This window comes from Panthera tigris, chromosome E1 (genome assembly GCF_018350195.1).
Source record: "Panthera tigris isolate Pti1 chromosome E1, P.tigris_Pti1_mat1.1, whole genome shotgun sequence".
NCBI classification, from domain to species: domain Eukaryota; kingdom Metazoa; phylum Chordata; class Mammalia; order Carnivora; family Felidae; genus Panthera; species Panthera tigris.
Window position 1 is genome coordinate 694,874 of NC_056673.1, and position 135,385 is coordinate 830,258.

The following is a 135,385-nucleotide window of genomic DNA, read 5'->3' on the forward strand; positions in this document are numbered from 1 at the left end:
GTGTGTTTGGTGTATTCTTACCAAATAACTTGGCAGAATATACGCTGTTTTCGCTTATCTTAGATGCACGCTACAGTTTCCCAGTGAAATACTTGCTTTTTAGTAAAAACTGAAATTCACAATTCCTTGCAAGATGGACAAAAGGATTTTAAGAGATTAGAATGACTTTCTTCCTGTGAAGGTTGCTGGGCCTAAATCTTCATTCTCTAGATAAACAGGGGATCCATCTGAGAATTAAGTAAACGCAGAAGATATCTTTCCAAGGGGCGGGCACCGAATCCTAACGAATGAAAGATAGGAAATTCCATCAGAGAAATGGAAACTTTAAAAAATCACCAAGTGGCGGAATCCTAGTACTAAAAATGAAATATTGGAAATGTAAAAATCATGGGATGGGCTCACAGCAGCATGGAAATGGAAAAAAGAACACAGAGAAAACAGTTTGGGAAAAAATGGCGCATGTCTTTGGGAAAAATGAACGTTCTGCGGGCGGGGATAGGGAAGGGGCGGCAGTGGGGGAGTTTGCCTCTCATCGCATATCTTTTTTTTTTTTTTTAATGTTTATTTATTTCCGAAGGAGAGAGAGACAGAGCGTGAGTGGAGGAGGGGCAGAGAGAGAGAGAGAGAGACAGAGAGAGACAGAATCTGAAGCAGGCTCCAGGCTCTGAGCTGTCAGCACAGAGCCCGACGCGGGGCTCGAACCCATGAACCGTGAGATTGTGACCTGAGCCGAAGTCGGACACTCAAGCGACTGAGCCACCCAGGTGCCCCTAGAGAATGTGATTCTTTTTTTTTAAATTTTTTTAACGTTTATTTATTTTTGAGACAGAGAGAGACAGAGCATGAACGGGGGGGGGGGGGGGGTCAGAGAGAGGGAGACACAGAATCGGAAGCAGGCTCCAGGCTCCGAGCCATCAGCCCAGAGCCTGACACGGGGCTCGAACTCAGAAACTGTGAGATCATGACCTGAGCTGAAGTCGGACGCTCAACCGACTGAGCCACCCAAGCGCCCCTCATCGCATATCTTTTTTTTTTTTTTTTCAACATTTTTTATTTATTTTGGGACAGAGAGAGACAGAGCATGAACGGGGGAGGGTCAGAGAGAGAGGGAGACACAGAATCTGAAACAGGCTCCAGGCTCCGAGCCATCAGCCCAGAGCCTGACGCGGGGCTCGAACTCACGGACCGCGAGATCGTGACCTGGCTGAAGTCGGACGCTTAACCGACTGAGCCACCCAGGCGCCCCTCATCGCATATCTTTTTTATGCTATTAAGTGTTTCTTAAATTACAGTTTTTTCAAGTTTATTTTTTGGAGTAATCTGTACACCCAATGTGGGGCTCGAACTCATGACCCCAAGATCAAGAGTCACACGCTCTTCCAAATGAGCCAGCTACAAGCTTTCCCCCGCTTTTATTTTACATTTATAACTGGAAATTTGTACCTCTTCATGCTGATCGGTCATAAGTCTGCATCATTGTTCTAACAGGAAATAAACGCGCGCTGTATTCGCGCAGCCAGCCCTGCGCTGGTGATTCTGACGGAGCCGGTCCGACAAGCACTAGTAAAGAAGGGTTTCAGGCAGGTGCTGATACGAACGGCTGGTTACAAGTTTCTGCCCCCCCCCCATATGTGCTGTTTGTATCACTTGTTTCATAACATACGCTGCTTGCAAGTGATGTTCGTCTGAGCGCGTCCACACACCGAGCACCTGACACAAAGTATTTACTGATCAGCTATTACGTGACAGCTCTTTGCATACATTCCGTTTAATGCACATCGTGCCCGATGAGGTAGATACTATCGTGTCCTTCGCTCACAGATGAGGAAACCGAGGTGCAAAGAAACAGGTATCCCAGATCGCCCAGCCGGTATCAGCATCAACTGGATTTTGTTTTCTGTCATTGTCTGAGTTTAGCGGACGCGCAACGGTACGCTCGTCCCGGGTGCACGACACGGCGACTCACCTCTGTCATGTGATGCTGTGTTCACCAGTGTAGCTCCGACCTGTCACCATCCAAGGCTATGACGGTATCATGGACTATATTCCCTATGCTGTGCCTTCTATTTCCGCGGCTTGTTCATTCCCTGACTGGAAGCCCGTGCCTCCCACGCCCCCTCATCCATTCTGCCCGCCCCCTCCACCCTCTTCTCTCTGGCAGCCTCGGCTTGTTCTCTGTGTTTACAGGCCCCATTCTGCTTTCTGTTCACTGATTATTTGTTTCCTTTTATTCCACTTACGTGTGATATCCCATGGGGTTTGTCTGTCTCTGTCTTATTCCACTTCGCATAATACCTTCTAGACCGGTTTGTGACCGTGCTGTCACAAACAAGACACAGAACCCCAACCAGGCTCCAGGCTCCGAGCCGTCAGCCCAGAGCCCGACGCGGGGCTCCAACTCACGGACCGCGAGATCGTGACCTGAGCTGAAGTCGGACGTTCAACCGACTGAGCCACCCAGGTGCCCCTCGTCTTTTTTTTTTTTTAATGCTTATTTATTTTTGGCAGAGAGAGAGAGAGAGGGGGGACATGTGTGAGATGGGGAGGGGGACAGAGGATCTGAAGCCGGCTCTGAGCTGGCAGCACAGAGCCCGACGCGGGGCTTGAACCCACAAACCGTGAGATCATGACCTGAGCTGAAGTCAGACGCTTAAGTGACTGAGCCACCCAGGCGCCCCTGTTCCTCGTCTTTTTAAAAATGTTTATTTATTTACTTTGAGAGAGAGAGAATTAAAGTAGTCTGTGTGCTCAGTGCGGAGCCCAACCTGAGGCTCGATCCCATGGCTGGGACATCGTGACCTGAGCCGAAATCAGGAGTGGGACGCTCAACCCAATGAGCCACCCGGGCGCCCCACCTCATCGTTTTCATTGTAGCCACACTGTCAGGTACGGGGCGACATCTCATGGTGGTTTTGATTTGCATTTCCCTGGTGATTAGAGCCTGAACTGGGTTTGAACTCAGGTCTGACGGCAGAGGCTGGCCGCATGCTGCCCACCCTGAAGCATCTAGAACGGTGCTATGCAGCTAGCGGAGTGCAAAAAAGCAGAGTGCAAAAGGGATTTGTTAAACACGTGTGTAAATTAGGTAAAAAGTTTTCTGAACTGCAGGCATGTAATTACTAATTAGATGTTCAGGAAAACCACAGAATGTCTATCATTATTATGGCAGGGACGCCTCTGGGGCTGCACCCAACGACAACAACAAATAATTATTAGGACCCGGAATTTCCAGGGAATCCTGCACATGTAGGTTATGTAATGGCTTCACCAAAGCAGAAATTGGACTTCCACTCTCTTTTCTGGAAATGACCAAACGCAGTGACTCTGTTACAGGATTATCTGTCTTGTTCCTACTGTTCTGTGCTCAGCTTTCTTTAAACATTTAATTATTTTTGCGAAGGTAGTACATGTCTGTGGTTCAAAATCCGAAAGGCACAGAAGGGTATTCCGTGGGAGGCCTCCCGTCCACGGCGGCCCCCCCAGCTGCCTACTTTCTTTTAGGGCCGGCCGGCGTCACCAGCTCCTGGTGTATCCTTCCCGGGATATTTATGCGTTTACAAGGAAACGAGTGTATGTTTTTGCTTTCGGAAAAGAGTCGTCTTTCCTCTCATGTGACTGCTCTCACGTGACTGTCACGCTCGCAGCACCGCTGATGCCCGGCCTGTGGGGTTTTTCCCATGGCAAACAACTCCGCGACACCAGCCGGGCGTCCTTCGATTTAACCCAATTCTGACCCTGTCCGCCCAGAGATCGCGCCAGGTCGCGCAGGTTGAGGGCTCGGTCCCCCGAATCTGCCGCACTTCAGATGCCAGTGGGAAGGACTAGGTCCCCCGGTTACGCGCAGCTCTCGTCCGACTTGGCTACAGATCAGACGTTCCCACCACCTCTTTCCCCTTGGACTTGATGAGTTGCTCAGAAGGCTCGCAGAACTCAGGGAGGCCCTTGCTTCTGTTTGCCAGCTTATTAAGGGTCCTGGACGAAGGCCACCGGGGGGCGGCCAGAGGAAGAGACGCACGGCGTGAGGTCCGGGAGGGTCCCCAGCACGGAAGCCCCTGTCCCCGCGTTCTCGGGGGGCGTCACTCTCCCCGGGGGGACGCGATCACCAGCCCGGAGGCTCCCCAGCCCCGACTGCCGCGGCTTTACGGGGGCTTCCCCGCGTGGGCGTGGCCGGCTATGAACCGTCTCCGGCCCCTCTCCCCTCTCCGGAGGACGGGGGTCCGAGCTTCCAGTCCTTCCGCTGACCAGTCCCCGTCCAGGAGCCCAGCCAGAGTCGCCTCAGCGGTGTTCTGTCACTATGGGGGCTCACGAGGGTTCCGGGGGCCCCGCGCCAGGAACAGGGACGAAGACCAAATACAACTCTCTTGTCATAAATCACAATGTCAGTTTCCTTCCCCCCGTTTGGTGCGCAAACGATGGCGTCCGATACCAGCAGGCTCGCACCTCGATTCTTGCTGTGCGTTTCCTCGTTGAACATTAACCCTTGGAGAGCCTTTCGCTTCCTTGCTCTTAGGGTTCACGGTTCACAGTCGTAAAGACCCCACGCGTCTTTAACAAGCCCCCTGTGGATGGGCGGCGCAGGTTCCCGGTCTTTACTGCCGTCATGTTGTGAATGCCACCGCGTGCGGGCCTCGTCCCGGAGCGCCCGGCGGAGCCCCGAATGTTGAACGTCTTCCGTCTTTGGTTTGCTCGCCGGGACAGCAGCCAGGAGCAAGCGCTGTGGGTCTGATCAGACACCCGTCCCCCGAGCGTCTCCAAAGCTAAACCCGAAAAGGCCGGAAACAAAAGGCGTTTCGTAAGGGTTGATCCAGCACTTTTGGAGATGAGGGACACGCGGCCAAAGCACCGCCAAGCCTCGGCCGTGACTCAGGAGCCCAGGCGTCGGGCGGCAGGACGGCCTGAAGCAGGGCCCCTGCCCGGAGGTTGTCGCCGTGCGAAGCAGCCTGCAGGACATCTCCCGCGGTGACGGGGGCTCTCCCGGGATCACTCGCACAGCCCACTCTTCTTTAAGGGAACCAGGACAGCACACGATGAGGGACGTGATACGGCCACTCAGCTCAGGTTCCAGAAGGCAGATACGGGCTACACGCCTTGCCAGATTCAGGAAAGGTCTCCGTCAAGCCTCGGGCGTTCTACTTGGAGAAGGCCACCTTGGACTACCTCGGAAATGCCCGGCGGGTCCTCCCGAGCACGCGAGTGACTGCAGGGCTCAGACGACGGGCTCAGGGGTTAGGGTTACAGGCTGTAGCGTCATGTCCTTGAAATCCCAGTTTTTGGCTCAGGTCGGCTCAGCTAATAAGAGGTGGCCCTGGGATTCCAGTGACAGTACCGTACCGGCTTCCACATCTATTATTTCTCCTTATTTAAAACAGTTAGGGGCGCCTGGGTGGCTAGGCCGGTTGAGCATCCGACTTCAGCTCAGGTCACAATCTCGCGGTTCATGAGTTCGAGCCCCGCGTCGGGCTCTGTGCTGACAGCTCGGAGCCTGGAGCCCGCTTCGGATTCTGTGTCTCCCTCTCTCTGCCCCTCCCCTGTCCAAATCTCTCTCTCGCTGAAAAATACATAAATATAAAAAATTAAATAGAACAGTTAGCTGTATAATAATGAGAAAATCCTACAGATAAGTGGTAGCAAATGACATTCATTTTCTAGACTTGCAAACCCAATATATTCTTCAGCCAAAAACTGACCCTGAGAGAGACCATGTGAGCAGGGGAGGGGGCCAGAGAGAGAGAGAGAGGGACAGAGGATCTGAAGTGGGCTCTGTGCCAACAGCAGAGAGCCTGAGGCGGGGTTTGAACTCATGAACCGTGAGATCGTGACCTGAGCTGAAGTTGGACGCTTAACAGACTGAGCCACCAGGCGCCCCGGAATAGACCCTTCTTAATGAAAAACGCTTTTAGATGTAGTGCTCGGCTTTTGGGGTCACATAGTGCCCTCTTTCTCAGATTAAAAATGAGGAACAGGGGCACCTGGGTGGCTTAGTCAGTTAAGCATCCAACTCTTGATTTCGGCTCAGGTCATGAGTTCATGGTTCATGAGGTCAAGCCCTGTGTCAGGCTCTGTGCTGACAGCACGGAGCCTGCTTGGGAGTCTCTGTCCCTCTCTCTCTCTCCCATCCTCACGCTCTCTCTCAAAAATAAAGAAACATTAAAAAAATTTTTTTAAATACGTAAAGTTTGTATCCATGGATGGAAACTACTGAAAGGACTTTCCAGCACAGCAGCCCAAAGGAGGACTGTCTTGGAGGTGATGAGCTCCCCGTCCCTGGGCATGATCAAGCACTGGGCAACAATTTGGCACGGATGTTGCAGAGGACATTTCCACGTCCGATTGGACCAGACAACCTTTCAAGTTCCAAGAATCAGATTTTCTTTTTTTTTTTTTAATTTTTTTTAACCTTTATTTATTTATTTATTTATTTTTTTTTTAATTTTTTTTCAACGTTTTTTTATTTATTTTTGGGACAGAGAGAGACAGAGCATGAACGGGGGAGGGGCAGAGAGAGAGGGAGACACAGAATCGGAAACAGGCTCCAGGCTCCGAGCCATCAGCCCAGAGCCTGACGCGGGGCTCGAACTCACGGACCGCGAGATCGTGACCTGGCTGAAGTCGGACGCTTAACCGACTGCGCCACCCAGGCGCCCCAACCTTTATTTATTTTTGAGACAGAGAGAGACAGAGCGTGAACGGGGGAGGGTCAGAGAGAGAGAGACACAGAATCTGAAACAGGCTCCAGGCTCTGAGCTGTGAGCACAGAGCCCGACGCGGGGCTCGAACTCATGGACCACGAGATCACGACCTGAGCTGAAGTCGGATGCTTAACCGACTGAGCCACCCAGGCGCCCCCAGATTCTCTTAAAAGATATTCCAAAAATCCCGAAGTAGACCCATAGATTTAAAAACTACCAAAATTGCTTCCCAAAGTTCTTTCACGTGAAGTGAAATAAAGGGGAGGAGAATTCTGGCCCCACGTATGCTGAGTGCTTAGAACGTTTGAAGGACTAGAACTATATTAAGCTGTACCTAAGCCATCAGAAATGTACCTCGAAACCAAAGGAGCCAGGACATGCACAGGCCCCAAAAAGGTAACCACGAGGAACAACAAAATAACACAACCTGTGTGCTTTCTAAGGTGTTGAAGTGTATTTTAGTTTTTGATAATTGGGATTCATAAATGTTCCATATTATTTATGACTACTCTCTATAATACGAGTGATACTAATTTTCCCTTTACGATGGTGATATAAAGCCTCCTTTTAAAATAATTATGCTTGGGGAGCCCGGGGGGATCAGTCCCTTAAGAATCCGACTTCAGCTCAGGTCATGATCTCATGGTGCTTGAGTTCAAGACCCGCGTTGGGCTCTGTGCTGACAGCTTGGAAGCCTGCTTTGGATTCGGCGTCTCCCTCTCTCTGCCCCTCCCCTTCTCGTGCTCTCTCTCAACAATAAATACACATTAAAAAAATAAATGAAATAATTATCCTTACATGTAAAAAGGAGTATAGTTGAAGGAAAACCGCAGAATAATTTTATGGGTGGTACATGGAAGGGCCAAAATTTAATAAATTGGTACCAGAATGACTCAAGTTTGGGAAACACGGCTTTATTCCAACCAACGAAAATCTCAAAATCACTTAAAGCTTCAATACACCTTGCCTGAATATTCTAGTTTGTAAGCTTTGGCTGCATGCTTGTTAAGTTAGCACATTCTAAGCCTTGTGCTGGACGTGTGCTTTATAGGGTCCATCCAGCCCGCAGCCGTGTACCAGGCCCCCCTGAGCAATCAATCGGTGATCAGTCCTTCCAGGCTTCCTCTGTCCGGCCCATTCCTTTGCTGGCTTGTGCGTGCAAAATAAGGTGTTTCTTCTGAAAATGTTTTCAAATACTTGCAATTATATTGGAACTCTAGAATAAATAGCTGGAGAGTCAGTCCTTTCTCCTTCTTTTTAAGCACATCGAGAAATGCAGCAGAGGTAGGCCTTTGGAGGGCGGACCTCCAGCGGAGGGGGCCGGCTTCACTTCACCCCTAGCGCTGGTTCTCTGCTGAGGGTCTCAGGTTCTTCTAGCCCCCTCCACCCGGTGGGGAGGGCGAGGGTTACCTTTGAGCATCGGTGCGGATACAACGGTGACCTACGATCATGATTCACAACTCATTTCATGTTCTTCTGCCCATTCTACCCTCTTTCCAGCACTTCTGGGAAGCCTCGGGGTCTGCAAACTGGGGACGCCCCCACGGTGGGTGGGGCCTCAGGCCCACCAGCTCCCAGGACACCGCCCCCTCCTTTCGCCCGCGTGCGTGAGTCCAGCACACCCGGGAGCCACACGACCCTCACCCGTCCCGGCGCTCGCCTTCCGAGCGGGAACCCCACAACACAGACAAAACAGCCGGTTTCTCGCCGGGACACTGACCGCAGGGCGCCCAGCTCGCTCCTTAAATAGACGCTTCTCGGGGGCGGGGATATGAATATACAATATCAGCTCCCCAGGATGCCATTGGACAGCAGCTGCTTAATATTCATGACGCTTCGCTGGACTCCCGGCCGCGCCGACGGCTCGCGAGACGTAGGGGGCGGGCTTCACGAGGCAAAGCCTCCTCTGATTGGTTGTTTTTAGAGGAAGGTTGCCTTCGATTGGCTGGTGTCAAGCGGAAAAGTAGTCCGCCTCCTGGACGGGAAATTTGAATTCCCATTTTCTGGGATTCGGGTTGTGTGGACGAGGACCATTCCGCATTTCTCCCCCAGCTGGGTAGCTCGTTTATTTTCTGTTGGTGCGCACATATCCCGAGCGCTGTGCTCTCATTCCATAGCCGGGCAAGCTGCCCCCGACCCTCCCGGCTGCCAGTGCCTGCGCCTTCTCCCGCGGCCTCGGGTCCCGGCCCAACCCGCTGGGCCCCAGGGGCGCCGCGGCAGGGCCAGGCCAGGCGCAGGGCTCCCCACCCCAGACTCGGAGCTACGGTCGCTGTCCCCTGCTTGGCGCCCCCCGCCGGTGTGGGAGGTGCGCATCGCCGAGCCCCCGGCCCACCTCCCCAGCCGCAGCTAGGCCGCAGGGTCCGCGCCTGCGCAGAGCCTCCCGGCCGCAGCCGCCCCCCCGCAGCGAGGCCGCAGGGTCCGCGCCTGCGCAAGCCTCCCGGCCGCAGCCCCGCCCCCTTGGCCTGGGTAACGCGTCCCCGGTTGCCGCGGAGACGCGCCGTTGACCCGTAGGTTTTGCGGAGCCGTGAGCTGCAGGTGGGTGAGGGCGCCGCCCGGGAGCCGCGTGGTCGGTGGTTCCCGGAGGTGAGTGCAGGGCGCCCACCCTCCCTCCCCGTCCGGCCTCTTGTCCATCTCCCGGGGGCTGCTTGGACGCACCGAGGTCTTGGGGTGCATTTCGAGCCCGCATCCGGACGGACTCGGGGGGCCGTGGGAGGGTTGGAGGTTCTGGCCCCTGAGGGGCGTGGGCGGACAGGTGTTCCGGGGGTGCTGCGTGAGGAGCAGGTGTGGGGGTCGGGGCGCTCTGGCCCCCGCAGGCCGCCTTCTCCCTTTTCTTTGTCGTGCGGAGGAGGGTCTGTTTCTTCCACCTGCCCAGCAGGCTCCAGACCCACCTGTCTGGGTGCAGATGTCACAGGTGTTGGCTTGTCCAGGGAGCGGGGCTGGGTTCCTCTGCTGGCAGAACATAACTAAAAGTGAACACTGCCCAGGATCCAGCCATTCTGATGAGTCTTAAAAATGCATGCCCGGGGTCGCCAAAGGACACGTGTGAGAATATTCCTGGCACACTCCAGATAGCCCCACGCTGGAGCCCCAAACACCCAAACACAGTAGAGAAGACAGATACATTCACGGCGTACTGAACAAGCCACTCACACAAACCACATCTAGGTGAGCGATGAGGGTGAATCTTACAAACATAAGGTTAAGCGAGGGCGGTCAGATGTCAAAGGGTACATGCTGTCTGATTCCACCTATAGCACGTTCAGAAACACCAGAACGTTTCTAGAGTGGAGTCAGAATACTGGTTGGTCCGTGGGAACGCGGGTGAAGGACAGTGACCCGAAGGGAGCGTGAGGTGCGTACAGGTTATGATTTAGGTGCTTTTTGGTATGTATGTCACACTTTCATACAAAGTGACATCAAAAAAAGGACAGATCGGGGCGCCTGGGTGGCGCAGTCGGTTAAAGCATCCGACTTCAGCCAGGTCACGATCTCACGGTCCGTGAGTTCGAGCCCCGCGTCGGGCTCTGGGCTGATGGCTCGGAGCCTGGAGCCTGTTTCCGATTCTGTGTCTCCCTCTCTCTCTGTCCCTCCCCTGTTCATGCTCTGTCTCTCTCTGTCCCAAAAATAAAATAAACGTTGAAAAAAAAAATTAAAAAAAAAAAAGAAAGGACAGATTGCTTTCTACGAAACTAAAGGAGGGTCTGCCTTTGTGGTCAGGACTTTGGGAAGCTGCGATGGCCAGACTTCTGCAACCTCCGCCCAAGTTCCTGCCGGCAGAATGGCACATGGCGAACGAGAACCAGTACCACAGAGCGGAGGCCGAGAGGTCCCGCTCCGAGCGCCTGGTGGCAGAAAGCCAGAGGCTTGTGGAGGAGATCGGAAAGACCACAAGAAAGTCTCAAAGCGACGTGAACAAGAAACTAGGTAAGGCAGGCCACGCGCCACGCTTTCACACGTGCCCGGATGTGGCGGGCGAGGCCCAGCCACGGTGCCGTCTGCCTTGGGCGCTGGCGAGTGGCAAGGGAGTACCCTGGAATAGCGGGGGAGACACGCGTGCTCTTCAGCTTCCGGCTTTAAGTTCACGGCCCCAAGACAGAGGCCCGGTAACCTAGCCCGCTTTCCAGCTCTCCGGTGTCCATTCCTCTGTGGATTCCAGGCACACTTACTGGGCGCCTGAGAGCATCAGACACGATTTAAAGGGCAGTGCCCTTAAGTGAGCAAAACTCACATAAACATGAAATGAGACAACACCTCCCAGGTGCCAAAGAGGTGACAGCTGGAGGGAAGAGGTGTGGCGGGGCTGCGCCCTCCCGGCAGGCTCTGGGGAGTCTGCTCGTGCCTGCCTCTCGGTGTCTGGTGTAGACACAGCCCTCCACCTCCCACCTCCGCTGTCAGTGACGTCCCCTGAGTGTATGTCTGCATCTTCTGTCTTTGTGTGGGGACAGCAGTCGTACTGGCGGGGAATTTGGTTGCACCTGCAAAGACCCCGTATCCAAATCAGGCCACACGCACAGAGTACCGGCAGTTACATCGACCCACGGGTGCCTCCCGTCGTGTGCTACATGTGTCACTGCAGGACCTCACTGAATGCACCCCTGCCTCCGTGCATCTTTCACACTCTGTCTGGAGAGACCTTCTCAGGGCTCAAGTCTAGAGGTCAGAGCAAGGGGCTCGTCAGTGCTGGAGCCTTTCCCGACCCCCAGCCTCCCTCCTTTGAGCCTCCACTGTGCTTTTTACGTGGTGAGAGAGAGTACAGACTCACTGAATTGAAACTGTTTTCGCGTCTGCCTCACACACGATGTCTTTCCATTGTGTCTCTTGGACCTCACGCCCGGTAGGGGCCTGGTAATCAGCATATTGGGTTCCTGAGTAAATTCTAGCAACAGGAGTCCAGGAGATAGCGTTCTGAGCGAGGAGGTGGCTCGGACGGAGCCACGAAGGCGGGAGGCGTGCAGCACTCCTGGTGTGCACACAGCGGGGTGGAGGGAGGCTGGCCAAGCCAAGGACGGCCGTGGGTTGGGAAGGCCCAGTTCGGTGGGAAGCCAGTTAGATGTGGGGGCAGAGGTGGCGGTCCGGGGTCACCACAGGGCAGAAAGGGGAGAGCCAGGCCATGCTGTCATGGGCAAGGAGGTCTTCCACTGTGCTGGTGGTTGTGCAAACGTCAGGGAGGCTGAGAGCCGGACGAGCAGGAATTGAACCGGGGACCTGTGGCTAACAGCTCCAGCGGGGCAGCGGCCGATGCAGCGTGAGGGTGGTGGTCAGGTACAGGCAGGCGTCGGGGGACTTCAGGGCACGTGGTGGACACACGCGTTTGCCTTCCCTCCCTTTTAAAATTTCGACAAAGTCGGGGCGCCTGGGGGGCTCAGTCGGTGCAACGTCTGACTTCGGCTCAGGTTATGATCTCACAGCGTGTGAGTTCGAGCCTCCTGTCGGGCTCTGGGCTCACAGCTCGGATCCTGGAACGTGCTTCGGATTCTGCGTCTGCCTCTCTCTCTGCCCCTCCCCTGCTTGCACTGTCTGTCTCTGTCAAAAATAAATAAACGTTAAAAGGATAAAACTCCAACAACGTCCTGTATGGCATCGATGAAGAGTGTCAGAGCTGGTGGGGGAAGGGAGTGAAGTGGAAACGCTGTGGAGAGAAGATTCTGGGGACAGAAAGCAGAAGGTCCAGGCGACAGGCGTAGGGACTGCAGGAAGCCCGTGCAGGTGGGGACAGGAAGATGCCGGCTGGGCCTGTAGCAGATTCATGCTGTGGACACTGTGTGATGCTTAAAACCTAAGCATCAGTTACCTGCGGCTCTGGACGTCCAGGGCAGAACTGGAGACGAGACTGGTTGGAAGAGTTTACAAAGAGCCCCTTCCGCACTGTGGCTCTGTCTCCCCCAGTGGAGAGTCACAGGCCTCAGTCCGTGCGAACAGCAGCAGGCCCACGGGGGGCATCTGCAGACGATAGGGCCCGGGATCACCCGAGGAGAGAACCAGGTGCGGGGGCGGACAAGCCCTGTGCCTGCAGAGAGAGGTTCCAGCCGGGATTTCGGTCTCAGGCGTAGTCAAGCTGAGGGTCAGCCAACACGACATCTGTCTAACACGACAAGACACTCAGACAGACACACGGATGGTCAGACGCACACAGGGCCAGAGAAGAAATTATACCATAAAGTCTTCAGGAAATTTGGAGAAGACACTGTGTCCATAGACCAAGGAGAGTCGTAAAAAAGAACATTCGGGGCATGAGAAAGTGTTCTTGGGAACTAAAACTATCAGAGCAGGACATTTTTACAAATTAAAAGAAGGATTGAAAGAGAAAGTGGAAGAATCTCCAGGATGTAGGGGAAAAAAAGACAGACAGTTGGATAACAGGAGAGGAGGGGTAAGAACTTGGGGACCCTGCGGGGAGGCTCTGTCTCTGACAGGGATTCAGAAGGAGCACGGAGAAGACGCAGGAGAGGAAACCACCTGCGGGGGGCCCTAGCAAGCTCCCCAGAACCGGAGGGTCCGTTTCCAGCGTCGGGCATACTCGAGTAAGGCCGACACTAGGGGAACAGGGAAGAGACCCCGGGAAAGCTTTCGGGCCGCACACAGAGAATCAGGAATCCGGAGGGCTTCAGACTTCTCCACAGGAGCTCCAGACCCTGGAGGGAAGTGAAGAGACGTCATCAAAATTCTAATGAAAATCACAGCCTGTAGTCTACACGTAGCCCAAGTCAAACGAGGAAGGTAGAACGAAGGCTTTCAGACATTTCCGGTCATGTGCTCCCGTGTCTCAGGAGGGCTTGCTTCACCTGTGGAGGGGCGTGAACAGGAGGAGGAGACAGATGGGACAGGGCTGCGGCGGGTGCACGGGGTGGGGGTTCTGGAACAGACAGATGGGGGGCTGCTGTGGCAAGGGCACAGGGTGGGGGGTTCTGGGACAGACAGCTGGGGAGGGGGCTGTGGCAGGTGCACAGGGTGGGGGGTTCTGGAACAGACAGCTGGGGAGGGGGCTGTGGCAGGTGCACAGGGTGAGGGGTTCTGGAGGAGACAGCTGGGGGGGCTGTGGCTGTGCTCAGGGTAAGGGGTTCTGGAGGAAACAGATGGGGGGGCTGCGGCAGGTGCACAGGGTGGGGGTTCTGGAGGAGACAGCTGGGGAGGGGGCTGTGGCAGGTGCACAGGGTGGGGGTTCTGGAGGAGACAGCTGGGGGGTTGCTGTGGCAAGGGCACAGGGTGGGGGGTTCTGGAGGAGACAGCTGGGGAGGGGGCTGTGGCAGGTGCACAGGGTGGGGGTTCTGGAGGAGACAGCTGGGGGGTTGCTGTGGCAAGAGCACAGGGTGGGGGGTTCTGGAACAGACAGCTGGGGAGGGGGCTGTGGCAGGTGCACAGGGTGGGGGTTCTGGAGGAGACAGCTGGGGGGTTGCTGTGGCAAGGGCACAGGGTGGGGGGTTCTGGAGGAGACAGCTGGGGAGGGGGCTGTGGCAGGTGCACAGGGTGGGGGTTCTGGAGGAGACAGCTGGGGGGTTGCTGTGGCAAGGGCACAGGGTGGGGGGTTCTGGAGGAGACAGCTGGGGAGGGGGCTGTGGCAGGTGCACAGGGTGGGGGTTCTGGAGGAGACAGCTGGGGGGTTGCTGTGGCAAGGGCACAGGGTGGGGGGTTCTGGAGGAGACAGCTGGGGAGGGGGCTGTGGCAGGTGCACAGGGTGGGGGTTCTGGAGGAGACAGCTGGGGGGTTGCTGTGGCAAGAGCACAGGGTGGGGGGTTCTGGAACAGACAGCTGGGGAGGGGGCTGTGGCAGGTGCACAGGGTGGGGGTTCTGGAGGAGACAGCTGGGGGGTTGCTGTGGCAAGAGCACAGGGTGGGGGGTTCTGGAGGAGACAGCTGGGGAGGGGGCTGTGGCAGGTGCACAGGGTGGGGGTTCTGGAGGAGACAGCTGGGGGGTTGCTGTGGCAAGGGCACAGGGTGGGGGGTTCTGGAGGAGACAGCTGGGGAGGGGGCTGTGGCAGGTGCACAGGGTGGGGGTTCTGGAGGAGACAGCTGGGGGGTTGCTGTGGCAAGGGCACAGGGTGGGGGGTTCTGGAACAGACAGCTGGGGAGGGGGCTGTGGCAGGTGCACAGGGTGGGGGTTCTGGAGGAGACAGCTGGGGGGTTGCTGTGGCAAGGGCACAGGGTGGGGGGTTCTGGAGGAGACAGGCATCGCCGGCGAGCAGGCAGGCAGAGAAAGCGCTCCGGGCAGAGGTCCTGGGGAGTAAGCAAAGCCGTTGGCTAATCGATGGGTTTGAATATACCTGTGGGTCATAGTTCTGTCAGAAAGTTGAAGGAAAAGTTAGTAATGAGTATCTGGAAAGTGAAACAAAAACACAACTAGCAGCCCCTCCGAAAACAAACAAAAACGTGTAAGAGAAGAAACTGGTATTAGCACGCTGCCTGGCTCAGGTGTAAATGGCTTCACATATTTGCAGATCATAAGCAAGTGTGAAATTATTGTTTAACCAGAAGCCAATGCGGCCGTATCGGGAAGACAGAAGGTCGGGGACGTGCTGTGTGAGCGCAGGTCCTGGTCTTTCCACCACAGGAAACTGACCGACGTCGTTGAAAGTGATCCTGAACAAGCAGCCGTGTGAGCAAATGTGGGAGGAAATTCTAAAAGCATTTAGAAGGCAGTTGCTTCCAGAAAGCGCGATTGGGTGGGGAAGGGTCTGCAAAACTTGGTCCGTTTGACTTTTCAAACACCGTAGGCTTCCAGCTTTGATCGGATTCAACGTTATGGAAAACACGGGTATTGAAGAATTAGAGCGACCCGCGTGGATGGTGTTTGCACGAACTCCACCTTGGTTTTGTAAGAAGAGATCCCTTCCCTCCCTCCTGCCGCCCGGCCCCGCCCTCCCCCGGTCGGCACCTAACGACCACCCGAAGGTGCCCCGAGCAGCAGAGAGCGTGTCCCGGCTGGTTTAGGTCTCTAATCCCAGAGCCGGTGGCCCCGGGAGCGGGCCGGCCCCCGTGTGACTCCGTGTCCTCTCTGTGTGCCCAGAACAGAGGCTCGAGGAGGTCAGGTTCTGGAAGAAGGAGCTGGCTGACAAGTTGGAGGAGCTGGTGTGCACCACCGAAGACCTGCTCGCCCACCGGACCAGACTGGAGAACGCGCTGGAGAGCCTGAAGGAGCCCCTGCACATCACCCAGATGTGCCTGGAGTACAGGTGGGCGGCGGGGGGGGGCTCCCCGAGGGACCCCTGCTGGGAGTCACCGGGTGCTGGCTGGCAGGTCGCCGGGGGCAAACGAGGACATTTCTCTCGGCCTCCCGCGGCGGCGGGCAGCTGGCGGGCAGCGGAAGGAGCTCTTGTCTGCCTAAAGTTAAGTGGAAGTTAGGGCTGGGTTTGTGCACGGCAAAACGGTGCTGAATTTAAATAGGGTGGTTTCCGTCTGTCTCACGCTTAGGGAGTCTGCAGACGGCGCAGGGCTGGCACGGTGCGCGCCGTGCTAGGCTCCGGGCGCCTGCCGTCCCGTGCCCTGCCGCATGCGTTCATCCCCCCCAGGTTACCTCGCGTCGCCAGACGGCAGCCGGCGCTCCAGCCATTTCGTCTGTGTTCCCGCAAGGAGGAATAATTAGGGCTTGGTATTTGCCATTTCCACCTGCATCCCACTGACCAGAGCTTAGTCACATGGCCACGCCAGCGGTCTAGCGTGGACGCGCAGGGCAGGCCCAGCTCCTCCAGGACGGGTTTGCTCCCGTGCACCAAGCCGCACGGGAGCATTTTGTCACCCACAGGGCCCTGTGCAGACATACCTCTTACTGTCCCTTTGCCCCTACCAGTCCTGGGAGTGGGCGGTGCTGTCTGCTCTGGGGAGACACTGTTCCAGTTTTCACGGGGCCCCCCTGGGCTCACAGTCCTCTCCCTCCAACCCGATGCCTCCGAGATCAAGTGGCAGCTCCTTGGCCAGACCCCCCAGGGTCCTAGCGACCGGGCCCAGGGACCTCTCCGGACCCTCACCTCACGCCCAGCAGTGGGGTGGGCTCAGTCGGGTGTGCAGAGTTTGAGACCTCGCGGCTGGAAGAGGTGGGGCCTTCCCGCCACGCACGGCCACGCGGGGTGGACAGAGAGATCGGCAGGGACGGGTCCTTCTGGGGGGAAAAATGGGGGGACGTGGCGTGACGCTGGGTGAGATACTTGCTCTGAAGCGCCGTTTCCTCGAGTTTGCTGGAAAGGGCACGTCACAAATGCCCTTGAAAAGGCCGGCACGACACCTGTGGTGTCACGGACGCCCAGCGTGGGCATACGAGCCTGCGTCGTGGTTGCTATCAAAGGGCATCTTTCTGGATTCAAATCCTCGGCAACAGTCAGGACTGGGTCCTGTTTCCAGGAAGGAAACAGGCGGGTTTGGAATTCTAAGTCAAAAGACGACGTTTCTAACGAGCGAGTAAAAAGGAAAAGGCTCCTGAATGAAGGCGAAATCGAGGGGACGAGTGTATCCGCCGTGAGCAGCGAGCAATCGACCGTCTTGCTTCCTTGTGCTTTGGATATCTTGAAGTCTCGCAGATGCGGACCCACGCACGTCCCGGCCACGCCGCCCAGACGGGTCTGGCCGTGCTCGAACCTGTTGTCCGGGCCAGACGGCGCGTCGAGCGTCCCCGGCCCGTTGATGAGCAGCCCCTTCCTCTCGTCCAGGGAGAAGCGGGTCGGCATCGACCTGGTGCACGACAAGGTGGAGCAGGAGCTGGTGAAGGAGGCCGAGATCATCCGCGGGGTGACGGCCTTGCTGACCCGCACCTTGGAGGAGGTGTCCGAGCAGATCAGGTGCGCCCGTGCGGCCCGCCTGCGTCCGCCCGGGGCGTGCCCAGGAAGCAGGCCCCAGGCGGGGCCCGGGAACACGCAGAATCAGGCCTACGTGACAGCCGCCCCCTGGCCGTGGCGGGGGACGGGGGGGGGGGCAGGGATTCACCCCGAAGGACACGGAGCCGTTTCCCGCCAGCGCTCAGCCCCCACGTTCCGCACTCTTCCGCGCCGACGTCAGGAGCCGCCCCGGTGGGAGGGAGGGTCTGGGAGGCCAGGGTGGGTGACCCAGTGGTGAGCGCGGTGCCGGGGGCGGGCGGGAGGGGAGCAGGCGCCGTGTCCTGCGCCAGGCTCGCGGTGGCTGGTGTCCCAGGGTCTCCGGGGGCCCGCGGGTGCCGCCTGGGCGTCGCAGAGGGAACCCCGCTTCCTTCTTCCCGCAGGCTGAACCGCTCGGCCAAGTACCACCTGGAGAAGGACCTGAAGGACAAGTTTGTGGCCCTGACCATCGACGACGTTTGCTTCTCCCTCAACAACAACTCCCCGAACATCCGATGCTCGGAGGACGCCGTGACGGTGGAGCCCCAGTGAGCGGCCCGGGGCGGGGGTGGGGGCGCCTCGGGGGCGTCTGATACAAAAGCTCTAAACAGTGAGAACTTGTCCTGTTTTAAACGTACGGGGGGCACGTTAATCACCCCCTTTCCGGCCCACACCCGCGGACACAGCCCGAGTCGGGTGCGCGTTTGCGGCGCCCGGCACCAGAGCGACAGAGGTGGCCACGGAGGGGCCGCTGCTGGCTCTTTCTGGAGAGGGGGGCTTCCTTGTGCTCCCGACCCGGGGGGGGGGGCAGGCCGAGCTTCCGCGGATCCGCGGGGCCCCGTCGCCCGGGGGGAAACCCCCTTCCGCAGCCCGACGCGCCGCGAGTGAGCGCGTGGCTTCCATCTCAGCTCCGTGAGCCCGGAGGACTGGCTGGGGTTCTCCAACGCCAACGTGGAGAAGGCCGCCAAGCAGAGGAGCAGCTCCCTGGCGCTGAAGGCCCTGGTGGACCGGATCCTGTCCCAGACGGCCGGCGACCTGCGCCGGCAGTGTGACGCGGTGGACGCGGCGTTCAGGGACGGGCTGCAGGAGACCAAGGGCGCCAGGGACAAGCTGGCCGCTCACCTGGCCAAGGTGAGCCCCTCGGCGGGGGAAGCGGGAGGCTCGCCGGGGTCGGGGGGGGGGGGCGGGGGCGGGCGGCGGGACCAGCCCGGCCCCCCGGCCTGTGCTCGTGGTCCGCAAGGAGGAAGGCTGTTCGGCCCCCCGGCTCGGCCGCAGGGCTCGGCTTCTGGGGTCGGAGGGGACTTTGCCCCGTTCGGGGGCCTCCGCGTCGTCTCTACGAAGAGCAGGCCGTCTGCCCACCCCGGGCCTCGGCTCCGCTCGCTTGCGAGGTGGCCACGTCCTTCGTGACTCCGAAATTCCACGAGTTCGTCGGATGCCGCCGATCGACCCATCCCCGCCGGGGTTTCAGGATTCGGGCGCCGCGTGCCTCTCGGTCACCCGCTGCTGGGCTGCTGGCCTGGCGTTCGGGACAAACTAGAGCTACGGGGCCCCGACTTCCAGCATCTGCCGGTTTCTGTGGTGTAAGCACTTGGGGCCGCCTACGTGGCAGCGGGCCGGCAGAGTTGCACTCGGACCTTGAACCCAGGCCTTGGCCGTCGGACAGCTCAGCCGCGCGAGGAGCCACACGGGCAGAAAGCGGGGTTCCGGCAGCACCGCGGGGTTCAGCCAGCACCTGGCGGGATTCAGTCAGCACCTGGCGGGATTCAGTCAGCACCTGGCGAGATTGAGTCAGCACCTGGCGGGATTCAGTCAGCACCTGGTGGGATTCAGTCAGCACCTGGCGGGATTGAGTCAGCACTTTAGGGTTCAGTCAGCACCGCGGGGTTCAGCCAGCACCTGGCGGGATTCAGTCAGCACCTGGCGGGATTCAGTCAGCACCTGGCGAGATTGAGTCAGCACCTGGCGGGATTCAGTCAGCACCTGGTGGGATTCAGTCAGCACCTGGCGGGATTGAGTCAGCACTTTAGGGTTCAGTCAGCACCGAGGGGTTCAGTCAGCACCTAGCGGGATTCAGTCAGCAATGCAGGGTTCAGTCAGCCCCTGGCGGGATTCACTCATCGCCGCGGGATTTAGTCAGTACCACGGGGTTCATTCAACACCTGGTGGGATTCAGTCAGCACCTGGCGGGATTGAGTCAGCACTGCGGGGTTCAGCCAGCACCTGGCGGGGTTCAGTCAGCACCGCGGGGTTTAGTCAGCACCTGGTGGGATTCAGTCAGCACCTGGCGGGGCTCAGTAAGTACCTGGCGGGGTTCGGTCAGCACCGCGGGATTCACTCAGCACCAGTGGGATTCATTCAGTACCACGGTATTCACTGAGCACTTGGCGGGGTTTGGTTAGCACCTGGTGGGATTCAGTCAGCACCTGGCGGGGCTCAGTAAGTACCTGGCGGGGTTCGGTCAGCACCGCGGGATTCACTCAGCACCAGTGGGATTCATTCAGTACCACGGTATTCACTGAGCACTTGGCGGGGTTTGGTTAGCACCTGGTGGGATTCAGTCAGCACCGCGGGGTTCAGTTGGCACCTGGCAGGATTCAGTCAGTACCTAGAAGGATTCAGTCAACACCTAGAAGGACTCAGTCAACACCGCGGGGCTTAGTTAGCACCTGGTGGGATTCAGGCAGCACCTGGCGGGGCTCAGTAAGTACCTGGCGGGATTCGGTCAGCACCGCGGGATTCACTCAGCACCGTGGGATTCATTCAGTACCACGGTATTCACTCAGCACTTGGCGGGGTTCGGTCAGCACTTGGCGGGGTTCGGTCAGCACCTGTCGGGGTTCGGTCAGCACCGCGGGAGCGAGAAGAGCCTGGCGGGTGAGCGTGTGGACCCTGGACAGATGGAGCCCGTGTGGTGCTGGGGGGCCCCCTTAACGTTTGTGCACTTTTTGACGGACCCCCAGGTGCAGCGGCCGGGGAGACACCGCTGACCAGGCCCGCGGGCCCTAGAGGCGGACGCCCGCTCAGGGTCGGGCGGAGACGCGGGTGGCCGGGGCCCGCAGCGGGCGTGAGGGGCCCGGGCTTCCTGGGGCTTCCTGGGCAGACGCGGCAGGGCCGACAGAGCAGCTCGGGACGGCCTGAGTGACGTGAGAGGTTCTCTGGGCCTCGGGGGCGTCCCTGGCACCTGGCCCTGGGGGGCTAAGGCGGGGAAGTACGGCCCCCGGGCTCGGGGCGCACAGAGCGGGCCGAGCCCCAGACCATCGGTCTGCCGGCAGCGAGCGCAGGCGGCCCCTTCGCCGTCGCCAGGCCCTCCCCACCGGCAAGGGTTGGTGTTTCGATGGCAGGACATCAGGATATGCAGAAAATTGACAGCGTGCGCAATCCGCCTGAGCCCCGTTGCTTATCTTCCTCGTTGCTAACGTAGGGAGCCGCCTGGGTGGGTCGGGGTGACAGCAGACAGCCCCGGCCGGGCCCCCAGGACGTGCCGCACGCGAGTTGCACGCATAAACGTACGCACGTCGATGTGGCTCATACGACGTATCCCCGGTGCAAACTGGCGGCCGCTGCTGAGAGTGCTATGAACGGCCAGGGAGCAGGGGGAGGCTTGTTGGGGGCCCCGGAAGGAAGGCGGGTCTGAGGCAGGAGGGAGGGGGAGGGTAGCCTGGGGCAGGAGGGGTCGCGGCCCCCGGAGCCGAGGACCCGGGGGTGCTGAGTCCACAAGGGATCCAGCTGTCCGGACAGGCTGGGGGGGGGGGTCCGGTTCAGTGAGACCCGGCAGACCCCGCAGGGCGGCCTGGGGGGCAGCAGGTGGGGGTGGGGCCTCAGCCGCAGGACTGCCGCCAGTAAGACGCGACAACGAGAGGGGCAGCGTCGTGGTCCCCCTCTCTAGGGTGAGGACGCCGGGGCCACAAAGGTTGACAGCTTTGTTATGGCCCCGGGGCTCACGGGCTCACGGGCTCACGGGCGGCAGCGCCGGACGCGGAGCCCGGACCGGGTGGCTCCCGTCACTGCCTCCCGTCACGGCGACCGCAAAGGCTGTGTCTCGGCTGACCCCACGCATGGGAGGGATGGGCGGGCACGTGGGGGGTGACTGGGTGGCACAGCCGAGGGGGTGGGACGCCGGCCACGTGTCACAGGAGGCGACCCACACGCACCCCGCAATCGTTCCGATGTTCACAAGGGTCGGCACGGGGACTGTCCCCTGTCCTTTGGGCGGATCAGAGACAAGGCTGCTGTGGGGGCTGGTGACCTCGCCCTGGGAGTGGCGGGTCAGGGATCCCCCAGGTCGGGGAGCGGAGGGGTCGGAGAACGCAGGGCCAGGGAGCCGTGGGGTCGGGGAGCTCGCGAATGGGTGACTGGGGCTGCCGGCACCGTCTGGCTCTGAGACGAAAGCCTCAGGCCCAGCCGGGCCGCTCACGGGGAACGAGACGGACCGTCCGAGGCACGCGCCTCGTTCCTTGAGTGACCGTCGGTGGGCTTCCAACGCGCCTGGCGCTGCAACCCTTCTTGCAGAAGGACCGAGGGTCACCAGCACATTCGCATCCTCGGGCCGCCCTTCCTCAGCTGCCGCCATCGAGCACGACCTGATTAACTCGCCCTGGGCGAGCGGCTTTCCCGCGCGGCCGACGGCAGGGCCGCTCGAGCCTCACTCGGACCCTCAGTTTCATTTTTGTGAAGAAATCCCGCTCCTGGGGGCGGGGAATGTTGCGCCGTGTGGCGCAGACGTCCGGCCCTGCTGTGCGGTCTCCTTGATTAACAAAACCCCCCCTTGATGCGCCTTAAACGTGCAAAACGCAAAGGCTGCTTTCCTTGCGTGACCGTAACGAGCGTGCGCAGGTACACCAAGTAAGGTGGCCGCGGAAGTCGCGCTGTCGGGTCACGACCGTGGCTTTGGGGTTTGTGACGTTTGGGGCGGCGCAAAGCGGTGACAGCCGGGCCCGTGCCGTCTGTCAACCCGCCACCGTAGTCCAGAAGGAGCCACTGTAATGAATGCGCGTGGCTGTGTTCCAGTAAAACCTTATTTCTGGGCACCGAAATTTGAATTTTACATAATTTTCACTCGACGTGAAATCTCATCCTTCTTTTGTTTTTTTCAACCACTTAGATACGTGAACACCTGTCTTTCACTCTTTTCTAGAGTCTACTTATTTTCGAGAGAGGGAGGGAGCGTGTGTGCATATGAGCATGTGTGAGTGAGGGAGAGACAGAATCCGAAGCAGCCTCCGTGCTGCCAGGGCAGAGCCCGACGCCAGGGCGTGATCCCGTGAACCGTGAGATCGTGACCTGAGCCGAAAGCAAGAGTTGGACGCTTCACCGGCTGAGCGGCCCAGGCGCCCTGTGAAAACCTTCCTTTAAAGAGAAAAGATGGGCCACAGACTCGGAGAAAAGACGTGCAAAACACACGTCCGATAAGGGACCAGCACCCAAAATAGGCAGAGAACTCTTAAAACTCACCGAGAAGGAGACAAACAGACCGACTGAACCATGGGCAAAAGACGTGAACAGACGCGTCACAGGAGGAGACACGGGTGGCTGAGCTCGAGGAAAGAGGCACCACGTGGCGGTCGCCAGGGAGGCGCCTGTGAAGGCAGCGGGACGCCGCGCGCACCTGCAGAAAATCCAGCAGGGGACGGTGCTAAACGCTGGCGAGGAGGCGGGGCAACGGGCTGCAGCCCGTCCCGGTGGGAGCGGGGAGGGCAGCTCGGCAGCCTCTTAGGAAACCGAGCGCGCGCCTAAATCCAGCGGTCTCGCTGCGGGGCGTTTGCCCAGATGTGTTGAAAATTTATGTGCACACGAAACCCTGCGTCCGAACGTTCGTAGGACTTTACTCAGGATCGTCGAAACTTGGAAGCAGCCAAGGTGTCCTTCCATAGATGAACGGACGGAGAGGCCGTGGTCCATCCACACGACGGAATGTTACCCAGAGAAAGAGAAACAAGCTGTCAGGCCACAGAGAGATGTGGAGGAACCTCAGCGATCGCTAAGTGAGAGGCGTCCATCTGAAATCCATGCCGAGCTAGTCGTCGTCTGATCCCACCCACGTGATGTTCTGGAGAGGGCGTGGCTACAGGGACGAGCGTGGCCGGGGTCTCCGTGAGGGGGAGGGGTGAACAGGAGGTGCATGGGGGGGCGGTTTAGGGCAGTGAAGTTATCCCGTGTGACCTGTGTCATCACACGTGTGTCCAGATGCACAGGATGTGCCTAACGTGAGCCCTAACGTCACCGTCGACTAGTTACTAACGTGTCAGCACGGTTCACCGATTGTGGCAAACGCACGACACCGATGCCAGACGCTGATGATGGAGAAATCCGCCCTCCAGGGAGAGGGGGTACGTGGGAACTCTGGACGTGCCGCTCGTTTGCTGAAACCCTAAAACTGCTCTTGAAAAGAGTCTGCTAATTAAAAAGACAATTTTTTTTTAACGTTTATTTATTTTCGAGACAGAGAGAGACAGAGCATGAACGGGGGAGGGTCAGAGAGAGGGAGATACAGAATCCGAAACAGGCTCCAGGCTCTGAGCTGTCAGCACAGAGCCCGACGCGGGGCTCGAACCCACGGACCGTGAGATCATGACCTGAGCCGAAGTCGGACGCTTAACCGACTGAGCCACCCAGGCACCCCTAAAAAGACAAATTTTTTTTTTAAATTTTGTGTACAAACAAAAACAGGCATCAGACTGGGTTTGGCCATACTGCTGACTCCTGACCTAACCCATGGTGACCAATTTTGTTTTCAAGAATCTGTGTGTATGTTGGGTATTTTAAGCATTTGTAAAGTTTAAAAGAATGTAGCCTGTTTTTAAAGGATTATAACTTGAGCCGAACTCGGATGCTTAACCGACTGAGCCACCCAGGTGCCCCAAGAGGTCTTATGTTTTAAAAACACGTACTCAACTTTTTAAGACTAAGGTGATATAATATCTGGGATTTGCCTTAAAATGGTTGAGTGGATGGGCAGGGCTGGGATGGAAAAGAGCTGACCATATAGTGATTGCTGCTTAAATTGATGAGGGCCCACCGGGGTCACTATCCTCTCTACTTCTGTGTTCTTCTGGAAATTTCCATGATGCAAAGTTTAAAAACAAAAAAGCTTAAGGAAGAAATACAATTTCAAACTAGTTAAGTATTCATCTAAAACCCCAAGTCACTTCTAAGTGATCTTTTCTGCGCACAAGCCCCCATCAAAGAGACCCCGAGGCAGCTCGTCCACTCTCTCCAGGCTTCTAGGGTGGACCCCGGGCCGGCGGGCAGACCGACAGGGAAACGGGCAGCTTTGTGCTCCCGGCACAGGGCACCCGGCCGAGGTCGGCGGGCAGCCTGCGGCCCACGCTCAGGGCGTTCTCCAGGGAACCCACGTGCCCGGGGAAGGACGTGAGGCGACAGTGGCCTCGTTCATCCCACCGGCGAGGTTCTGAGGGTCGGTGAGCCTCCTCGCCGGCCAGCTGTGCCCTCGGCAGGGAGGAGAGGTCAGGCGCGTCCCGGGGCCCTGCGGGGGCGCAAGTCTGAGGTCCCGCCTTGCTCACCTACATGATCGCAGCGGACGTGAGAGTGTGTGCGGCCGAGTGCTGAACGGCACAGCCCGCCCTCACTGTCTCCGATCCGCTTGCAAGGTCATGGAAGAGATTGCTTGCCAGGAGAAAAATGTCACGGTTCTCGAAAAGGCCATCGCTGACCAGGAAGGACCCGCCAAGGTGGCTCACACGCGCCTGGAGACCAGAACGCACCGGCCTAACGTGGAGCTGTGTCGCGACGCCGCGCAGTGTCGGCTGGTCAGGGAGGTCCAAGAGATCGCCCACAGCGTCGCCAGGTAGGGGGCGCCGGCACTCGGGGTGCACAGGACTGTGCGCGTGGACTGTGAACAGGGCTGGGCAGAGCCACGTGGGCATGAGCGCATTTGCACCGGTGAAGTTCGAGGGCTCCCTTCCTAGAGGGCGGCCACTTGCTGTCACGCAGAAAATGGGTCCCGAGGTTTAAATTTTTCTGGAGCCCAAGTCCAGACGTTTAGGTAAAAATCCACAGTTGTTTTTTTAATTTTTAAAAAGTATTTTATTTATTTTTGATAGAGACAGAGCACAAGTGGGGGAGGGGCAGAGAGAGGGAGACACAGAATCCGAAGCAGCTCCAGGCTCCGAGCTGTCAACACAGAGCCCGACGCGGGGCTCGAACTCATGAACCGCGAGATCATGACCTGAGCCGAAGTCGGACGCTCAACCGACCGAGCTACCCAGGGGCCCCCCAAAATCCACAGTTTTAAGCGTTGGCAGTTGGTGGGGGTTTCTGCCTTGGGAATCTGGCCCCCTTTGAAGTCTCCGTGGGGAGGAAACTATCAATCTGGCTTCTGTCCCGAACACATGAACACATCCCCCCGCACCCGGCCCCGGGAAAAGCGCCTCAGGCTCTCCCTCTTCTCCTAGACTCAAGGAGACCTTGGCCCGGGCTCAGGCGGAGCTGAGGGGCCTGAACCGCAGGCAGCTGGCCCTGCAGGAGGAGGTCCAGGTGAAGGAAAACACCATCTACATCGACGAGGTGCTGTGCACCCACATGAGGAAGTCCATCCCCCCGAGGGACGGGGGCGACCAGGGCGAGTGGGCGGGGGGCCCCCGCCCCGACGCCGGCTGCTGATTGTGCCCATGGTTCAGATGCTGATTAAAGCACTTCACGACCGGTGGCCCAGAGCTCTCGCTTGGGGGAGGCGGGACTGCGGTCAGAGACACAAGCTCTGGGCGGGGCCTCGGGGCCGAGGTTTGGGGGGCGGCTCGGGGCCGCTGGTTGGGCAGTGGTGGCTCCCCAGTTGCACCCCACGTGCCCGGGTCCAGTCGTCCATCACGGGACTCGGGGCCTGGGGCGGAGGGGTCCCAGACGTTTAGTTCTGATTCCGCCGACTGTGGTCCTGGATCCCCTACGCAGACTCGGGAGAGGGACGGACCTCTCTGGTGCCACCATCCCCGCTCCCTATGAAACCACGCCGGGGCTGCTGACTCAGACCCACTATTCAAGCCTCACAGAGAGCAGATGAGAGCAGAGGCCCTGGATCTACCCGCACCTGCAGGCGTCTCTCTGGGCCCCTTTCTGCTGGAGACCCAAGAGGACAGAGGGGCCTCAGCTCCTAGACAGTCAGCTGAGTACTGGGGCTTGAGGAGCCGGTGGGCCCGGCTGCTGCCGCGTGGGGTCGTGCGGTTCGGGGGCAGGGGAGGGGTGGGCAGGGCGCCTCTGGTTCACCGGCCGGAGGGGTCGTTAGTGGACGCGTCTGTTGCAGAGCCGGCCGTCAGGCAGGGCAGGCTGTGGTCTCAGGTCGCCAGCCAGGGAGATAGAGGGCGCCTCCTCCAGCCCCCCGGGCTCGGGGAGGGGTTCCCAGCCTCCTTCCTCCCCTGGATGCAGACGGAGGGTGTGAGTTTAGTGACGGTCTCCAGACCAACGGGTAATCATTTTTCAGACTCAAGTAACAGTAAAGGAGAAAGGAAAAACGTTCCCCGTTTCTGCCGCAGATTCAAGCCTGTGTCTGGACGAGTAGGCAGCTCTGGAGACGCAGGGGGGCCTAGGCCCCCGCACTGCCCGCCTGGGGGGGGGGGGTGCCGCGCGGCCGTGTGAGCCGCGGTGACAGCCCCCCTGCCCTCACACCCGCGTCGCTTCTGCACAGCTGTGCTCACGGCTCAGGCGCGGTGAGGTCTGACCTCTCTTCCCTCGTGGTGGCTGTGGGGACTGGCCACCCGCCCTCATTCTGACGTCAAAGGGCCACCTCGCAAGTGCGGGGCTCACGTCCAGGCGCCTTGCTCGGAGCCGCTGCCACGCTCGGTGCTCACACTCGACTCGGTGATGCGGGGGTGGGGGGGGGGCACTGGCCAGGAGGGCGGAGCCCCCACGCCCAGGGTCAGCACCTGGATTCTAGTTCCCACATGGCCAGCCCAGCCCCGCCTCCTCTTAGGGCCCCCTGCAAGGTGACAGTCGGCCAGACAGCCCGGGGCCTTCCCGTCTCTGATGTTCCCTGAATCTGGCTGCTCAGCTCCAGACGCGGTGTCTTGAACAGTGTCAGACGCGGGCCCGACTCCCTCGGGGTTTAGCATCTAAGCGTTCCCTGGCCCGGAGCGTCTGTGCGGCCGGCAAGGGGTGTCCCTAACCTCTCTGAGGCTGAGGGCGTCCGCTTCGTGCCGACCTGCGCCGTGACCTGCCTGCCCAGGGGCTGCGTATCTCCTGCCGGGTGATGAGGAGGGACCCCCTCCTCTCTGCCCCGGGGGCGCCCCCGGGAGCTCCTCTGCTCTGGCTGGGAAGGGTCCGGAGCCCCTTCCCAGGTGAGAGGCAGGGGGTGTCTGTGCAGACTTGGGATTATCCCAGGGGGTGTGGTCAGCAGGTGCGAGGACTCAGCAGGAAACCCTTTCTTGTGAAAACAGCTCTGAGGGGCTCCGTGGTTCCTTGAGGTCACCACCTGGCTCAGGTCAGCCCCGTCACCTGCCTGGTCCCCACCGGTCCCCGGCTCCCAGAGTGCCCGCTGCCCCACAGGTAAACCGGGAGTAGTGAATCCCGACCAGTAAACCGGCGTGTGGCCGGAGAGGACTCGATGGGGCGGTTCCATCCACCGCCATTGGTGCCTGTTCCCGCTGCTTAAAAAGGGTGGGGTCTCGGGGCGCCTGGGTGGCTCAGTCGGTTGAGCGGCCGACTTCCGCCCAGGTCACCATCTCACGGTTCATGGGTTCGAGCCCCGCGTCGGGCTCTGTGCTGACATCTCGGAGCCTGGAGCCTGCTTCGGATTCTGTGTCTCCCTCTCTCTCTGACCCTCCCTCTCAAAAATAAATAAACATTAAAAAAAAAAATAAACCTTGGTTCTTGAGAACTCCATCTTCCACGGCAGCATTTCTCAGCTACACATAGTAAAACGGAAGTTTTCTCTGATTCGTCCGACGCTCCCGTGCTCCGGAGTCGCGGGGGCTCCACGTGTCCTTGCGTGGGAGGCAGTTGGCCGGAATGAAGGGAGAGGCTCTAGGTTCCGGTTGGCGTTGACGCACCTGCTTCCGGCACTTCCTGAGCGAGTGACCTCGGGCAGGTTACTCTTAAGTCCCTGTTTCCTGATCTCTGAAGGAGGGAGGATGGCGTCCACCTGCCAGGGCTGTTACGTGGGTTCAAGGAAACCGTGACCCACACCTCGCACGCACGCACTGAGCACTCCGCCCCTTGTGGGGACGCCTCCCGCTGTATGGGGGTGGGGGGTAGAAAGTGTCCCGCGTTTCAGTCAGGGACTCTGGTGTCAGCTCTGCCACTAATTGGCCGTGTGGCCCCGGGACAGCCACCTCTTCTTCTGAGTCTGTGTTCTGTCATGCACATATTAAATCCCTCACGGCCCGTGGCCAACTCTGGGTCCAGGCGACAGACGTGGCCCTTCCCAGTTCCTTGCAGCCTCCTGGACCCCGTCCCAGCTTTATTTGCATCTGGGGAGCTCGGCATGTCTGAACCAGGTACAGAACTCAGGGTCACACAGCCAGTGGCCCGAGGGGACGGAGGTCACAGGTATCAGGACCCTCTGCCCACAGAGCTGAAGGCCCCTCGCTCAGTCTTCTCAGAAACAAATCCTTCACTTTTGTTGTGGCCTTGCCTGTGGGTGGTGGTCTAGCGCCTCAGGGGACCGCGGTCCTGCTTTCCTCACGCATTTAGAAATTCGGAGGATTTTGCCCCCATCACGGTCGCCAGGGCTTCCTCTGCTGCACCCACAGCCGGGAGAGGCTCCTGTGCTCCGGCCAGAGGGGACAGGCAGGGACACGCAGCCATGGCCCACAGAGCTCACAACCCTGTGGCCATCTTCATCCACCCCTGGGCCCTGAGCATGCGGGTTACAGACTGCGTGTGCTCTGTGTTTCCCCGGGGCTCCCCTACTCTCAGCTGGGGGTCCTGCCTCAGCTCCATGGGGAATGGGAATGTCTGTGTGGCCAAGGAAGTCTCGGTGTCCTTCAGACTGTCGTCAGGGGACCCATGGGTCAAACTATTTTAACAACACCACCAAGATGTTACATGTGTTTTCACTCATTCTCTCTGGAGTTTTCCAGAGGCTGCATGGCGTGTGATGTCTAAACAGATGGCAGAGGCAGGGATGAGAAACCCAGGTTAACTATTGAGCCAGACTTAAGATTGTCTGAACTGTAAACTGAGCCCACACTTCTTTGGAAAACATGTCCATAAAATGTGTTAATGTGTTTTCTGTATGAGACTCCTCTACACTCAGATTCCATGTTTGGAGATGAAAGCAAGCTGTCCAAAACTGGTCCATGCCGAGAAGTCATTAGCCAGTCAGTCAACCAGCCATCAGTCAACCAAGCAGCCAATCAGTCAACCAACCAATCAGTCAACCAAGCAGCCAATCAGTCAATCAACCAGCCAGTCAACCAACCAGCCAGTCAGTCAACCAACCAGATGATCAGTCAACCAACCAGCCAGCCAGTCAATCAACCAGCCAGTCAACCAACCAGCCAGTCAGTCAACCAACCAGACGATCAGTCAATCAACCAGCCACTTAATCAGCCAGCCAATCAGCCAAATAGCCAATCAGTCAATCAACCAACCAGCCAATCAGTCAACCAATGAGCCAATCAGTCAATCAACCAGCCAATCAGTCGATCAACCAGCCAGTCAGTCAACCAACCAGACGATCAGTCAATCAACCAGCCACTTAATCAGCCAGCCAGTCAGCCAAATAGCCAATCAGTCAATCAACCAGCCAGCCAATCAGTCAACCAATGAGCCAATCAGTCGATCAACCAGCCAATCAGTCGATCAACCAGCCAGTCAGTCAACCAACCAGACGATCAGTCAGTCAACCAGCCAGTTAATCAGCCAGCCAATCAACCAAATAGCCAATCAGTCAACCAGCCAGTCATTCTTACAGGTGGTCTGCATTCTAGCCGAGGCTCTCCTCACTGAGCTGGCTGTGCCCTTGTGGCTCCCAGGGCCCCTCTGGTGTCCCAACAGGGGGACCTACCCCCTCGCCTGTGTTGGTCTATCCTGAATGCTAGTGAGACAGGAGCCACGGGGACCCAGCAGCTGCAGGGTGGTTCCTGGGGCCGTGGCCACGGAGGTGCTGGGACCTCAAAAACACTGGATCCACAGGAGCTCTCACAGAGGCCTGGGCAGCTGCATAGATGCGGACAGAGCACACAGAAGGCTGCGCAAATCAAGTCTGCAACGAGACCCTTGTCGAAGGTATTCTGAAATTTTATTAATTGAGGTCTATTGGGAAAAAAACCCTATATGCAAATATATGCACAAAAATCTCAAAAGACCAGGATTAATCGATGTCTGGGGCCTGGGCCCAAGGATTTGTAATTACTTCCTATTTAAAACACAGGAGACCACCCCCCTCCATTCTAAAAATAACACACAGCCCTTGTAGAAAGTTTGAGAAGCGGGGTAAAGCATAAAAAGGGAAACAAAAACCACGTATAATCCCATCACCCAGGGACGCTGTTAACATTTCTGGGGTAGCTCTTCTCTGCTTTCAAAACGCCCCCCTACACACTTTACATGATTGATATCTCACCAAACATGCAGCTTTGTGTCCTGGCCTTCTCGCTTAACACCGAATTAGGGATGTGTCCCCAGGACATTACAATTCTTTGTAAGTGGGAGTGATGGCCACAGCGCCGCTGGCGTGGGATCACTGTGCAGGGGTCAGGGGAGGTGGGCCCAGTTCTGAGCGGCTGCATTTAAAAGCGGGAGTTTGGGGGCGCGTGGGTGGCTCCGTCGGTTAAGCACCGGACTTGGGCTCACGTCATGTTCTCGGGTTCGTGAGTTGGAGCCCCACCTCAGGCTCCATGCTGACAGCTCAGAGCCTGGAGCCTGCTTCAGATTCTGTGTCTCCCTCTCTGCCCCTCCCCTGCTCACACGTGTGCGCGCTCTCTCTCTCTCAAAAATAAATAAAAGTTAAAAAAAACTTACAAGCGGGAATTTCCCCACCTCCCAGAGGACGTGCATTTCCAACCCAGCGCTGAGCTGGTGCTGGGGCTCCTGCAGTCACCAGGGACGCCAGGCTTTTCCGAATTGGCCAGTTGGGGGAAAGCGCGGTTCTGTTTGCCCCCCGAGGTGTTCTAGGTGTTCTAGGAGTCGGGCGAGGCACTGCTCTGTGTGGCTCCGGGCTCTCAGCTCCCGCCTGAGGCAGGCCATGCCGCCCAAGCCCAGGGACAAAGGAGAAGCCAGCCCTGGGTAGTTGGTAAAGATAGCACTTTGAAGGCACATCACCAGCGGCCCCAGCCTTTGTCGGGGCGTCGGATGGGGTGGAACTGGCAACAGGGACACGGGGGTGGGAGGGGGGGTTCCGGGTCCTTCTGTGGGAACCGGCGGGGGGCTCCGACGCCCTCGGAGAGTGCTCCCTACATCATGGGGTAAGCGATGACGAAATAGTTGAGCTCAGAGTCGATGAGTTTCCTGTACTTCCGGTGGATCTCACGCAGCGTCCTGTCCTCGTCGTTGGTCTCGTACCTGTTCGTGTAAATTCGCACCTGCGCAGCACAGAAACACGACACGCGCACCGTGACTGCGCCAGGCCGGCCCCACGCTGGTCCCAGCCTCAAGCGCACACGGTCGGGCATCGCCGGGCACAGCCCAAAGCCAGCTGCTGGGGAGAGGGGGCTCTGGGCCCCCTCCCGTGCAGGTACCGCCGGAGACAGACCCAGGGCCCCACCTTGAGAGTGCGCAGGGAACACTGCCCTTCCTCCTGGCTCTTCAGGATCCGCTCCACGAACCTGACGTCCAGGAAAGCCCAGATTTTGAAGTAGAACAGCTTCCTGCAGGATGAGACGAGGAAGCACAGTTCCTCGTCCAGGGACTCGTGGTTGTTGTTGAACTCAAACGTCAGTTTCTGGAAAGGCAGCGAAGGGGAGACGGGGTTGGGGGGGGTGTGGTGCAGTGGGCAGAGATGCTGGGACCGGCTGGGTCCTCCCACAACACGCCTGCGGCCCGGCTGTGGGTCAGACGACCACGGTGGCCCCAGGGCCACAGGTAACAGACGGGACGTGTGGGTGATTTCACCCAATCTGCAAGAGGCATTTGGAGCTCAGAGCCCGAGGCGCTGGTCCCAGCCCCTCAGCCTCCCGGCCGGGCCACCAGGCGGCCGCCCCCCCCCCCCCCTCACGGAAGGACAGTAACAGGCAGGCTTCAAATGAGTTATCGGCACTTAGAGGCCCTCGTTGGTGGCAGTGGTATTTGTATCAGTTGACCGCAATCGTCCCAGCCCCCCAGGAGGTCCTTGGAGGGACACAATGACCCCGATTTTACAGATGGGGAAGCGGCCAGGGGAGAGGGCCGCGCACGCCCCTGGGCTCCTCAGTGACTTGGTGGGTCTGGTCTGGAGTCAGACTCCCGTGTGCTGCCGGGACCCGGTGCCGGGAGGAAGCGGCCTCAGACCCGCCCTCAACCTGGAGAGGCTCCGAGAGGGCACAGAGGGCTTTCCCTGGCGGGTAGCCCACCCGAAAGTGCCTCGTGCTGCGCGTGCACAGGTGAGCAGTAGCTGTCACCCGCTGTGACCCTGGGGCAGGGGCGGGGGTGGTGGGGGGGGACGCGTAGTCCGGGAACATAGCCCGAGCGTCGGTCTGAGTGGGCACGGGCCCGGCCGGGAGCAGGCAGCAGAGGAGAGGCCTCTGCCCTGGGGGAGCCTCCCGGCCCTCGGCCCCCCTACCTGCAGCGTGTGCCGGAAGGTGGGCAGGAGATCCGTCAGCGTGGGCCTCATGGACCAGTCCGGGTCGCTGAAGTAGCAGCTTCTCAGACTGAGGCCCCGAACGGGGATCTCCTGCAGGAGGACCCGGGCCAGGCGCTCGTGCTTCATGACCCGCTCGAAGAAGAAGTTCACCTGGAGGTTGGAGGCGCGCCTGGCCAGCCTGGCCCAGGACACGCCCCAGATGACCTGGCCGTGGGGGTCGTGGACGTGGCACTTGATGTTCATGGTCCAGAGGGTCCCGGCGTTGTTCTCGCACAGGCCGTCCAGCAGCTCGTCCGAGATGCAGTTGTAGTTGAGGGTCAGGGACACCAGGCTGCGGAACGTGGCCATGGTCTTGCTGAACCGGGGGCTGCTGTAGACGGCCAGGTGGTGGCTGAAGTAGTCCTCGATGTTGAGCTGGGACACCAGGCTCTCGCCCCGAGAGCAGCTCAGGGAGCCGAGCACGGCGCAGCCCTGCTCCACGGTCAGCCTGGCCCCTTTGAGGCTGAGGTGATCCAGCTGCCTTCCCGCTTTCTTCAAGAAGCAGCTCAGGCTCTTGATGAGCGAGCCGCGGATGCTGTTCCTCCAGACGGGACGGTCCAGCTCCAGGTGCTGCACGGACAGCGACTTCAGGCGGTGGTTGCTCTTGCCCAGGCAGGACAGCAGGCCTCGCACGGTGACCTGGAACTTCTTGGTGAGCGCGGCGTTGCAAGGGTTCAGAAACTTGATCTCCAGGTGCTCCAGATAGCGGCCAAATTTCTTCACGTACCAAAGAGCCGACTCGAACTCGGACGCGTGCACCCTGGAGGGTCTCCCGCTGAACGTGATGGTCCTGTACCGCCAGAGGTCAGCCGAGTACATCATCTGGTTCCACTTTCTGCAGACGAGGGCGGCCCGGGACCTGTCCCTGTCTCCCAGCCACCAGAACACGCGACGCAGGCACACGTCGGGCAGGGCGGCCCAGCAGCTATGGTCTCGGGGCTGGACGGCTTGGCTTTCTTCGTCCATCGAGGAGCCGGGGTGTCCAGAGCAGCCGTGCGGTAGGCAGGGGCTTCCAAAAACGAGGAAACAAAAGCGACCGCTCGTCTTCTGTGGGGAGTAAAAAGGAAGCGCCGTGACCTGCCGAACGGAAACCAGACCCCCTTGAATGAGCTCACAGCCCGGCCTCACGTGCAGCCCTTCCGCGAGGGGCGAGAGCCTCGCCGTGAAGGCCCGCAGAGACCCAGGCCGTCGGGGTCTCTCGGACACACGCACACCGGGACCCGCGCCCAGCACGGTCCCAGGAGTGAGAAGCCTGGGGACAGGGCTGTCCAGAGGAGGCGGCATCTGGGAGGGGCTTCGCGGGCTGCGTGGGAGCCGCAAGGCAGCCCGGGTCGGCCCGGCGGTGCCGGAGGAGAGCGGACGCACTCTGGGCAGCGGGCACCGTGGCGCAAAGCCACAGAACTGGGAACGAATGGGATCTGTTCACGTGCGGGGAACTAAAAATTGTCACTTCACTTGGGGTGGGGGTTGGAGCCGGAACAGGGGGGAGGTGCCGGGTCAAGGGGCCCCGGAGCGATGCAGACAGAGGCTGCGTCCCAGGGGCCAAGACTGGAGTTCCGACATGCCGGGTCCCCTTCTGGGGATGGGGACCCTGGCTGCTTGGCACCGAATTGCCGATGGGGGTGTTTGCATTCAAAGGGTTAGCGGCACATCAAGGGTCACGGGCGGAGAGCCTCCCATGAGGCCGCGGGGGCCGGGCAAGGGCCAAGGATCCTGCGTCCACAGGTGTTGTCAGTCTGACGTTAGAAAGGACCCTCCAGGGAGGGGGAGGATGAATGGCCAGAGCAGACTTTGGGCTCCGAGCCTGGGGCTAGGGCGGCGGGACGGCGGGGATGCGTGGGTTTATGCGTTCTTTGCAGGACACGGTGACTGGGAACGTAGAAGTGGGGCGACCTGGCAGCCGGGCTGCAGGCGAGACCTCTACGAAGCTAGGGAGGCCCCGGGAGGGCCCGGCCACCGCCCACCTGGGGTGCTGGGCCCTGGGACTTTCTACAGGAGCCATCTGCTGAAGTTTTCCTGACGGCGTGATTTCCACGTCTCCCCGGCCTGAAACTTCTCCTCTTTCCTTTTCCCTGTCTCTCCCAGAGGCCCCGCTCTTCAAGCTTGCGGCCCTGTGGCCCCGGAACGCTTCTGCCGGCTACTTTACCAAGTGGCCCGAGATTATCCTCACGGCTCATGAAACCACAGGGCCGGAGGAGCTCTGGGAAGTAGGTCTTTACAGATGGAAACTGAGCCCCAGAGGGGTGAGGGCGCCTGCCTGTGGTCACACAGCCCTCAGGAGCCGAGGGACGCGTTAATCGCATTTCTCAATGCGGGACGGACATGCGTCTGCGCGTGAGCTCGTGAGCGTCACTCACTTGCTCTCCGTGCCTGTCCCCGGCTGCGTCTAGGATCCGCGTGCAACCGTGGTGGGCGTCCGTGCCGCTCTCCTCTCGGCTCTCCCTGTGACGGACCCCCGGGCGCCCCCGACGGTGGTGACGTGTGGGAGGCTGGTTCTGCCGGGCCCTCTGGGGCCCGGCGCCCTCCCCCACCTCCGGATCCAGGCAGACCTGCACGCGGGATTTGGCAGCGGCCTGGCCCCGTCCAGGGTTCCCCTCTCGCCCGTGCCCGTCCCTGACGATGATCCTCGGCCCAGCCTGTCTCCCGCGGGACTCACACACCCCTTGAGGCCAGGGACGGCCTCATTCTCGTGAGTCGCACTTGCACACTGAACAAAGGAAGAGAGAGGGTCGTCTCTTTGTTCACAGAACTGGGTCCCCAGCACTTTGCTTGGAGCTAGGTGCGTGAGAGAGGCCAAGCCACTCCCAGAGCTGAGCAAAAGCCTTTGCCCTAGCAGTCATGGGCGCAGGAGCTCTCAGACACGGAACCACGGGGTGGTGTGGGCAGAACCGATCTGCGGGCTGGGAAAGCCAAAAGCCACAGTCGGTACTGGGCACAGCCTCCCCTCCTAAGCGACCTCGCCAGCCATAGGCCGTGGAGCTCAGAGGTCGGGTCCTGGTTCCATCAGTTGCTAGGGATGACCTCAGGCAAGTTAATTTTCTCTGTGCCTCAGTCTCCACATCTGAAAACCAGGGATAACAGTGGCGCCTCTGTCTTAGCGGCGGGAGGATTAAATGAGCTGATCCGTGCAGGTGCCTGGTGTGTATCAGAGGCTGTACCGCGTTTGCGCCTGGTAAGTGGAGGCCAAGGCGCTTCTGGGGCGGTCCCTGCTGGGCGCGGTGAACACACCCAGTTTGCGGATGGGGAAACAGAGGTGTTGCAAGTTGGGAAAGTCTCCCCGCGAAGGCCCGCAGAGAGCGGGCAGGGATCGGAACCCACCCCAAGGGCTCACAGACCTGTCCCCCAGGCGGGGAGCTGCCAGCCCGGGAAGAAACCTAAGGAAGCCGCGTCACCCACGGCCCGGAGGTGCCCGAGGACGCCTGTTTCCAGGAGGAGGCGGCAGGGGCCCCATTACCCGCTCACCGCGCCCCGCTCGTTGCGCCCGGTTTGGGCTGCGGGGACAGCGAGCCGCCCGCCTGCTCCCGCGCCGCCTGCGCTCCGACGCCGACTCCGCGCAGGCCTCCGGGACGCGCGCCCTCGCCGGCGATGAGCCTTTGTGACGCGCCCAGGCCTGCGGGCCTCCGCTGTGCCCTGGGCGCGAGGCCCCAACCCGGGGTCGCCAGGGTCCCCGCGGTGCGTGCGGGGGGCCGGACGGCCCCTCCAAGTGTCCCGGAACGCGCGCCGGGGCCTGGGAAGACCTGGTCCGAGGGTCCCGGGAGGGCGGGTTCCGTGCGCAAAGGTGCGTGGGGCGGGGCTGGGGGTCCATGGGGGGTGGGCTCCGGGAATACGAGGCGGTGGGTTCAGGCACCAGCGGGGAGGGGGCCGGAGAGAGTACTGGGGGCCGGGTCCGCGGGGTGGAGGAGGGGGGGTGGGGTCTGGGCCGTGGATGGGGCTCGGGGTTGGGGAGGGCCAGAGGGCAGAGGGCCGGGGTCACAGAGTCGGAGGCGGAGCGCAGGGTAGGGGCGGGGTCCGGGCGTGGCTGGGGGCTGCGTGCGCGCGACTGAGGGTGGGCTTCCCTCTGCGATGGGGAAGAGGCTGTGCGGGAGCTCGGTGCTGTGCCTGTGGGAGGAGGCGCTGCGCTCTGCCCCCCTCCCCCTTCCTCCAACTCGGAAGTGGTTCCCACCGGAAAGCCTTGGCCCACCTGACTCACCTAAGACAAGGCGTGAGTGGGTGTCTAACGCACCCACTTTCCATGGCCCTCCCCTCCCGGCCGCCCTAGGGTGTCCCTAAAGGCCAGGCAAAAAGGCGGGGGGGGGTGTACGATTGCGGGCGGGGGGTGCACGTGGGCCTCTGACACCAGCCTCCCGGCTCCGGTGTGCGTCCTGAGCCCCGGCCTGCCCCCTGCAGCCGCATCCTCCCTGCCTCCTTCCGTTTCTGCCTTTCCCTGCGCGTTGTCCCTTCCCGTCCTGCCCGCTCCTAGCGCCGCGTCTCTGACCGGGAAGGACCAGTGAGGAATCTCAGGAAAGGTGGACAGGAAAGGGTATTTTCAGTCTCCAGAGACAGGCCTGGGTTCCCCCGGTGTCCAGACTACAGCCCGGATGTCCGATCCAGGGGCCTGACACCTGGGATTCCCAGGCCCAAGAGCCGGGGGCCTCTCTCCTGGTTTCTCTGCGGCTGCTGGCAAACCAGTATCTCCGTTCGAAGGAAAATAGTTAAACCTTTTCTTGTAAGAGGAAAAAACCCAAGAAGAAAATCCTTCCCTTTTCACAAGGAAAGACTGCCAAGGGGGGGGGGGGCGCAGGAAGACGGTATAAAACGGAGTCTTCTCCATCGGCGGCACCTTTTCTGTTCCAGGCTAGCGGGAGGTTCTCATTCGGTTTCCTTGCCGTGAAGCTGGCCGCCAGCCTTTCTCCTGAAGAAATGCGTATAGCAAACCTGGTGTGTTTAAAGTGCAAAAGCCAGTTCCGGGGCTATGTCTCCGTGCTGCTGTCCCCGGTCCCCAAAGCACAAACCCTGAGCTGCAGGTGACACCCAGGAGACACGGAGGAACCTTCTGGGGGCTTGGGACAGGAGGGACAGACTAGGGAAGCCACACTGTGCGCTCTTATGTGGCTATTAAGAGAGAAGAGCCACATCATCTGGCCTGGAGACATGTCCTTGGGTGTTTGGGGTCAGAGGTACAAAGCAGCGTTTATGGTGGGACTCCCAGTGTGCGTGTTTATATAATCTGGTTGCCAGATGAGATATAGGATTCCCCGTGAAATTTCAGTTTCAGGGCCACATTTTTCTAGTATAACTGCGTCCCATGCAATTATTTTGTAACTGTTTCTGTCCCAAGTAATGCATTTTTATTTGCTGGATCTGGCAACCCCGTGACGTAAGGGTGGGGGAAAGTGTGGAAAGAAAAGGCGGACCGTGGGTGGCAAGGGTGTGCGGCCCCAGTACCCCCACCAGTTGTGGAGCTCACCACCTTTGCAAGATGGTGCCCTCGTGTGCTCATAGAAATAGCTAAAGAAGTTAGAAAGGAATGTTTAGGTCTATTTTTTTTTTTTTTTTTGGTAAGGAGCGTGTGTCATATATGAAGAAAAAAAAAGGCAAACGGCAGAGTAATGAGTATAGTGAGATAACATATGGGGAATAAGAAACAATTTAAACCCCACGTGAACTTGTCCGGGTTTGCATGAGCGAAGGGAAAGTGTTCAGAGCATACTGACCAGACTGCGGGTGTGGGTGTCCTAGGGTCCTGGGGCGGGGAGGGGAGGTTGTCAGCTTTCCCCTCGTGTGTGACCTTATATCAGCCGGTTACAACCAAATCTCGTACTTCTGTGTTTTGAAAAACATCCAATAATGAAAGCTTGTGGTCACTGCTGTTTTTGTCTTTTAAATGAGGCCTCCGGTGTGTAAGCTCCGGAACTCCGTCCACGTGGATTCCACGCTGGATCCTGCCTCCCTTTCCTCGTATAATCCCAGGGAAGCTCCCCGTCGGCTCCGTCTAGCTTCCTTGGCTGATTAACCATTTGTAAAGAGCTTCCTGTTGAACCACGTTCACACGATGGTCCGGTAGCTCCAATGCCAACTCTTATTATTACTAGGAAATAATTTAGGATGTAAAAACCTAGCGGCTACAAACCCCGATCTGCTGGAGGCAAGCCACAACAGCTTGGATCCCGCCCAGGACTTGTGCTCTCTGGGCCTCCGCTGCCCGCTCCACCACGAGAGCCGGCCCGGCGCCCTCCGCTTCGTTCACTCCCTCAGCGCGCGTGCAGTGCTCGCGGCGTCCGTCCCCGGGCTCGGAGCCGGAGGCACACGCTCAGAGATCCGGCTCAGCCTTCGAAGGCGGCCCGGTCTCCGGGAGCTCAGGCGACGAAGCAGGTATCAGGTGCTCTGAGAGACTTCACTTGGGCACGCGGAGAAGGGGCCTGGAGAAGGGCTGGCGGCCGTGTCTGCAAACATCCGGCAGCTCTTGGGGGGGTTTAAAAACACGGTCCAGATAGTTCACGGCCAGGTAAGGAGAGAACAGAGGCAGGGCCTGGTGTTGATTCAGGGTCACACTGAGAACGGCGCTCGGGCTGTGCCAGGCTGCTCCCACGGTCTTCTGCGGGTGGACACGGGCTGTGCTCACACCGCAAAGGCGGGCTCACCGTTTTGCTTGTGCCCCTTGCTGCTTGCTTGGTTGAATTTTCAGAAGGAGGAAGAGACTCCCTGTTCTCCATCTCTGGACAAACGCCTTTCTCTGTCTTGGAGGTCGGATCCTCAGTGCTTTGACTTGCGAGGGGTGCAGAGAAAATGTCTCACGGACCCTGGGATCCCACATTTACCCCGCAGTTGTGAGTGATGCGGTGAACTACAACAATGGCTTTGGCTTTAACAGTCGGACAACACGATAAACTAGATAACCCCAAAGCTCCCGCTACGCGCATGTAGAAATGCCCGGTGAGACGTGGCAAACGTTTAAGCCAACAGCTGACTTTAAAAGAAGGAAACTTTAAAGGTCCACGTCCCAGGAATGAAGGCCTGACCTTTTAAGCACATGCACTTACGGAGGAGACGTGGGTCCCCGTGTCATAATAAGGGCTTGGACGAGAGAGAAGTCTTGTCCACACAAAGTTGGTGGGGATAGGGGGCTGGAAGTAAGCTTCCCCTTTCCCTGCACGGAGCTGGGAGCCTAGAGGCTACACTTGTGGCTAAGAGAGAAGAACCAGTTCAGTGGAAGGGGAATGTGGCAAGCCAGCTCGTCTACACTGGGCTGGGATCTGAGTGTGGGGAAGAAACACACTCCTGAAACCTTGGAATCACGGGTGCACGCCATTCGTGTACTTGGGGTTCAGACTTACATTAGCCTCGTGGTCTGGGACCCCCATCATAAGAATTAACATAAAAATTGGGAAGTCTGGCTGAAGCAACCAGAAAAAAATCCCTCTGGAAGGTACATCAGCTCAAACTAGGTCATTCTTCCAGGTAGAGTCCCACTGAATGGAGGCTCAGGGTTCAGACTCACAAGGAAACACTCTTCCTTGAGTGAGAGTCAGAGGCACAGGCAAGAGCAGGGCTGTTCTCTGGAAACTTCAGAAAATAGAACTGTAGGAGACTGTAAAATAAGCTGATTGGAAGGGATTAGGACAATTGATGTATCTGAGTGATGAATATTATATCATATTAGCTTTCTACTTTCATATTTGTTTGAAAATTTTGTAATACCCCTAAAAGGCTTAAGGTAGTAGAGGGACTCTATTGCCATCCAAGCTATCCTTTTCAGACATATAGGGTCTCAAAAATTAGCTTTCTGTGACTTCTTTCTTAAGAAACTCTTTGAGGATATGCTCTAGCAAAGAAGGGGCAAAACAAGAAAGAGAATGACCTGAACCTGAAATTTGGGAACAGAACTCGACACTGGAGAGGGTGGAAGAAATTCCCGGAATGATAGCTATTCATCAGGTCTGGGGAACACATGCCCTCAAAATGAAATGGACAGAAGACTACTGTGTTTGATTATGCCAAGGAGAAATCTTTCTAATCCAGTAGAAAATTCTAGGAATGATTTATAGTTACCTACGAAGAGAAGAAAATGAAAAATTGGAGCAATAATCAACTCCAGGAAAAACAAAAAGTTACGGAAGAAAGTAGATATAATCATAATTTGTGTGGTGTCATCATTTATAGTATTTACATGGTCATAGTAATTTAACGTTGAATGCTGATTTAACCAGCATGGGAGAGTGGAGAGAGAGAAGCCTGACAGTGTGTATAAGATCGGTGGTGTAAGAGAGAGAAATCCGTATCCCTATATCCTTATGGATTAATCGATAACACCTAAAATTGAAAGCAAAAAAACAGCAGCGTAAGAAGGTGCTTGAGAAGTATAGAGGTAAATACCAGAAGAAACAGTCCAAAAGGTTGGAAAGCAGAGTATTTGCGTGTGGGGCGAGGGTAGCATTAAGGAGGTAGTGGCGTTTAAGTGGCCACAGTATTAAGTACATTACATGATATGTTGGCAGTTGACCGATGGTGTAGAAAAGTGCCTCTGTGTGCGTGTGGATGCCGGTCCGGTGGCACATCCGTGGTGAGTGCCCGCGGGTGTCCTCGGGAAGCACTAGACAGCCCCCTTGACCTCAAGAGAGAGGCTCCGGGAAGCTGTGCGGCCAGCAAATGGCAGAGTGGAGCTGAAATCGTGGACCTCCAGCCCCAAGTTGGCGTGTGGGAACCTCTGGTCGCCAGTTCGAAGAGGAGGCCTCCGCCACGTCTTGTTCCCCGGCTCACCAAGTATCTCCCGATTCCAACGCAAGACCACGTACGGGATGGAGAAAGCCCCAGCGGTGAGGGGAACAGGTACACTGGCGAGTCCGTGCACCGCTGAGCCCGGGACCCGCGTGGCTGGGGCTCCCCAAGCTGGGAACACTGGGGATCTTGTGGAGGGGCATTTCTGGGGGGAGGGGGGAGGCCTGCGATCCTGCAGTTCTCACAGGCTCCCGGGTGATCCTGATGCTGGTCCACGGGCCACACCTCAAAAAGCCAGCACCGCGAGGCAGAAGCTCCAAACGCCTGTCGGCGGACGGATGGAGCGTGAGGGGTGGCTGCACAAAGGCCATAGGACGGATGCCGTACTGAGAGGCGCCACGATGCGGGTGGACCTTGAAAACCTTCTCCGCGAAAGAAGCCGCAAGTCCACATATTCTACGATTCTGTTCGTACGAAGCATCCAGAACAGGCAAATCCAGAGACAGAAAGTGGATGCGTGGCTGTCGGGGGCTGGGGACGGAGGGGGTGGGGCGCGGCCAAGGAGTAGGGGGTTCCTCTTCGGGGTGATGAAAATGTTCTGGAATAGGCAGTGGTGGTGGTCGCATAACACGGTGAATTTTGTGTGTGTTTTAGCACAAGAGGGCAGGACCTAGGTCGGCCTCGGGTCTCCTTAGTCGCGGTGCTCTCTAGCTCTCTGAGTCGAAGGGTTAGGAGAGGATAAGCAAGGAGGCAAGATCCTCGGAGAGAAGCCTTGCTAAACTTCCCCAGAGGAAAAGTGCTCCATCCTTCCAACGGGGAGAGTGGCCGGGAAACGCCAATGCCTGAGGAGGTGCCCGTGAGTGCTCCCCGCCCGCCCGTCGATCCCGCCAGTGGCCTCTACGGAGTCCCCTTCTTTGTCAGCGTCCTTGAGGGCAGATAGGGCCAGCAGCTCACAGGCTGACAGACTCTCACGAGGAACAGAAGATGATGAGGCAGGTCCTACTGGGGACGTTGGGGACCAGGGGCGCAGGGCGGTGCGTGCCAAGATGCGGGGCTTGGAGCCACATCGCTTAGCAGCTTGGCAATGGAGGACGCCAGCAGGCCGCCTCCCCGAGAGGCTCTTCCCTCGCTTCTGAATCCCGACAGGACACTGTGCTCTCGGCCAAGTGAAGGGCTGCGGCCGCCGGGCGGGGAGCTCGTCTGTCCATGCTGTTGGTGCAACGGCGTTTGCTCACTTCCTGTCTCTGGGTCACCTTGCGGTGATTCTGGTAATATTTCAAACTTTTCGCTATGATGTTGGCGATGGGATGGGATCTGCAGTGATCCAATCGCTCAGAGGATGGCTAGCATGTTTTAGCAGTAAAGTATTTTTGCTTGTGCCTCAAAATTGAGACATGATGCTATTGCACACTTTATAGACTCCAGAGTGGTGTGAACGTAACTCATATGCATGGTGGGAAACCGGAAAATTCCCGCGACTCCCTCTATTGCAACGCCACCTTTATCGGGATGGTCCACGTGGAACCACGGTGTCCCCGAGGTGCATCTGTAAAGCAAACACGATCGCTGACGAGGCTAGAGACAACAGGGAAGGTCATCATCCCGGCTTCAGACAAACCGTGCACGGAGGGGCGAGGTAGCAGGCGTGTGTCCACAGGCAGCAGATTCAGACCCGGAACCCAGGCAGAGTGGCCCGGGCCGGTCTCCCCCAGGACGGCTGCAGGGCCGGGAGGTCTGGGTTCAAATCCTGAGAGTGCACTTAGCTTTTGGGGCCTCTGTCTCATTTCTTTGGATTCCACTGGGGACCTGGGGGGGGGTTAGGGAAGGTGCTCCCAGAAATTGTGCGCAAAGCTGCCTTCGAGTACGTGTTCCTTTTCCCGAGGAACGGTCAGCATTTTGGGGGGCGTCCACAGCCCGACAATTCCTAACGGACGGGGCTGAGTGGCCCAAAGATTTGAGATTCAGAGAAATCAAGTTCTGTTACAGGCAACAGACGTCACACGTGCATAGTGGAATCAACTGAATAGAAGACATTTCTTTGCGCACCACTTGTGGTCTTTCCACAGGAAGGAGGTGCGGGAGGTTAGACAGATAAAAACGTGGGGGCAGCACATCTCATGGCTCAGCGGGAACTTAAAGAATTTGCAGATAATTGCAACTCTGTTAGAAACTTTTAGATACTAGGTGCTTCATGTTAAAAACGTTCAGGGCGTTTTTCTGTTCCCAGAATTTGATTCATAAAAAGTCAAGCCCGTGTGTAATTAGCTTCACAATTCATACTCACCTTTTATGGTTTGTAAACACGATTAGGAAATTCCTGAGCCTTGGAGAGGGTTGAACGTGGCCGCGTAGCTGTGGAAATACTCGTTTATTTCGGCCTCGGGGAGCTTGCATGCGTAACTTCCAATGGCAGCTTTTTGCTACAACTTGCAGACATTCTCCCTCATCTGGAATCAAACAGGGTTCTCTGGGGGCACCGCTGGGTAGTAATGACCGACCGCCCTTGGTCCACCGGGCTCGGGGCTCTCGGCGCTGGATGCAAGGGCACGACCTCCCAATCTTGTCCACACGGGGGGTGGGGGGGCATCGCTCGGCGAACCTGCAGAAAACCACTGATGTGCCCGATCCTAGAGAGTGTGACATCCCTGGTCTGGCATGTGGCCGGGGCTGTGGAGGCTGAGAGAGGTCCCGGGGGATTCTAAGGCGCGGGGATGCGGCGTGCCGCGGGTGTAGGAGGGAAGGCTGGCTCTGAGTCCCAGGGCCGGGGCTCCGAGCTGAGCCTTGGCCTCTGGCCTTTCCATCAGAGCAAGAAGAAGACGGGAGCGGATGAGCTCGCTGACATGTCTGGAGGTGCAGGTGCACAGGGTGGGGACGGACACCTGAAGCTCGTGGAAGAAAGATGGGCTGCGTTGCTGCAGAGGAGAGAGGGGCAGAGGGCAGAGGTCCCCGTCACCACCCTGGCCCTGATGAACTCGTCAGACAGAGGGGACCCGGCCCCAGGAGTGAGGCTGGGGCAGGGGGCCGGGATGCCGTGGGCGAGCGTGCGGGGCAGCCCCCCCCCCCACCCAGGTGCCAGTAAGCTTCACCTGGAAGAGAAGGGGTGACGGTCTGCGGGACGGGGGCCTCGTGAGAGACCCCTCCTAGTGCGTACCCCTGGGGTCTCAGAGCCTTTCCCAGCCCGGAGCAGCCGTGCTAACGGAGGGCTGCAAACTACCATACTGAGGGAAAGGCCCGGATCGGACTCCGGTCTCCTGCCTGACTCTTAAATCCGGGCACCGAACCAGAGACCCCACGGTGGGGTCTCCAGGCTTATGCCAAGCATCTTGCAGGCACTGTCTCGTTTCGTCGCCCAGCTGGTCTGGTGTAAGCGTTAACAGCCCCATTTTGCAGCTCTAGAAACGGAGGCACAGGGAGGTTATGTAATTTGCCCAAGGTCACACGGCGAGTGTCAGAGCTGGGTTCAAACAAGGTTGGTGCGACTCCAGGACTTGGGTGCCCAAGCGAGTCACAGCCCACCTTGTTGGACATGTGGGCAGGGGGCGCCGGGCCAGGAGAGACCCGGGTCAGCCTCCCGGTTCCTTCCTCGATCCCGACGACCTTTGCTGCCCACCCTTGTCCGTCTCCTGGAGCTCTGGTGAGTATTGACAGTAATGAAAAAAATGAGACGTCACAGGGTGTCCTGTCTCCCGCGGGGACCCCCGGGACGGAGGGGTGGCTGAGACCCAAAAGGGGGCACGTGGTGAGGCCTCCCGGGGGCAATAATCGGTGGGAGAGGGGTGAACTGGAAGTGACCCCGAGCTTTCTCGTCCACATCCTACTTTTCTTCCAAGATGCTTCCTCTTTCCAGACTGTCCCGCCCCGCTCCCCCCCTTCCCCCGCGGACGACTCCTATGTTACCACTGGTCGGGGCCGCCCTCCTTTGCCCCGGCTGTAGTTAGCTGCTGGTCTGTCTGCACGAGTGATTGGAGAGTCAAGGCCTCTCCCGTGCGGCGTTCTGATCGGTCGCCTTCCGCCAGAGGGACCCGCGTGTGGTGCCCAGGTGCCTGTGGCGGGAGGTCGGGCGCTGGCCGGCCTGGACGGGCGTGAAGGGTGCGCGTCTGAGTCAAATAGAGCGGGAAGTTAGAAGCCCCTCCCAGACCCCGAGGGCTCTCCAAGCAGCAGGACGGCCGTGGTCCTTTGATTTTAAACATGACTCATGACTATGTCACTAACGCACCAACGTGCTTCCACTGAAAAAAATTAGAATATTACAGACAAAGCGAGAATTCCTTCTGACCGCCGGGCCCGCTGCAGAGCCACCGCTGAGCGGGTGAGCGGGCGCGTTCTGGCTGGCACCGAAGCCTGTCCCCATTCCCACCACGACGTGAGCGGGTCCGCGGGCTCGCATGACTTCATCGTTCAGCCAGCCGGCCCTGGCTGGCCACCAAGCCTCCCCAACCTCGTCCCGTAAAACACTGGATGCAAAACGCCCCACGTGAGCTTAGGACTCCTCTCCAGGCCACTGTGGCCGCCCGCTTGGCGGCTGTCCAGCCGTGGGACGGGAGGGGTCCGGGCTGCCATGGGAGCCCCGCCCCTGACCTGAGTCGTGCAGATGTCCCCTTCTGCGGGGAGGAGGACGCCGGGGCAGTGGGCTGGACCAGGTAGCGGGATAATGGCACTCGCCTCCGCGCGTGGACTTGAGGGCAAGTGAGAGACTGTGTGTGAGGGGGGTCCGGGGCCACGGGAGGCAGGAGGGAAAATCACAACAGGAAGATTTCAGTCGTCGGCCTCGAGAACCATCTCGGGCGTTATTCCTCCGGGACCGCTACGCTAAGGGGAATGATGTAACGGCAGAGGCATTTCGCTTCCCAGACGGAAATTACACGGTGTGATTGCGCCTGCCCCTCGGTGGTGCCTTTGGGAGGATCCTGTGGTCAGAATGGACCCGGGCCCCGCGAGACGCGATGGTGGAGGCTGCTGTCTGCCGGAGGGCAGTGTGTGGGGGTGGGAGTTTCTTTTTCAGACTGCATGCAATTGCACGAAATGACCGGTCTCTGGATGGAATTCAAGCCCCGGAACCTCTGTGTTTGTGTTTGGGGCCGACCCCGGGGCCCCGATGGGCAGCGGAGTCCGGGGGTGCCCTCCCGGCTCCTGCTCGGCCGGCAGGCGCGGGAGGGGAACCTTGTCATTAGGCCCCTGGCGAGAAGCCATGGCTCCAGGACTCCGTGTGTGCCCTGGTCCCCGCTACTCTCCTGCCCTTCGTCTGTCTGAGGTCTCTCTTCACACACTGGTGACAGCACCTGCTGTACCCTCCCCGCCCCCCCCCCCAGCAGACACGCCCCTCCTTGTCCCCAGACGGGCATTTTCCCGGGGCCCTGAGGGGCACTTCAGGGTCGGTGTTCGGGGGCCTCCGGTCTCACTGACACGACGGCCGCCTTCGCTGCTGCCAAACGCCGTGTCGGGGCACACGGGACAAATGACCACGCACGTCGAGTCTGTTCCTGTCACTCGTCTGGGGCGGAAGAGAAAAAATTCAGACCCAGGCACCTCTTTACTATCAGTAAAGAGCCAATATGTGCGTGTCGTCGGGAAAAGTAAGGCGGGGCAGCAGGCCGAGGCGGTGGGAAATGACCTTACAAGGCAGGAGGCACAGTCGGGGTTGAATTATTTCCTTATCCTGCTTTGTTTCACGAGATACAGTAGAGAGGGGCTAGGCTCCTGAATTTTCCACTTTCTTTCATTGATTAATTAATTTGACAGCCAAAAGGCCTTTAAACACCTGGCTCGGGGGCTGTGCACTCAGAGCGCTCGCAGGCCAGAGGGGTAAAGCCCAAAGCCAAGGAATGCACGTGAACTTTGTAAATGCCGAGAAATCATCTCACCAGGGAGGTGAGCAGGGATGCTGGAGGCGGTCAGGTCTGACTGCCCTCGTGCGGAGGTGAGGCCTGAGAGTGTGTGCGCGTGTGTGTGTGCATGATGTGAATAGATCCGGAGAGATTTTTGAAAAGATGCTTTCAGGAACAAGAAGAGAACGCAAAACGAAAGACTATTGTTAATTGGAAATGAACAATGTGATAGTGGGAAAAAAAAAAAAAACCCAGCTCAATAGGAATCTTGGAAGGTGAAGTTGAGGGAAACGGAAAGGAAGACACGATCAAAGAAACCTCCGGATTTCTAACAAACATCTCCGGAACGAAAGGATGTCAGTTTGCTAAGCTTAACACACACACAAAACTAAACATTCGATTCGAAAATCTCAGAACGCTGGGGACAAGCCTGTCAATTTCCAGAGAGGAAAATACAGCAGGTTCCCTTAAAACTAACCCAGAGCAAGAATGGACTTAGAGTTTTGATAAAAACACTGGATATTAAAAGACAGAGGAGAAAATTCTCTCACGTTTCTGAGGGAAAGCGGTTTTCAGCGTAGAGTTCTTCACTCGGCCACACTGCTCATTGAGGAGGGGTGTCGTGTGAGGACGTGTTTGGCTGGGGCTCCTGGCTCAGTGGGTTCAGCGTCCGACTTCGGCTCAGGTCCCAGTTCGTGGGTTTGAGCCCCGCATCGGGCTCTGTGCCGACAGCTCACAGCCTGGAGCCTGCTTCGGATTCTATGTCTCTCTCTCTCTCTCTGCCTCTCCTCCGCTGTCTCTCAAAAACAAATAAACATTAAAAAAAATTTTTTAGGGGCACCTGGGTGACTCTGTCTGCTAAGCATCCAACTTTGGCTCAGGTCATGATGTCATGGGTCGTGGGTTCAAGCCCCACATTGGGCTCTGTGCCGACAGCTCGGAGCCTGGAGCCCGCTTCGGATTCTGTGTCTCCCTCTCTCTCTGCCCCTCCCCTGCTCAGGCTCTCATTCTCTCTCTCTAAAATAAAAGGGTAAAGAAAAGACGTTTTTGGTGCTTTGTGGGGCTGATTTTACACTGAGTTATTTGGGGCACGTACGTGTTCATCTGCAGGCATATACTTTTCCCGTTACGAACCTTCCTTGCCTGGATTTGGTTGAAAGTTGTCACAATATGCGCGTATTTGTAAACGACCCTGCCACCCGCCAGCCAACCCCCCCAGCCCCCAAGCTGGAAAGCTGAAAGTCATACTGGCTTTTCCCTCTCCCTCCCTCCTCCTTCAGCCAGGCTTTGTTGAGCATCTACTATGTGTGAGGCAGGGGTGAACAGGGCAGTGGACACATTCTTGCTCCCTCAGCTCGTGTTCTAGTCGGGGACGGACCCGATCAAAAGCTGTGGGGAGAGGTGAGAAGAGACGCGCAGAAGGGGCTGTGAACTGTGCCCGGAGATGCCGTTGATGCGGGCGGACGGGAAAGGCCTTCTCAACCGCCCGGCGGGAATCAGAGGTGGGGAGGCAGCGAGGGGCACGTCCTGTGGGTAGGCGCCTGGAAGGTTCTCCGGGACGAAGGGCCGGCATCTGCAAAGACCCCACGGCGGGAGCAGGTGTGGTCTCTTGGGGTGAGCAGCTGGAATAGAGCGGGCTCGCGGAGGGGACGCACGTGCTGGGACGCCAGGCCCCTTGACACCTTGACCATTTCCGGCTGAGGCCACGGTGAGCGAGGTGGAAAGTTAACGAGGGTTTTCATCAGAGGGGAGAGGTGGCTGAGGTCATCTGGGGGCTGTGCTGCGGACGCACAGGAGAGGTAGCGGGGAAGCAGGGAGGCTGCGGGCTGGGATGGGGCGGTCCCCATGGAGGTGAGGACAGGGAGGCATTCGGCTACACTGGGGACCCCATTCCCAGGTTGGGGAACAGCCAGAACAGCAGCGGGTGCTGGGGGGGGGAGCTCTGCCCATATGGGGACAGTTTATGTGTCGGGCGTGTGTAGGGGTTCAAGGGGAGCCAGCAGGTAGGCGGCTGGAGACGCAAGTCTGTTCCGGAGGAGGCCTGGGGTGGCCTGGAGATGGACCCACGTCATAGAGATGACAGTGAGCCAGCCCACTGACCGAGTCGGGAAGGAACTCAGCCCTGGGATTCTCGAATGTTCAGAGCTTTACAAGACATGGCAGCAGAGCCCAGGGATGAGCCACCAGGGTGGGAGGGACCAGAGAGTGGGGGCCCCTGGGCTGGAGGGGAGGGGCCGCGGGGGGGAGAGCTCGGTCTTGGGGGTCTCCCGGAGCTGGAGGGGAGGGGCTGCGAGAGGGAGAGCTCGGTCGTGGGGGGCCTGGAGGGGAGGGTCCGCGGGAGGGAGAGCTCCGTCGTGGGGGGCCCCGGAGGTGGAGGGGAGGGGCCGCGGGAGGGAGAGCTCGGTCGTGGGGGCCCCGGGGCTGGAGAGGAGGGGCCGCGGGAGGGAGAGCTCCGTCGTGGGGGGCCCCGGAGGTGGAGGGGAGGGGCCGCGGGAGGGAGAGCTCGGTCGTGGGGGCCCCGGGGCTGGAGAGGAGGGGCCGCGGGAGGGAGAGCTCGGTCCTGTCAGGTGCTGCCAGGAGCAAGTCCAGCGCAGACCCTATGGGGTCACTAGAACCAGCGAGGTGGAGACACTGGTCAGTTTGTCCCAGTGTAGTTACGGCAACAGAAGCCACATTGGCCTGGATTTAAGGGTGGGAGGAGAGGTTGGGGGCCGCGGGTGTAGACCACTGGTTCTAGTTCTCTGTTCCTGGGAGGCAGGAGTGTAGCGGTCAGTCTGGGAAGGTGGAGAAAAGCAGGTGTAACGGGGGAGCAGGGGGAGAGGCCGTGCTGAGCCCCCTGTGGAGGGTCTGTCAGTAGGGAGAGGACGTCGTGGGTGCTGTCCCTCCATGCCCATGACCCAGGTCTCACCCGGGATTCTGAACAACTTTCTTTGTTACAGCAAACCCCGCACAAGGGGTGCCTGGGTGTCCCGGTCAGTTAAGCGTCCGGCTTCAGCTCAGGTCATGATCTCACGGTTTGTGGGTTCCTGCCCCGCGTCGGGCTCTGGACTGACGGCTCGGAGCCTGGGGCCTGCTCCGGAGTCTGTGTCTCCCTCTCTCTGACCCTCCCCCGCCCGTGCTCTGTCTGCCTCTGTCTCAAAAATAAATAAACATTAAAACAAAGTTTTTTTTAATGTTTAAAAGAAAACCCTGCACAACACGATTTTGTCACTTCATTCAGCAGAAGAGACCGCTATCTGGCATCTTTAACAACAAAATGCAATGTGCCATAAAAGCACACGTCCCGGCCATGGAAACCGAAGCTTTCGTCCTCCCCATTGATGGACGGACCTGACAGAGAGGAGAAGAAAAGGACTCAGGAAAAGAATTCCATGGCATTCAGCGCGAAGGGAACTGAATAATTAGGGCAAAGGGGAAATTTTGAGACGTCCGGGAGCCCAGAGGGACCCGCGTGCCAGCCCGTCAAGCCAGCGTCACTCGTTCATGACACAAAACTTTGGACCCGGCACCGACCTGGAAGGGGGATCAAAGTGCACATTCTACCCGGGATGTCACTGATGGACACAGCGATAAAGGCAAAACAAAACTCACCTCACTCCAAAACACACGGTTCGGCCGCTCTCCGCCCCCGGGGCTCTGGGGTGCGGGGAGGCTCAGCTTTCAGTTATTTCGTCCGAAAGGCTGTTTCCTCTCTCTCACGCCTGGAGCCTCACTCCTGCTCTGGTGCCCCGTGTGTGTGCAGGCCCCTTCGAAAACGGCACACACGCTCACTTGGCCACACTCAAAATATGCGAGGAAGCGCGGGGACCACGCGGTGGACGCCCCTGTGTCCCCCGCGAGGTAATAAAACATTTCAGACACAGTGGGGGCCCCGCTCCGAACAGCGGCCGCCTCCCCAGTAGGTTAAAACTAGACCCAGCGTGATGTGTATTTCTATCTTCTTTTCCTACGTCTGTCTGTAGCCCAGAGCAAACCACAGCACGACATGGCACGTTTTCAGCGTAGCAAACGCTATCACGCGGTGAGACTCGGTGCGTCCGTCAGCGCAACGAGGATAGAGAAGGTCCAGTCCCCGCGGAGACTCCCCCCCAAGTCACCTGCTTGGAGCCACATGCTCCCCAACCCTGCTCCCCGGGAGCCGCTGGTCCGTTCTGCTCCCTCTTAACTTTTTTACTTGCAGAATGTCAGATAAATGGAGTGATGCGGTACGTAGCCTTTTGAGACTGGCTTGTTCACTCAGCAGGATCCCCTTGAGATCCGTCCGGATATGTTCTTTCTCCCGGCTGAATGGTATTTCGCCGCACGGCCGGCTGGCTGTTTACACCCTCACCCGTGGAGGGACGCAGGGATATTGCTGGCTTGGGGCCGTTATTAATGACATTGCTACGAACATTGATGCGTGAACGTGCTGTCTCTTCTCCAGGATGATGCATGTTTGACTTTATAAGCCAGACCGTTTCTACGTCTAGGCTGCTGTAAACTCCCAGCAATAGTGTGGGAGAGACCCAGGGGCGACGTGCCCTCGCCAGCACCGGGCCAGAACCTTTTTTTAAATTCTTATTTCAAGACAAATGTAATCGCGAGTCAACCTTTTTTATCTTTGCCACAGACAAGTGGCTTTGAAAGCATATGGAGGCAAGAGATGACATCCACCCTGTGCTTTCACATTTTTTTAAATGTCTATTTATCTTTGAGAGAGGAAGACAGAGCACAAGCGGGGGAGGGGCAGAGAGAGGGAGACACAGACTGTGAAACAGGCTCCAGGCTCTTAGCTGTCAGCACAGAGCCCAGCTCGGGGCTCGAACCCACGGACCACGAGATCACGACCTGAGATGAAGTCAGTTGCTTAACGGGCTGAGCCAGCCAGGCATCCTCAGCTCTAAATATTTTTAAGAGAAGCCTAGTCTTGGCCCCCAGTGATGCTAGTCTGTACGAGCGTCCAGAGCCGCGATGGCCTGTGAAGATGTTACACTTGCCTTATATTCTCATTATCACCCAGCTCTTCTCATAGAACATCGATAGGTGTGCTTTCGGAGGCTGTTTTGCAAAGTTGTTTTGCTCGATAGATGGTTTCGTAAATGAACAAGTGTGCTGGGGAGGCGGCCTGCAGGGCTCAGCATGAACAGAGTTCTGTAAATTCTGATGTGGTTGCAGCTGGGTTTATGGGATTGAAAAGCCGTTACTACATTTGTGTAATCTCTAGAGTCTGATTCTGGCCATCGCATCCACCGCCTAACGGTATCTAAGGGAATTCTCATCTCCGTTTTCATCAACATCCCCATTTTGATGTCTTAGAAATTCACCCATAGGCTGGTACATTTGCAAAAATTTAAATTGCACACGAAGCCCATTATGTCTTACCAGAAAGTAGTAACTGCAAATTGAAACTGAGGTCAAATTGATATACCTCAGTTTTAAAAAAAATGTTGATTTATTTATTTTGAGAGGGGGGGCAGGGAGGGGCAGGGAGAGAGGGAGAGAGAGAATCCCAAGCAGGTTCCGTGCTGTTAGCACAGAGCCCGACGTGGGGCTCCATCTCAAGGACCATGAGATCATGACCTGAGCCAAAATCAAGAGTCAGACGCTTAACAGACTGACTGAGCCCCCCAGGTGCCCCACTGCCTTGGTGTTAAGATTAAAATTCTATTAGGGGTGTCTGGGGGGGCTCAGTCGGTTGAGCGTCCGACTTCGGCTCAGGTCACGATCTCGCAGTTTTTGGGTTCGAGCCCCGCGTCAGGCTCTGTGCTGACAGCTCAGAGCCTGGAGCCTGCTTCCGATTCTGTGTCTCCCTCTCTCTCTGCCCCTCCCCCGCTCATGCTCTGTCTCTCTCTCCTTCAAAAAAAAAAAAAAAACATTAAAAGGATTAAAATTCTATTAAGTTATTCAGATGGGGATAAAAGTTGCATTACACAATTACAGATGATATATCATTATGACCAAATATTCCAAAATAATTTTAATTTTGTGTATATCAGTAAAAACATATTTTTAGTTAGGGAACTATTTCTTTTTATCTTCAAGAAATATATCCTAATGTTTGAATCCATATCTTGAGGGACATCATTTTTAAAAAGCCCCAAGGGGAAAAAATGCAGAACAGATCCTGAGGGGGTAGGTTACTCCAAGCAGCCACATCGAGATACGACGTTTGACACCTTCCATTTTTCGGTAAGTTACCAATACAAGATATAAATTGATACACTCCTTTTCATTACTTCATTTATTATCATGCGATGTTAACAGGCTAAAATTATAAGCTTTTTTGGGGGCTCCTGGGTGGCTCAGTCGGTTACGCATCCGACTTCGGCTCAGGTCATGATCTCACTGTTCGTGGGTTTAAGCCCCGCGTCGGGCTCTGTGCTGACAGCTCGGAGCCTGAAGCCTGCTTCAGATTCCGTGTCTCCCTCTCTCTCTGCCCCTCCCCTGCTCGCACTCTGTCTCTCTCCCTCTCTCTCAAAAATAAATAAACATTAAAAAAAAAATTTTTTAAGCTTTAAGCTTTTTGTAAGTGGGAGTTTGATAAAAAAAAAAACAGAGTTTTCTGTTGGTAAATATATTTGCATTCGAAAATCGAACCTTTATGTTCAGCTTTTGGAAATAACTAAATAAAATTCATGAATACAAAAATGGGAAATAAGTTCATTAATTTATTAGATATTACCATCACGCTGTTCCTACGTGGTCAACATGTTTAGCGAAAGACAAATATCCCTGCTGCTAAAAACTAATTAGTCTAACAGCTGCCAGTGGGCACTGAATATCCATCAATCTGTCTCGTACGTCAAGGTTCCATATGAAATGGACATGCGCGGTCCGTTTCTAGGCTCTTTAATCTGGTGACCTACTTTTTCTGTCCCCATGCCAGTAGTGAGTGATGGCACCAATTACTATGACTTCGTAAGCCTTGAACTCTGATAGGGCAATTTCCTTCCATTACTCCCCACAAATGTCTGAATTCTAGACCACTTGTGAGATGAAGACTCCGTGGGGGGTTAACGGGAATCGAATGGGACTTGTTGATTGACTTGAGAGACGCGTGTCTCTACGGTGTTTGGTCTTCCCGTCCACGAATTGATATAATCCCTCCATCCACGTGGTTTATTTTCTCGTCGCAGTACTTACATTCTAGGACTAAACTTCTAAAGTTTTTTTTTCTCAACAACTTTGTTATGTTTTCGTTCGCTGATGGATTCTGACTAGCCTCCACTGCTGCCTGGCAAATCTTACTCAGCTCTGAAGTCTCAGCTCAAATGTCACTGCCTCCGTGAAGTCTTCCCCCATCGCTGCTGCAACTCAGAGCATTTTTCGGATACTGGTAAGAGCGAATCTTTCCCGACTGCTTCTCGGATGCCAGAGATCGTGTTAGCTCTCTGAGCATGGACTCCTGCAACCTTCAAGGCAACTTTTTGGAATCAGTTGGTGTTACTACCCCCATTTAAGAAAAAAGGAGCTTCACGCGATTTAAGCAAAAATGAGCTTCATGTGATAAGGCCGGGACACAGATCCAGGCAGCACGGCTCCGGGGTCCACCTCTACCCGGGTTGGGCCCCCTGGAAAGCCGTTGTGTTAACCTACCGAAATGGTTTCCTTGTCTCATTCGCACGTCCCGGAGCAAAGGCTCTGAGAGAGTGCGCCGCACCAGCCACGGAGAAGGTGCTGGCTGGCAGACGGTGAGGAATAAAGCAGACATTAAAGAAAGTCCACGCCAGTAAACATAAAGGTACAGATTGTGGTGAGTGTGCAGGGTGTGGGGGTAGAGGGTCGGGGGTGGGGAAGGCAAGGGGGAAATTCTGAGAAGGACAAAGCAGGAGGGTGCTGGCAGGAGGCTCGCAGAGGCAGGAGGGGTCTGGGGGGCCTCCTTAGGTGGGGGTCACGGGAAAAGTCACCGGCCTGACTTAGGATGTGTTGTTTTAGGTCCTGCTGTGCGTCCAGGCGGGAAAGGTTGGAAATGCGTGCGGGGCTCCAGCACCAGGGCGGGATGAGACCCGGCCTGACCACTAAGGGGCAGGCTGGGGTTCAAGCCCAGGCTGGGTGCGACTCACCGACAGAAAGCTGCAGGATGAGACCTGCCTGCGGAGGAGAAGGGAGGGAAGGAGGCAGTGGGGAGGCCTTACTGTCTGCACCTTGGTGCAGCCCCAGCCAGGGGCCCAGCACACAACAGGCGCTGAGGAAGTGTTTTCAGGAGAGAGAATGTTTGAAGGGCCCGTCCACCGGAGACCCCCTGCCCCGCCGCCGTCCCCTCTGTAACTTGGCAACAGCAGCCTGGGTCAGGCGGGAGCCGCAGGCGGCTGGTGTCCGCTGGAGGGCGAAAGGCGCTCGGCCCTCGGGGACCTTTGCGCGGCCTCCTCGGCGATCGCTGCAGAGCGCGGGACGCGCTGGGTCGGGGAGGGCGCGCGGAGTGGGGGAGGGGTCCTGCGCCCAGCGCAGCGCGGACGCGGCCGGGAGGCCGGGGTGACCTGCGGGAGCAAGGCCGGCGGCGAGGAGGGCGCGGGGACGTCTCCGCCAGAGACCCCTCTGGAGTGCGGGAGGCGGGGGCGGGAGTAACCGGCAAAGGAGGGAGCGGCCGGGGCGTCAGTTCCGAGGGACCCAGGGGCTTGCGAGGACTTTCCGTCCGGGAGCCCCGCGGAGACCAGGAGGCTGCAGGTGGCTCCGGGGACGGGGGCTCACGCCAAAGCCGGCACCACGAACGACCCATCGCCCCTGGTCGGCAGCCCCGCGCGCGCCTCTGTCCTGGGCAGCGCAGGAAAGGCTTGGAGAGCCGGCGGGTGCCCGGGCCCAGGACGCTCCCGGGCGGGGTTGGCGAGGTTGGGGGCCGGCGCGCCCCACCGACCCCGCGCGGTGGCCCCGCCCCTGGGGCCGCGGGGAGGCCCCGCCACGGGGGCGGGGTTGGCACTGCCCCCCCTCCCCTTCCCGCTGAGGCCCCTTCTTAAGCCCTCGGGTCGCTGGCTGCCGTCACTCGCCTCTCCCGCCGCCTCCCTCCTGCGTTATGGCCTCGGCGGCGCGCAGCTATGTCTCCAGGTTCAAGTCCTTCGTGATCTTGTTCCTCACCCCGCTCCTGCTGCTGCCACTCGTCATTCTGATGCCCGCCAAGGTCAGTTGCGTCTCCCCGCAGCACCCCCCCGACCCCCTGCGCCCTGCGCGGGCCGCGGGCACCGACCCGGGAGCACAGAGCTGGAGCGCGGGGATGCCCGGGGGCGCACTCTGGCGGGAGCTCCGGGGGCCAGATGGGGGGTGCCCACAAACAATGTCGAGGGGCACGGAGACCCCAGGACGCAGAAACCCGCAAGCTAGTTGGGATCCTGCCACACAGACTGTCCATGGGCTCAGCCCCTGGCTCGGAATCTCCCTCCGCTTCACCCTCAAGTGTCGCCCGCACCCACGGGGAGCCTGGGCGCCTGTGTCCCCCCACCCCCTCTTAGCAAATGAGGAATTCGCAGCTGTGGGGGGCTCCCGAGGCCAGTCAGGGAGGCACGCAAAACGATCACCCCTGAGTGGATCCCGAAGGGCTGTCTCTGCCGCTCCCCGGCCCTTCTCTGAGCCTCAGTTTCCCTCTCAGTGATGCACATTTCTTCCCTGCTCCGAGGCCGGGAAGCCGCCGGCCGAGAGGCTGGTCAGAGTTGGCCTGCGGCTCCGGGCAGGAGGCGGGCGCGTTCCCAGGCTCACGCCTTGGGTGGCACGACCCAGGGCTTCGGGGAAGCCGCGGCCCTTACCCGGCTGCCCAGCGCTCAGGGAGGGAGGCCTGGATGAATGGCCTTGGCCGCAGGGCGGGGGCGGGCCGGGAGCCCTGGCCGCTGGGCCGTGGAAGCCCGTTTGGCAGAGGCCCGAAGCCCTTTGAAGCCTTTTGTGGCTGCTGGCTGCTCCTTCCTCCATCCCTCTTTGAGCGCCTTCACTCTGAGCCCAGACAGGAAACCTCCGGTTCCCCACCCCCACCGGGGGGCAGGTTCAGGGGAACAGAGGAGCTCTTTAGGGGGCGCCCCGGGGGCCAAGGAGGCAGGGGGGCTGGGCTGGGAGTTCGGGGAGCCCACCTGCGACGGATTTCACTTCCACTGCCGCCTTCTCTGTGCGACTTGACCCAAGAGCCCGCGCTTTCTGGGCCTTGGTTTTCTCATCTCTACAGTGGGCGAGGAGGTGTGCTTCTGACGCTTTCGGACTTTGGGCACCAAAAGCGGACGATGCCAGTTCCTAGGATGGGGGAGGGAGGCCGGAAGGACCCTTGGGTGGGCTGCGCGTGACCCTGGACCGGCCAAGGGCCTCAGATCCAACCGCGGGGGGCCCTTCAGTGCCGCACCAGCTGCAAGAAGCCGTATTTTCTCGTAGACGGCGAGGGAGCCAGGCAGGAAAGCTGGCGTTTCCTCTGTGCTGGCAGGGAGTGAAGTTCCTGGGAGGGTGACAGCAGCTTGGCTGACCTTCCTGCTCAGAGAGAGAGTGGCTGAGACCCCACACCCCCCCACACCCCCCACTCTCCCCCCCCCGACACACACACACACCTCCACACGCCCGCATGAGCACACACAGGGGGACCCTCATGATGGGACCCTCAACTCGGGGTGTGTATGCACGTCAGCAACCTGCCCTGGGAGCGAGGATCAGGCGAGGAAGGGGAGACCCTCGTGAGAGGCATCCAACAGGCAGCCTTCCGTGCTGTCCCCTCCCCGCCCCCCCCCCCCCCCCAGCATCCGGACCCTGTGTTCTTGTTCCCTCCCATGTGCATCTTGTTTCGGTCACCAGCAAAGAGCTCGCTGCCCCGCCCCCACAGCGCCCCCTTGTGCAAGGAACCCAGGTGCACCTGTCGGGGACAGGGCTTCCGGGAAGGCGGAGGGCGGGCGGTCAGCAGCGTGGGCGGCCGTCCCGGTCCCCGAGCGTGCTGCGGAAGCGGCTCCCAGGCAGCCACTCTCTGCTGGTGCCCGGCCCTCTCCCCGGCTTTGCTCTTTTTCCACCTTGATCCTTCCTGGCATCATCTCTGCTTCACTTCTTGGGACTTTTCTCTGGGTCCTTTCCCGAGAAGGTTGCTCTTTAACAGAATAAACAATATGTTCATCCTATTGTTTGTTTTGTTAAAATTATTAAATAATTCTCTTTTTTAAGTTTTTTTTATGTTTATTTTTGAGAGAGAGAGAGAGAGAGCACGAGCAGGGAAGGGGCAGAGAGAGGGGGAGAGAATCCCAAGCAGGCTCCACAGTGGCAGCCCAGAGCCGGACGCGGGGCTCGAACCCACCAACCGCGAGATCACGACCTGAGCCGAAACTAAGGGTTGGATGCTCAACCGACTGAGCCACCCAGGTGCCCCAAAATTATTTAAAAATTCTTAATTGCAAGGTCTGTTACATATAATATGAACATGAAAACACCCTTAAGTGCCCTAACACACACTCACGCACAGATGTGCTCTCACCCACGTTTCCCCGTTAAGCACCGTGTCACAGACACCCTTGCTTGTTACTAATTAGTTTCATAATGAGCCATGGTTTTATTCACTTGTGCATCGGGCAGACAGCTGTTGACCCGCTGCGTGCTGGGCACTGCCCTGTGACTCCCACTGTCCACCTTTCTCTCGGAATTAAGCTGCCTTCCAGACGCATTCCCAACGGGTTATATTTGGTGCCTCCAGGGACCGGGCCGTGAAGAGTGGTTACACGTGTCACGTTGCTGAGTTTAGACGACATGAGTCACACCCAGCCCTCTCTGCACACCGGACGTTAATGGGTGCTCTTGGCTGGGCACGAGCCGGGAGAGGGCCGCGCTGGGAGTGGTGGTGGTGGGGGGGGGGGAGGGATATCCGCGACCGACCTTGCTGAGCATTGCTACGGCAGGATGATGACGAAGAGAAGGATTCGGGGACAGCGTTGCTGTTTTTAAAGTCTCTACAATGTACCTCCTTATTGTCCGCCGCTGGGGGGGATCATTCCTAGCCTCCCCCGCCACGGAACCAAGGTCCAGACACATCAGGGACCCTGAAGGCCAGACAGTGGCAGACAGTAGACAGGGATCGGGTCTGTCTAGCGCCAAAGCCTGGGCTTCTAACCGCCCTGCAGTCCTGCCTTGAACCTTGCGACTCCAACCAGCATTGACCCCTGCAGGCCCCGGGCCCCGGGACGTCTGGCAAAGTCTGGGGACATTTTTACGATCACCCCTGGAGAGGGCCCTTTCTACTGGCGTCTAGTGGGGGCAGAGGCCACGGATGCTGCGTCTACAGCTCAAGGCTGGCTCGGTCCCCCGCAGAACCGCTGGTCCCCACGCGGCAGTGGCCGGGCCGTCGGGCAGTGCCCCGGGGTGCTCCTGGGAGGCCGAAGGAAGTTTACTTTTTATGACTGGCAACACCGTCCAGATGGAGAATTTCCAGGTCTTGGTGCAATGTTTCCTGCACACAGTAGGTGGTCTCCTGGGTGACGAGAAGGTGACGGTGCACAGGTGCATCTGCCGTCAGGTGGACGGCTCAGGCTCGGCTGGTCTGTCCCCGCATCGGTACTCGGCCAGCATCCCCTGAGTGTCAGTGCTGGGTGCTGAGGACAGAGTGACCCACGGGCTCGGGCTCTGCCCCCAAGCTGGTCGCTGTTGGCTGTGTGTGCTGGGTGGGGGCCAGCCGTGACAGCCCAGGGTGCGAGCTGCTGGGGACACAGGGCGGGTGGGGCGGGGGAGGGGCCGGGGAGAACCCCGGAGCTGTGCGGCCAGCGCTCCCTCCAGGCGGGGGGTGGGGGGGGTAGTATGTGTGCAAGAGAAGAGTGTTGACAGTCACCGCCAGAGGAGTTCGGGGGACAGGGCGGGGGGGGGGGGCGGTGTCTGTAGGGCCGGCTCCTCACAGGAGGTCTCCTGAGCCCTGCTGAGGCATTTGGGTTTTGTCCTGAAGGCAACAGAAGGCTTTTAAATGGGGGATGCCCTGAACAGATTCGCAGATTGGGAGAGGGAGCCACAGTGTGCGGGGCCGGACGTGGGAAGGTCAGAAGGGTGCAGGCGGGCGGTGGCACGGTGAGGGGCAGGGGCGGCAGGTGTGGCTGACTCGGGGGAAGGGCCGGGAGGGGGGGGAGAGGGCGGTCTGGGTGGGCACCCCAAATGCCAGCCTAGGGAGGCGGGCCAGGTCATCCCCGTCCCCGGAGGCGATGGGGCCGAGGCCCCAAGTCCTACAGCCGGTGAGCGGCCGGCCTCCAGCTCACGCCAGAACCAGGCCTGTCTCACCGCAAAGCCGAGGTCCCGGGGGGCTACGCGGCTAACGGCACCGACGGACGGTTCGCCCAGGGTTAGACTCCACTCGGAAGCTCGAGGCCTTTGTGACGGGAGGTGCTGATGAGAAAGCCCAGTCATAAAAACAAGCCTGAATACCCTGCACCAGTGGTTCTCCGCACGGGCTGGTTGGCAGCTAGTTTCCGGGAGCAGGCGCTCCGGGCAGCCCTTTGGGACGGGAATGAGAAGCCGAAGCAGGAGTTGGGGCGAGCGGGTCCCCTGGAGAACGTGGGGCGGTCCCGACCTCCCGTGCCGGCCGAGAAGAAACACTTCCTCCACGGCAGGGGGCCAGGATCCCCGCCGCATCTGCTGTTGTGAGAGTGATCGGCGCGTTACTAAACAGGTGCCGATCTTCCTGGACTTGGGACGGGGCTGTGTCCCCGTGAACCCACGGCCAGCGGAAGGTATCTAGGCGGAGAAAGCATTCAGCACCTGCCGTGGCGCCTGGGGCTCACCAGCCGGCCCCGCAGTCGGGCACCAGCCTCTCTGACCTAAAGTGTTGAATGTCTTGTGCAATTCGTGGAGTGCGGTCCCGAGAGTGACAACCGGGAGGCCCGTGGGGGCGCAGAACGGTTGTTCTGAGCTGAGGCCGCTGTCGCCAGGGTCACAGAGGAGGCCGGCCGCTCGCGCGGAGCCCGGGGAATTCTAAATACGGATCCTACTTCGTGTGGCCACGTTGGCACCTCGGAGGGTCGAAAAACCGTTAGGTCAAACCGTGGGAAGCCGGGGACCTCTATATCCTGTCCTCGTCCTCGTCCTCGTCATCCTCCTCCTCCCCCCTCTTCCTCCACGCCCCCTCTCTTACTCTGTCCTGCCCAGGTGCGAGGGCTTGCCCAGGACCCAGCTGGGAGGCAGGGGCACGAGGTCCTGGGTCCCCTCGGGTCCTGGGCCGGTGGGGCGGCCCGAGGGCAGGCCCTCTGACTACGGCAGCCTGCTCCGGCCGTGCCCGCGGCCACCGGCAGGGGCGGGGGGGGGGGGGCCTGGTGGGGGAAGGGGGCACCAGGTGCCGAGGCCTCAGGGCTGCTTCTTCAGTTCGTCAGGTGTGCCTACGTCATCATCCTCATGGCCGTGTACTGGTGCACGGAGGTCATCCCCCTGGCCGTCACCTCCCTCATGCCGGCCTTGCTTTTCCCGCTCTTGAAGATTCTGGACTCCAAGCAGGTGAGCGCCCCCGGGGGCCCCCGGCGGCGTCCTGCGTCTGCCCCGTGGCGCACTCCCCGAGCCCCTGTCGGAGCTGCCCGGCCCGTCCCCGCTCGGGCGGCCCGGCCTGCTGGCCGGGCTCGGGGCCGGGGTGGCCCTAATGGGCCCCGTGCTGTCCTCCAGGTGTGTATCCAGTACATGAAGGACACCAACATGCTGTTCTTGGGCGGCCTCATCATGGCCGTGGCCGTGGAGCGCTGGAATCTGCACAAGAGGATAGCCCTGCGCACGCTCCTGTGGGTGGGGGCCAAGCCAGCACAGTGAGCGCCCTCTCTCTCTCGGCACAGGGCTCTGCACGGCCGGGCCGGGGCGGGACGCGCCACACCAGATGCCCCGCGCGCGAGGGCCGGCCGCCAGGGCTTGGCAGGCAGCGGACCCCTGGGTGGGGCGTGTGAGCAGCGGGGAGTAAAGGTCCTCCGAATGCAGAAGAGGCTGGGCAGGGAAGGCCCCTGTGTGTTCAGAGGACCTGGGGGAGGGGTTGCAGGTCCCGCAGGGAACCGAGCGGGTGGAGGCTGGATCAAGCCCTGCCCGATACCCCTAGGGGTTCTGTGGGGAAAGCAGGAAATGGGCGGGTCAACAGCCCAGTTCAAGGGGAAACAGAAAGGCCGCCCCTCCGAGGCTGGCACATGCACCCTCCCCCCGCCCCCGCCGCAGAGAAGCCACTGTGTCATTTTCCCCCACCTCACTCAGTACCTCACTTTCTCATGGCTGCAAGGTCCCCCCTGCCCGCCACAGGCCTCTTCCCGCCATCCCATGGAGGTGACGAGAGCAGGACCCCCTGGGTGCGGTGAGAGCACCTGCAGACCCCGGGCGGGCGGAGCACTTGACCCTGACCGCAGCACCTGCCACCTTGCCCTCAGGCTAAAGACTGCTGACGGCCACATGGGGGTCGGACCGCCTGAGCCTCTAACTGGGGACTCAGGCCGCACCTTTCTCTTGAGGCTCCCTCAGTGAAGGCAGGCCGTGTCCCTGTGTCTCCAGCCCGGCCTCCGGAGGCAGCGGCTGGTGAATTCCCGGTACATCCCTCCTGGGGAGTCCACGTGCTGGGGTCGTGCCGGGCACTCCCAGACCCCGGCTCCCGATCTGTCACGCTCCATGGAGCTTCTGCAGGGAGCTTCTACGGGGTCGAATGCAGAGCCCCTGCGTAGTTTAGAGGCCTGAATTCTAGAATTCTCAGAATCCTCACTCTCGGGATCCTTGGAGGGTGTGGCTTCTCCACAAGCAGGTGGACCTCGTTCTGGAGCGAGCCGCACAGATTTGCCTTCCAGACCCGGGACGGCCACACACTGGTCTCCGCTCCTCCTGGGAGCTCGGCCTCCGGCCGTCCACGGCACTGCCCGTCCTGGGGGGGGCTTTTCGCTGAGCTTCCATGGGGCCTTGACTCATGCAGACGTGGCTTCCTCCTGGCCTCTGCTCTTCTGGGTCCATGGGGCCCACCTGCGTGGACACCTGTTGAACCTCCCTGGATCCTTCCTCGGGCCGGTCGGTGACCTCGGGGAGGGGTCTGGCCCACAGGAGCACGGAGACCACCAGCAGCGGAGTCCCATTCAGCCCCCGCCCCCCCCCCCAGCCTTCCAGTCCCGGCCCTGGAGCCTCGGGGAAGAATCAGACCCTCCCTGCTCACAGCAGAAGGGGGAGCAGATGTGGGAACGTTCCTCCAGATCCAGCCAGAGACGAATGTCCCAGGGAGGCTGGGGGGTGGGGGAGGGGATGTGCTCGGCCCTGGTGGCGGGAGCTGGGAGGGAGGCCGCGGAGAAGGCTGCCGTCCGACAGGTTCTCCACGAGGAGCCAGTCTAGACGCTGGGGAAGGTGGGGTGTTACCAGTAAAGGGACGTGTTTCCAGAACAGTCTGTGGTCCTGGTCCACTGCCGAGTGGAGGGGGCAGAGGGCGCGGATGGAGCGGGGGGCAGGCTCCCACCCCTGAGGGCTGGCCGCCCAGCCTGGTCACTCTGGGGCCAGCTCTCCCCACTGGGCCGGCTCCCGCTGGATGTTGCTGCTGACTTGCTGGATGGGAGCCCCTTACAGCCCTGACTGGGTCTGAGGCTCTCGGTGACCCCGTAGCCGGCACAGGGGTGTCAGAATGTTTGTGGGGAGGGTTGCGGGGGGAGGCACTAGAGCTGTGACCCCCTCCGACACCATCCGGTCTCGCACCGGCTTCCACGCCTCGGCCCCGTTCCCTGCCACCCCTGCAGGGCCGTCCCGTCCCCCGCTGGCTCCCGAGGGGGGCGCCGGGGGAACCTGTGGCCTCCCTCCCCGCCCCGCCTCTGCAGGCTGATGCTGGGAACCTCCCTCCCCACCCCCCACCCCCCCAACAGGCTGATGCTGGGCTTCATGGGCGTCACGGCCTTTCTCTCCATGTGGATCAGCAACACGGCCACCACGGCCATGATGGTGCCCATCGTGGAGGCCATGTTACAGCAGATGGAGACCGCCAGCTCCGCCGAGGCCGGCCTGGGGGCCCTGGAGCTGGCAGACAAGGGCAGGGCCGGCCAGCTGCCAGGTGAGCCCCCGGCCCGGGTGCCCTTCACCCCTGCCCGCACCTGCCCCTGCCCGGGGGGCCTCTGCTCCCACAGGCATCGGGGGGGGGGGGGCGCGGGGAGGCCCCGGGGCTGGCCAGAGAGCCCCCGTCTTATTCATTCTCTGCCGCGTTCACCGCACGTCCCCGGGGTGGGGGGGCGATGGCCTTGTCACCGGGCCCCGGGACGGGTTCCGGCTACAGAGGTGCACAGACACGCTCCCCGGGGACGGCAGAGCCCGGCAGGCCGGGTAGGGAGGCCCCCGGCGAGACTCATCTGACCCAGGGATGCCTCGGCCGGACGCCGAGGGAGCGCTGGAGAGGGACGGGCCTTGCGGGGGGAGAGGGCCCTGAGGTGGATTCGGAGGGCTGTCCCTGTCCCCCAGCGGAGGGAACAGCCTGAGCAGGGACAGGGCACCAGGAGAGAAGGGCGTGTGTGAAGCCTCCGGATTTGTGTGGAGCTGAGCCCCTGGAAGGAGGTGGAGGCAGGCCGCAGGGGCCCGGGGCAAGGTCAGGCGCTGGAGCTCAGCCCGCGGCGTGCCCCCCACAGGGAGCCAAGTGACCTTCGAAGGGCCCCCCGAGGGGCTGCGGGCCGACCGCGACCGGAGGAGCGTGCGCAAGGCCATGACCCTGTGCGTGTGCTACGCGGCCAGCATCGGAGGGACCGCCACACTGACAGGGACGGGGCCCAACGTGGTGCTCTTGGGCCAGATGCACGAGTGAGTCACGGGCCTGCCTTCTGGGGACATAAGGAGGGCCCGGGGCCGGGGGGCCCCCAGCTCTCCTTCCTGCTCAGCCGGGGCCGGGGCCGGGGCCGGACAGCCCTGCACCTGCCCGAGACCCCTGCAGGGTGGGAGCTGGTGTGCACAGACCCGGCTGGCTTCTGCTCTGGGGCGAGTCCTGCCCTCCTCCCCGGGCTCTCACTCCGACGGGAATGTGCCCTGAATACGGAGCTGAAGTCGAGGGAAACGACAGTGTGGCGCGAGAGGCCGGGTCCCCGTCAAACTTGCAGAAAACAGACACAGAAGCCCCCTCGCAGCGGGCTCGATACGTTAACAACCCCGGCTGTTAACGGTGGTGCCCTATGGGAGGGTCAGAGGTCAGGTTACTTGTTGCCTCTAAGCGCCCTTGAAGGGGCTGCAGAAAAACCACAGGGCTGGTGGGCACGTTCCCGCCCTGGCCACAAAGGGACACAGGCCTTGAGGAATCTCATCCTGGGCCCGGCTGGTGCGGGTGGGGCTGGGATCGCCGAGTGAGGGGCCCTGACGGGCAGCTACCTGCTGGACCAGGCCAGCAGGCAGGACAGCCGGGAGGCGGGAAGGAGCCCAGCCCGAAGACACTTGAGGCCCAACACGCAGACTGTTTTGATCTTCGAGGACCTTCTATAATGATGGCCTTACCGTTCTCCCTGGAGTTCCTCTGGGAAAGGCAGCTGAGTGGGGAAGGCTGTGTCTAAGGGAGCCGGTGCCTGGGGGCAGAGGGCCGGCCGCCGCAGAAGCGACCCTCCGCCAGCCCCAGGAGGATCGGGAGGGTGGCTTTCCCAGGGCCCCCCCCCGCCCCCCCACCTCATCCGTGGAGCCCGGAAGCTGTTGGCCGGCTCCTGTGTGTAGGCGAGGCCCTGACTTTTGCTAGGTCCCCAGGGGGGCCCGGATGCTCAGGCAGGGCGGTCAGCCACCCCCCGGTCTTATTCTGTGCGTGGCGAGGCCCGGTCTCAGCGTCCACCCTGGGGCCACCGTGCACAGCTCAGTGTCTCTCCCTTCAGGTTGTTTCCGGACAGCAAAGACCTGGTGAACTTCGCCTCCTGGTTTGGCTTTGCCTTTCCCAACATGCTGGTGATGCTGTTGCTGGCCTGGCTGTGGCTCCAGTGCGTCTATATGAGGTTCAGGTGAGCGGGTCCGGTGCGTCCGTACGAGGCTCAGGCGAGCCCGTCTGGCCGGGGGTTAGGGCTTCAACATGCGAACGTGGGGGACACAGCTGAGTCCATAAGAGCCCCTCTTGGGGAGGCCGAGGGTTACTGCCCTTGACTGCCACGAGGCCCGGTACAGCCAGGCGTCAGGGGCGCCAGCCTGAGCTGGGGGGCTGCCCGAGGCCCCGAGGCCCGCTGAGCTCCTGGCAGAGAGAGCAGGGGGCGCTGGGCTGGCCCCGAGGCCACAGGGGCACTGCCAGCGTCAGGGGATGTCACGTCAGGAACCCCAGCTGTGGCCCCCCAGCCTGGCGAGGCTTCTGCCGCCCTTCTGAGGAGGGCGTCCGGCTGTGTCTGCGTTCTGGGCTGCCGCGCCCACACTGCCAGCCCGCGGCTCCAGCCCCGTGGTCCTTGCTAACCCGACGCGGAGCCTGGTGGGTGGGCAGCTCCCCAGAGCCTCGCCGGGACAGCTTTTCACATTCAGCCCCGATGGTGGGAGCAGCAGGCCGTGCCTGGAGCCTTTCGGGCCCCGGGGGCCCCTGCCCCAGGCTTCCTAGATGCCCTCACCGGATCAGGGGTAGCACCTGCCTCTTGCGGTGCCCTCATCCGGGTCCCGCATCTGGATGGTCGTGGGGATCAACCTCAGGTCGTGGGGCACAACCTCAGGGAGGCTGCCTCCAGCCTCCTCTAGGAAGCTCGTCCGGGAAGCCGCCTTCCGAATTCACGAGTTCACGTCCAACCCTGGGGTCCACAGGCCCCCAGCACTAACGGGACATCACAGCTGGCTCGTACCTGGCTTTCCTGAGCAGGCTATCCCCGGGGCCAGGGATGGGGGTTCCTCTGCGCACCTTCCCCGGCGACGCCCTTGGGGGTCCGAGGGCCTCCCTGCCCCGGCTCTGCAGCACCGGGTCAGGGGCTCCGTGGCGGCCATTCTGCAGGACCCCGCACCCCCCGGCCCGGGGCTCCCGCGGGCAGCCCGACCCACCCGCCGGCATCGGGTGCCAGCCCGGCAGCCGCCAGGTTAACCCTGAGCCGGGAGCGAGCCGCTTCATGTCAGGGAGGGGGCGTCCGGGAGGCGTGGCGGCAACGGCTGGGGGCCAGCATGGATACCCACCTGCCGGAGGGAGTCCCATCTGCAGCCGCCGTGGAGTCGGTGCCGGACGTGTGGCACCGGACACGGCCGGGCAGCTGAGAGCACCGAGTGGCCCCTTATCCCGGGAGCCGGCGTCACGAGAACGGCTCACAGAGTGGCCCTTGGTGCCGATTCCGTGCACCCCTGCCCTCCCGGGAAGTGTGCTCCAGGGGTCAGGAGGCGCTCCCGCCAGGGAGGGCTCTCTGGGGACAGTCCTGTTGGCCTCACCCAGTGCCTTCAGGCTGACGGGGGCTGGAATGCCCGGAGAATCCCCTGGGCCCGCGTCCGGGGCCCTGTGGCCCTGGCCGGCCCTTCCCACGGCTGAGGTACCCTTACAGCTGCCCAGGGATCCCTCCTCCTCCTTGTCCCTCATGCCAGCACCTCCGGGGGAGGTCCTGCAGGGCGCACTGTGGTGGCCGTGGCCACAGGCTCCCGGGGAGCCCCCTCCGGCTCTGGGGGCGCCCTGGGCCACGCGCTGGGCACGCCTAACAGAGACTTTCCCGCCCTGCGCCCTGCGGGGGAGGGCCGGCAGGTGAGGGCCGCCGTGGGCGACAGCCAGCGCCGTCTGACTGTCCGGCCGGCCTCGCCGCCTTCTGTCTCTGCACCTCCAGTTTTAAGGCGTCCTGGGGCTGCGGGCTGGAGAGCAGGCATCACGAGAAGGCCGTGTATGAGCTGCTGTGGCAGGAGTACAGGAAGCTGGGGCCGTTCTCCTTCGCCGAGGCCAACGTCCTGCTCTGCTTCCTCCTGCTGGTCGGCCTGTGGTTCTCGCGGGACCCCGGCTTCATGCCCGGCTGGGTGTCGCTGGCCTGGGAGGAGGGCGAGACAAAGTAAGTTACGGGTTCCCCGGCCCCGCGCGTGACTTCTGCAGCGCTGCCTTGGTTCACGGCTGGTTCTCTTCTCCCCAGTCCTCGCGACAGGCCCGCAGACAGTTCCTGCTGGCCAGGCAGGGTGGCCGGGATGTGACGGAGAGAGATTTGCTGAGCCCGGAGCTCTAGCTTCCAGACTTCTGTTCGCCGTCTTTCCTCCCTCTGAAAGCAGAAGGAGTCCGGGGTCCAGGGCCTCTTTGGCCCGGAGGGTGTGTGCTGCCTCCCTCCAGGTTGAGCTGTTCTGTGGCCAGAAGGAAGCAAGGTTGAGAAACACCCGTGTCCTAGACAAGGCAGGCGATGCGGGCGGGCGGACAGCTGCCTGTGGCCACCTGTGGCATTTGAAGGCTCTTGAGTTATCACCAAAGCCCTCGTGGGCACCCTGGTGAACCCAGGATTCCAGAGAGTCTGATGAGTAGAGGTCATGAGGCTCGTCCACGGAGCAGCACAGACCGAGAGGGAAGCCAGTGGCTGAGGGTCCCCCAGCGGGGGGCAGAGCTGGGCAGAGACGTGGACATCCTGGTTTCCAGCCAGGGTTCCGTCTACACGGCCCTTAGGGCTCCAGTCCTCACGCTCGGCTGAGCCTGTAGACGCAGAGCAGGCTCGCCGAGTGGTGATGGTCCCAAAACTGAGCTGGGCACGTCCGTGTGCTCTCTCTGCTAGGTACGCGTCTGACGCCACCGTGGCCACCTTCGTGGCCACCTTGCTGTTCGTAGTGCCTTCGCAGAGGCCCCAGTTCAACTTCCGTGGCCAGACGGAGGAGGGTAAGGCCCCCGGGAGCGTGCGTCAGGCCTTCCCTGGGGACTGTTTTCTGCAAATTCTTCTCTTGTGCCCTCCAGACGTTTGAAACCTTGGCAATATTATAAGAGGACAGACAGACGTTTCCAATTTTCCGCAAGGCCATCCGTGCTTTTTCCGGTTTCTCTCCTCTGGTCTTTGCTGGGATGCATGTGTTACACGGGCCGCTCAGATTCCGTTTCTCGGTTGTTTGGGTTTTCGTGTCTTTATGGTGTGATCACTTCCTGTTAACGCCACAGGCTTCATGTCCATTTTCTCTCATTATGGCATCGTAGCGCATGGAGGGGCGGAGCTGTTCTATCTTGTGGAACGTTCTGGTCGTTTGGAATTTTCCGTTGCTATCAATTAGTGTTTTCAGGTGCATAGGTGTTTCTTCTTTTTGTAAAATTTTTTTAATGTTTTTATTTATTTTTGAGACAGAGAGAGACAGAGCGTGAGTGGGGGAGGGGCAGAGAGAGGGAGGCACAGAATCGAAGCAGGCTCCAGGCTCCGGGCTGTCAGCACAGAGCCCGACGTGGGGCTTGAACCACGAACTGTGAGATCATGACCTGAGCCGACTGAGCCACCCAGGCGCCCCTAGGTGTTTCTTCTTTAGGATAAATTTCCAGGAATCGTGTTATTGTAAGGGTATATATGCCAAATGGCTTTTCGTTAAAAAAATTTTTTTTAAGGTTTTATTTATTTTTGAGACAGAGAGAGACAGAGCATGAACAAGGGAGGGGCAGAGAGAGAGGGAGACACAGAATCGGAAGCAGGCTCCAGGCTCTGAGCCATCAGCCCGGAGCCCGACGCGGGGCTCGAACTCACGGACCGCGAGATCGTGACCTGAGCCGAAGTCGGACGCTTAACCGACTGAGCCACCGAGGCGCCCCTAGGTGTTTCTTCTTTAGGATAAATTTCCAGGAGTCGTGTTATTGTAAGGGTATATATGCCAAATGGCTTTTCAAAAAGATTGGGCCAATGCGTATGCTCCCCAGGAGTGGGTGACCGTGTTACCCAGCATTTTTCACCAGCACTGGGTGTGGCGTTCATTGTGAGTTTCAGCTGATGTGAAACCTCGCTCTGGGTGGGCGTCCCTGGTCCACACGGGCTTTGATTCCCCTGGAATCGATCTCTTTTGCTTCCCGCTGCTGCTCTGGCTTGTGTATGTGTGTCTTTTGTTGTTTCTTCCCAGAAAGGAAAACTCCATTTTATCCCCCTGCGCTGCTGACCTGGAAGGTGACCCAGGAGAAAGTGCCCTGGGGCATCGTGCTGCTGCTGGGGGGCGGCTTCGCACTGGCCAAAGGATGTGAGGTAACGCCCCCGGCCGCCGGCTGCCAGGGCCCCTCTTGCACAAGACGGCGTCAGAGACCTGAGGTGCCCCTCTGCCCACACCCCTGCTCTGTGCTCTGTGGCTCTGTGTCTGCTCCGCAGAACTGCACGCGTCTTGAGGACACGGGACTCTGTCTCGTCACCGAGAGGCCCTGCAACACGGGCAGTGCCTGGAAGAGAGAAAGTGCTCTTTGAAAAATTGCAGAAACGAGGGAATAAGTGACCAAGAGAATAAGTTAACCAAGAGAGGCAGGGGACGCTGTGAGGGCTGCCCCGGGGGTTGGCGATAATGATCTCTGCTTTGATTTGTTCTGGGAGGTCTTTCTTTCGAGTCCCTGTGGCCACTTCCACCACTACACCTGGTTCTTTCACTTGATGAGTCCTTGTTGATACAGTTGACATTTAAGCATTTTTCTCTAGATAGGTATGTAGCAGCACAGAAGGAGAGGACGGGCGTTTAGGAGAAAACACACACGAATGAAACTTTCTTACTTCTATTCCTCCCCAGTAGGGAAGAAGTAAGGTTGAGGGAGAGATGAGGCAGCTTGGTGCTGATATCCATCCACCCATCCAACCGTCTGTCCATCCATCCGTCCATCCGTCCATCTGTTTTTCCTTCCTTCCTTCCTTCCTTCCTTCCTGCCTTCCATCCCTCCAACTGTCTGTCCATCCATCCATCCATCCATCCATTTTTCCATCCATCCATCCCTGCATCCTTCCCTCCCTCCAACTGTCTGTCTGTCCGTCCATCCATCTATCCATCCATTCATCCATCTGTCCATCTGCCATCCATCCGTCCATCCATCCATCCTTCTTTCTGTCCATCTGTCCATCCGCCCATCATCCATCCACCCATCCATCCATTCATCCATCCACCCATCTATTTTTCCTTCCATCCATCCATCTGTCTGTCCATCCATCCATCTATCCATCCATTTATCCATCTGTCCATCTGTCCATTCATCCATCCATCCATCCATCCATCCATCCATCCACCCTTCCATCCGTCCATCTGTCCATCCATCCATCCATCCATCCATCCATTCATCCATCCACCCATCTATTTTTCCTTCCATCCATCCAACTATCTATCCATCCATCCATCTATCCATCCATTTATCCATCTGTCCACCTGTCCATTCATCCATCCATCCATCCACCCTTCCATCCGTCCATCTGTCCATTCATCCACCCATCCATCCATCCAGGAATAGAATGTCATGGACAAATTTGGTCTATCTTATTTCTCCTGTTCCCTCAGCATCTAGAATAGAGCCCAGTGCATAGCAAGGACATAAATATCTTTTGGATGAACAAATGCATCCATCTGGTCACCTCATGCATCCATCTGTTATCTCCCATTCATTCATTCATTCATTCATCAAACATTCCCTTTATGTCCCTGTTAAATCAGCCTGAGCATTACAGAGGAGATTGATATATGTCAAGATTGATATATGTCCAGATGCGAGGGGGACACATCTGGAAAAGCATGTCAGGGAGAAGTGACACTTGAGTGAAGGGGGCAGTGTGCCGTTTCTAGTGCAGGAGCAGCAGAAGAGGAGGCTGGTGCAGCCACTCCGCCGAGGGTTACAACAGAGAGAGTGGACTTACTGTGAAGACCGTGGGTGACCACTGAAGGGTGGTGGCCGCGGCGAGTCAGTCAGATCTGCACTTGGCAAACACCCTGAGGTCGAGTAGACCTAGCAGGGAGGCGTTGAGGGAGACCCAGCAGGCGCCCCATACAGTCGGTCGTCCAACCCAGCCTCAGAGCGGGAGGCCCCGTGAGCTGTTCTCTCCTGAGACTCGCTCCTGCTCTAAATCCCCAGCGTCTGCCTCGGATCCCTCTCCTGAGCGTGGAGAGCTACCGGGGGCTGAGAGGAGATGGCGATGAGGAGCTCTGGGTGACTGGGTGGCTGAGTGGGCATAAGGAAGAAGGGGACAGGGACCCCAGGGCGGTGTCCAGCTTCCCAGGGTGGGCGGCAGGTGTCTGGGAGCCCCGGGGAGCAGACTCTGGGCCAGAGAGAGTGAATTCAGGTAGAGGCATGTTGAGTGTCACTGGGCCAAAATTCAGTTACAGACCAGCTGGGCTGGAAACGGATTTAGGAGACAGCAGGGCGAGGGTGGGGATTGAGGGTGTGGCCTCGTGGAGCCCACCCGTGGCTCTTATGCAGAGAGAGAGTCAGACTTGCAGGAGGGGCTGAGCTCCCCGGGCCCGCAGCCTTCGGTGACTGCCCCCCCCCCTCCGCTTTCAAGGCCTCGGGGCTGTCGGAATGGATGGGGGAGCAGATGGAACCCTTGCACTCTGTGCCCCCGGCGGCCATCACCTTGATCCTGTCCCTGCTTGTTGCCGTGTTCACCGAGTGCACGAGCAATGTGGCCACCACGACCCTCTTCCTGCCCATCTTCGCCTCCATGGTGAGTGACCCACCAGGAAGGGGACCCTTAGCCGTCATGGCACAAGAAGCCGCCAAGCTGGGACCGTGTCCTGGGTCCCTGAAGGGACGGAGCCCAAACACGCTTTGCAGGCCTGGGCCTCTGAGCCTCTGTTGACCCTCGGTCTCTGTCCTCGGGTCCCTCGCGGGCACCAAAGTGCACAGCAAGAACCAGGCCCTCGAAATCCATTTATAAATGCGGCCGGTCATTTCTCAAGCGGAGGAGACAGGATCTGCGGGCCAGTGTCATGGGGGTGATGGAGGGTCTGGAGCGTGTAGCCCGGGGTGTGCACGAGGGCGGCCGGGCGGGGCCGCCAGGAAGAGACCCCGGGGGACTGGGTCTTGGGGAGGCGGGAGGGAGAGGACGGTCGGGGCGGGGGCGGGGGGCGGTGCCAGGCTAGGGGTCTGTGCTGTGGGCAAGCACGTGCCGGCCGGAACTCAGGAGGAGGCAGGGCACGGAGAGGCTGTGATCCCTTACGCTTCCTTCCAACGCCCCTCGCGCGGCGGTCCCGACCTCAGGGTGGTGCAGCAGGAGGCCGGGCTGGCGGTCGGAGGACCTGGGTCCAAGCTGTGGTTAGGGCCAAGTAAGAGGAGGGCCGTGGAAATCTGTGGGCGACAGCCCGAGCCTGGGAGAGACCGTGGTTGTCACCCTGGAGTCAGGAGTCTGAGCCAAGAGCTCAGGATTCGAGCCAGTAGATTTCCACTCTGTGCCCCCGCGTCCGCGTGTATGGAAGTAAAACCCAGTGGTTTTGTCCTTCCGTTCCGGGCAGGGATGAAAGTGTTGGAACTCGGTTCCCCTAAGCAGGCTGCTGGGCCAGCGCTGGTGAGCGCCCCCCGCCCCCGGGAAAGGCCTCCAGCCCAGAGCCAGACAAATGGAGGTCTTCACCTGGGGGTGTGGCCAGGCCCTTGGAAAACAGGCTTTCCTAGAAGCAGAAGCCCACGGTACCTCTGAGGCCCCCGGAGCCCCCTCGGCACCCACCCCAGGAGAGGGGGCAGGCGGCGACCCCCAAGCTGGGTCACGGAGGCACATGGGGTGCATACACCACGCACATCCAAGGCCAGGACGAAAGCGGGGTCAGGACACAGACGGGGGCCCTGCCTGGGCCTCTCAGCCCTCCCCAGAGGGCGTGTGCCCGGGCGTGGCCTTTCCTGAGACCTGTTTACCCACAGGAACCCTAACCTGAGGTCCGCCCCAGCAATTTCATGTCTGGGAATGTATCTCGGGAAGATCTCCAGAGGTGCTCATTCCAGAACAACCCATCACAGAGTTACTTGTTACAAAAATATTTTCATAACAGCAGAGGATTGGGGAGATTAAACGTATTCATACGGAATGACACTATCAAGCATGGGGGGGGGGCAGATCACAGCTTTGAAGGGTATTTAGAGTTGAAAACGTGATACTTACACGTGGCTAACAAATGTTCAGTAACGCCAGACCCTGACCCCCCAGCTTCCATTTCTGTTATTAATGTCTATTTAAAAATTTTTTTAAATGTTTATTGATTTTTGAGAGAGAGCACGACCGGGGGAGGGGCAGAGAGAGAGGGAGACCCAGAATCCGAAGCCGGGGCTCCAGGCCCCGAGCTGTCAGCATAGCACCTGACTTGGGGCTCGAACTCATGAACCGTGAGATCATGATCTGAGCCAAAGTCAGACGCCCAACTACTGAGCCCAGGTGCCCCTCTGTTATTCATTTCTTAGGTATCTTTCTGGATGTATCACACACACACACACACACACACACACTCTTTTTAAACCAATGGCCTCATTCTGTGGTCCTGTTCTGCACCTGAATTTTGTTTTCCCGTGCTGTCATTCTTCACAGCCCCAAGCTGTCCCCTTGTTTGTAGGTACGTTTTCATTTAAGCAGCCTGCTTCTGCGGCCACCGGCTTAGGGATGAGTCTGTCTCCTGAGTGCTTTGCTGCTATAATGTTGCACAGGCGTCTGTCCTCGCGTGCACATAAATCTGCACGAGGGATCATCGCTAGTTTCGATAGACACGAACAAATATTGTGAGCTGTATCATTCGTCCATTCAGCAAACATTTAACGAACATCCACTCGGTGCGGGGCGCTGTCTGAGGTGGCTGAATTTTAAGCTGTAGGGTAAAAAGCAGTATCGAATTCCGTATGCAAAACGATCCCAGACATGTGTAAGAGCACGTGTGTGCGTAGGTGAGGAGACGCGGGCCCTCTAGGTCCGTGGCAGGACGGACAGCCATGTGCACACGTGGGCCGCGGGGACGCCACGAGATTCGGTGCGGCCTGAGCACCCGGCATGGTCTGTGGCTCGTAGCTGGTGCCCAGGAAGTAGGTGCTGAATGGACCGAGGGGACCTTCGGGAAGGCCTCCCTGGGAGGTGGCTGCGGGTTCAGCCTTCAGGGCCCAGCAAGGCTCTTATCGAGACCCGTGCCGACGGGAAGAGGGGCCGGCGGGACGGAGGCACAGGGCGCGTTGGGGGGACGCGTTTCAGAGAGACGGTCCCTGGAGCCTTCGTTGCCTGCGTGTGTGACCCGTGGCTCCGTGTTTCTCCCCAGTCACGTTCCATCGGCCTCAACCCGCTGTACGTCATGCTGCCCTGCACCCTGAGCGCGTCCTTTGCCTTCATGCTGCCCGTGGCCACCCCGCCCAACGCCATCGTGTTTGCTTACGGACACCTCAAGGTTTCCGACATGGTAACGCACGACGCCCGGCTGGCGTCAGGGGTACCGACCGGTGACGGCCACGACCCGTGCGTTTGCATGCATGTGCTCCTTTGGTTCTTTTCTGAGACGTTCTCACGTTCCGGGGACCGCTCTGCCCCCCAGAGCTGGGAGGTGAGGCGTGGAAGCACTCACCTGGGGAGCCCTCGCTGAGCCCTCGGAAAGGGTGAGGGCGGGGGTCCCGCGTGGCCGTGACGGGCTTCCAAGACCAGCGGGAGCCCGCGAGGACAGTCAGGAGAAGCAGGGAGGGGGCGAGAGAGGCCACCGCCTGGGAGCGGGGGATGTCCTGGACGCAGACGCAGACAGAGGACGACCCCCTCCTTTCTGCTTTGGCTCCGTCACCTGGGATGGGAGGGGGAGGCCAGAAAGGAAGGCCCTCGTGGTCACAGAGCCTCCGCTGGGCCTCAGGCCGCCTCCCCGAGGCTGTTTCCAAATGCCGGCCTGGGTGTGGAGCTTTTCCCGGAGGCTCTGAGCACCGAGGACACCTGCCGACCCGCCTTGCTCTGCCTGGGGGCGAGTGACCACAGAGCACAGAGCACAGAGCACGGCCCAGGGACGGGAGCCCAGCAGACCAGCCGGTCACGGCTGTTCTGACGGCCCGGCCCACCCGGGGGTGCTGACTCTGACCCGTCTTTTTCCAGGTGAAAACAGGACTCATGATGAACATAATTGGAGTCTTCTGTGTATTTCTGGCTGTCAACACGTGGGGACGGGTCATCTTTGACTTGGACCATTTCCCTGACTGGGCTAACCTGACACACGCGGAGACCTAGGGAGAGCCTCGCGACCCGGCACGCCGCCCCCACCCTCCTGAGGACCCGAACCTCCCAGCACACCTCCCGGCACAAGTTTGGGGTTCGCTCCCCAAAGCGATCCAGTGATGCCCACACCCCCACGGAGACCCAGCCTGGGGGCTCCATGCAGAGCTGGGGGGGAGGGCTCTGCAGGGCGGGAGAGGGGGGCGCCCCCCGGGGGCCTGCTGTCACTCCTGGGACAGGGATCAGGACACAGGCTCCTGTCCCAGCTCGGCCGCCAGCCGGCCCCAGGCTGGGGTCTGGCGTCATCTAAGGGGGACTCCGATCGCAGCTCGGGAAGCGAGAAAACAGCCTCCAGAGCCCGTCCCTCTTCCAGCTTCTGGGCTCCTCCGCTCCTTCCTGTTGCTCGGCAGGGGCCACCCGGCCCGGGGACGGCCGCTGGGGTCGGAGCCTCTGGGACCCCTGGGGGCCGTGTTGTGGCCACCCGAGGGTGAGGACTTTGGCTGACATTAGCCACCGCACACCGCTGGCTAATCTCCCCTCCTGGCCCCGCCCCATGTCAGCGGAGGACGCGGACCCTTGCGCAGCCCTCCCACGCACCCCTTCTGTTGTCCGGGCCCACACATGCTCGGACCCCCGGACCGGGGCCCCCTGCACCCCTGATCCTGCAGGCGGCCGTGGCCGCACTCCACGTACGGGTGGCCGTGGCCCCTTCGGGGCCACCGGTGGGGTTCCGGGTGCTCCTGCACCCGCAGGCCCGGCGTGGACACAGCTGCTGACGGCCAAGAGCAGGGTCCCCACAGGGTTTCCCTGCCGGAGTTTCAGCTCCCCGCCGCTGACTGGTGGCCACAGAGCTGAGGATAAGCAGTGCTCGGCGGTCCCTGGGCTGACAGCATCTGGTGCCGCCGGGGGCGAGGACGGCAGGGCGGCACGGGGACCCTCGGGACCGCCACCCCCCGCCCGCCAGCCTCCTTGGCCGCTCTGGAAGCAGAAGCACGTCAGGATCCTTGACGGCATTTTTCGGGGCAGGACACCGTTCAGGACTCAGGGCAACGCCCTCGGGGACCAGGCTCCCGGGAGGGGATCATTCCGGGCCCTGCCCCGCGTGCCTTCCACGGACAGGTGCGCTGGCTCTGGGAGGGGGCTGGTGGGTGAGTGAGCCTTACTGGCCGCCCACCTCCCGTCCCCGGTGCTGCCCCGGGATCTGTCCCTGGGTCCCCGCGGCAGCCGCACGGGCTCAGCCGGTGTTATCCTCACTTGTCTGTCGAGGATACGGGCTCCGAGGGGCCAAGTCATGTGGCCAAAGTTGCGTCCAGGTTGGCGGCAGTTAGGGCTCCATCCGGACCTTCCACCTTGGTGTCCACTGCTCCCCCTCTAGCCGAGAAGGGCCTGGCCCCCAGGGGCCTGTCGGAGACAGTGGGGGCCACGGGTTCGGGGAAGAGAGTCGCACCGGGGCCCCCACCGCTGCCTCCTCAGAGGCGGGCTCAAGACAGCACGGGGCGTCTGTGTCCGAGGGAGCAAAGTGTCCGGTTGGGGAGAGTGTGAGGATGGCCGGCTGCCCCTCCAAGGTGAGGGACGTGTCCGTGCCCCTGTCCGAGGGCCCCGAGGGCCTGGGCCCCCTGCCGACCAGGAGCTGGGACGATGGCCAGGCCAGAGGGGCCGCTGTGGGTGCAGCCGGTGGACACGCCCAGAGGGTGGTCGTGAGCGAGGTCACGAAGGCCGTCCAGGGGGCCTGGCTGGGGGCTGGGGGCAGGGGGGGCTCCAGCTGGCTGACAGGAAGCCGGGCGGGGGCTCCCGGAGAGCAGACCCTCGGGCTGGGGACCCTGACCACAGGCTGCTTCTACACAACTTCTCCCGAAGCCGGGTGCACACCATTATGGCCAGTGCCCGCCAGGACTGCGGTCGGCTGCAAAGTAACCGTCGGGCGTGTGGTGTCCCCGGGACAGGAACTCTGAGGTCGATGGCCCTGGACTCTTGAGCACACGGAGCTTTCACTGTGACGCTTGCCCCTGCGGCCCCTGGCACTGGAGGCGGGAAGAAGGGGGCGTGAGTCTGCTGCGTCTTTCCCTTTTACCAGGAAAGCCAACGCTTTCTCCGAAGTCCCGAGTCTCCCCTCCAGGGGCTGCCGGCCACAACGTGGCCACAGGCCACCGTCAGGCGGGTCGTGGACCCAGGGCAACCGGAGCGTCGTCAGGACGTCAGGAGGCCAGTCGGGACTCCTCTCCCGGGCCTGGGGAATGGGCCCACGTTTCCTCCACCCACCACAACGTCGGGGTTCTGGCAGGAAAACAGTGGGGGTGCTGTTGGGCCGCTAACGAACAGGGCTACTCTGGCCCCTCCGAGGTCCCTTCCCGAGAGCCACGGGTCCCCTCACCCACCGCCGCCCCCACCCGGTCTTCGCCATTTGCTGAAAGGCCTCTCACACCTCTGCCCTGTCAACATTTTGCCTCTGAGAGGTTCTGCCCAAGACCCTTGTTCTCTCTTCTTGGCACCTGCCTGGACGTTTGGGCCCGAGTTTCACTGAGCACGCAGTCCTGACCGGGACGGCTCTCTCAGCCGTGTGGCCGGGGACTCACGACCCCACGGGGGCCCCACGCATTGCCCAGGTTGTGCAGTGTCTACCCCCGTCCCCCAGGGCTGAAAGCTTCCTCAGGGAAAGGCCCCAGCCTCCCCCGCTGGCAGGGCCAGTGAGCCGATGCGTCCCCTGGACGGGTGACCGGTCCCTCCTCCCCACTGTCCGTTCCACGGTGGCCGACGAGGGACAGTGAGTCATCTGCTCTGGGCTCTGAGCGGGGATGAGCTCGGCAGCATGGAGTCCAGCCTCAAAGTGAACACTCAGTGGGCTGCTTCGTGGCTTGTCCTCGGAGTAGAAGTGAAGACCAGACCCAGGACTGTCTGGTGGTCCTGCTCGTGGCTCAGAACCCCTTCTTCTAGGTGCTTCTCCCTCAGGTCCTACGGCCTCTTAGGAGCTGTACCTCCCAACCCACCAGGGAATCTTCCTCTCACACACACACACAAAAATCTAGAAGTTTCCACCAGATAACTCCCCTGTGCCACGAGCTGGGCTTTCACGTTCTTCAGTGGAAATCTGACCATCTCGGGCTGAAATCCTCGCAGTCCGGTATTGGGTTTATTTCTCTTGGTGCCCTGGTTCAGGATTCTGCTTCTCCCTTCCCTGGTCTGCTTGTCCAGATGCCCACGTCCACCCTGAGCGACGCAGGCCGCCCCCGGCCGGCCGCCGTAAAGCAGCGTTTATGGCCCCACTTCCAGAGAAACCCCAGACTTGAGTCTCGGAATGCTGTTACCCAGTCGGGAAAGTCTGGCTGGTTTTTGTATTTAAAAAGTTAACACCAACACGGTACAAGAAATTCCGACGATACAAAACAGCGTTGAGATGTCCCCTCCACGCCGGACCTCAAGGCCTCCAGCCCCTCCGGAAAGGGGTTCGCCAACGGTGTCTTCCACATCCTTCCAGAAACATCTCGTATATATGAGCTGTTGAAATAGATGTACATCCTCCTTATCACACGGGGCATGCTGTATACACTGTCCTTATTCCCGCCGCTCCCCTTAATTTATTTGGAGATCATTCCATTCCAGGGCATGTTAGGTTTGACTCGTTTTTATGTCTTTCCATTCAGCCGTTAATTTTGTTTTTAAATTGAGGTGAAATTAAATCCAGTGAATTGTACGGGTCTTGAGTATACAGCTCAGTGTTTTAAGCAACCGTCTACACCTTGTGAGCGACATCGCCGCCCCCACCCCCCACCCCGGCCCACATTCCCGCCTCCCTCCGCCTGGAAGGCCGTGGCCCCTTCCCGTAACCCACCCCCTCCCCCAGGCAGCCCCTGTTCCCGTAAACCTCCCTTACCGCGGGCTGGCTTTGCTCGTTGAACTTCATACACACACGGATCCGTAAAGTACACACCCTCTTGTGTCTGATGTATTTGCTGAACCGAATGCTTCTGGTAATTCACTCTGGTCGCTGTTGCTGAGTGGCCATCTGTCGTACGAACAGGCTACAGTCTGTTTACTGTCCTCGGGTGGACCTTTGGGGTGTTCCAGTGTGGGGTTATGACGAATAAAGCCGTTCCCTTCTCCGCACGGGTCTGTTTGTGGACGTGGGTTTTCGTTTCTCCTGGGCCCGGGCCTAGGAGTAAGCCCCAGGCTTTTTAAAAGCTGCATCATACTCCGTTGTGAGAATGTACCGTCCGATGCTGTAGTGAACGTGCCTGGACTTACATCTGCGTGAACCTACTCTCCCAGGACGGCAGGCTGCAGGGAAGGGTGTGTGCATTTAAATCTGGGACAGATGCTGCCCAACGGCTTTCCTAAGAGGCTCCGTGTGAGTCCCTATTGTCGCACATCTTAGCAACTCCGTGTACGATCAAGCTTCTCAATCTTCGCTAATGTGACCATTGAAGAATACTAACTCATGATTTTCAATTTCTTTTTTTTTATTTTGTTAATGTTTTTATTTATTTTTGAGACAGAGAGAGACAGAGCATGAGCAGGTGAGGGGCAGGGAGAGAGGGAGACACAGAATGCGAAGCAGGCTCCAGGCTCCGAGCTGTCAGCATAGAGCCCGACACGGGGCTCAAACTCACAAACCGTGAGACCGTGACCTGAGCCGAGGTCGGACGCTCAACCGACTGAGCCTCCCAGGCGCCCCTCGATTTCTTGAAATTATGTAGAACAAGGAACATGAATTTTTTCCCCACATATTTATAAACCATTTGTGTCTCTTTTTGGTGAACTCCCTTTTCCCATTTTTCTTCAAAAGTTTTTTTTTTTTTTTTTTCAACGTTTTTTATTTTATTTTTGGGACAGAGAGAGACAGAGCATGAACGGGGGAGGGGCAGAGAGAGAGGGAGACACAGAATCGGAAACAGGCTCCAGGCTCCGAGCCATCAGCCCAGAGCCTGACGCGGGGCTCGAACTCACGGACCGTGAGATCGTGACCTGGCTGAAGTCGGACGCTTAACCGACTGCGCCACCCAGGCGCCCCTCTTCAAAAGTTTTTTAAAAGGCCTTTCCTTAGGGCCTTTTTTGGGTGGCTCAGTCGGTTGAGCATCTGTCTGACTCTTGATTTCAACTCAGGTCATGATCTCAGGGTCTTGGGATGGAGCCCCACGTCAGGTTCTGAGCGGACAGCACGGAGGCAGATTGGAATCCCCCCTCCCCCGCCGCCGTCCCTCTCTAGCTCACTATCTCTCTATCTCAAATACACATGAAAAAGTAAGTTTTTTTAAAAGGTCTTTTCTTATTCATTTGTAAGAACTCTTTATATATTAAGGACACTAGTCATTTGGCATAGGAATGTTCATAGTCTATGTTAAGATCTGGTGAAGCTCGTTACTCTCTGCTTATTCTTCTCTGTAATCTCCCTCAACCCCCGCCCTAGCGATCCTCACAAACTTTTCCATAAGAATTTCTGAATCAGCTTCTCTAGTTCCAAAAACAACCCGGTGGGCATTTACCTCTCCGGCCATCTCTCCCACTGCTCGCCCTCCCCCTCCAGGGTTTCTGGGCCTCGGCGCTGTTGGCACTTGGGGCCGAATCGTTCTGTGCTGCGGGATATTCAGCAGCGTCCTGGCTTCTATTCACCAGATGCCAAGAGCAGCCCCACACCCCCACCCTCCCGCCGGGACAGCGAAACACGACTCCACGCGTTGCCAAGCGTCCGGAACCGCGGGCAGAGCCGATCTGGCTGCACCGGACCCCTCGCTGCTCCCCGACCAGGCGAGCCACACTCTGTGCCAGTGGCCCCACGCGCGCCATACGTTCCTTCATTTTTCTGTGCTGGCTGTCCATCCTCCAGCAGAGTATAATTTGCTTCTCGAGTTCTTTCGTTTGCGTCCCCTGCACCTTGAGGAGTGCCAGCCTCGCGAGGGCAGGGGATGTGGGCTGTTTTGTACTCCCGCATCCCCGAAGCCTGGAGCGCATCTGGCACTTAGTGTAGTCTGACTCGGGTTGTTTCCGTTCAAGAGCTCATTCTGTTTTTAAATTGGAGAAATGAGTAAATCGGAATAGGTTTGCAGTCGAACTCAGTTGACAAAGGACATCTACGCAGAAGATGCCCTTTCCCGTGTATCCGAGCTCCTGCACCCTCCCGTCCGGTGCAAAGTACGCTGTAAATAAGCAGCAGTAAATGTTTTTCGTGGTGAACATCTGTCCAGCCTGTTTCTATTTTCCCTGTTAGTGGGCTTGGGAAGCCGGGCCTCCGACTCACAGGGTGTGGGGACGGGCTGCCAGCAGGGGACGGGCCCCAGGACTGACCTCGGCCGGGGTAGGTCGTGTCCGGGACCCCTCCCGGTCTGGTCTCTCTCCTCGGCTGACCGAGCTTCCCAGGCGCGCATCTCCGCCCCCCTCCCCGTGGGGCTCCAGCCCAAGGACAGGGAAGAGAGATTGCTGAAGCCGGTCCCACCTCATGCCGTGTCCCCAGAAACCCAGGGGCTCAGCTCCGAGCTCTGCTGCGGGGCAGGGGACAGGTCGGAGAGCGACCTTTCTTGGCCCGTTCCCTCGCCTGAAGGGAGGGTCTGTGCCAGGGACAGACTGTCCGGTGGGGCAGGGGTGTTAGAGGAGAGCCTTTCCTTCCCTTTCCGTTTCCCAGACCCTTCTGGCCGGGCCTGCCCCCCACCTGGTGCTACACTCCCGCCCAGGCCTGCAGGGTGGGGGTGGGGGGAGGCCGGCCCCTCCTCCCGGGGTGGCCCCCGGCCTGTGAGGGGTCACGAGGACCTCTCCAGGCTTCTGAGAGCTCTGGGCCATCATCACCGCCTCTCGTGGGACCCCCTGTTCACCAGTGCCTGGGAGCAGGCCCCAGGCCCACCCCAAGGTCACCCTGACCATGCCTGGGGCAGCCTCCAGATGGGTCTGAAGCCGTGACCTGGACCTACTCCGGCAAGGGTCAGACCTGCAGAAGAACACAGCTCCAGAAAGACGATATAAACCAAGCTGAAGGGGGTGGTGCAGAGGCCCCGAACACGGGTGTGCAAAGCGCTGTGCGGTGTCCCGCCTGCCCTGCCCCCAGCCGGGCGTTACACCGGCCCCCGCGGCCCTCTCAGCCTCGGAGCTGGGACACGGCTTCCAGGGACCCGGGGCTCCTGCCCACGGCGGGCTCTGTGGTGTCCGCGGTTGGCCACTTGACATTTATAGCCACAGAGCCTCTCGGCTCACTGTCCCTGCGGTGGGGCCCGGCTCTGGGGACAGCACGGCTGTGGTGAGCTGGGAGCTGGCCGCAGCCCCGAGGCTGAGCTGGGAGGGAGGCCCGGCGCCCGCCACGGGCTCGCCCCGAGCTCTTTCTAGAACCTGGCTCGAGGCTGGGGAAGCTGCCGCGGTGCTGAGGCCCCCATCCCCCCCACCCCCTGTCCCCCGGGACCTCTGGCACTCCAGGCCTGGGCGCGGGTGCAGGGGTGAGGGAGCCACGGACTGGAGACGGGCTCACGGGAGGGCTGGATGCCAGGGGCAGGGGCCTCGGGGGGCCTCTGTGAGCTTGCCCCGCCTGCATTTCGGACCCTGCGGCCCTGTGCGGCCCTGCCCTGGCTGGCCCTCAGCACACACGGGCAGCAGCCGCGTCTCCCTCCGGCCAGAGAGGGGCTGGGCTGGGAGGGGCTGAGGAGGCGGGCGGGGGGTCCAAACACGCCAGCCCCGGCAGAGCCGACCCTGACATGGTTCTGACTCCAAAAGCCCACTGCTGGCACTGGGAGGACTGGAGTTGTATTGAACGTGGAAGGGAGGTCCCGCGGGCCTGAGACCTGGGAGGGGCAGGGCTTGGCTCCCCTGTGCCCAGCCTCGACTCTGCTCTGCTGTGGCTCAGTGAGGGGCCACCCAGTCACAGACTGGCTCCCTGCCGGACTCTGGCCTGCCCCTGCCCCCCACCCACCCCTGGACCCTGGGGCCTGACTCTGGCCTGCCCCTCCCCCCCACCCACCCCAGAACCCAGGGCCCTGACTCTGGCCTGCTCTTGGAGAACTCTGGGATTAAAAGTCAGGTCAGGGAGGGAGGGAAGGAGGAGGGAAGGAGTCTGGGGCCAGGCATGAGTCGGGTCTCTGGGCGTCTGGAAGCTCACACCCTACAATCCAGGGAAACTCCAGAGAGCAATCAGGGGAGAGGACGGGTGCAGGTAGGGCCTGATTATGGGGTGGGGTGTGGAGCGGGCCTGTGGGAGGGCAGGGCCACCTTGGGGAGGTGAGGCAGGACAGCTACCTAAAAATGGAGCCGATTTTCATATAAATAGAACACTTCTGGGTCTGTTTCTTTTTTAGAGTTAGGACTTATTTCAGCACTCTATCCTCCGCAAACGCCCTGGCAGCCCCTGGTGGTTTCAGCCTGGTGACATGGGCGGCTGGTTGGCTCGGGTCACCGTGCCCTGAATCTGGGTCCCCGCACCAAGGAGCGATTCAGTCCTCCATTCGCCGGCCCTGCCAGATGCCTGGTGTGCGCCTGGATGGGGTCACGGGGAAGAATCCGGCTCTGTCCCTGCCGTCCAGGGTGGACCCGGGAAACAGCCCTCGGCCGCACAGACCGTGGAAGGGCACGTGTTACCTCGGTCTGTGTGAATCAGCAAAGGCTTCCCGGGATCCATTCTAAGCAGAGTTTTGAAGGATGCATGCTTTTGCAGATTCTCCTGTTTTCTTTCTTTCTTCTTAACAAGCAGTAAACACCTGTGCCAAATATCAAACTAGTGACAGACAGACAGACGCGGACCCTGGCCTGAGGATTCTGGTAGGAGAGTCACGTGAACGGTGACAAGGGGGCACATCACGATAGACAGGAGAGGAGTCAAAGGCAACACAAGGGAGCCGTCAGTCCCACAGCTGGCTCGTCCTGGGGTTTGGCTGGGGCAGGGGGTGGTGGGCGTGGCCGGGGGGGCAACAGGTGCACGGAGGGGCAGGAATTGGCACTGGGCTCAGGCCGCCGCTTGAGCCTCAAGCTGTGTCTGCCTGGCAGGGGTGACAGCGACGAGGGCACACGGGAAGGGCCTTCAGTCGAGCAGCAGGGCTCCCGGGATCAGGACGCAGGACAGTGTGGGGGCCCCGCGGGGAAAGGGCTGGTACAGCTCCAGGTGTGTGAGCGGGCGCCCAGTCCCACTCTTGCCCCCTCAGGGGTGTCTCCGTGGGGCTGAGAAGGGCTGTTCCCTGGTGGGTGGAGGGGGGGTCCGGGGACAGGTCTGGCCCCTTTCTGCTCCTTGGATTTTTTTCTCTTTTCTGAACGGGGCCCCTCCGGGCAATGCCAGCCTGTCTGTGACAACTGTCCCCAATGGCCAGGGCTTGGCCTATCTGACCCTGAGATGAGGGGCAGGGGCAGAGCAGCATTCAGGAACCTTCCAGAGGGCAGAGGCTGAGATCGCCCTGACCGAGGACAGAGCCCCCCCCCCCCCCCCCAGCCCCCTCAGCGGCTTGGCAGGCCCCAGGCTCAGGCCCGAGGCCGAGGCCGGGCAAAGCCGGGGCGTCTCGTCTGCTCACAAGCATCGGTGGTCTTGACCGAGGCCGGTGCTGACTCTGACAGCTGACTCTGGCTCTAACAAGACTGGCCCTGCGAGAGGCCCGTTACCTGCCAGTGGTTGGCATTCAAAATAGAATCTCGAGTTGCAGCAAAGCCTTTAATTCGATGTGTCCCAACAGCGGGTCGGTGTGTGGATGACTATGATCCGGCCGGTCCCGGGCTGTAATCACGGAGTCAGAATGAAAAATTACAGGCATTGTGTGGGCTTGTTTTAAATATAACGTAATCCACACCGTCCTCTCTCTTATTTGCTAGATTTGAAGTGGAGTCTTTGGCAATTGGCATGGGTTTTGCCTGACGTGTAGCGGATAAAAATGGCCCTTGCTCCGTGAACGGGGCACAAGGAAGGCCTCCCCAGACCCCGAGTGTTCCCTACTGCGCGTGGCCCGTAGGCCACGGGGAGCGCGGGGTCCGTGCGGCCGTGGGCTCGGACTCGGGCCCCGCGTCCGCCCAGCCGTGGGAGAGTCCGGGCAGGTAACAGATGCATGGGCCCAGCTCTGTCGCGACGAGGAGGCCGCGCATCCTGGGGCGACCCCAGGGCCGCCACAGACACGCATGCCCTCTCCCTCCCCAAGCCTCAGCTGACCCGCTCAAAGCAAGCGGTAGACGCACCGCCTTTCGAGTCAGTCTGTTTCCTAACGGTGTTTTCCCCGGTGTCTTTGTGTGTGGTAAGGTGGGCACGGGTCGGTTCAGCCTTTCTGGAAAGAAAAAGTAGAATTCCACACGTATTCCTTCGGGGAGGAATCCGACCCGAGGGAAATAAATCAGGGACCAAGATTCGTGGCCAAAATAGCTTCACCGCGGTGTGTTTTGACGCTCTTGAAAGGCTGAGAAGAGAAACGGATGCCGCCCGGGCGACAGCAGGAGTTTACAGCGTGCTCACTCTGCAGCCCCTCGAGGTCACGGCACGCGTCTCGCTGGGGGGCAGAAGCCTACGACAGAAAGTGAAACACAGAAGCGCGCACGCTGTCCGACCCCAGCGGTGGCACGGCACGGCCGCAGGAGGGAAGGGCGTGGCGAGTCTGTAGGATCGAATTTCGTTGGGGATGTTTTCTCCATTTTCCGAATGTTTTATATCTGGTGTAATAACAACCTTAAAACAGCTGAGTGTTGAAAAACGTCAAATACGATGAGTAGGGGGGACCTGCCGTCCGGGGTCCCGTCTGGCTTTCGCCGGCCGTCCTCGGGGTCCGCGAGGTGACCGCGGAGACCGGGGCTCCCCCTGCCTCAGTGGCGGGCAGCGACGGGTCCCACGCCTGGAGTCAGCGATCCGCCAACCGCGGGGCTTCCCCAGACGTGTCTGCCTGGGTAGATTAGTGGTCTTCTAAAATCTTCCCAGCGCCCAAGAAACGTCAAAGCCGTTGGAAGCAGGGCAGCCGCCGGCCCAGCTCCATCCCTGCTGCACCACGGAGCGCCCGTGGCCCCCTACCCACCTGGGGCCCAGTGGGCTTTCTGCCTGAGACGTGAGCTCTCCCTGCCATTTAGGCGGGGGGCCCCGTTGCTGCCCACACATCTGGGCTTTGGGGACCCCCTCCTGGCTCTGCTGGACCACACATCCCCAGCTGCCAGGACACGCGGGCCCACCTGGCGAGCTGTCACGAGGGTAGGGAGCCTCCAGGGCCTCCCTGGCCAGGGTCGCTCCCTGCCACCTCTCGGTAGGTCAGCCCAGACGAGGCCACCTGCAGAGATGAGGGGTGGGGCTGCAGAGGCCGGTGGCCAGTGTCCGGGTCTAGCTGGCAGCTTGCCTGGGACTTCCGTGGACCAGACCCGTGCCTGCCCAGTCAGCCGCTGAAGACGGACAGGACTCAGAAGCTGAAAGGCTGAGACAGACAGACAGACAGTCCTCAGAGGGAGGTGGAGCGGGAAGGACGGTCGCAGAGGCTGTGATGCGGAAGACGCCCCCGGCCGAGCACGCTCACCCTGGGGCAGACGTCTGCGGTGCCCACGACGCGCCCCTCCAAAATCAGCACACGCTGAGGAGGTGATGGCACCTCGTGCCGTCCAGACAGCGGGAAAACCATAAAATCCGCAGACACGTTGCCAGCGGCCTGTGAGTTAGCACAGCCTCGTAGGGAAGAAATCGGGCAAAGCATGTTGCCAGGGCTACTAAAACGTTTATCCCGCCTTCCGCGGTAATCCCACCACCGGGAATGTGTGGGAAGGACGTAATTCAACCGAAAAATGGCAGATTTGTCCGTAGGAGCTGACGAGTGCAGGGACAGCCCTCGTGTCCGACGTGCTCCAGTGTGGCCGCCGTGAGCGTTTTTAGAGATAGGGAATATGAAGGCTATCTGACAACGTTTAAGGATCCTTAGAATACGTGCAAACAAGCAGAAAATAAAACTACCTACACGTGAAAATTAATAATTACGTAAAGCAGCCGCCGGGACGTTGGGGAGGCCCCGCCTCTGCTGGTGAATGTGGTCTGTGCCTCCCCACTGGCCACACACACTCCTGTCTTCCCCAGGGGCCTGCCCTGCTGTGCCCTGTCTGGGGCTCTCTAACCGCGAAGCCGCAGACCTCGGGCTGGTGGGGACACAGTCCCGGCCGAGCCCGCCCACCCGGCCAGCTCACCCTGGTGGCCCCACGGGGTCTGGTTGATGCCCGCTAAGTCATTCCGAGCTCACACCTCGAGGCACCAAACCAGAACAGATACGGGGGGGCTGGGTGTCGGGTTAAGAAAAGGGACGAATGAAATGGCTTTGAAGGCTCTTGCTGTTTGCAGGCGAAGCCATCTGGGTAAGCCCGAGCAAGTCCGGACTCCCAGCTACAGCGTCACGGGGCGACGGCGCTTTGTCACGGACTGAACCCTCCTGGCCTACCCGGCAGCAGGCACGGACCTGAGCCCGAATCGCCCGGCGCTCCTGGCGACCAGCACTGTCCACGGCACCGCGTAGGGACCCCGTACACGCTGGGGAGCGGGAGGGGACGGGAAGGACCGCACGGTGCGTGGATGAACACGTCCCCTCGGACAAGTGTGTCTTTATTCAGAGCCCGTCTGCCTCCAGATGCCCTTTGCCGGTGTTCCCACAAGGCTGCACCCCACAGCAGGCCCGGCCTGTGCCTGCCGCACGGGGGCCAGGAACGCTGGGTGACGCGCCTGTGTCCACACCAACCTAACCTCGTTCGTTTGCTCCACGCGTGCTCACCGGACAAAGAGAGGCTTTAGGACAGTCCCTGCCCTTGATGGGTTTCCAGTCGCCCGGGGGGACACGGGGGCAGGTCAAGGAGGCAGCGTCCCAGGGGGAGCCACACGGGTGCTGTGGGGGGAGGTGCAGCGGGGGCGTGGGAACACCCAGCAGGTGGGCTCGGGGGTGCGGGGAGGCCTGGGCAGGGCCTCAGGACAGGTTGCACGCCACCCGGCAGAAGGAGCGTCCGAGCGTCTGCTCAGGGTCCACCCGGGCCCCCCCTGGCCGCCCACGGAGGAGCCAGCGACCCCGCACAGACCCACGGGGATTCAGGGGCAGCCTCGGTCTGAGTCCCAACAGCGGAGGGTCCTGAAGTCCCTCCTGACCATTCGTTCACTCGTTCATCTGTCCTTAGGGCGAACGCGGTGCTGGCCTGCTCTGCACCAGGGGGCGGGAAGTCGTGACCCGCAAGCCGAGGTCCTTGTTCTTCCCGTGGGGCGTGCAAACTCCAGTGCGGGCTGTGTAAATGCCGTGCACAGATCCTAAGGGCTGGGGTTGGGAGCGACGGAGGTGGGGGAGGGGGCACGTGATTGAGCGCCTGAAGGACACCAAGGGGCAGATCGTTACCAAATCCGGGCAGAGCGCTCAGGCAGCGGCCATGGAAAGTGCACAGGCCCTGAGGATTAGCCGAGGCCAGCGAGGTGGGAAAGGGTGGAGGGTGCCGGGACACAGGGCAAAGGTGGCGGGGAGCCCCCCGGGTCGTGGTGCTGGCTCCTGGGGGGCTCTGGCTCCGGCTCAGGGTTCCCGCATCTCCGCCAGGCTCCTGCCACGAGCACAAGGCCCCGGGGCTGGATCCAACAGGCTTGCCCGTGTGGGGGCCCACGCCATGCCCCACCCACAGTGCCCGCTGGGTCGGACGAGGACGGGGGCCAGGCCATACGACGCCGGCCCCCGTGGCCCTGTCTCCCTCTGCGGCGGCTCTGGGGAGCATCGGCTGGACAGGAGTGAGCACCAGCAGGGTGTGATGGGAGCACGGCGCTCAGCCCGCGGCCAGGCTGCGCGCCGTGTCGGAGGCGCAGAAGCACCACAAGGGTGTGAGGACGTGGGAAAGGAAGAGTGAAACGTTTCAGAAATGCACCCGTGGCCGCACTTTGCAGACGGGCCAGCAGAGAGGAAGGGGACAGTGGGGGACGGTAAACTGCACTAGTGGGGCCTGGGGCTGGCCGGGGACGGTCCCGAATCCCGGTTTTCCAAAGTGAATGTGGCCGGGGCCCAAGCCTCAATGCCAGGACCTTCCCCTGAAGTATCCGGGGGTGTTCTGACGTCCAAAGAACCCGGTCTGGGGGTAGAGGGGGGAAGGGTCCTGTGGCAAGGCCTCGCTGGGGGGAGGACGGCGGGCTCTCCCAAGTGGTCACCCCAAGGCAAGACAGCCGGGGTTTCTATTAACAGCTGCCACCTCGGGCCTGTTGCTTCTCAGCTAAGGTCGGGCCTTAGCTGAGGTCGGCCACCCTGCGGGGATGGCCTGACCTCTGCTGTCCACTGCCTGTCATGGCACAGATGCTAAGCCGGGCGCGGACGGACTCGGAGGGGCTCTGTAGCGGGAGGAGGCCTCAGCGCTTTCCTCCAACGGGTTTGACGTGACTCCCAGTGTGAGCATGTCCCACACGGTGACAGCACACAGCACCTCCACTTTTACGGTGTGTGAACGCTCGGGCAGATTCCGCACTTTTCTGTGTTCACTTCGTTAATGAGAAGAATGCAGGTTGCCATCCACAGAATTGACGTCACACTCCCAGATTTTCTTCTGGGGTTTAGTGTGCTGAATGCCCACCCTCGCTTCCCAAGCTCCGGCCACAGATCCCAGATACGCAGTGAACCGCGAATGAGAAACAGGAAGAGGGTGGGGGTGCCTGGGGGGCTCAGTCGGTTAAGTGTCCGACTCTCGATTTCCACTCAGGTCATGATCTCACGGTTCGTGCGTTCGAGCCCCGCGTCGGGCTCTGTGCTGTCAGCTCAGAGCCTGGAGGCTGCTTGGGATTCTGGGTCTCCCTCTCCCTCTGTTCCTCCCCTGCTCACACTCTGTCTCTTGAAAAATGAATAAATGTTAAAAAAAAAAAAAAGAAGGCATTGGAATAACACTTTTAATGTACAGAGAGAAAAAGAAAGTAAGGATTCCCTGTCCAGGAAAAAATATATTTCAAACACGAGGACAAACTCACAGCTTTACTGGACACACAACACCGGGAAACCTGCACTGACAAAGGGCTTCGGGCAGGAGGGAGGAAGGTGCGAGGGGACCCAGACGCTCTGCACCCACGCGAAGGGACGGGCCTCCCGTGTCTCTGACGGTGCGAGGGAATAGGACCTTCAGAAGCTGTTATTGACATTTCTAGAAAACATCGTCGAATACGCCAGCCACCAACGCGGGGTCTGCGACGTGGGGGACGCACAGGAGGACAGCAGCGGAGGCGGGGGACGGGGGCGAACCCTCCAAGGCTCCCGTGCTGCATGCCACGCGCATAGCATCCACGTGTGGGCACAGCGTGGTCCGAAACGGGCGCTGTGAACCCTGACGAAACCCGGAACGGGAAACAGAAAGAGTAAATCAGCCAACCCCGTCAATAATCACAGAAAATAGAAGCTGCCTACACATCCCGAGTTAAAGGCCGAAACGATTACGTTAGGAGAAAAAACCAAGATCCAGCTACAAGATACAGCACGTCCTCCATACATGGGAAGACGGGCATTTCCTACCCATAAAGGGCCAATTTATCAACGAGACATGATGACGCTTCTGTACCTAATAACACCTTCAAAAGCGTAATGAGCTGTTTACAGAGTCTCCTGGGAATGAGTGTCTGCAAAATTCCATACAAGTGTCGCTCCGTCTCTCCTCCTCCTCTGGTTTTAGTCTCGTGCACGGTGCTCCCCGCAAATTCACCGTAGGGACACCACACTCACACTCGCCTCCACTTGGCTATGACAAGAAACCGTCCCAGGAGGCAGGAAGCAGTGGTTGTAAGGACGTCTGCTCCTGGCCAAGCTGCCTTCGGCCGCTGCGGACCTCAGCCTTTCCATCTGTACCATGAAGATCGACTGTGATGGGGGAAAAATGGGGGTGGGGTGGGTTTAAACAGTGAAGTCTTTCTCTGGGCCACAGCATGCGGAAGCCCCTAGAAGCTGGGTCACGGATCCAGGGCAGGATGCCCAGAGCACAGACCAGATGCCTCACTGGTTCTTCCCGTGGCTTGTGTGACGGGGTGGGGGGAAGAGGGTCCCGTTAAGGGCATTCTTTCGAGCCTTTTCCACACAGCTGACCGCGCTTACGCACATACTTCATTCCCTGAGCTGCCCTCAGCTTACATTTAAACGGATGGATTACGAGGACGGTGACAGGTGCTGACTCGTACTTGCTTAGTTTTCCAAACCAACCTGGTTGGCAAGAACCACAGACAGCTACCTAGCTCGATAAACCCAAGGGATTAGTAGATGGAGCCATTGACGGCGGGCGTTCTTGGCAGGGGCGGAGGGACAGCATTGCTGTCTGCTTCTTGTGCACCTGCTGGGCTCAGCCTCACATCCACGTCACAGGTCCAGAAGCTCCCACGGTGTGTGGTGGGGGGAGGGCACACAGACACGGCACACAGAAGGTGCTTCCAACATGACGACCGATAGAAACTTCTTTAACATACGGGGCATTTTATTTATTCTTTTTAAGTTTAATTAGTTTTGAGAGTGTGTGTGTGTGTGTGTGTGTGTGTGGGAGACAGGCAGAGAGGGAGACAGAGAGAATCCCAAGCAGCACAGAGCCCTACGTGGGGCTCGAACTCACGAACCGTGAGATCATGACCTGAGCTGAGATCAAGGGTCAGACGCTTAACCGACGGAGCCACCCTGGTGCCCCAACACACGGGGTCATTTTACACCTGTGGACTCACAGATGTAAAGCAGAGTAAGTGACAAATATCTTGTGATACCCTTTTCCTTCATAACTCTTGTCCTTTTTTGGATGCCATCTTGCTCTGTGTATGCCTCTCTGGGTTTCAGCTTTGAAACACGGACAAGTGAAATTGGGAAGGACAGACTTACATAAAACCCTTTTTTTATGGCATGATCGTAACAAAGAGAAGGAAGCTCCCAGAATCCCGTATCCTTTCAAGAGAACCAATCATCTGGAAATCAAGTCTTTGGCGTTTCCAGGAATCTTCCAAGCCGTCTTCCCCGTGCTACTACGAAGGGGTCCGGAAGCGGTGAATGCGGAAAGGTCTAGAAGGATATGCACCAGGCTGCTGACATCAATGATTTCCAGAGGATGTAATGGAAAGGAATGATGACAAATTATTAAATTTTTCTTTACCCATCATTGAATTATCTTCATTTGTTACGCGTAACACATATCACCTTTGTAATAAAAATGTCAGTAAGGAACATTGTTAAAGAAAAGCAACTACTTTGTTCATTAAAAAAAACCCACTGATTTCTGGGACACCCGGGTGGCTAGGTCGGTTAAGCATCCGACTTCAGCTCAGGTCATGATCTCATGGTTCACGAGTTCGAGCCCCGCGTCGGGCTCTGTGCCGACAGCTCAGGGCCTGGAGCTTACTTTGGATTCTTTGTCTCCCTCTCTCTCTGCTCCTCCCCCGCTCATGCTCTCTCTGTCTCTGTCTCTCTCTCAAAAATAAGTAAACATTAAAAAAATTTTAAAAACCCCACTGATTTCTGGGCGATTGGGTATCTCAGTTGGCTAAGCGTCTAACTTGGGTCATGATGTCGCAGTTTGTGAGTTCGAACCCCGTGTCGGGCTCTGTGCTGACAACTCGGAGCCTGGAGCCTGCTTCCGCTTCTGTGTCTCCCTCTCTCTCTGCCCCTCCCCTGCTCACACTCTGTCTCCTGCTGTCTCTCAAAAATAAACAAACAGTAAAAAAAATTTTTTTAACAGAAAAATTAAAAATAATAAACATAAAAACCACTGATTGGGGCGCCTGCATGGCTCAGTCGGTCGAGTGCCCAACTCTTGATTTCGGCTCAGGTCATGATCTTGCGGTTCGTGAGTTCGAGCCCTGCATCGGGCTCTGCGCTGGCAGCACGGAGCCTGCTTGGGATTCTGTCTCTCTCTCTCTCTCTCTCTCTAAATGAATATTAAAATAAATTAATGAATGAATTAAAAAAGACACGGTTAAGAGAGTGTTTGTATATAATGCACATGGTCTGTCACGCTAAAAAGAATTAGTAAGCTCACCAAAGACTAAATTCCAAAGTCTAATTGTTAGTTTACAGCATCAGTTTTATGAGTCAGAAGCTTTAGGGTACCCTCTGGGGTTTTACACCACCCCCCTGGCCTGAGCCCCTGAGCCCCTGAGCCCAGGGCACTGCCCCGTGATTAGATGAAGTGGTGTGGGTAATGACTTAGCACAGTGCCTGGCAATGGCCAGTGCCCGACCCCACCGCGAGGTCCTGCAGAATCAAGGTCACCTACACTTGCTAGATGGGACTGCCCACCCACCTTCCCTCCAGGGATAAATGTCACAGGAGTCACTGACAGCAGGCAGGTAAGGTCTCCTCAAAATCAACGTCTCCCTCTCTCGGAGCACCTGTCCTGACATGTGACAGAGGCCACTGCCTCTAACCCTCTCCAGCAGCAAATCCTTCTTCCAAGTGGGGTGCTTCCCCCAACGGACCACGCTCTAGCCTTCTAAGCTGCTAGAATCTTCAGAATTTTCAACCTTGATACCGTTGGTATTTGGGGCCGAGTGGTTCTCTATTGTCGGGGGTGGGGTGGGGTCCTGCACATTGTGGCAAGATTATTGGCATCCCTGGGCTCCACCCGCTAGATTCCAGAAGCCTCCAACCCGCACAGTTGTGACAAAAATATCTCCAGACACTGCCAAGTGTCCCCTGCGGGGCCAGAGTGCCCCCAGTGGAGAACCACTGTTACTGGTTCAGGTGGCCTTGGCCCTCCCATGAGGACCTGGGACTAGGATGACAGGTTGATATCCACACACCCCCCCGCCCCCGCCTACCCCGCCAAAAAAAACCCCAAAAACCCAGGACATGAACCTTCGAGACCTTCCCAGGAGCAGTAGTAGCCTGTGAAAGCCAAGATTTGTCTACCATTTTAGTGCAAACTTTCTCCCTTATTGGTGGCCACCAGGAGGCTCTGGGCAAGGAAAAATTGTGGCAGGTCCCTGTGGGGCTGAGAGAGGGGAAGGGGTGTTCAGCCAGCTGGTACTCGCGAATGCATTCACGGGGCATAAAAGGAGCGGGACAGACTGGCAGGTGACAGTCACTCAGTCCCGTGGCTTTAATGCCACCCATGCACCCACGAGCTCTCGATTTGTACTTCCAACCCTCACCTGTCACGGTAGCCAGCCTCCTGCACCCCGCCGCCCCTCTGCGTCTGCGGGTATTTTGCAGGCATCTCAGACTCAACGTGCCACACCTCAACTGGGTTTCCCCCCAGACCTGTCTTCCCTAGTGACCCTCATCCCAGGAACTGGCACCACCGCGCACCGGACCGCTCCAGTCATTCTTGGTTCTCTTGTTCCTCTCCCTCACCTTCCACGTCCATCAGTCATGTCAGCTCTGCCTCCAAAACACGTCCCTATCGGCCGTGTCTCCTCTAGCTCCCCCTCTGCCGGCGCCACGGCTCTGCCTCTGACCCTCTGCGCGCCGCCTCCCGAGGCTGCGCGGGGCCGGTGGGCGGGGCCTGCGAGGAGCCGGAGGAGGGGCCTGTGAGGGGCCGGGGGGCGGGGCCTGCGGAGGGCCGGGGGGCGGGGTCGCAGCCGGAGCTGGAGAGTGGGGCCTGCGCGGGGCCGCCCCCGCCCCGCATCCCACACTGCCCCGCGACCGGAAGAGGGGCCGCCGCTTCCGGAACCTGCGGGCAAATTGCTCGTGGGGCCGGTGGCAGCGGAGCGGCTTTGCTCGCGATGGCCGCGGCCGTCGCTATGGAGACAGGTAAGTAGCGCTCGGGACCCTAGCAAACACAGGTGCCCCGGGCCAGACATCTCTTCCCGCTTCCCCGGGGACTCCTTTGCGGCGCAGCTCCGGCGGGGCTCCTGTCCGCGGCTCCTTCCTTCTCACCTCTGCCGTTCGGACGCCGACCCCATCGGCCTCCCGGCGAGGCCCCAGCGGCAGGACGCGCTCCTGAACCGTCCCTTCCGCCGCTGGTTTTCCGCGTCCCCGATGAGCGTGCTTAAGTGTGAGAGGTCGCCCGACTGTGAGCCTTTCTGCCCCTGACATTTCTCGAACCGGCGCACGTCCCGCCGGCCCGTTTGCAGCTTGCATTCTGGACTTTCCCCGGGGTACTTAGCGGGGCTCTGAGGCGCAGTTATTACGACCTTCTCCCGCTGATCAGTCTGGAAATCTCGGGTCCCGGTTCCCGGGTGGTGGGTGTCCTGCCCCGTGGGTGCGCCTTTTGCTCTTGTCTTTAGAGGAGCGCCTCACTTGATCTTGTCGAGCAGAGCGCTCTCTGCTTCCCCCGGACTAGTGGGGAAGGGCCACCTTCCCCCACGCCCAGTTTAGGAAAACCACGCCGTGCCCTTACTTTTGCAGAAATACGTTCTCAGCAGCAGTCACGTCTTCTTCTACAAGTCAGTGTTCTAGATGGTGACCTTTATTTTGGGTGACTTTTGCTGTATTCCGTCCTAGATGATGCTGGAAATCGACTTCGGTTTCAGTTGGAGTTGGAATTCGTGCAGTGTTTAGCCAACCCCAATTACCTTAATTGTAAGTTGTTGGGCGCCTAATGGAATTGAGTACCTGTTAACATCTCTGACAAGAAGAATTGCAATTCGTAATAATGTCTACTTTTATGTATGCTCAGTTCAGTGGGATCACTGCTACACTTAAACGGGTGTGCGTGTGTGTGTGTGTGTGTGTGTGTGTGTGTGAACGGACTGGGACTTATGTTCTGAATTCAGTGTGTGGTGGTGGTGGGGATTTACATACGTAGATTCTGTATGTTAGGGGTCACCGATCGGTACTTCCAGGATTGGTTTGCTCTACAGATATATTTTTTGTTTTTATGCCTTTCAGTTCTTGCCCAAAGAGGTTACTTCAAAGACAAAGCTTTTGTTAATTATCTTAAGTACTTGCTTTACTGGAAAGAACCAGAATATGCCAAGTATCTAAAGTAAGTTTAATTTTTACAGTCCTAAATATGTATGTAGTGTATTATATTCCAAGACACTGACATTTAACAGACTTTGTAGTTTCACATTGGAAAAAATGTATTTTGAACCCCTCTACGTCTTAGTTTCTCCGCCTCATCTCTAAGTTGGGTTACTGTGCAATCTCACTGCTCATCCCTGCCTCTCTTACCCTCATCCTGTGTCCTCCCGCCTCCAAGCCAAAGGAAGCAAAATAATTTTCTACACAGAAGCCAGCTTGATCTTTCAAAAATGTTACGACAGGACACTTTGCTGCTTAGAGCCTGTCAGTGCCCTCCCATCCCATGCAGAACAGAGTCCCTTCTCTTTACCTGGGCTCAGGCTCTGTGTGACCTAGCTCTGTCTTGTCTGACTCGACTTGTACCACTCACCCCATCTCTCTGCGTTTCCGACCCTGACGAGCCCACAGTCTTTAAATGCAATGGCATAGTCGTCGGCTGAAAACTGAAGAACATAGGGCACTTATCAGCAAGATTTTCTGGAGGGGGTGACCGTATCTGATTCTTATTACGGCCACATCTCAGATAGTGTGGGTTTGTCCCAGACCATTGCAAGAAGGTGAACCCTGCAATAAAGCAAGCCAAAGGAATTTTTCGGTTTCCCAGTGTATAAAGCTTATGTTCACACAATACTGCAGGCTATTAAATGTGCAATAGTGTTTAAAAAAAAAAAAGGTAGATATTTTAATAAAAAAATATATTGTTAAAAAATGCTAACCGTCATCTAAGCTTTTAGGAAGTCATGATCACAGATCACCATAGCAAATATAATAATGAAAAGTTTAAAATGTGAGAATTATTAAAATGCGACACGGGGACATGAGGTAAGCAAATGCTGTTGGAAAAATGGTGCGGGCAGACTTGCTTCATGAAGGGTTGCCACAAACCTTTAGTTTGTAAAAGAAAAAAAAGGCAGCATGTCTGTAGCTGTTGTCTTTCTTTAGAGCCTCGTATGTGCAAGACCTGTGTTCTTTCAACCTTGAACTCAGGCCTTTTCTTTGTCTAACTAGGTAGGCAGAAGGCAATAGTGAAACTTGTCTTTTTTTTTTTTTCCTTGTCTTTTTCTTTAAAAAAATTTTTTTCTTAATATTTGTTTTGAGAGACAGGGCAAGAGCATGGGTGGAGGAGGGGCAGAGAGAGAGAGAGAGAGAGAGGGAGACACAGAATCTGAAGCAGGCTCCGGGTTCTGAGCCGTCAGCACGGAGCCGGATGCTGGGCTCGAACCCACGAACCGCGAGGTCATGACCTGAGCCGAAGTCAGATGCTTAACCGATTGAGCCACCCAGGCGCCCTTCTTGTCTTTTTCTTTTTTAAACAAACACATTTGAGAGGAAGATGATTCAAACTTGTACTTTATCCAACTCACTTTTTTGATTTGTGTCTAATAACTGATTTTTGAAGCCCGCATCTCCCTGCCTGCAGGACCCCTTTGCTCCCTTACTGGTCCTTTATAAACAGCCACTTATTTAATAATCACAGTGAAGACTTTATTAGGTGGTGTGTGTATGTAGACTTGGAGACTCCGTGTGGACACAGGGCCACAGGCACGGGGAGTTCTGTGTCCCCCCAGTGTTGGCGGGATGGCCGGCTGCGCTCTGGAGGGTTCCAGGGAGCGCCTGTTGCTCTGTTTAGGGACAGCCGGTTCCCTTGCTAACTGCATGGCGGGAAGTGTTTCCTTTTATTGGGCTATGATACCCCCGTGTGCAGCTTCAACCCAGATCTCCAGTTTTGCCCCCGAGTCAATCCAGAACCCGTCTGTGACCCCTTGAGGCAACAGCCCTTCAGATGTTTGCATTCAAGAGAGGTTGCAGGCTAACCGCTGTGGGCGTGTGTCACCAGTCGCAGGAGGCTTTTGTTTAAGAGTTGCTGACCTTAAAGGTCGGAGAGTTTCGTATAATAATCCAGACTTGTAGTTACTCCTCGAATCTGGAGGGTCTGCTCACTGCAGGGCTTCCCCCTTCCATGTTGGGGCCGGCTCACCTGAGGGGCGGCCGCCGCGTGCAGACCCTGGCACCGCTCGTCCTGCTTCCCTGGTAGCCGGTACCCGCACCTGCGACGTAGCCCTTACCCGTGCTTTCTCAGCCGCTGTCAGCCGTTTCTCACGCGCCCTCCCTGGGATATTGTGCCACCGTGCCCTCCGCTGTTCTGCCAGAAACTAGACACAGGCCTTCGGGTGCAGTCAGGGTGCGGTGGACCAGCCACACTTCTTCAGGTGGACGTTACGCTCCAATAAGTGTAACTTGAGTTCCTGTTACTTTTTCATGGGGGGGGGGCAGGGATTCACATCGCCGACTCGCTGAGAGCTTTATGCCAACTCCAACTCCTCTGTTCTTGTTTTCATCAGTGCTGTTAACTGAGTTCTCCGTTTATGCCTCATTTACTTTTTCGAAATCTAAAGGGGCAACTTTCCTTCGGTACCTCTTACTTCCTCTTGTCGGTTAAGGCCAGAGTTGTAGCCTGTGAAAATACTTACTCTGAGCGTTGTCTTTACAAGTTTGAGAGATGATCACTGCGTGTCCGAGTTCCGTTTATTGACCGAATGCCACCTGAGACCACTCTCTTGGTTGTCACGGTGGTTTAGGTTACAGGTGAGGAAGCTAAAGCTGCCCGAGGTTGAGAACCTTGTCCAAGGCCAGCCGGCTGGTGAGTGGCGGGGCTGGTATTCAGACCCAGGTCCTTCCCCATCCCGATGCCCTTCGGACCCAGGTCCTTCCCCGTCCCGATGCCCTTCGGACCCAGGTCCTTCCCCGTCCCGATGCCCTTCGGACCCAGGTCCTTCCCCGTCCCGATGCCCTTCGGACCCAGGTCTTTCCCCGTCCCGATGCCCTTCGGACCCAGGTCCTTCCCCGTCCCGATGCCCTTCGGACCCAGGTCCTTCCCCGTCCCGATGCCCTTCGGACCCAGGTCCTTCCCCGTCCCGATGCCCTTCGGACCCAGGTCCTTCCCCGTCCCGATGCCCTTCGGACCCAGGTCCTTCCCCGTCCCGATGCCCTTCGGACCCAGGTCCTTCCCCGTCCCGATGCCCTTCGGACCCAGGTCCTTCCCCGTCCCGATGCCCTTCGGACCCAGGTCCTTCCCCGTCCCGATGCCCTTCGGACCCAGGTCCTTCCCCGTCCCGATGCCCTTCGGACCCAGGTCCTTCCCCGTCCCGATGCCCTTCGGACCCAGGTCCTTCCCCGTCCCGATGCCCTTCGGACCCAGGTCCTTCCCCGTCCCGATGCCCTTCGGACCCAGGTCCTTCCCCGTCCCGATGCCCTTCGGACCCAGGTCCTTCCCCGTCCCGATGCCCTTCGGACCCAGGTCCTTCCCCGTCCCGATGCCCTTCGGACCCAGGTCCTTCCCCGTCCCGATGCCCTTCGGACCCAGGTCTTTCCCCGTCCCGATGCCTGCATGAGAAGGAAAGAGGTTGGGTGTGAGCAAGGCATTCAGGCTCAGGCACCAACAGCTACGAGCAGCTGTGTCTTTGGAGTGCCGATCATACCGATGTTGTCTCGGAAGGACAGCAGTGGGGTTGCGCCCTGCTCCTCAGCGTGGTCCCCAGACCGGCAGCCCTGCTGTCACTTGGGAGCCTGTTAGAGATGCAGAACCCAGGCCCCCACCTCAGACCTGCTGAATCAGAGTCTGCGTTCAGGGAGTGATTTACGTGCGCATGAAGACGTGGGAGGCACCCCGCGGTATATACGGTTTTCATCCTTCCGACCTGTCTATACCGCCTGCACAAGTCTGGCTCCGAGCTCTCTTACAGTTGAAGGTTTTTTAATGGACTCAGATCTCATGTCTTTTCTCTTTGAAATAATTTCACTTATGAAATAGCTGCAAAAATCATAAAGAGAATTCCTATGTATTCTTCACCCAGATATTTTAAATGTTAACATTTTCTGTAACCACAGGACAGCGATCAAAATCTGAACATTAACATTAACGTGGGGCGCCTGGGTGGCGCAGTCGGTTAAGCGTCCGACTTCAGCCAGGTCACGATCTCGCGGTCTGTGAGTTCGAGCCCCGCGTCAGGCTCTGGGCTGATGGCTCGGAGCCTGGAGCCTGTTTCCGATTCTGTGTCTCCCTCTCTCTCTGCCCCTCCCCCGTTCATGCTCTGTCTCTCTCTGTCCCAAAAATAAAATAAAAAACGTTGAAAAAAAAAATTAAAAAAAAAAAAAAACATTAACGTATTATCTAGTCTGCAGACTTCATTCTGATTTTGTCCGCTGTCTCATTAATGACCTGTGTCTGGGACGGTATCCAGTCTGAGCTCCTGTGCTATATTTTGTATTTATGCCTCCTTAAGTCTTTAATCTTGAGTTTCTTGGTCCTTCCCCCTGCACCCCCCCTCTGCCCCCCCCCACCCCACTGTGACCCGGAAGTGATTTTCTAAACTTCTTGGAATATATCCTGTCAGGAGTTGCCTGAAGTCAATTTGACCTGCTACTAGTGATGTTAATTTTGGCCACTTGGTTGAGGCAGGTGGTAACTGACAGGTTTTACCACATCAAGTTACTAGTTTTCCTTTTGTATTTAATAAGTGTCTTGCGAGGAAGTGCTTCGAGACTGTGTACATACTTTGTTTCGTGTCATACTTTGACCCCCTAATTTTGGCGTCTGTTGATACCTGCCCGAAGCAGTTTTTGCTTGATTTTCTAATTCTGTCACTTTCTACGTTAATCAGTTGTGGTTTAGGTATGAGGATGAATCCTTCCTCTTTTCCCTATTTATTTATTCATTTAAAAGAGTCACATCAATATGGACTCCTGGATTCTTATTTTTTGGATTATAAGTGTGTTTTCTTGTAACGGTTCCAGATTTGGCCACTAGGAGCCCCTTTAGGTTGCCTCCTGAGTCCTTGTGACTCATCCCCACGATTTTCTGGGCACTCCTCTTTCTGGCACTGCATAACATTCCCGGCTCATCTTGTACCTTCCCTGCCTTAGCCCTGGAGCCAGCCATTTCGCCAGGGGCCCTGGAAAATGGTATTTCACAATCCACCATCTGAGTGTGCCTGTTGGTACCAGTGTCACTGCTGCTAGGCCCTCTCAGGACACACAGCTAAGAAGTGTGTGTGTGTGTGTGTACATGTACTTCTAATCCTTGTCTGTTTCTGTGTCTCTATATTAAAAGCCAGGAGTTCATACTGATGTTTCCAATTGCAGCTCCTTAACACAGGGTCCATTCCAGCCCCCCCCCCCCCCCCCCCCATCCTGTGTGGAACAACTTTCCTACCAGTCAGCGATCTGGCTCTCTTTATCTAAGGTGTGCTTACGCACTCAGTTGCTCAGTCTCAGAGTACCTGTGAAGCAATTCCAGAACTGTTACGTCCCTGTGGAAAGTAGGGCACAGGGCTCGTGCGCGGTTATTTCTGAAACGGAGTCGGTTTTGAATAAAAGTTGTCCTTCTCGCTACTGATGCAAAACTGGTAGTTATCAACTATAAACAGGTAATTACTAAAATAAAAAGTGTTTATGGTCCTCACCTTGGACACCACCACAGAACTGAATGACTGCCCCCAACGTTGGACTCTGCTTACCAGCTCCCGTGTAGTGTTGGGCGGGCTATTCAGTCTTTCTGAACTTAAGTTTTTTTCCCTTTGGAAACTTTTGCTTCATGCTGACTTTTGATGAGCGGCTTCTTTGCAGAAGCAGGAAAAACAGAACCTGTACTACCAAAGTGAACGAATATTCTAGAAATGGTAGGCTACGACATCAGTTTTGAGCAAGAAACTGAGTCGGAGCCTGGCGCGATTGGCCTAGACCGTGCCGGTCGTTAACTTGTCCACTCGCACCCAGGTACCCACAGTGTCTGCACATGCTCGAGCTGCTTCAGTACGAGCACTTCCGCAAGGAGCTGGTGAACGCTCAGTGCGCCAAGTTTATCGACGAGCAGCAGATTCTGCACTGGCAGCACTATTCCCGGAAGCGGATGCGCCTTCAGCAAGCCCTGGCGGAGCAGCAGCAGCAGAATAACGCAGCGGGAAAGTGAGAGCCGGTCCAGGACTGGCTTCCGGGACGCGTCCGTGCTGCTCTCGTGCAGAGATCACACAGACTCTCCTGGCTGCCTTCCCTGGGGCAGCGCCTAGAACTGTAGTGTACTGTCCAGTGCAGCTAACTTTTTGCTAATAGATTACTTCTGTCCAACCAGAATGGTTCTCCTTTGGTTTCCCTGTGGATTTGTAAGTTATTATTGGTACTCGACCAACTGAATAAAAACAGAAACGTTAGGTGCTTTAAACCAGCTTAAGGAGTCGTGGGGAGGGGGGGGCAAGGGGAGGGCCACCAAATGTCCCAAACTCTAATAAGCCTAGCTCTGTTCCTTACACGTGGTGGGTGGGGCCTGGGCAAGTCCGTCTCCCTCCTTCTTACTGTCCGTCTGAACAGCTACCCTGCCTACCCTCTGTCTACAGAATGAGGGGAATAGAGTGAATGATTTTTTTTTTTTAAATGTTTATTTATTTTTGAGACAGAGAGAGACAGAGCATGAACGGGGGAGGGGCAGAGAGAGAGGGAGACAGAATTGGAAGCAGGCTCCAGGCTCTGAGCCATCAGTCCAGAGCCCGACGCGGGGCTCGAACTCATGGACCGCGAGATCGTGACCTGAGCCGAAGTCAGACGCCTAACCGACTGAGCCACCCAGGCGCCCCTGTGAATGATTCCTTTAAATCAGAGCAGGAACCGCAGAAAGGTTCTTAACCTCTGCCCAAAAGGAGGACTTATCCGTATCCCCACTTGCTTTGCGAGAGGGCTGAAAGGAACGGGCGGCGTGTCGCTGACCCGGTGACGGGAAGGAGAAGGTTGTTGGTTAACTTCTCATTGCACCCTTGGACCTTGGACTAGAATAAAGACGAGGAGCCTCAAATACTTGTGACCATCCAGCACAGCTGACGTTTCCGTGGCCGGTACTACACCCCAGGGCCACGTTACCTGCCTTGTCCTGCTCTCACGTCACTTGCAGAACCACCCGCGTCCATAAAGGAGGAGACTGGGGTTCAGACGGGTTAAGAAGCTTGTCTGTGGTGGTGATCGGCGTGACTGACTCGTGGCTGGGACTCTGGCCACCACCACTCGACGACATGGTCTCTGACCCACCTGTGCCACCTGCCTCCGCCAGAGCCAGAAAGCCTCTTGAGACAGGAGAGCAAAACTGCCCGCAGTGGGTAGGGAGGCTGCATTAGGTGCGCTGTGCTCTCCGTCACTGGCTACGGGAAGTTGTCCGTTCTAAAGCCAGACAAGGTGTTTTAGGAGCCGTTCTTTGTAAATTTGTGGCATTTACGGTAAAAGATCCTAACTCCTTTGGAGATTTGGAATTTGCCTTTACTGGTAGGGACTTTTAGATATTTCTGTCACCTCCAATAATGCATTCCCAGTGCCGTCACTGCCACTCCTGAAGGCTTATTTTACCTGTATCTTAGAAATTCAAATATTGCAGGCAAACTGAGGGTTCGTGAGCATTTTAATAGCACTGTTTAGACATAAACTATTTTTACATCGTCATTCATTTATTTATTTATTGCTAACATGAATTCAAAGCAAGTACGCAACTGCTTTTATGCCAGAGCAGATCAGGAAATCAAGACACAGCTGTCATCATCAACACTTAATCTTCGGAGAACAACATCTCCACGAGGTTGGCCTGGAGACACTCGGATTCCACCAGTTTTTGAGGCTGTAAGAGAAGAGCAGTCTAATCTTAACCCACAGCTACAAAAATGTTATTAGGGAGGGAAGGAGTTGTTCTTCCTTGAGTTAACACCAATCTTACGACGGAGAAACCATGCTATTCAAAGACCATCATCTAGTTGTAACAAGTCTTATTAGATAGTTCTAATAACTATTTGCCTTAAGATAAATCATTAAAATACTCAGCTCCATGGACTAAAACAAGAGACAGCAAGCCCAGCACCATCGCCTTCCCTCACCTCGTTAGTTTAGAACTCGTTAGTTTTGGCCATGGCCAAACTGGAGGAGGGGCCTTCTTTTTAGCCAGAATCCTGAAGTCAGTAGAAAACAACCATCGATGCTAGTATTTTAAGGAATTACGTTACCCAACTTTCTTGAGCAGTGCTTAGAGAATTTTAAAACAGAGTGGCTTTCACAAAGCATGAAAAAGACCTAATACTTAAGATACTGGCATTTTTAATAGTTTATCTGATTGCCCATAAGGATGGACAGCCAAGCTGTGCATTTTAATAGATCCCCACTGGGAACAAACATCGAGATCTTTTAAAATCTGAATCCAGAACAGGAGTTTTGACGGGGGGGAGTTGTAGTCCCGCCACAATGGCACGACGGACACTTACTGTTCCGTATTTAAGGAGTGTAGGCACCGCAGTTACTTTCAGGTTTTTTCTGAACTCGTTATTTGGATCTTTCCAACTGTTTCGAAAAAGAAAAAGTGATTATGGGTAACATTTACTTGGTTTCTCCCCATTTAATATTTGATACATTCCTACATTTAGTCTTTCAGTAATCACTGGTTTCTTTGTAAATGTTTGTAAAAGCTTGAGGACTAGGACTTTAATCGTGTCTGATTGTTTGACTTGCCCGACCGCCCTAAGCTCGCAGACCCTTAGTCGCCGAGGCCCTTCCCGCCTAAGTGCGCGAGTCTAGCGTCCGGGACAGGAGGGACTGCGCGCGGGCACTTACTAAGGTTTCTCTCCCACTTGGCAGTAGATGAACACACATCCTTCACTGACATGCTTCAGCCCCTCTCGCACGACTGGCTCCGCTTTAAAACAAAAGTTGATATAAAACAATTACTCATCGGCTCTAGAATCCGGCACCGAGGAACAGCGTCCCTCCCTCCTCCCTTCCGTCTTCGCTCAAGTCCTCAGACCGTAACTGAGGTCGACCAGAAAACCACTTGAAGGCCGAGGGCCAAATCCGAGGGCAGATGGGCCCCCGCGCCACGGGCACCTAGAACGCTGCGGGACGTCCTCGCTGACGGCGGACGACCGGCTCCCCTGTCCCGGACACACGAAGCGCGCCGGGGACGGGACGGCTGTTCGGGGACTGGATGCGCGCGGTATCCGGGTCGAGCGGCGGGGAGGGTCGGCGAGCCCCCTCGTCTGGCTCTCGCTCGGCTCCCACGCCGCGGGCCCCGAGTCCCGGCCTCTCACCCTGCACGCAGTCGGGGCACCAGCTCTTCCCGCCGGCGTCCTTGGAGCCGGTAAAGTAGGCGAAGATGGTCTTGCCGTGGTGCTGCTCCACCGCCCGGCTGAACTCCTCGAAGCCGGACACGCTCACCACCTCGTAGCCGGCCATCGGGAGGGCGCGCCGCGCACCGCCGGCCGGGTCTCCGGGAGGCGCCGCCGCGGGGCGGGGCGGGGCGGGGAGCGGCCGCTTCCGGGGGCGCGGCCGGCGGGGCTCCGCGGCGCTACGGGAGCCTGGGGCGGCCAGAAGGCCTCCGCGCCGCGTCCCGCCTCCGGCTGTGGCTGGCCCGTGCCCTCCGCGCGCTCCGCGCTGGCCCTGCGCAGGCACCCGGGCTTCTGCCCCAGCCGCCCCGGCCCGGGCCCCATGGGCGGCGGCTGCCCACCCTGCCGCCGTGCAGCCCCGGGACCCCTAGGCGGCTCGGGAGCCCTAACGGCTCCCAGGCCGCCCTGCGCCCGTTGCTATGGCGACCGCGCGAGCGGCCGGAAGCGCGGCCTAGCCGGCCCCCCCCCCGCCCGCTCCCCGGTAGCCGCGCCGCGCCCCAGGCCAGGTGGGCTCGGGCCGGGGCCGGGGGGACTCTGGGAAGCCGCGCCCGGACTCGTGGGCCCGGGGGACAGGAGCCCCTGAGCCGCGGCCGGCCCCGCCGCTCGCGGGCCCCGTCACCGCCGCTCCCGCGGAGCTCGGGGGCCGGGGCCGAGCGCGTGCGTGCGTGTGTGCGGCGGCCGCGGCGGCGGGCGGCGGGCGGCGGGCGGCGGGCGGGGGGCCGAGCGGGGCGGCGCGGGCGGGCCTGCAGCCATGAGCGGGGCGGCGGGCCGCTGCGTGGGGCCCAGCCGGCCGGGGCGCGGGCGCGGGAGGCCGTGGGGGAAGAGGGGGGCCGCGGGGGCGCCGCGCGGCCGGGGAGCGGGGCGTCGGGCGACGACCTCGGCGTGGGACACGCGCTGCGTGAGCGCAGAGAGGCTGCGAGACTGTCGGCGGCCCCGGGGGAGGAGAGCGGAGGCCGACGCGGCCGGGGCGGCGGGGGCGAACGGGCCGGAGGCCTCGGGGACCCCCGGCGCCGCAGGCTCGGCGGAGGCCGCGGGGGACCCGGGGGCCGTGTGGGTGGACGGCGCGGTGGGGGAGCCCCAGGTGGTGGGGCCTGTCGGGTCGGTGTGGGTGACGGGCACCGGCGGGGAGGAGGACGGGGCGCCTTACCGGAGCCCCCGGGGCTGTGAGCGGAAAGGCCGCCCGGGATCCATGGGGCACGAGAGCATCCTGGAGCTGTGGCTGAAGGTGCAGGCTATGCGGGCGGCGGCGGGGTGCGGGGAGGGAAGCAGAGTGGAGCTCCACCCGGTGCCCGCGGGAGAGGGACCGGTTGACAGGGGCGTCCCCGGCAGGGCCTCCTGGGTGGAGACGAGCCGGGGTGGTCTCACGGGGCCCTGGGTGAAGGGACAGGCTCGGGCAATGCCCCGGGCCTCGGGAGTGTCCACAGGCGTCCGGCCCGGGGCGGGTTGTGAGAGGGTCCCAGGCCTGTGCGGGCGGGGACAGGCGGCTGGCCTGCTGCCTGGGGGTGTGCCTGGGATGGTGCCCTACCTGCTGGGGAGAGGACAGGCCGCGGGGTGGCCCGCGCCTGTGGACAGGGAGAGGGGCTGGGGGAGTGCCCGTGGTCCGTGGGGCAGAGGGCAGTCCCTGCAGGTGCCGGGGGCTCCCGGCCCAGAGACCGTCTGTGGGGACACCCCGGGCTCATGGAGAGGGGGGCAGGCTTCCAGGGTGCTGCCTGATGCTGTGGGGGCGCCCGGCAGGGTGGAGGAGGAAGCCAGCTGTGCAGGTGCCCTGGGCGCGTGGCAGAACGGACAGGCCGTGGAGGGGATGGGGTCTGGGGGTGCTCCTGGCACGTGGGGCACTGGACAGCCCGTGGGGGTGCCTTGCGCTGTTGAAGAGGAAGCTAGATGTGGGGGTGACCCAGGATTCAGGGAACGGGGGCAGGCTGTGTGGGTAGAGACCGGCTCTGGAGGGGACCCGGGTTCCTGGGCAGCCGCACACGCCGCAGAGGCATGCGGTCCTGCCGAGCTGCGGGTGGGCCCTGGAGGCGCTCCAGGCCTGTGGAGTGTGGAGCAGGGCCTGGGGGTGCCCGCGGCCCTGGGGAGGGAGACGGGCTGCGGGAGCATCCCTGGTGTGTGGGGGACCCAGCAGCCGGTGGGGGCAGCGGTGGCGGGACCAGGGGCCCTGGGAGGACAGGCGGGTTACGGGGCTGCCCCAGGCCTGTGGGACGGGCAGCGGGCCCTGGGGGCGCCGGGGGTGGTTGCGGGGGACACAGGCTGTGGGGGTGTTGTGAGCCTGTGGGACGGGAGGCAGGCTCTGGGGGAGCAGGAGACCCTGCCGCCCGCAGCGTTGGGGGCCCCCGGGCCTGCGGGTCAAGAGGCCGGCCCCAGGGACGCGTCTTGTCTGTGCAGAAGGAGACAGGCAGAGGGGCTGCCTGGGGCCGCAGTCCTGCCCAGGCACAGGTGCGGCCCGGGGGGGTTCGCGAGGGCGCCTGCGGCCGTGCCCGCCGCCGTGTGGGTGTCCGGCTCCACGTGCCAGGACGGCGGCTCTCGAGGTGGCCTGAGCCTGTGCGACGGCGTCTCTGCTGCCCTGTTACCCGTGGCTCCCGAGGGGCCGTGGTCTGCGGGGGAGACTGCGGCTTCTGCAGCTTTCCCAGGCCCGTGGGAGAGGGGGCAGGCCATCGGGGGTCCTGAAGCGCCCGGGCTCGCGGGGCAGGAGACGGGCTCTGGGGGTGTGCCGAGACCCTGGGGACAGAGACCGAGTGCAGGGGCGTCTGCCGCTGCCCCGGTGCCCGTGGCTCCCAGGACGCCCCGGCCGGTCCGGGAGGAGTCCGCCCCCGGGGGTGTCGCAGGCCTGTGGGGGGAGAGGGACACGGTGCAAGCACCCATAGACGCCAGGGGTCCCTCACGGATGGGGCTGCCCCCCAGCGGCGGGATGCCTGGGCCCACGGGGGAGAGGCTGGGCCCGGGGGGCCCCTCCGGCTCGCTGGGAGGGGGACAGGCTGCTGAGATGCCTGGGGCCGAGGGGGTGCCCACGGCGGCGGGGGCCCCCGGGCCGATGATGGCCAACGCCAGCTGTGGGGATGTCTCGGGCGTGTGGGGACAGAGACCGGTGACGGAGGGACCTGCGGATGGCCCGTGGAGGAGAAGGGCCAGCGGGCCGGTCCCTGAGGCTGCAGGGGTGCCCCTGCCTTTGGGGGTGCTCGCGGCTGTGGGGGTGCCCGCAGCGGGGCGCGTACCTGCCGTGGTGTGGGTGACTGGGTGTGCCGGGGAAGAAGCCGCCGAGGCTGCCGCCGGCCTCCCAGCGTCCAGGACGCCGTCTGCGGAGGGAGCTGGGGCTTCGTGGGGGGAGGCGGGAGGCAGACAGGCAGTGGGGGCGCCTCTTGCCCACGGGTGTGGGACCCGGTCCTGGAGCTGCCCGCGGCCCCCAGGGGAAGAGAGCCGCTGTGAGAACGTGCCTGCAGCCTCAGGGACAAGAGGCCCTGTGCCCCCGGTTGCAGGGCAGGAGACGGGCATCGGCCATCTCAGAGGTCACCCGCAGCAGAGTGGGGGGGCACAGGCCGGAGGAGCGTCTGCAGTGAGGGTCCGGGGGAGCCCTTTGGGGGAGGACAGGTTGAGGGGGGCCTTCTCATAGCACATGTAGGGAACGGGGTGGGGGGTGTCCTGGGCTCTTTGGGAGGGGACAGGCTGGGGGGAGGTTGGTCCTGGGTTGTAGACGGAGGCGCAGGCCGTAGGGGTGTCTTGGGGATCTGGGACAGATGCTTTGTGGAGGCTTCCTGGGTCTATCGGGTGACAAGTTAGGAGGTGTCCTGGAGCAGTGGGGAAGGGACAGGTTGCAGAGAGAGGGGCGTCCCAGGAATGTGTATAGGGGAACAGTGGGGTGGGTGTCACTGGACTCTGTGTACGTGTGTGTGTGTGTGTCAGTCACTCGAGGTATCCTGCAGCGGGGGGCCAGGGCGGGGGCGGGGGGGCGGTCACCTAGTGTTTCCCTAGTGCAGCCCTGAGTCCTAGGCCTTTGGCTTCCGGGGAAAGTGTCGCCACATAGAACCCGCAGGGGCCCCGGCCCCAGCTCTGCGGGCTCCTCCGTTCTGCGGCGGCTGCCCTGGACTGTGGTGACCGTGGTGACAAAAGCCAGCGGGACTGCCTCGCCCCCGTGCCCTCCCGTCTTCGTCGTCGCTCTCGTCTCTGCAGCTGTGGGAACAGGGAATCTTGAACAGCTGCCCTTCTGTTCCTACACGTGTATCTGTCTTGAAGCAAATCCAGTCTACAGACCTTGGGTTTACTCAAAAGCTTAAATTAGGGATTTTTTTTTTTTTAAACCTGGATTTCCCAATTGATTCGCTGTAGGATTCTTTGAGAGCACAAACACACCAGTACGTCTAAAATGAATCGGTTTGTGGAAAATCAGCTTAATTCAACAGACGTTGAGTTCAATTATCTGCTCTGCTCAGAACCCTGTATTGTGGGGAATCTCGGAGCAGCGGGACCGGGCCCGGCCCCCGGGAAGCTGGCATAGCTGGAAGGCTGGGGCCTGGCCGTGAAGTAGGTCAATAACAGAGACCGGTGTGTGGTCGGCACGCCACGAGGCAGGCGTGATCGGCGTCTGAGGAGGCGGTCCGAGACAGCGGGGTGAGCGCGGCCACGTCCCTACAAATCCTGACGAAAACGCTTTCCGGGCTGTCGGCTCACGGGGTGCGTGTGGGGGGTGTGGGGTTGCAGGTCTGGGGGCCCTTCCGCTACTCAGTGGCAGATCCTGGCAGGGATCTCGGTGTTCTGACCCCGAGGCCTCGCCCGGAGCCGGTCGGCTCTGCCCTGCCGAGCTAGCCCCGGGGAGTGAGCACGCCGCCCCTCGCCGAGTGGCTAGGGTTTGCTCACGAGGACTGTGTGCAGAAGGCTGCCTGGTTCCCGTGGCAGAGCCGTTTCTGGAGTAACGTCTCACTGGTGGCCCTTGAGGTTTGGGCTCGACGGGTAGCCACTCACCCGGTGCGTCCCCCGTTCTCTTGGAAAGGAGGATTCCGAAAGGGAAGACGCTTTTGTGGAGGACCCTGGCCGGTACCTTCCCGGAGCACCCGTGCTGGTCAGCGCGAGGCTGCTGCGGGCCTCCTCTAGAGCACCGTCCTCTGAGGGTGGCATGGTGTCCCCTCCTTCCGGTGTTCGATCGCCCTTGGTCTGAAAGCAGCCTCCTCCCGTTGCAGGCGATGACCGATGACCCTAGGTGGGCTCTCGCCAGCGCTCCGCCCTCTGACGGAACGGGCCGGGGCAGGCCGGCTCCCCGCCGTGCTCATCTAGCCTGGCGTCCCACTGGACGGGAGGAGTGACCAGCCGGCGCCAGACCCAGGTACTTCTGTCTTGTCTTCAGGTTTTTAGCGCGACGCGTTTGGAACAGAAGCTGCAAGAAAAAGACGGCCAACGCCTTTTAAACCACCTTCGAGATCTGACACTTCGAGCGGCGTGCGCTGTTCTGCCCTCCGGTGTTTGGGGAGCCGTTTCAAAGCCAGCTGCGGCCGTCCGCACACTCCACTGCTCAGCGTTTTAGAGCACTCCTGCTTACGCACTATCACACCTAAGAAAATGGACACAGGTGATTGCGTCACGTCACTTAATGACCAGTTACCCTCCGGCTTCACCTGGTCGCCACCGAAATACGTTTCCCTCCAACGGCGAACTTCGGAAAATCTTCACACAGCAGAGCCGAGTTCTACAGGGAACGCCCAAGTTCCGTTACTGTCCCACTAGTTTCCTTGCGTGTCTGTCCTCCGCAATCCGCTCACCGGCGCGTCGCACGTTCTGAAATGCACAGCGTGAGCTGCAGACCCGGCGCCGTGCGGAGTCGCCCTCCAGAACTGACTCTTGGAACTTACTCTCGGAATTTCCGCTTTCCCTCGGTGCAAACTGTAGGTCTGAGTTGGATACCTCAGAATGCACACATCTTGTCACGTTTGCTGAGTTTCCACCAACGTGTACACAGGTGTCACTCGTGCCTCTGTCGAGATAGAGATCTTTTCCATGGCTCCAGAAAGTTCTCTCACGCCCCTTCCTACCCTTCGCAGGCAGCCATTCTGGGTTTTTCCACCGTGGGTTAGTTTTGCCCATTCTAAGTAGAACCAGATCGCGCGTACTCTTTCACGTAAGGCTTCTTTCAGTGGGTGTGACCCTCTCTCTGTCCTTATGTGGGTCGTGGTCTGTTGCTTTGTAACAAACACTCCAACCTCTCGTGTGGGTTTTTACAGATGAAGCTGCCGTGGACATTCTTGTACACGTTTGTAAACATGCCTGCGCTTCTGTTGTGTAAATGCCCGGGAGTGAGATCGCTGGGTCACAAGGCAGGGGTACGTTTAGTTTTCTAACAAACCAGCGGACCTTTCTCCTGGGCTGTGCCGCTGCCCGTCCCTACCTGCGGCGATGGGCACCCTGGCCCCTTTGCCAGCCCGGCGGTGTTTGTGTTCATCAGGGCCATTCTGGTGGGCGTGGCGTAATAGCTCCGTGTGGTTTTCACCCAGGAAAGTTACAGCGACGGTACCCAGAATTCCTGGGTGCCCTGCTCCTGCTCCCGGACTCCCCACGTGCTAACACTTCTGTCACATTTTCCCTCCCTCCCTACACACGCAACGTGTTGCAGGCACACACATACATGCACACCTGCTCACACATACGCACATACACATCTACACGCGCATGCACACACGTTTTCTAAACCGGCAAAGTACAAGTGGCAGCCGCGATACCTTTTTACCACTAAGGACTTGGTGTGTATTTCCTGAAGACAAGGACTCCTCTTACGTAGTCATAACGTGGTGATGGAAATCGAGAAGTACACGTTAGGACAGTGTTGCCATGTGATGTTCAGGCCGTCCTGAGGTTTTCTGAGTTGGCCCAATGATGTCCTTTACAGTGAAAGGAACCAGGGTCACTGAGCTGCGGGACTCATCGTGTTTGCTTAGCTCCTTGGGTCCGAACAGTTTCTGAGACTTTGTGTTTCACGACATCAACGTTGTTGACAAATGCAAGCCAGTTATTGGGCGACTTTCCATCCGTTTGGGTTTGCCCGACCTTCCTAGTGACATTCGGGTTACACACCCGTGGCGGGAAAACCCCAGTGTGATGCTGAGTCCTCGTGTGTCCCGTTGGGAGGTACGCGTGTCGACCTCGTCAGTCCCCCACCCGGCAGTGTTCACTCCAGCCCCGGGGTGAGGGTGACGGTGGCACCCGCCAGGCTTCCCCCGTGAAGTCGCTGGCCCGTTCACCTTCCGTAGTCGGGGGTGTCTGACTTTGAGACCTTGTTCGCACCCTTTCACCCCCAGACTGATCTCCTCGTTCGGCCTTCATTGGTAGTTTTTGCCCTGATGGTTGCTACGTGGTGACTGACCTCTTGGTATCAGAGCAGATTCATCGAGCCTGGCTGTGTCCGGGAGGGTACTGAGAAGGGCCCTGACCTGGCCGAGTGGGAGCCCCTCCAGGCTGACTCCGCCGCCCCTTCACACGTCTCTGTCGATCTGTGGCCACATTTGGTATAAAAAGGCGTTCCGGGGCCAGCATATTTTTCCCCTGTCCCAGCCCCGGAATTGGCCATCCTCCTCCCTCTGGTGGAGAATGGAAGTTAGAACTCACGTGTGGGTACTGAGTGGGCACACTGATTCCCGGGGGCTCTCGTGCGAGGCCGTCCCGGAGGACAGAAGTGGGGACAGGCGTCCGTACCCGTGGGCCGACACGGGCGGTGCACCCCGCCTCCCCCGCCCCCCAGCCCGGGCCAGCTCACACGCACGCCGTCCGTGGCAGCCCGGCACCTCCCATTTGTGACTCCTGTCATCCACCCCAGTTGTCCACGTGTGTCTGCTCGGTCTCAGAACGTGCAGGGATTTCCCTGCCGCAATCCGGTCCGTGCCTCCCCAGGCAGAGCCCCGCCCTCAAGAGCTCAGCATCGTTTTAACCCGAGGCTGCATAACCTAGTTACTCAGGTTAATTTTTCTTACCCCTCACTGTCGTGTGGTTATGTTACTCGTCAGAAATTCAGTTTGGCGCACGGGTTTCTGTTAGTATTCCTTTTCAGGGTTGTCCTTTATCCTTACGGGTTTGGTTCCTTCCCTTCCTGCCTCCCTGTCTCCTCCACGTGACGCGTTAGCGGGCCCCCCGTGTGCCGGCGCCAGAAGGCGTCGGAGAGTGTGATCCCCTCCCGCACCTCCTCCGTCCCGCCCTCCTACCCCCCACGCACACACCTGACCGAGCCCGTCTCTGATGTTCCGTTCCTAGGTTTCTTGGCACAAGTGATCAGACGCACGTGTGTCCTGTCATGACACATCCGTTCCCCGCTCGAAGGGTAGCAGTCACGGACCGTCTTGGTGCACCGGCCCTTTGCACGGAGCAGGGTGTCTCAGCGCCGCCTGCTGGGGTTTAGAGAGGGGTGCACGCGGAGGCTCACTGTTTCTTCCTTCTTCGAAGTGCTCCCAGCTGACTCGGCCGCTCTCCTACATGGACCTTCAGGTGGGTTCCGCACTTTGCAGTTACCAGCGGGGACCCCCTGTCACCAGTGTGGTGGCTGCGGGGGGGGTGGGGGGGAGCGCCTGTGGGCCTGTCCCCGGGGCCGTGCGGGGACCCCCTGTCACCAGTGTGATGGGGGTGGGGGGGAGAACGCCTGTGGACCTGTCCCCGGGGCCGTGCGGGGACCCCCTGTCACCATTGTGGTGGCTGCGGGGGGGTGGGGGGAACGCCTGTGGGCCTGTCCCCGGGGCCGTGCGGGGACCCCCTGTCACCAGTGTGGCGGGTGGGGGGGGAGCGCCTGTGGGCCTGTCCCTGGGGCTGGGCCCTGCCCACAGCTGTACCTGCCACAGCACGGCCACCCCTCTCCCTTGTTGCAGTCGGCTGCTGGTTCAGTGTGTTTTTAATTTGTGTTTTTATGAGATTGACCAACTTTTCCTATGTTACAGTGTCATGTTTGTATCTTTTTGTATAATTGGTCTGCTCCTGTGTTTTCCCATTTCCTACTGTTTTGATCTTTTTTCACCTCCCTTTTAAACATGTGTTTATATAGGGGGCCCTTTGTATTTATAAATACTTTTCTTCTAATTTTTCAGCTCTTTGATTTTGGTTATGGTGTTTAAAAAAAATTTTTTTAGTATTTATTTCTCTTTGAGAGAGAGAAAGAGTACGCGCACAGGGGAGGTTCAGAGAGAGAGGGAGACCCAGAATCCGAAGCAGGCTCCGGGCTCCGAGCTGTCAGCACAGAGCCCGACGCGGGGCTCGAACCCACGAACTGGGAGATCATGACCTGAGACGAAGTTGGCGCTAACCGACTGAGCCACCCAGGCGCCCCTACGGGGGGTTTGTTTGAAAGTGACTCTTTGTCACGTGATCACACGTGTGCACTTTGTCACGAGAGCCCAGAGGCCGTCCCCAGATTAAAGGCATCATGGAGTGTGCGCAGACCCTCGGGGCCGTTGGCTGCATGGGGCCTGTGGTTGTGAAATCATTCGTTCCCCTTGACTCAGTAATCCCAGAACAGGTGTTTCGTCCGTAGGAAATGCTTTAAAATGAGAGAAAATAAATGCGTGGCGATATTAGTGGAAGTAACGTGTCCGTTGGTGGAAAAATGAGAACCGTGTAAATGGTTAATAGGGTTACAGCTCAGCTGAGCATGAAAAGGCCATTCATGGGAGTTTGGAAAGCGCAGCCATGGAAAATAATGCAAACAGTAGGCTACGGAAGTGCCCGTGTTCATTAAGAGAAAGACAAAACAAAACTCGCTTGTGTCAGGATTAAAACTGACCAAAACTGGGGCGCCTGGGTGGTGCAGTCGGTTAAGCGTCCGACTTCAGCTCAGGTCACGATCTCGCGGTCCGCGAGTTCGAGCCCCGTGTCAGGCTCTGGGCTGATGGCTCGGAGCCTGGAGCCTGTTTCCGATTCTGTGTCTCCCTCTCTCTCTGCCCCTCCCCTGTTCATGCTCTGTCTCTCTCTGTCCCAAAAATAAATAAAAAACGTTGAAAAAAAAAATTAAAAAAAAAAAAAAAAAAAAAACTGACCAAAACTGAAGCCCGCGTAGGAGGCGTGCGGGGACCGTGGGGACCAGGTGTGCTGAGGTGCAGGGCGGGGTGGCGCGGCCAGCAGGTGGGCGGCTGGGCGTCCACAGCGGCGTCGGCCAGGCTCAGCATGGACGGCGGCGCCTCTCCCGGAACCTGGCGCTTGGAGGCGAGGCAGAGACCAGGGCGCGAGGGGCTCTCCGGCCGCCGCGTGGGGCTTTGCCTTTCGGAAGAGGACCCCGCGTGCTGCCGGGCAGCGGCGGGGACACGGGGGAGCCGGGGGCGTGCGAGGGTGGCCGCTTCCGTCCACGCACAAGGAGAATGCGTCTCAGCAGGGACGCTCGGGTGGGGAGAGCACACCCTCCCACGTGGCGCAGTGTGTTCTCACGCGCTCCCACCTTTGTTTGCCTTTTTTTTAAGAACCAGCTGCAGTTCAACAGGAGTGTTCCTGCACATTCCAGCAACCTGGCCGCGCGCTATTCCTGCCCCGACGCGATCAGAATCGAGAAACTGACGCACTCGTACGGCGAGTCCTACCGTGGCGGGGATCCGGGCTTCAGAGCCGGGCCCGACGTGAGCGGCTCGGCCTCCTTCTCCGTCATCTCCGAGGAGAGGCTCAGCTATGCCGTCCACCTGGCCAAGAGGGACGTGAGACGCAGGCAGTTCGAACAGCACGTGAGACAGCAGCGTCTCAGAAGCGAGCCCCAAACCTGTCAGAGGTGGGGACACCCCGAGCACAAGGTGCCTGAGCACAGGGAGCAGAGGAAGGAGGCAAGGAGCCGGGAAATGTGTCACTGCAGCCACGAGACGTGCGGGCGGGGAGCTTCCTGCTCGGGTGCGAAGGTTCACCTGTGCACCCCGCGGCCGGGGCAGCCCCCCGCCCTGGAGCCGGGGCCCCAGCCGCACGCCAGGACGGGTGGCCCGCGGGGCCTGCTGGGGGTGCAGAGACTCCAGGAGGAGCTGACCACTTGCGTCCGTAGAATGGAAGAAGTAATTAAAAGAGGTGAGAGCGACAGGGCTCATCACTTGGATGGGAGGCCCAGAGCGGGGGGGGGGGGGGGGGGGGGGTAGCACACACTCCCTCGGGACCCCCGCCCCCGGGAGCCTGAGCACCGGTGACAAGGCACGCGGACTTGGACCGCGCGGGAGGGCTTTCTTCCTGGCGACCTTGCCCTGGCCTGGCCCCTGCTCCTGGCAGAGGCCCCCCTGGGCCATTCGCTCCTGCAGGTGGCCCCCTGCTGTCCACCCCCCACCCCCCCCACCTGCGGTCCTCCGGCTCCTGGATGCAGGCGACCCTTCTTCATCCAGAAGCCCTTCTGGCAAAATCGTTTGTGCTTTGTTGAACAAGGAGCGTGATGTGTGCGTATTTCCACAAAGTCTGTTTTAACGTGGCCGTGACGGGGCTGGGGCGTGTGGGACGTCTGACCGCTGACCCCGGGCACAAGGGAGGGTGCGTGGTCGTCACAGACCGGTTCCACAGCTGTTCAGTGTTCTTTTCGCCCCGCGTTTGCCTGGGGCGCGAGGGCTAGGGCTGTGCTAGCTGCTGTGACTACAGGGGCTCGAGGAGCCGGTGCTGGGATCCGCTCGGGGTCCGCTGTGGCCCTGGGCCTTGCAGGTGACTCCGTGCACGTCTTGTGTGCGCGTCAGGAGGGGGTCAAGGTGCCTCTTACAAAACCAGCTGTGATTGGATGCGCTAGAACAGAGATACGTCGCTGAGGAGGTTGTGGCCAGGAAAAGTGATGCTTGTTTCTGACCTTCCATGGGGGCGGCTAACGGTGGGGGACGCGGGGGAGTAACAGTTGCAGAATTTACAGGGTCTGAGACAAAACACAGTGGCGTGGGGAAAAGAGTTCCTGCCCGTCCTGGGCCAGAAGGGACATCCCCCTGTGGTCTCCGTGAAGAGCGCGGTACCGGGTGCGGTTCAGACACCCTTGCGCCAGCTCAACAGCGCTCCTGCTGCTCGGGGCTCTGGCGGAGTCCGGGCCGTTGGGGGACAGAGCCACAGGGCCCTGCTCTGATGATACGGCCTGACGCAGGCACTGGAGAGAGCTCCCCAAGCCCCGGGGAGGGACTGAGTCGGGTGTTTGCTCATTTGTTTTTGAGTTCAACATTTCAGGTTGTCGCAAGTCCTTACCTTCTTTGTTTTTTTTTTTTTTGTTTTTTTTTTTTAGCGTTTATTTAGTTTTTGAGAGAGAGAGAGACAGAAACAGAGCATGAGTGGGCGAGGGGGGCAGAAAGAGAGGGAGACACAGAATCCAAATCAGGCTCCAGGCTCTGAGCTGCCAGCACAGAGCTCGACACGGCTCGAACTCAAGAGCCGTGAGATCATGACCTGAGCCGAAGTCGGACGCTCAACTGACTGAGCCCCCCGGGCGCCCCATACCTTCTAAACTATAGCGACAACGTCACCACAATCGACAGCAAATAGGTACAAAAACCTACAGCGCGTACTTGAATCAGGTGTGCGCACTTGCTTGCGGACTGGGAGCAGCTCGCCCCGTCCGCGGGTCCCTCCAGGGGCTGTGACATGCCCGGCTGTGCTTCCCAGGTGTGGCCAGACACTGGCTGTTCCATTAACCCCCCCCCCCCCCCCCCCCCCCCGCCTGAGCCGGATGCCGTCCCCTACGTCCACGGTGCCCGTGCTGCGAGCCCACACGAGACCCAAGCGGTCTGGCTCCCGGGAGACAGCGTCTGTATCTACAACTCCCGATTTCAGAGTTTTGCGTTTTTGAAAATGAACGTTTTTTGTCATTTGGCTTTTTGGTGAGTAAGTGTTGAATACTTGAGTTCATAAACTACACTTGGACGAGGAAAACGTTGCTTTTCCGGCTTTGTGTGCTGGAGTTTGTGGAAGAGCTGGTTTTGGATGAACGTATTTGGGAACCGCGTCTAGAGGAAGGGATGCCTGCATGCCCCTCGGAATCTTCCAGAAGCAAGAGTCTTTGAGCCCGTGTTTGGAGGACGTGGAGTGCCCGGTGGACCAGGGTGTGCTCCGTGAGCAGCGTGTGAAGGCTGTGGGCAGCCCAGCAGCCTTACTGTGTCGGTGCGAAGATTTCTCTTTTAGGTTCAGGATGAGAAAGTGTCAAAGGAATCTTGTCAAGCATAAAAATAAGCCGATAAAGGATTTTTGAGAAATTAGAAAGCATTACAGGTTTTGGCTCGATAGGAAGAATTTTAAAGCGGTAAGTGACGCTTCACGGTGGCGTAGACTGTCCACTGGGGTCTGGTTGCGGTCCTTTCCGCGTGGAGGGCCTGCTCTGAGGCCTTCACGCCTCTTCCGTGCGTGAGCGACGCACACGCCCGCACGGTCCTCGTTTCTTGGCCGGTTGAAAAGTGTTTTATGGGAGCCCCATTTTTTTTTTTTTTTAAGAAAAGCAGAGGTCTCCAACTGTATCATCTTTGGGAATAATTGAAAAATTTGTAAGTTTCCATCTGTAGTGAGTAATCCACTTTCGGGGAAACGATGTTTGCAGATAGAACGGAAGAAGCTTTGGAACCGGATGAGGAGCAGCGAGCCCGCGTCAGGAGGCAGGAACAGGCCGTGCGCTGTGCCCGGATGCTGTACTCCCTGCAGCAGCAGGTGCGGAGGGTGGGGGCGCCGGCCGCCAGGGCCCCACCGTCTCTGGAGCGCTAGCACACTGGGTCGTTGGTGAGGCCGAATCTCCTGGACGTGCGGACGCATGACTCTTCTTCCTTTTGCCGTCTGCCTTGACGTGTGTTTGTGTATTACGTGCCTACGGCCCAACTCTTTAGCGGTTTTTGGCTTTTTGGGGTCATGGGTTCTTGGGAATCCAGTAAAAGCCCTGAGTCCTTTCCCCGGAGAACAGTGCTTGTACGGCACGTATTTCTGCGGACACAGGCCGGTCAGGTACCCTGGAGCCCCCGTCCCAGCTACAAGCCGCAGCCCGAGAGGAAATCTCGTGTCTGTGACCCACTGCACACGCCGTAACAGTAAACACTGGTTGTCTTCACCCAGTGGTGAGGAACGGGGGCCGTGCTGAGGGTCTCGGGATGCCTTTCGTGGCGATAAACAGACATTCACGTTCTTTATGTTGCAGCTAGATTGTTTTTAAACATCTGTTGTTGTTGTTTTTGTAAATGTTTATTTATTTTTGAGAGAGAGACAGGGTACAAGTGGGGGAGGGGCAGAGACAAGGAGACCCAGAACCCGAAGCAGGCTCCAGGCTCCGAGCTGTCAGCCCAGAGCCCGACGCGGGGCTCGAACCCACAAACCGCGAGATCATGACCTGAGCCGAAGTTCTGTGTTGTAACTGAGCCACCCGGGCACCCCATAACATTTATTTATTTTTGAGAGACAGGGCACGAGTGGCAGAGGGAACAGAGAGAGAGGGAGACAGAATCGGAAGCAGGCTCCAGGCTCTGAGCTGTCAGCACAGAGCCCAACGTGGGGCTTGAACCCACAAACGTTGAGATCATGACCTGAACCAAAGTCAGACGCTTGACAGACGGAGCCACCCAGGCGCCCCTTAAATGCCTGTTCTAACTTCAGTGCCTCACTCTTTAATCCACCTTTACTGCGTTTCCGGTCACTTAAGTCCCATGTTGGCTTTATTGCTTGAACCAGAAACTGGATGTTTTCATTGAAAGGAAGTGCCCTAGTCTGATTTTGCTCTGTATTCTTCTGGGGTTTGGTTTCAGTCCTCAACCCACACTGCCGCCATAGAGATTGTTCCGGAACACGCATCTGACCCCGTGGGAGCTCTCTGAGGCACAGGGTGGACCCCGCGCTCTGGCGTGGCCCTCCCCCCTTTCCAGGGCCGCCTCCACCTTCGCTCCTTCACGTTATGTTCCCGCGATGCCGGGGACCTGGGGTGGCAGGTGGGCACCGTGCTGTGTTCACCACCTGGGGCTCCCAGCCGGGGCGCTGCTCCGGGTACGTGAGTGAAGAGCCTTGTGTGAATTCAAGGGCCGTGATTTAAACAGTGGTCGGAGTTGGACAAGACATGCTGTGTCCTCTTTTACCAAAAAGACGTGTGGAAAGATACTGAGTTTTCACTTCTCCCCCTTTATGAAACAGGTGAAAGAAATCCAGGAAGAATTGGATAAATTGAGTCCACGTAAGATTAAACATACCGAGAAGGTAGGCTGCGGATTGGTGTGGTTGACCTTTATTCCTTGTAAATGCATCTCCGGTGTTTGGTGGGTACCCTGCGCTCGCTTGCAGAGCCTTAGTGAGGGCCGAGCAGAGTAAATATTCTGAATTCGGGGTCGCCTTCCAAGGAACAGAGTCTGAAAATAGATTTTTGTTGCTGTTGCTGCTGGTGTAAGAAACTGACAATAGGAAGGAAAAGATCCTTTGCCGTGAGAGAAGGTTTCAACGTTTTAATCCCCTTTACCGTGAAGAAGTTTCACAACAGAAACAGTTGTCTGTAGAAGGAAGACGGGCCGTAAATGTCGGTGAGGGTGGGTTAATGTTGACAAGTTCTGAGTTTCGAAATAACTTCCCATCTGTCCCCCCTCGCCAGTCGTGGGCGATGTCCCGGCTGGCGGCTGCCCACCGAAGCGCCATCCGGGCCCTGCACGTGTTTGTGACCCAGTTCGCCGACCGCGGGGAGCGGCCCCTCCCTGCCCGGTGCAGGGAGCTGGGCGGCCTCATTCGCCAGCTCTCCCTCTGCTCCGCCAAGCTGGACGCCGACTCCTCTGTGTCCGAGGTGGTCATAGACATCCTGCGGCAAATCGAGGTATGAAGCGGACTCCAGGTTTTGTTCAGAGGGCTTTGCGTCTAAGGGAAGCGATGTTTTCCATCGCCCGGTTTCGTTGGGATTCACAGGGACCACCAGACAGACCGGCCGCCTAGCGGTGAAGCCTTGCAGAGGACGGGGGCAGCCCTTCGTTTTTATTTTGTGGCTTTTACAGTCTGGTCTGTAAAGTTGCATTTCACTTGTTTGAGAACGGGCGGCTCGGTATAGAACACACAGCGACCGTTAACCGGGTCCGTTGATTAACCGGAGCGCTCCATTCCCTGACCACGCCATCCGGGAAAGAATTTTACTGGCACAGGAAAGGAGAGAGTACAGCAGTCTTCTGTCAGTGCTTGGAGGAGGGCACCAGCGGGCAGCTAGTGGGCAAGAAGAAATTGGCAAGAAAGGTCGATTTGGGGCAAGAAGAAATACTTGTCTATGAGCGCACAGCTTCGAGGCTTGTGGCTGGAGACCTCTGGAAACCACAGCCGGCAGGTGCGAGTCAGGATGGGGTAGGGTCTTGCGTGGTTGCCGGTGACAGTGCCTTCGTCCTCGTGGCCCTCGAAGCTTGCCGAGTGCCACCACGTGAGCCTGCCACCCGTCCCTGACGCGGCCCGTGGGCTGCAGGGGTTTCCGGAGCCCCGTGTCCTGCTGACGGGTCACCGAGATGCCGGCGGGATCTCACTGCCCCGCACGTCCGCCCACAGACGGAAGGCGAGCTCCGTGTCAGTGTGACCTGGGAGGGAGGGGGCGCTGGAGGGGGAGTTCCGGGTGGGTGACGCCCTCGGTGGCCCTCGTGGCCCCTCTGCCCTGACCGTCGCGGCAGCCGGCACGGTGCGTGTGGTTTGCAGGTGGTGTAGGGAGAGCTCGCTCTGGGACGCTCAGACCTGCGGACGGCGTGGCAGGCCCACTAGAAACACTTGTTGGCCACGCTGATCTGCTCGGAGGACACGTGTTTACAATTCTGGAAAGGGCCTCAAGGGGCTACCCGGTGCTTCCCCCGACTTTGCAGGGGTACCGGAACCTAACCTTTCCTAAACACGATGTCTGCCCACTCCGACTTTGGAATTCCTCGGCGGTGCGGGACGTTCCTTCTGTCTCGTTGAGGAGCCGCGCCGTCCCTCGGCCCGCTGCCACCCGGAGGACGTCTCCCTGCCATGCTCACTTGTGCCCGATGCGTCCGGACCGGGCGATGGGTGGGGGCGCTCAGGAGAGCGTGCGTCTCTTTTAGGAAGGGGGCACAGGCGTCCTCCCCCTGGGGTGGGTGAGTGGCCGAGGTCGCTGGGCATGTGGAGTAGTTGATGGAAACGTATATAAAATGCGGTTCGTTTGCACGCTGAAAATACTGTTGGAGTGTATGAGATGTTTATTGAGAATTAAAAGGCTTGTAAAGCGTTATGTTCTGAAGACTAGGGTTAGTTTCTAAAATGTGGTGATCCTTATTTTTAAGATTTGGTTGCCTTTAAAAGTAGTCACGTTCTTTATCTTTTTGCCGTTGGTTTTAGCGAACTAAACGTGTAAAAGAACGTGCAGAATCCTTCTGATTAGACAGATGTCCTCAGTAAAAAAGTTTTCAGATTAAGTTAAGCAACAATTGGACGACCATGAGAGTTGGCCGTTTAACGGCACGTTTATCCGAGACCTCGCTTTCAGTTTTGTGATCAGCGGGCAGACTTTTGTGAGACACACTAAGAGAACGCTGGTTTCGCGGCAGGCTTTGGAAGCCCTCCTGGAAAAGAAACTGTCACCAAAAAAGGTGAAGAAATGTTTCCCGGAAGTTCAGACCAGGTTTCCCGTTGGTGGCCACAGGGCCTTGGAGAGACGGCGGAGTTCTTCGCCACAAGGCGAGAGGAGACCTCCCCTAGCAGAGGAGATACTTCTGCAGGAAGCGCGACAACCTTCCAGGGCAGACAGGCTTCTTGCTGGTATGTGTCCTGAAATGTTTGTGCGTGTCTGGTCCACAGCGGGTGCACTTGAACCCCCAAAGCCAGTAGCAAGCCAACCGCATCCTCGGGTGGGAAGCTGGAGGATCCCCCACAGGGGAGGGAGGGTTCCCCACAGGGGAGGGAGGGTCCCCCGTGGAGGAGGGTCCCCCGTTGGAGGGAGGGTCCTCCATGGAGGAGGGTCCCCTGTGGAGGAGGGTCCCCCATTGTGGAGGGTGCTCCGTTGGAGGGAGGGTCCCCATGGAGGAGGGTGCCCCGTTGGAGGGAGGGTCCCCCATGGAGGAGGGTCCCCTGTGGAGGAGGGTCCCCCATTGTGGAGGGTGCTCCGTTGGAGGGAGGGTCCCCATGGAGGAGGGTGCCCCGTTGGAGGGAGGGTCCCCCATGGAGGAGGGTCCCCTGTGGAGGAGGGTCCCCCATTGTGGAGGGTGCTCCGTTGGAGGGAGGGTCCCCATGGAGGAGGGTCCCCCGTTGGAGGGAGGGTCCCCCATTGTGGAGGGTGCCCCGTTGGAGGGAGGGTCCTCCATGGAGGAGGGTCCCCCGTTGGAGGGAGGGTCCCCCGTGGAGGAGGGTCCCCCGTTGGAGGGAGGGTCTCCCATTGTGGAGGGTGCTCCATTGGAGGGAGGGTCCCCATGGAGGAGGGTCCCCCGTTGGAGGGAGGGTCTCCCATTGTGGAGGATGCCCCGTTGGAGGGAGGGTCCCCATGGAGGAGGGTCCCCCATTGTGGAGGGTGCTCCATTGGAGGGAGGGTCCCCATGGAGGAGGGTCCCCCGTTGGAGGGAGGGTCCCCCATTGTGGAGGGTGCCCCGTTGGAGGGAGGGTCCCCATGGAGGAGGGTCCCCCATTGTGGAGGGTGCTCCATTGGAGGGAGGGTCCCCATGGAGGAGGGTCCCCCGTTGGAGGGAGGGTTCCCCATTGTGGAGGGTGCCCCGTTGGAGGGAGGGTCCTCCATGGAGGAGGGTCCCCCGTTGGAGGGAGGGTCCCCCGTGGAGGAGGGTCCCCCGTTGGAGGGAGGGTCCTCCATGGAGGAGGATCCCCCATTGTGGAGGGTGCCCCGTTGGAGGGAGGGTCCCCCATGGAGGAGGGTCCCCTGTGGAGGAGGGTCCCCCATTGTGGAGGGTGCTCCATTGGAGGGAGGGTCCCCATGGAGGAGGGTCCCCCGTTGGAGGGAGGATCCCCCATTGTGGAGGGTGCCCCGTTGGAGGGAGGGTCCCCCATGGAGGAGGGTCCCCTGTGGAGGAGGGTCCCCCATTGTGGAGGGTGCTCCATTGGAGGGAGGGTCCCCATGGAGGAGGGTCCCCCGTTGGAGGGAGGGTCTCCCATTGTGGAGGATGCCCCGTTGGAGGGAGGGTCCCCCGTGGAGGAGGGTCCCCCGTTGGAGGGAGGTACAAACTGTGAAATGGTGACCTGAGCTGAAATCAAGAGTTGGTTGCTTAACCGACTGAGCCACCCAGTCGCCCCGTAAATTTTTTAATTTTAAGTAAGTTCCACTACCAACGTGGGGCTTGAACTCAAGACCCTGAGATCAAGAGTCGCATGCTCCACCGACTGAGCCAGCCAGGTGCCCTCCCCTCTTTTTAAATTTAAGTGAAACTTAATGTACGTATGTATGTACGTATGATTTATGTATGTATGTATGTATGTATGTATGTATGTATTTAGAAAAAGAGAGTGAGCAGGGGAGGGGCAGAGAGAGAGGGAAAGAGAGAATTCCCAAGGAGGCTCTGCGCTGACAGCCTGGGGCTCGAACTCCCAAACTGTGAGGTCATGACCTGAGCCAAAATCGAGAGTTGGATGCTTAACCAACCGACCCTCCCAGGCGCCCTGAATGTAGACGGTTTTAGTTCTTTTCTCCTCACAAGTTGAATGTCATGTGGAGTTCAGACTTCATTCTGTGTCAAATTAGGAGCCAGTGAAAGTTTTGAGAGGTGACAGTTAAATATTTACATTTTAGCAAAACCACGTTTGGTAGCCAGGTGGGGTGATCGAGGACAAAGAAGGGGTCTGTCAGGAGCTGGCATTATTATAGTCACAGGAAGGAGCGCACGTGGGAGGTGAGCCTCGGTGTCTCCCCGTGTGGGTCCGCGGGGGAGTCAAGGGCGAGGAGTGATCTTGGCAGGAAAACGCCTCTGTGTTTCCGGGCCGGAGGTCTGGAGTTCGTCTGAGGGGACGCTCGCTTGTCATCAACTTGAGTAGCACGTCCGTTTGTCCTTCTGAATTGTCCCTGCAGATAAGTGTCAGCCTGGGGCAGCACCTGCAGCGACCCAGCGGTCCGCGAACGGGAACGGGCTTGGTGTGAGGGGCGCGGACATCCGTCCGGAAGGAGCCCCTCCTGCTCCGGACCACAGCGCGAGCCTCACGGCAGAGCCCGTGGCCGTGGCGAGAGCGGGAGCAGCGGCCTGGAGGCCCGGGGCAGGGAGCATACCGCCCAGGAAGAAGGAGGCACCGGTGGGGCCGCCGCAGGTAGGGACGCTCCCTCCCTCGGCTGCATGGCCACGGTCACGGGCTGGTCGGCGGTGCCGCCCGAGCCCCTGAGCCCACCGTCCCGGCTGAGCTGACTTTGCTCGGCTCCCAATAGTGTTTCCTTATTTTTTTTTTTAAAAAAGATAACAGTTTTTAATGTTGCTGTGACCACCAGACGTTCTCTCTCGTCCTGGTTTGGAGAGGTCAGAACGAATTTGATTCCGAGGTCTTGACTGGGCAGGCTACTTTAAAATTCAGTTTTTTCTGCTTCTGCTTTGGAAGTGTGAAATTGGAGGGGCTTGAGATTTGGTTCCTGCTGAAGATAAATATCGATAAATACTAACCACTCGGTAGGAAAAGGCGTCCAAGGGTCAGTGCTTTCCAGCAGGTCTTTGGGAGCCAGCTGGCTTGAGGCTACGTTACGTTTTAAGCTTCTGTTTGCAGTGTGGCCGAACCAGCCGGAAGACCGCCTTCCCGCCTAGCCACCCCTCATGTAGTCCCTGCCACCGGATGGGCGAGTGCGGGCTTCCACAGCCACCCTGCCCTGCGTGTGGTCAGGTGGCCCCAGGCACGGTGACTGATAGATCCTGGCTTGGGTCAGGTCTCGCTCCTTTCCACACAGTCCCGGGGCGAGGGGGGGGGGGCGGGGAGGGCAGTCGCTGGGAGGTCAGGACCCAGCCTGCCCGAGGGCAGCCGGCGCTTTTGCCTGGAGAGCGCCTTCTGCTGCTTCTACAGCGGCCCGTCCAGCCTCCTGGAAACACGGGAAAGCAGCTCCCATTTTATGGATGAGACACCTAAGACTCAGAGGTTAAGGGTCTTCACCGAGAATACCGTGCAGATTATCTCTTCTTTGTGTTTGCTTAACTAGAGAAAAACGTAAACATAAATATATATACGCACTCACATATACATACATATACATACGTGTATATTGTACACATACGCACACACATGACTCACGTGTATATCACGCACACGTAATACACACGTGTACGTTATACACACATGATACGTATGTTTATTAGACGGCATACATATACGTGCGTGTATATTAGACTGACACACACATGTACACGCACACACACAATGGGTATTATGCACATGTGCAACACGCCTGTACACACACATACGTTATACATACGTGCACGCACACACAAAGGGGGCAAATCCAGGGACTCCATCTGTACACGCACACACATGCACGCATACGTGTATGTTACACACACACACACACATATTAAAAGGTGGCAAATCCAGGGGCTCCACCGGTAAACCCCCGCCCCCACCTGGGGGGTTCAGTGTGACGTGCACCCGCCCCCAAATTTGCCACAGCGCGTTCCAGTCAGGGGTCTGGTGCAGCGGGGGGACGCCCGAAGCTCCCGTAAGCCAGAGGTTAAAACGAGCCTCTTTGATACGCGTTTGGCTTCAGGGTTCATGTTTCTCTCCTACAGGGACCCCCCAGAGCTGAGGACCGTCAGCCGCCCCGAGGCCGCGGCAAAAGCAGACTGCAGCGCACGACCGTGTCATCCAGGCTGAAAAGGAGCCAGCAGCCAGTGAGGGACCTCAGGGCTCCCTGGGTGCCTCCAAACCCCACGTCCCCGCCAGCGTCCCCCAAATGGTACGTGATCGCGCTCTCCCTCCTCGGGTCAAGGGTGACCTAGCACGTACAGCTGGTGGAGCGGCCGCCGTGGTTCCCATGAGGAAGGAAAGCTTAGCTGGGTGAGAAACACGCGAGCGCTTTGTGTCTAGAGGGTGACAGTTCCTCTCTCCTCCGTGGCTGTGGGTGAGCGGGCCGCCCCGACCCGCCGTGGGCGTGTGGTCCCGTGTGGGGGTCGCAGGCGCGCCCCCACCTGTCTCCACGCGGTGGATTCAGTGACCTGAGGCCAGGAGCCGTATGCCTCCCAGAGCTGGCGCGGGGCCTGACCCCTCACGGTCCTTGGGGGGCTTTCACTAAATCTTTGCTGAATGAGTGAATGTTTAGAAATAATTCTAACTCTAAGACCAGATTCTGACTTATAAAACCGTACGGATCTCACCGACTGCAGGGGACGTGAGGGTAATGTGGACGTTACCGCCGTCCCCTCATCCACTGCACGCAGGGACGAGGCGCCATCGCAGGGCTGGGGGGAGGCGGGCCCTCCCGGGCAGCGGGGTCCGGTCAGGTGGAAGTAGTCTCCGAGGGAGACTATCGATCGGGACAGAGCGGCGTCTGTTTTCCGTGGGACGGAAGTTGCTGGAAGCGTGGTGGAGCAGGGATGTGGGGAGGAGGGCCCACCCTTCCGGAGGCCGGCAGGTGACGGGGAAAAGCCTGGCGGATGGGCCCACCTGGAGACTCCCGCGGTGTCGTGTGAATGACACACGTGCCCGCGCGGCCTCGTTTTCAAGTTGACGCGGCAGCGCGGAGAGGGTCCGGCGCCTTCTGTAGTAGAGCGGGGTCTCAAGTCAGGCGTCCTGATGTCACCGCGGGCTTTGCTGCGTTTATCCCTCTGCTCGAAGTTCCGTACTTTTGTGTGTGTCCTGGCACAAAGCCGCGAACTCACGTGGAAGCTCAAAAAAATGTCAGTCGGTGGAAGTCTATGCCGCAGACCAGAGAGACCTGGGTGTGTGCGGAGCGCGGGGAAGGTGTGGGTCACGGTGCTGGGTCGGGCCCGCGGGAGAGGGCCGCTCTGCACCGTGGAAAGTAATTGGGTCACGTTAAATCTGGGTTCTAGTGGGGCTTTGTTGACGCTCACCCCTAGCTCTCTTCCACTCGACACGCGGTGGCGTGTGGGGGGCGGAGGAAAGCGTCTCCGTGGGCACTGAGCCTGGATCCCGGGGCGGCTCCCTCCTCCTCCAGCCCCGGCCCCCGCTTGCATCCGTGTCCTCGGGGCTGGCTGTCCCGGGAGGGGTCCCCAGGGCGTGACTCTCCGTGTTTTGTAGTGCCGCCTGGCTGAAGGTGAGGCCCGGCCCCAGAGACGCCGCCAGAGAGCGGTCTGTCCAGCAGGAAGAGGCTCAGGAGGCCAGTGCGTTGACAGGTGCTGTTGCGCACGAAGCCATGAGGTTTGTGCCGCTGTTTTCCAAATCTTGGAGTGAACTCTTCTTTCGTGTGTGTATGTGTGTGTGTGTGTGTGTGTGTGTGTGCACACGCGCAAAGCCGGTTATAGAACGCGTAACCCCCGACTTTCCTGTCCAAGTGTACAGGGTAGACAGCGAGCCTCCCTTTCACCCCTTATTTTCTTTTAATAATTTTTTTTCACCTCTTTATTTTGAGAGAGAGACTGTGGGCGGGGGGAGAGGCAGAGAGAGAGACACGGAATCCGAAGCAGGCTCCGGGCTCCGAGCTGTCAGCGCAGAGCCCGACGCGGGGCTCGAACTCACAGACGTGAGATCGTGACCTGAGCCGAGGTCGGACGTTCAACCGACTGAGCCCCCCAGGCGCCCCTCAATCCTTCTTCTTTCGTTCACTCAAACATTGTGTGTGTATCAGTGGTCCACCAGTTCCTGTTCTGTCTGTGGTACAGCGGTGCACTCTGTGAACACTTCTAGAAACGGGGCAAAACGATCCCAGCCCCATGATGTACAGTCATGGATGGGCATGTCTGTGGTCTGAGGCAGAACGGGAGGGTAAGGGCTGGAGGGGGCCGGCCACTCCCTGCTGCAGAGGCCTGGGCTTCGTGGACCCTGGGATGGACTTGAGTGGGGGGTGAGGTGAGAACATTCTGGAGGGGCTCAGTGACAACAGGGCTGTTTGCGTGGCCGAGATCACTCCTGTGTTATGGGAAAGCAAAAATGAAAGTGGGCCATTAAGCACTTGGATGCTGTTCACGTACCCTGACTGGCAGGTTTGAAGCCCTTCCGTCCCCCGTCCCCCGAATCTGTTCGGGGTCTGTTCTGCCTTTCTGGTTTCATGTGACTCGGCTATGACCGTGCCCTCCAGAGGGCGGTGGGGGGGCCTCTCTGAACTGGAAGACACAGCAGCAGGGTCACTTGGTGGTCGGACAGGAAATCCTAAGCACGGCGAGGGCTCAGTTTCTTGAGGATAGCTGTGGGCGGTCCGGGGCGTCCCCACGGACCGGAGGGCCTCCGCGTGTTAGTGTTGCTGCGCAGAGCACCGGGCGGGGAGCCCTCTGCAGGTGGCGGTGTCACCTGCAGGGTGCCTGTCCGTGGCGATGGCGGCCTGCAGGTCTGGGCGGGTGGGTCTCACTGTTTGCCGTTCTCCAGACTCGCCTGGCTCGACGCTGAAGCTCACAAAACACTGAAGGAGCTGGAGGAGGTGAAAGCCGCGGGCGCAGACGGCGCGCACAGGCAGAGGTGAGCCTGCCTCCGGTGCGGAAAGCCACGGTCCGGCCCGCCCCTTCCCGCGGCCGTTGGGGTGCTCACGCTTCCCGTGTGGATGTGCCGACGGGCTGTCTGCTCCTGAGAAGCCCCCCGGGCCCGGGACCGTCGGGTGGCCTTCCGCCCCGTCCGCTGGGCTCGCTCGGCTCCACGTGGGCTCTAGTGGGACGACCGCGGGCGGGACTGAACCCCAGACCGCAGGAACGGGTGGCGTTCGCGCCTGAGGAGCGGTGAGCGCTCGCCTGCCCTGGCCGGTCTGCGTGCCTGCGCCCCGGACCGCGTGGGCCTGCCCGCGTGTCCTTACGCGGTGTTTTTGCTCGGAAGTATCTCTCTCGTGTGGAGTTTGATACTGAGCAAAGGTGGCAGTTTAGGGGAGCCGCCTGAGGGGCCGGCCTGCGTCTCTGTCCCAGGGGACCCCGCTCTCGGCGGGAGGAGGTTGACGCGCGTGTCCAGCTCACGCGGCTGAGTGCACAGACACGGTGTTCAGGGTCCACCCTGCGCAAAGTCGCCCAAGCGGGCTCTTGAGGTTTGTAGAGGAGGTTGGTACTCTGCTGCCGTGACAGATGGCACTTCGCCCCGAGGTCAGACGAGCGGGGTTCTCTTGGGACAGTGCATCCTGCCACCCATCAGGACGGACGCTCGTCCCTCCCGCTCGAAAGAGGCCCCGCCGGTAGTGAAGTCATGGGGCCTTAGGGTTGGAAGGGGCTCATTCTCCTGCTGACGCTCTCGGGCCCCGCGGCCGTACGTCCCTACGCAGCCTCTGTGATGGGACTGTCTCCGAGGGGGCGGGGCGTTAGGACTCCTACCCACCATCTCCCGGCCAGATGGCCAGATCGCAGCCCACCGTGCCCGCTTGTCCCTCGAGCGGTCACACGTGGTAAATGTGCGTGGACAGCGGCTCCAGCCAGGAACAGGCCATCACGGACTGTCCCCATGCGCCCTCCCCGGCCACCCCCTCCTCCCCAGAGCGAATGCCGTCCCGACCCCTGTTCACCTTTCATCGCCTCCACCCGGATGTCTGTCCCTACGGACGTATCCCTGACGGACGCTGTGCGGTCCTGAGATCCGAGAAGCGAGCGCAGACCAGGGTTAGAGCTGCTGGTGTAAGACGGCGGGTCCGGGCCTGTGTCCCAGGAGGTCAGGGGCAAGGTCGGGGCGAGTCAGGCAGCTGGGGCTCGGTGGCGAGTGTGCTTCCTAGCGGTACCTTGTTGAGGAAGAAGTGTCAAGGTTCGATAAGACCAATCTCCCACTTTCTTTTTTCACGTAAGCTCGTTCTGTGTCTGGTCTCGGGGGTCCCCTGCAACGCCAGGGCCCCGAGACGTTCGTCTGCGTCTTCTTCCAACTGCTCTGCGGCCTGAGCCGTGTTTTCCCGTCCGCCGTCCATCCGGACCGAGTTCCCGTGTGAGACGAGGCGCCGCCCAGTGTGCCGGTTTCCTCGCGGAGACCTGCCCTTGTGGCGCCGTCCCGGCCGAGCTCTACTCCGTGGGGCGCGTCGGCAGACTGCTCGCCAGGGACCCTCACGTCGGTCTTCGGGCCTTTCCTGAGGGTGGGTCAGAGAGGAGCGCGTGCAGAGAAGACCCCGGAGGGCGAGACCTGGTGTCCCCGGAGCGCCCAGCCGGCCTGCGGGGCCCCCTCTCTCCGGGAGGGCACCTGCCCCTACACCCTGTCTGGCGGCTGCTCGTGCAGGGGAGGGGCCCCCAGACGTCCCGAGGCAGAACCGGGCAGGTGTGAGTTGTGCCGGGCAGGGAAGGGCCCCTGGGTCCTGCCTCTCTGCCATCCTGGACTCGCCTCGCGGCCCTGCAGGCCCCCCGTGCCTGTCCCGCCGGCCCTGCACCCGTGTGGTCAGTGGGGCGCGCGGGGGTTTGCGTGCTCTCGGCTCTCTCGGCTGAGCTCGGTTCCTCATCACTCCTGTCCTGTTTTCCATCTTCTCCTTGTCTCTGGGGGCTTAGGTCTGACTCCGCGATGGTGGGGTTTGGAGACCGAGCAGGATTAGCTTGATTTCTTCCATGTTCTGTCCTCTTCGGTTGTTTAAAGGCAGCCGTTATTTTTTAAAACGCACCGAGAGCCCAACGTACGTCTTCAGAGGTGAAGAAGTGTCCTCAGGGCGGGTCCAGGACCAGCCGCGTCGCGCCACCTGGGGGCTTGTTGGAAACGCAGTCTCGGGCCTCACACCGCCGGCCGACTGCGGGTCTGCATTTTACAGAGGCCCCCGGGGACTTTGCGTGGCCTTCACGATCGGAGAAGCACTTTAGTTTTATAATCGTTTCATGTTCCTCCACCCGGAGTAGTACGTAAATGCACAAAATAGGGTATCTTCTGCTTCTGATTTTAATTTTTGATTTTGTCTCGACCCAGTGACTCTGCTGCCCAGTTAGCAGACAAGGTGGAGAAGGCGGTTCTGGAGCGTCTGAAGCCTCTCCTGGTCAAGGCCCAGGTAACCCGGCGCGTCTCGTTTCCTCGTGCTTGGAAGTGCCGGAATAACGGGGGGTCGCTTCGGAGGCGGCTGGGGGCCGCGGTGCCGCGCAGACGTGCAGGCCCGTGTGGGAGTGTGCAATCCACTGCCGCCACTGATGGGTCTTTGGTGTCTGTGAGGGACAGACCAGGGGAAGACAGACAAAGTCCCACCTTTGAGAAAGGGGAGCTTCTAGTTTGGGGAACGAGTTTGGGCGACAGTTTGCATCCCTAATCAAATAGATCTGTTGGTGACTCCGGTGTTCGGTTACCTGCTTCCGCAGAAGTCCTGGGCACTCTCGCCTCAGTGCTTTGGAACGATTGGCTGGTTCCCGAGGGAGGGGATGTTGGGACCGCGTCTGTGCACACGCTGCCCTCTCCTGAGGAGGAGGTGGCCCCTCAGATCTGCCGGCCGTGGAAACGGTGCCGTCCGTGTGAACAGACGAGCCCACGGACACTGTCGTGATCTTACACAGAACGAATGACGTTCTGGGTCCCTGAACAGGCCCCGGAGTTCTGTGCCTCTGGTTTAAGAAATGTGTAATTATTATTGTGTCCCCGGAAATCTCCGGGGTGCGGGGCCGGGAGCCCTGGAAGTCTCCGGGGTGCAGGACTGGGAGTGCTCTTAGTGGCCCTGTCGTCCCGTCTCCCCGTTTCATCGTTGGGGAGACTGGAGCGGAGACGCGCTCCCAAAGTTGAGGGAAGAAAAGGGCCAGAAAACCAGGATCCACACGTGGTGTTTATTTTCGTGAGGACACGTGCCTGGAATTGCCGGGGAGCCTGATGTAGCCGAAGCCGATGAGCAGGTCCACGCAGAGGTTCCTGTCACAGTTCATCTGTACGGACACGGGCCGCAGACTTGTGTAATCACAAACGTGCCTGTCTGTTTTAACAGAGAGTCAACTCTTCTCTGGAAGCGGAGGTGCCGAAGGACCGGCCACCAGCAGACACGGCGACAGCCCGGCCTACGGACGAGGTGCGTGCACCGGTGTGGCCACGGTGGGGATGTCACCGCACTGGCAGATCCTACTCAGGACGTCGGTTTTCCTCTGACTCGTCAGGCCCCCTGGTGCTCACGGCAACCTCTGCAGCCACGGGGTTCTGTCCGTGGCTCCGTCCTCTCCCGGAGGACACGCCACGGCCGGGCGCTGGCCGCCTCTTGCCCTCCCATCCAGCCCAGCTCTGCTCGGGCGTGGCGCGGTCTCTGTGTGGAGGGCCCGGCGCGCGCTGTCAGGCGAGCGTGTGTCGAGCGCCTGATAACGACCGGGGTCTGGCCTAGCTCGGGGAAGAGCCGGCCGGGGAGAAGGCGGTACCGCCCGAACAGACAGAAGCACGTCTTGTGGTCGCGCGGTCCTCCGGGGGACTTGTGTCCCGCGTTCGTGGGACCGTTCCTGCCCTGCCTGGGCTCGGGCCGTCAGGTGGGCGCCGCCGGCCGGTCCGCCGAGTCTGTGTGGGCCTGGGCGCCGGCCGGCGGCTCCCACCGCGCGTGCTCGGGGCCGACGAGGGCACGGCTGGTGTGCTCTGGGGGCTGGGCGGGGGCCTCCCTGCCGCGCCGCCGCTGCCCGATCTTCACAACCGTCGTTTTACCGCCCCGGCGTTTGGTGACGGAGGCGCGTGTGAGGTGAGGCTGCGCCGAGCGGAAGAGGAAGGCCTGCGTTTAGCTCGCGCCCACCGGCCGTGCCTCGTGCAGTGTGGCCTCCACGTGCCGCTCCCTTCCCGGCAGAACGCCTGACCCGGGAGGTGTCCCGAGTGACCCCCCGCGCTGTCGGCGAGTCCGCGCGTGGCAAGCGGGCCGGCCTGGCGCTTGAGAATTGCTCTGTGGGTGCGACGTGGCCGTTAGAGCCACGCGGGGTAATTGTGCTCGGGGTTAGACGTCGGCGCCACGCAGACCGCCCCACGCGGCACCCGGGAGTCTGTGTGTGTAAATGACGGGGCAGAGTGAGCAGGAAACCTCATCGAAGCTGGCACGACGCTGTAGGAAGTCTTGTTTTCCGTGTTAAGTCGTAGAGAACCCGTGGGGCCCGCGACACGAACC

General features: G+C 59.2%; 7 protein-coding genes across 21 annotated transcripts in view; 5 read left to right on the plus strand and 2 right to left on the minus strand.

Annotated features, from left to right (window-relative positions):
- The first annotated feature begins 9,138 nt into the window (after positions 1–9,138).
- On the plus strand, positions 9,139–26,128 carry TEKT1 (tektin 1). 5 transcript variants are annotated; one of them, XM_042967324.1, is made up of 8 exons: positions 9,139–9,224; positions 10,407–10,613; positions 15,690–15,855; positions 17,323–17,451; positions 17,868–18,011; positions 18,372–18,594; positions 25,071–25,267; positions 25,875–26,128. In XM_042967324.1, the coding sequence occupies exons 2-8, from the start codon at positions 10,424–10,426 to the stop codon at positions 26,080–26,082; spliced, it is 1,257 nt and encodes a 418-aa protein (XP_042823258.1). In that variant the 5' UTR covers positions 9,139–9,224; positions 10,407–10,423; the 3' UTR covers positions 26,083–26,128. The 5 variants fall into 5 exon arrangements, with proteins under 5 accessions (XP_042823258.1, XP_042823256.1, XP_042823260.1 ...); XM_042967322.1 differs by having other exon boundaries at positions 9,166–9,272; XM_042967325.1 differs by having other exon boundaries at positions 9,173–9,224; positions 10,403–10,613.
- A 5,511-nt stretch (positions 26,129–31,639) lies between these two features.
- On the minus strand, positions 31,640–36,727 carry FBXO39 (F-box protein 39). Of its 6 annotated transcripts, none has more exons than XM_042967568.1 (4): positions 36,632–36,727; positions 33,110–34,216; positions 32,117–32,293; positions 31,640–31,934 (listed from the first exon to the last, which is right to left on the minus strand). In XM_042967568.1, exons 2-4 carry the CDS (start codon positions 34,133–34,135, stop codon positions 31,806–31,808), a joined length of 1,332 nt encoding a protein of 443 aa, XP_042823502.1. In that variant the 5' UTR covers positions 34,136–34,216; positions 36,632–36,727; the 3' UTR covers positions 31,640–31,805. The 6 variants fall into 6 exon arrangements, with proteins under 6 accessions (XP_042823502.1, XP_042823503.1, XP_007091098.2 ...); XM_042967569.1 differs by having other exon boundaries at positions 33,110–34,246; XM_007091036.2 differs by having other exon boundaries at positions 36,505–36,723.
- Positions 36,728–36,831: 104 nt separating this feature from the next.
- Positions 36,832–76,665, plus strand: SLC13A5 (solute carrier family 13 member 5). 6 transcript variants are annotated; one of them, XM_042967255.1, is made up of 13 exons: positions 36,832–36,947; positions 38,003–38,086; positions 61,936–62,064; positions 62,227–62,363; positions 64,419–64,603; positions 65,169–65,337; positions 66,381–66,503; positions 68,265–68,480; positions 69,180–69,280; positions 70,489–70,607; positions 72,882–73,043; positions 75,601–75,738; positions 76,407–76,665. In XM_042967255.1, the coding sequence occupies exons 2-13, from the start codon at positions 38,069–38,071 to the stop codon at positions 76,536–76,538; spliced, it is 1,629 nt and encodes a 542-aa protein (XP_042823189.1). In that variant the 5' UTR covers positions 36,832–36,947; positions 38,003–38,068; the 3' UTR covers positions 76,539–76,665. The 6 variants fall into 6 exon arrangements, with proteins under 6 accessions (XP_042823189.1, XP_042823190.1, XP_042823191.1 ...); XM_042967256.1 differs by lacking the exon at positions 38,003–38,086 and adding an exon at positions 54,889–55,408; XM_042967257.1 differs by lacking the exon at positions 38,003–38,086 and adding an exon at positions 54,889–55,003.
- Positions 76,666–95,988: 19,323 nt separating this feature from the next.
- MED31 (mediator complex subunit 31) lies at positions 95,989–103,538 on the plus strand. Its single transcript, XM_042967354.1, has 4 exons — positions 95,989–96,106; positions 96,800–96,877; positions 97,187–97,283; positions 103,097–103,538. The coding sequence occupies exons 1-4, from the start codon at positions 96,079–96,081 to the stop codon at positions 103,287–103,289; spliced, it is 396 nt and encodes a 131-aa protein (XP_042823288.1). The 5' UTR covers positions 95,989–96,078; the 3' UTR covers positions 103,290–103,538.
- A 1,200-nt stretch (positions 103,539–104,738) lies between these two features.
- On the minus strand, positions 104,739–106,638 carry TXNDC17 (thioredoxin domain containing 17). The gene is made up of 4 exons (XM_042965983.1): positions 106,423–106,638; positions 105,950–106,031; positions 105,604–105,679; positions 104,739–104,969 (listed from the first exon to the last, which is right to left on the minus strand). The coding sequence occupies exons 1-4, from the start codon at positions 106,565–106,567 to the stop codon at positions 104,901–104,903; spliced, it is 372 nt and encodes a 123-aa protein (XP_042821917.1). The 5' UTR covers positions 106,568–106,638; the 3' UTR covers positions 104,739–104,900.
- Positions 106,639–107,248: 610 nt separating this feature from the next.
- Positions 107,249–110,104, plus strand: LOC122233675 (collagen alpha-1(I) chain-like). Its single transcript, XM_042967178.1, has one exon. It carries the CDS (start codon positions 107,249–107,251, stop codon positions 110,102–110,104), a length of 2,856 nt encoding a protein of 951 aa, XP_042823112.1.
- Positions 110,105–110,127: 23 nt separating this feature from the next.
- KIAA0753 (KIAA0753 ortholog) overlaps positions 110,128–135,385 on the plus strand; it is a 37,134-nt gene continuing 11,876 nt past the window's right edge. Inside the window, 14 exon segments of the mRNA XM_042965982.1 lie at positions 110,128–111,162; positions 111,666–112,364; positions 114,718–114,948; positions 116,901–117,483; positions 119,954–120,060; positions 121,519–121,581; positions 121,967–122,182; positions 123,897–124,107; positions 126,353–126,585; positions 128,037–128,203; positions 129,505–129,624; positions 130,786–130,875; positions 133,255–133,333; positions 134,246–134,326. Of these exon segments, the coding sequence (XP_042821916.1) occupies positions 114,937–114,948; positions 116,901–117,483; positions 119,954–120,060; positions 121,519–121,581; positions 121,967–122,182; positions 123,897–124,107; positions 126,353–126,585; positions 128,037–128,203; positions 129,505–129,624; positions 130,786–130,875; positions 133,255–133,333; positions 134,246–134,326 (1,962 nt within the window). The 5' untranslated portion in view covers positions 110,128–111,162; positions 111,666–112,364; positions 114,718–114,936.

Bases quoted from the DNA above. Each gene is read 5' to 3' on its own strand.
- TEKT1 (XM_042967324.1), top strand. From the start codon at position 10,424: ATGGCCAGACTTCTGCAACCTCCGCCCAAGTTCCTGCCGGCAGAATGG. The intron at 18,595-25,070 runs GTGAGCCCCTCG...TCCGCTTGCAAG, and splicing joins TGGCCGCTCACCTGGCCAAG to GTCATGGAAGAGATTGCTTG. The intron at 25,268-25,874 runs GTAGGGGGCGCC...CTCTTCTCCTAG, and splicing joins ATCGCCCACAGCGTCGCCAG to ACTCAAGGAGACCTTGGCCC.
- MED31 (XM_042967354.1), top strand. From the start codon at position 96,079: ATGGCCGCGGCCGTCGCTATGGAGACAG. The intron at 96,107-96,799 runs GTAAGTAGCGCT...ATTCCGTCCTAG, and splicing joins GGCCGTCGCTATGGAGACAG to ATGATGCTGGAAATCGACTT. The intron at 96,878-97,186 runs GTAAGTTGTTGG...TATGCCTTTCAG, and splicing joins CAACCCCAATTACCTTAATT to TTCTTGCCCAAAGAGGTTAC.
- TXNDC17 (XM_042965983.1), bottom strand. From the start codon at position 106,567: ATGGCCGGCTACGAGGTGGTGAGCGTGTCCGGCTTCGAGGAGTTCAGC. The intron at 106,032-106,422 runs GTGAGAGGCCGG...TTTGTTTTAAAG, and splicing joins GTGCCCCGACTGCGTGCAGG to CGGAGCCAGTCGTGCGAGAG. The intron at 105,680-105,949 runs GTAAGTGCCCGC...TTTTCGAAACAG, and splicing joins CAAGTGGGAGAGAAACCTTA to TTGGAAAGATCCAAATAACG.
- FBXO39 (XM_042967568.1), bottom strand. From the start codon at position 34,135: ATGGACGAAGAAAGCCAAGCCGTCCAGCCCCGAGACCATAGCTGCTGG. The intron at 32,294-33,109 runs GTAGGGGGGCCG...CTGCCTTTCCAG, and splicing joins CCTTCCGGCACACGCTGCAG to AAACTGACGTTTGAGTTCAA. The intron at 31,935-32,116 runs GTGGGGCCCTGG...TGTGCTGCGCAG, and splicing joins GTTCCCTGCGCACTCTCAAG to GTGCGAATTTACACGAACAG.
- SLC13A5 (XM_042967253.1), top strand. From the start codon at position 56,675: ATGGCCTCGGCGGCGCGCAGCTATGTCTCCAGGTTCAAGTCCTTCGTG. The intron at 56,780-61,935 runs GTCAGTTGCGTC...CTGCTTCTTCAG, and splicing joins TCATTCTGATGCCCGCCAAG to TTCGTCAGGTGTGCCTACGT. The intron at 73,044-75,600 runs GTGAGTGACCCA...GTTTCTCCCCAG, and splicing joins TGCCCATCTTCGCCTCCATG to TCACGTTCCATCGGCCTCAA.
- LOC122233675 (XM_042967178.1), top strand. From the start codon at position 107,249: ATGAGCGGGGCGGCGGGCCGCTGCGTGGGGCCCAGCCGGCCGGGGCGC.